Below are 144,179 nucleotides of genomic sequence, written 5' to 3' on the forward strand. Positions count from 1 at the left end.
CCGTTGACCTGGTTGACCACAAGTTGGGAGTCTCCTCGCATCTTCAACCGCTTTATGCCCATAGCTTTGCTGACTCGAAGTCCAGCTAGAAGGGCTTCATAATCAGCCTCGTTGTTCAAGGCGGGAAACTTGAACCTTAGGGCATATTGTATCAGAAACCCTTCGGGGCTTACAAGTATTAGGCCGGCCCCGCTTCCTCCGGAGTTGCTTGATCCATCGACATTCATGGTCCAAATCGGGTCGGCCGTAACCCCGACCTCTTCGACTGTCTTTTCTTCTCCGACCTCATGTTCAGGCCCCGTGCATTCGACGATGAAGTCGGCAAGGGCTTGTCCTTTTATCTCCGTCCTTGGTCAATAGCTTATGTCGTATTCACTTAGCTCAATCGCCTAGGTAATCAGCTGTCCCGAAACATCGGGTTTGTGCAATATCTTCTTGAGTGGCTGGTCGGTCAGTACCGCGATCGGATGAGCTTGGAAGTACGGCCTTAGTTTCCTTGCAGCCGTGACCAGAGCGAATGCTACTTTCTCGAACCCGGAGTACCTTGTCTCGGCATCGACAAGAACGTGGCTGATATAGTATATCGGCCTTTGAGTTCGACTCTCTTCCTTGATCAACACCACACTGACCGCTACGGGAGTAGCGGCTAATTAGACTTGAAGCTCCTCTTTTGGTTCGGGTCGGCTGAGAAGAGGCGGGTTCTCCAAATATTTCTTCAGCTCTTCAAAAGCTTCCTGGCATTTGTCCGACCAGATAAAGTCTTTTGGGTTCCGGATATTCTTTAGGGCCTTAAAGAACGGTAGGCACTTGTCGCCCGATCTCGACATGAATCGTGCCAACGCCACCACAAGTCTGTTTAGCCTCTGTACTTCTCGGATCGTCCTTGGAGGACTCATCTCTTGCATGGCTCTGATTTTTTTCGGATTGGCTTCGATGCCTCTGACAGAGACCATGAAGCCGAGGAACTTTCCCGAGGTCACGCCGAATGCACACTTGGCGGGATTCAGCTTCATCTGGTTCTTCCTCAATACGCCAAAGGCTTCTTCCAGGTCGGCCAAGTGGTGTTCGGCCTTCAAACTTTTCACCAACATGTCGTCCACATAGACTTCCATGTTCCTTCCGATCTACCCATGGAATATATAGTTCACGAGGCGCTGGTATGTCGCTCCGGAGTTCCTCAATCCGAATGGCATGACCTTGTAGCAGAAATTTTCTTGGTCAGTTCAGAATGCCGTGTACGACTCGTCCTCCTCATGCATCCTGATTTGGTTGTAGCCGGAGTACGCGTCCATGAAACTCAGCATCTCGTGACCTGCCGTGGCGTTGATCAAGAGGTCGATCCGAGGCAGTGGGTACTCATCTTTTGGGCAAGCCTTGTTGAGATCGGTGTAGTCGACACACATTCTCCACTTTCCGTTCGGTTTAGGGACCATGACGACGTTAGCCAACCAGGTCGGGAATTTTTCTTCTCGGATGAATCCTGATCGGCGAAGCTTCTCCACCTCTTCTTTGATTGCAGTTTGTCGATCAAGTGCGTAGTTCCTTCTCTTCTGCCGGATTGGTTTTCGACCCGGATCTACATGGAGTCGGTGCTCAGCTATATGCCTGGGTATGCCCGACATGTCAGCGGCCGACCAGGCGAAGACATCGGCGTTCGCTTTTAAGAAAACTCCAAGCCGATTCCTTTGATCTTCATTTAGTAGTGATCCGAGCTGGACCACCTTGGCCGGGTCATCTTCGCTGAGATGAAGTGGGGTCAGGTCTTCTACGGATCGTCCTCTTCTCTCGATAAGATCATCCCGCTGATCCTCGGGGAGATGCTCGACGCACATGGCCATTCCTCGAACATTACCCTTGTTTTACTTGACGAAAGTAGCGTAGCACTCCCACGCCTTCTTCTGGTCACCTCGGACCTCACCGACACCGTTCTCGGTGGGGAACTTCATCTTCAAGTGTGTCGGGGAGATGATGGCTTGGAGGGCGGTCAATGAAGGACGGCCGAGTATGGCATTGAAAGCCACTACCGACCGTACCACCATGAATTTGACTTGGATCGTCACCTGGCATGGAGCTTGCCCAATTGTGACCAGTAGGTCGATCGAGCCTTTGATGGTCGCGGCCGCTCCCGAGAACCCGTGAAGCGAGGTGCCTTCTGGCTTGAGCGCTTCGTCGCCGAAGCCAAATTATCGGTACGCTTCTAGTGACATAAGGTCCACGGATGCGCCGGTATCGACCAATACACGGTGGACGGGTCTGTTCGCAATTTCTACCTGCACCACTAAAGCATCATCATGAGGTAAACTTATACCTTCGAGGTCGGCTTCGGTGAAAAAGATCGTCACCGCCGACTTGAGTTTCTTGGCGGGCATCTCGGCCACTCCGACGAAGCGCGCGTTTGCCTTAGCCTTTTGAGTAGTCTCTTACCCGGGCCCTCAGAGGATAGTGTATATGGGGGCTCCCTTGTCATTGCTCGGCCCAGATCCGTCCTCCTTCTTCTCGGTTCGGACCTTGTCATCATTTCGTTCAACTCGCCTATTTTCGGCCCTAGGCTAGGCTCTTCTTTGATCTCGGTCATCAGGCCGCCGACCTCCACGATCTTCTCGGCCTCCTTTGACATATCGCTTCAAGTGGCCCGCTTTTATCAGCTCTTCGATTTCTCTTTTCAGTTGATAACAATCTTCGGTGTCGTGACCGGTGTCCTTGTGGAACTGGCAATATTTGTTGGGATTCCAAGATGACCCCGCTTGCATCGGTCGGGGTCGGCGGATGTACCCCCCATCTTGTATTTGCATCAAGATCTCCTTGCTAGAGGCATTCAATGGCGTGTAGTCGGGGCTCCGAGCTCGATCCGACCTGTCAGCTCGACGATCCGTCCTTGGCCTTTTGTCTTCCCTTCGGTCGTCTGTTGTCAGCCTTTTCTTGTCGGTACGGCCTTCGTTGCCCTTCCGGGCTTGGAGGACCTCGGCCATATTTGCAAACTCGTTGCACCTCTCCAAGAGCTCGGCCAAGTTTCTTGTCGGCTTCTGGGCCAAGTCCTTGATAAGGTCCATGTCGGCCAATCCGTTGCTCATAGCCGTATGGGCCGTGGCCTCATCCAAATCCTTGATGTCTAAGGATTCCTTGTTGAAGCGGGAGACGAATGCTCGGATCAACTCGTCGGGCCTTTGCTTTACGCTGAGGAGGTTGACCGTTGTCTTCTTATGTTTCATACTACTCTGGAAGCGCGTGACAAAGGCTCGGCAGAGTTTAGCGAAGCTTTTTATGAAGTTCGGCGGCAACCAGGAGAACCATGAGGTCGCCGCGCCCTTGAGGGATGCAGGGAAGGCTCGGCAAGAAACGATATCGGTTCCCCCGTACATGGTCATCATCGCATTAAAGTAGTTGATGTGATCTGTCGGGTCGGTCGTCCCGTCATATCGGTCGAACGGGGGAGGTTTGAACCCGTTCGGTAGCGGTGCGGTCATGATCTCGGGAGGATAAGGGTGACGCCCGACCAAAGAGTAGGCGTCCGGGGTCGCTTGTTTCTTCAACCCCTCCACTTGCTCCGCCAAGTCTGGTAGCCGCTTTTCCAGCTCGATTTCGGGTGCTCAGCCAACCGGCTCCTCGGCCCGGGGTCGATAGGGTCGATCGTCCCGTTGTAGTCGGCCATTCTGGTTAGATCGATCCTCACCATCCTTCCTTGTTCTTCTTTCTTCCTGGAAGTTGGACCCTCGGGGACTCCCCTGTTGTTCTTCTCGGGGAGGTGAGCTCTGACGCCGGGGAGTATGACGAGATCCTTCTCCTTGTCTCGGCGCGCGCCTTTCCACCGGGTCTTTCCTTTGTTCTCGGACTCTTCTCGGCTGTTCGTCCTCTCCGATCCGTCCAGAAAATACCGACCTCCTCGCTACCGAGCCGGCTAGTTCGATTTCCTGCCCTGTTCGCGGGCTTTAGCGATGCTCTTGTTCATCCCGCCGAGCGCCTTTGCTAGGGCGCGGAGGTGGAGTCTTCTGACGAGACGGGTGCGAGGACGCGGCCCGACTCGGTTCGGCTCTACGCCGGCCACCATTTTGCTGCAAGTTTCTCTCTGCGCGCACCGGAGCTGGCGGGGGCATGGCCAGCGGCTGGCCTATTAGCCCCCCTCGGGCCATCTGATTCATGAAGGTGCGCAGCATCTCATTGGTGTGGAGCATCTGCAGCTGCAAATCCATGACCTGTCGATTATTTGCCGGGGCTTCGGGGTCCAAACTCTCCGGCAAGGGTGGCGGTGCTGGTAGGCCAATCCCGTCCAAGCTTGGCTTGGCCTGTACCCGGCTAGCCGCGGCCGTGGTTAGCGCACCTCCCCCATTTCCACTCTCTGGTGGGGGAATGGTGCCTGTGATGGGCTGCGCACCCCCTGCTCTAGGGGGTCTTCTATTTATCCCCTGCCGAGAGGCTTCGGGGGGCGGTGATCTCCTCGTCTGCACAACGGGTTGCTGCTCTTCTGTGCGGGAAGTCGAGCCATGCTGCCCTGACCTCGTGTGCACCATTGTTATTGCACTTGGAATTGGTAGAAACGACGATGCTTGCTGATGTCGTTCCCACGACGGCGCCAAATGCATTGCGTGTGAAAACCTCCCGGTGCTTGGTTCTGTGGATGAACTCTGCAAAAACCAAGCAATGAGCGCAAGAGGGCCGGTGTGGCTCCGGCCTAGGACTCTCCGATGCTCAAGTCGGGTCTCCAACGCGACAACAGAATCGCGTAGTAAAAAGCAAGATGATGAATGGTGCTCCATACCTGGGTATTTATAGAGTGAGGAGGAGACGAGACGGTTGGCAGAGTCCTAGTATGGTAGGAGTCCTTCTTTCGGAAGGTTCTCTCGCGTAGAGCGGAGTGGAGAGTTATTTTTGGGGTCGGGCTCTTATTAAGGTAAGAGTCCATGTAGAGTGCGATTCCGTGATGCGCGGGGATCGTGGCTCGATCCCTATCCCATGATTCTCGGGATGTGTTGACGTGGCCCAGAGATCCCTGGTGGAGTGCTATGGGAGCTTCAGTGGAGGAGGACTCGGCCTCGGAGGTCGGCAGAGGAGGTCGGCAAGGGAGGTCGGCCAGGGAGGTCGGCCCGAGAGGTTAATCTCGGCCGCAAGCTCGGCCAGGAGTCTATGGTTGACCTGTATGAGCTCGGCCTCGGCCACCGGCTAGCTCGTTCGAGTCTGGTTCTGTCAGGTGACTTATCGGAGACGAGGTCGGCCCGGTCTCCTGCTCGGCCCAACTCGGTTCTCGGACTGAGGTCGGGTCGGCCATGTGGCAGCCTCTGATAGGAGGGGTGTTTTATGCCTCATCAAATCTAAATGTATATATATAAGAAAAAGAAAAAATCTCTCTAAATATGAGGTTTTTCCTATGCCTAACACCCAATAGAATTTCTTATTATTTTTCTCTCTTCAAAAAATAAATAAAAATACAATGTTCCGACTTTGGAGAACCCTTTTCCCATGAAAATCTCTCTTTTTCTTTTTTTTTTTGTTTTGATAACTTATCAGGTTATTACTGCTCCGATCTCAGTGTTTTATTGGGTTGGTCTAATTTTTGTTTTGATTGATGTATTCGATTGATCCAATTTGGTTTTGATATCTACTGGGTTCATAAAACTCCATCCATAATTTCGCCATGAACACTTTTGGCGGCATGGCCAGCTTGCGGTAAATCCGACCCCATGTCAAGCGATCTAGACCATTTTGTAAATGCCCGGTTGGGTTTCGCCTTGCAACAAGGTTTGGCAGCTGCGTTTGTTGGCCAAATGTCCAGTAATGCCTTCATGTAAACAAGGAGAGCTACCCTGTTTGTTTTGAATTTTCACTATTAGATAGTTGTTTAGAAGAAGAAAAAAAAAAAAAAAAAAAACCGAAAATAGTTCAAGTCGGGCTGAACCAGTCCATCCGTTGGTCCAACTAATTTCGGTTGAACTTTAACACCCTAAATTGTACGGATCAAGGGCTTTTTTGACTCCCTAAGTTCGATTGAGAGGAAGCTTCTATAATAAACTTGTTAAACAATTAAACCAAAATATTAATATTCAAACACTTTGATACTTCCCTTCCAAGGATCAAATGCACACCAATCAAAATCCAATCCACTTCCTTCCACAATTTGGGTCCTCTATGGCACGCTGCGGTGCAGACACAAGACTGCATGCAATGACTACCTTACCCTTCCCTGAGTGCCTTGCCCAAGTGGAAGTAAGGCGGTCATTGCACCTTGTGTCAGCGCAGCACGACGTAGGACGGGCAGCGCGGTAGAGGATTCCATTTCCATCTGCCCTTTTTCAAAGATTTCTTATAAATTCACTATCAAACGCCAGAAGAAAACACCGCCAAGACATCAAACCATCCATAAATCCATCATGTTACAGCTTGAGCTTCTACCTTACCTTCTTCTTTTCATTCTTCCATTCTTCTTCTTAGTCAAAACTTGTTTCACTTATGCAACCAATTACAAGAACTCATCTTCATCTCCTGCAATTAAGCCACCCAGATCCTATCCTTTACTAGGTTCAACTCTCACCATATCTGCCAACAGAGATCGATTCCATCAATGGGTCAAAGAGCTTCTTCAAAACAGTGAGAATGGAACCATCACCCTTCAACTTTCTCTCGGCCATCGTCAACTCATAACTACCAATCCCCTCAATGTCCAACACATCCTTAAGACCCAATTCTACATCTACCCTAAAGGCAGTTTCTCTCTAGTTTTCTTGGTTCTGGCATCTTCAACATCGATGGTGAAAGCTGGAAATTTCAGAGACAAATCTCCAGCCATGCATTCAATACCAAATCCCTTCGGAAATTCGTCGAGACAGTGGTCAAAGACGAGCTCTCTGACCGTCTTCTTCCTCTCCTCTTGATCACCACCTCTCAAAAATCCGTTCTGGATCTGCAAGACATCCTTCAAAGATTTGCATTTGATAGTATCTGCAAGATTGCTTTTGGGTTCGACCCTAAGTATCTTTCCCCTTCATTCCCACAACCAGAAACAGAATTTGCAGTCGCATTTGAAGAAGCTACACTATTAAGCAGCAAACGATTTGGTTCAATTTTCTGAGGGATATGGAAGGTGAAAAAGGCATTTGATATTGGGTCTGAGAAGCAATTGCGAATAGCAATTTCAAAAGTTCGTGAATTTGCAACGAGTATTGTAAGAGAAAAGAAACGAGAACTAGAAGAGAAATCTTCAATTGAAACGGAGGATCTTTTCTCAAGAATCTTGAATTCCGGCCATTTAGATGAGAATTTCGTTACAGACATGGTGATCAGCTTTATCTTAGCTGGTCGTGATACTACATCGGCAGCATTGACATGGTTCTTCGGGTTAATTTCGAGGAATCCTCGTATAGAAAATGAGATTTTGAAGGAGATAATAAAGGAGAAACCTGAAGGGGTTGATCATTTTGATGAGGTGAAGGACATGGTATACACCCACGCTGCTCTCTGCGAGAGGATGAGGCTCTACCCCCCAGCCCCTTCCGATGGTAAGCAAGCAGCAAGCGATGATGTGTTGCCAGATGGGTCTGTAGTGAAGAAAGGAATGCAAGTCTCATATCATCCCTATGCGATGGGAAGGATGGAGTCATTGTGGGGCAAAGATTGGGCGGAGTTCCGCCCAGAGCGGTGGTTGGAGAAAGAGGAAATTATCGGAAAATGGAGGTTTGTGGGAAGGGATTCATACACATATGCAGTCTTTCAAGCAGGTCTAAGGATTTGTTTAGGGAAGGAAATGGCATTCTTGCAGATGAAGAGGGTGGTGGCCGGAGTTCTGAGACAGTATCGGGTGGTGCCGGCGGAGAATGGTTTTGAACCGGTTTTTATCTCTTATTTAACTGCCAAAATGAAAGGAGGTTTCCCTTTGAAGATTGAGGTGAGGGGTAGAGAGTAGAGATTTGTGAGTCATGTCTAATACTTATATTAATTACTTTTCTTGTTTCAACCCAATAGTAAGTAGGACTAGATGGGATTGTCTGGGTTTTTTTAGTGAAGAATTTGAACAAGTGTTAGTCCAGTTAACCTTTTTGGGATTGGTGTCTGGTTTTTGTGATTACACTTTCATTAAGAAAAAAAAAAGATCATGATGTAACATTGGAAGTTTGTAACTATTATATGATAATGGTCCATATTTTTATGTTCGATTAATGGGGGAAAAAAAAATTTTGGGTGAAAAGAGGAGAAAATATATGTCATATCTATGGTTTTAGTGCACAGTATCGAAATGGATATCGGCAACACGCAAAATCAATACAATTCTGATACGATAGCGGCCTTGATTAGTTGTATCGGACAAAATTACCCTTGGATTTCTTTAAAAAATGAGTTTTTTGATCATTTTACCCCTTGTACGTATCATGCTATCGATACGGTATCGGTATCAATGACTAACAGAACCGGTTTGTATCACCTGATACGATATTGATACTTAGAACCATGGTCATATCAACTTGTAAAAACTGCTTTATAATATTCAGAATGTCCACCAGAAAAGAGGACTCCCAAAACCCATGCCGAGTAATAGAAAGGGTCCACCTAGAAATAGTGTGGGCCAATACGTATAAGACTACAAAAAACAAAGGTAGCCTTTACAGGTAAGATATCAAGGACACAAGAGTGGAGATAATATAGGAAGGGTAAGAAGTAAAGATAGCCTTATACATATACTTGAGTACATCAAATTTCTCCCAATCTAGTAACACATAAACAAAAGGGCCAATTTTCATACATGGTTGTGTAAGTCTAGTCGTGTCGTTAAGAGATTGAAAATAAATCATAAATTACTGCTAGGACAGTGGTAAGAAGAGATCGAATCCACGAGGAACTGGAAGGCTAAATCCATTAGGATGATGTGAAAGTGATTTCAAAAAGCAATTTACAAAATTTAAAACTAAATTAACGACTAATTAGCAAAAGTGAGAATTGATGAGAAAAACAGTCTTTAGGTTTCAAATCCCCATTGACATAATTATTTAACTCTGGCACATACTTCGTTCATTAGAACTCATGCCTAATCCAACCATACAATGATAATTTTAGTTCATCCTAGTTATAACATATCTTGTCGATCACTATCGTCTTTCGTATACACTTAGCACCTTTAGTTCGTTCAGTTATAAGTTATCATCAGTGCAATCAAAGTTTTGATAAAAGTTATTGTTTGAATAGAAAATATGAATCACAGAAGTACATTCTCTAAACTAAATAATTCAATTAAAATTTTTTACGAAAGAATGGAGTCTCAACATCAAACAATCGAGTATGATTAAACTAGAAATTAAATAACAATTGTCCAAGGTTCATCTATGCCTAAAAGCAAAGGAAACTTAGTCACTTATGGTGTTAATTGACAAAGGACAGCAACGATGATCTTTCATGAAGCACGACGATTGCAAAGAGATCGATGAAGCATGTGATGCATCCTTGTCTCTTTAGATTCAAAGATCTCAAAGACAAAAAAAATTAAAAAACTAAAAAGAAAGAACGAAGAGAAAAAGAGAGACCAAAGAGAGAGCGTGTGAGAGATTTTAGAATTAAGGGCGAAAGTCCGTGACGGAGTGAGAGAGAGGGAAAATGGAAAGAGAATCGGGAGAGAGTCCGATTGGAATTGGGAATACAAAAGAAGGAGAGGCCGAGGAGGGATGAGATTTTACGAGACGTTGTAGGAAAGAGAGAGATAAGAGAGGGCGTTAGCGTAGCGTTACGAGAGAGAGAATCGTGGGATTTTGGGAGAGAGAAAAACGTGGGAAACACATGCTCCCCCACTTTTTCTGTTTTTGGTAAACTATGCTCGCCCTCTTAATCCTCTTTAAAACCCTAATACGATTTTAAAACTCCTCTTGAAGTTCCCTTTTTGCTCTCCAACTTAATAATAGAAAGGTTTCGTACACGGTAGTGTACACCGTGTACGAAACTTTTTCTCTCTTTATTTTTTTATTTTTTATGAAAACCCCATCTTTTACTTTTTGTTTTTCATTCACAATTTTCTCTCTCCTCTGTTCATCTCTCTGGTCTCTATTCCCTTCACTTCAGGTTCTTTCTACAAAAATCAGATTTTCGATATGGACTTTGTTGATAACGAAATTTATGCCTGTAAATTTTGATCTTTATCTTCAAATTAGGTTAATTAAAGGTCTAAATTTCAGATCCATGACTATTTCTGCATGGGTTGATTAAGAATCAAAGAGAAATTTGCAAGTTAAGAAAAAGAATTACAAAAAAGATATCAAATGGATCCAAACAAAGATAATCGGTCAACTCCGATCAAAATTGAAGGCGTTCAGGAGACACTGACATTAACAATAGATTTTTTTCCCGCTAAATCAGGGATCGAGGGAGAAGAATCGATTGAAAGATAATGAAAACGAATCCAAATCGGACAACAGAGAGCGGGATCTCCCCCGAAATAATTAGAATCCGGGGAGAGATATATCCGATTCTCCAACCAAAGCTAGCCAGAAAACAATAATACAAATTGAGAGAAAGACGAACTAAAGCAGAGAAATCAAGAACTGGAATCCAAACAAGAAAAAAACAAAAGTGTATGGAATAATTAGAATTAGATAAAAAAAAATACCGAACGAAGGTGCCGTCAACTGCAAATCAGACACCTCGATCAGAGTGCAAACCGGAGAAAAGAAGAAGACTTCTCACCAGGAAAATAATTACCGGATTCCGGCGGCTTATGGAGTTGGGAAGGGCATATAGGGTGGTTTAGGAAAGAGAATTGTTAGGAAGAAACAGAAAGAAAGAAATGCCAAAATAAATTCTCTCTTTTTACATAGTAATTTCTTTGAAATTTCTCTCTTAACCCCAAACCCCATTGATTCTCCATGGCTTAAGATGTCGAAAATGATGCACCATTTCGAGATTGTGAACATGGAGGTGATCAAGCGGAGTTTCAGGGAGAGGAGTTCCATGGCTGGAAGCACTTCTTTGTCAACTGCTGAAAGGGAAGTCAACAGCTTGATGCAGTAGGTCGTTGATGATTAGAATTTGGAGGTCTCTGTTGGGCTTCCTCAGGCGGAGGAGAAGGTCGATGAGAGAGGGAGGAGGGCTGTTGCTGGTGACGGTGGAGTCACGGGTTGGAGCAAGGGGATGGTGCATCCTCCTATAGAGGAAGGATGAGGAAAAGTAATTTTAGGGAAAAGTAATTTTGGGGAAAAGCACAAAGTAAAAGTGGGGTTTTTCATAAAAAAATAAAAAAGTAAAAAGGGGAAAAAGTTTTGTACACGGTGTATACGACCGTGTACGAAACCTTTCCCCTTATTTTTTTTTACATTTTTCTTCTCTAAAGCTTCTAAACTAAATCCGGCTAACCAAATCAGACTGGACTTCCCATGCTTGCATCATACGCGTAAACATGCGAATATGCTTCAAATCTTCGGACTGCCATCATTTGCTTATAATCATAAAAAATATGTGATATCAATTTAATCATAAATAATAAATTAAAAACATAAATTAAGTATCACTTTTCATGAATATTTACTACCCGATCAAAACCGTGCATGTGAGAGGGTGGGATTTTCAAGGCTTTAAATAGGGTGGAGGGTTTATAACTTTTCCAACTCCACGTGAAACACGGGACATGACCATGCATACTTGCACGTGTATGAAATCTTTGGCCTAAATAAAACACAAAATATCATCACGACCATGTATAAAATCTTTGGCCTAAACAAAAAGCACAAATATTACCTAGGAAAAACAGCCATGATATCCTTACTTCTCGCTCTCACCTTTTTGCCCTTGGATTTATCTCCTCTCACCATCCTCCAACCCACCACCTGCATCGTTGTTCATGTCCTAGACTAGAATCTTTGTGAATCCAAACCAGACCAAGTAGAGTGAGGATAAGACCATGGTATTAGTGCATGGTATCAGATCGGGTGTTAGTCACTTTGAAAACTGATATGATCCTGATATGGTATCAGTACAGATCGGCCATATTGGACTAGTTTACGCTTGTTTTTCTTTTAAAAACAGGTGTTTTGACTATTTTATCCCAAGTTTGTATCGTATTACAGATATGGTATCGGTCACATTCAAAACCGTGCAGTGTCAATCGTATCAGGTAATCTGATACTTATAACTCAACCATGGATAAGATCCCAGGATTAGGACAGGGTCATTTTGTTGGCTCTTCCCACATCATTGAGGAGCCCACATGGAAAGTAAGGCGTCAAAGAGTGAGGCAGTGAGGAGTTTGAGACTCATTCTCTCCCATGTCTAAAGCTGACTTTAAATCTCTTCATTGCTTTCTTTACAAAAAGGGATAAGTCATGCATTGAAAGAAAAAGATTGACATCTCAATGCTCTCAAATCTCAATAGGTACAAGTCATGCTTTAATAACCAATCACTATTATACATCTTGGAAGTTGGAACTACAAATTAATGCAGTGTTGACCCACTGGACATTGAAGTTACTCATAGTTTGAACTATAAATTCAAATTGATTATCAAATTTCCCTCATGATGAGGGTTTCAAAATTTTGAGTTAACTCGGCTAATTTTATTTACATATAAACATAGAGAAATTTCTAACTTGGATCTAGTCTAATTATTTTAACCAACCGATTTGGCATGACTCTTGATCAGGTTTTGTTTTTTTTTTTTTTTATATATATATTTTAAGTCTGAAAAGTTCTTGGTTGGAAGAATCTTAACAAAGAAAAACTTGCATCAATCATTCCAATTGACCAATGTTGTGATCTATGCCGTGTGACAGATGAATCAAATTGGCACATTTTTCCTTTTCATATAAGTTCTCTAAATATATGTGATTTGTAAGGCCCTTAGGTTTGAAGACAGAAGCTCTCCAAACTACCTCCTTGTAAGGGTGTCAATTTAGAATCAAAACCGACTGTTTAAAATCGAACCGTATCAAATCAAAGTAAATCGTTTTGATTTTGGTTTCCAAATCTGTTATTCTGGTTTGGTTCGATTTCGATTTCATGCCTAAAACCATTAAACTGACCAAATTACTTATTTTCAAACCGAATAAAGAATCGTATAAAATTATATATTTTTTAAAACTTTTAATCAAATGTGGATGATAAATTCTTTTCTATTTTAGTGTGTGAGAAAAGTTTGATACACTATGATCTTAACAAATAAGAATCTTTTTTATTGGTAAAGATGTGAAAATGTTTGCCCAAACATTTAAAATAAGACCTAAACCGAATATGAAACAAAATTAAAACCTAGTAAGAAGATGAATACAAGACTAAATAAAAACTGAAATCAAACCGAGTCGATTTGATTTTGGTTTTGAAAATGATTTTCTATTCTCGGTTCGGTTCGATTTCTACATTTTGTTTCATAAATCTAACCGAATAATCGAAATCGAACCAATTGACACTGTTACCTCATTGCTTCATCTTTTTTATGCAGACTCAAACGTACATCCTAAACCGACCCAAGATTTACATTATTAATAACTCAAGTTCAAGGCCATCCAATCCAATCCAAGGAGCAATCCGTTCAACATGGGTAGCAAATTCGGTTCAAGCATGTCCAACAACTTCCCCATGCACCAACGAGTCAATCATCATTTTAGGGCATGTCATATCATCAATACTATGTTGGGAAACTTCCCCCACTTCAATTATAAGCAAGTCTGGAGGAGCAAGATGACGATTGAAAAAGTTTGCAAGGGTGCTTTTTTTTATTTTTTTATTTATTTATTTTTTTGGTTTAATGCAAGGGTGACTAACGACTGTGATGATGTTTGAAGGAAGTTTTTTGAAATGATAAATAACACTTACCCTTTATTAGAGATCCCTTCGTTGGAAATGTTGGACCCTAAGTTCGACTCCGCCTCGTTTCTTGGGGTCATTCGTCTGAGAGAAAACTCCCTGGTGAACATGGGACCCAGTATCTCCCAGTTTGTGTGTGTTATGGGATCGTGTACGTGTCCTAAGGGAATTAGTTGGCCAAAGGCCAGACACTTCCAGTTCCCCAAAAAAAAAGAAAATTCTGAATATAGATCCTCAGCAGTTCAAGATTGAAGAGCCTACGTATTACGCTCAACTCACAGACTACCATGTGAATTTCATATCAATCCAATCGTACTGCACTCAACACCAGGAGGCAAAGGGATCCAAATCCTAAAAGTCCAATGTCGGCTCCTTGACTCATTCTTGGTGTTCATTTCAACGTGTTAATTTCTTACCTTTTCTTTACGTGTTCGCAACTCTTCTAGACTTTTCCTTCTCTTTCTTAGTATCCTTATTTCATTGCTCACGTCACTGATAACCAAAGTATTATCCATTTACTCATCAGGGATATGGTTCTACAGATGGGTGTTTTATTGGTCGGTTCGGTCCGGGTTTAATCGGATTAAGTTCATTCTAATCTATTATTAAGTCAACACAAAACTAAATCATTAAAAAAAATTTCGATTTCAGTTAGTTTCAGTTCTGGTCTGATTTAACCTGGTTTCATATAATTTGTTTATAGGTTTGTAATAGAGTTACTACCGGTTCAGTCCGCATGTATATGAGGTGTTTCCTACACCCACGGCCCAGCCAAATTTCTTATTATTTTTCTCATAAAAAAATAAATAAAAAATAATCATGTGTGTAGGTGTAGGCAATGCCTCATGTTTAGAGAACCTTTTCTCATGAGAAAATCTCTCCTCTTTTTTTTTAGTTTTTTGAGTTTTTTTATTTCAAATACTATCGCTCCAATCTCAATGTTTTATCGGGTTTGGTCCAATTTTAGTTTTGATTGATGTATTCGATTGATCCAATTTGGTTTTGATATCTACTAGTTTCATAAAACCCCATCCCAAAACCAAACCAATTAGAATTCGATTCAGGTTGAACCGATCGATTGGTTGGTCCGACCAATTCAAATTGAACTTTGACACCATTAGTTGTACGGGTCAAGGGCTTTTTTGAGATGCCGCAAGTTGGATTGAAAGGAAGCTACTTAAGTACTATTCGAAGACTTTGATACTTCCCTTTGAATGGTCAAATCCGAACCTTCACATTTTGAAAGATTTCTTTCTTATAAATGGGTTATTTCCAAATGCCCTCCAAAAATGGCCAAACTTCTAATTGCCCCTTTAAATTTTCATTAATTTAACGTGCACCCTTGCTTTCCAAACTAAGTACCAATATAGTCCCTCCCATTAGTAGAGAAGTTAAGTTATAATGGATCCTAGTTTTTGAAAATTTATGGACCATTCTACCCCTTGATAGGGTAGAGTGACAAAAATACCCTTATTTGAAAAAAAAAAAAAAACAGAAAAAAAAAAAACCCTGCAACTCATCTTCCCCAAATTGTCTTATACCTATCTTATTCGGTAATTTGGATTTGCCAAAATCCAAACTTCATGTCGAATTTTGAGAAAATAGTGGACTTATAAATCTTCTGGAGGAGATCTTTTTTGTTTGGAATGAGGTATCTAATCCATTGTAGAACTTCATTCAAGGATTTATAATTGATAATAAGGCGAGGGGTGCCTCGTTCAATTTCAACATTCTTGTTTACATAGAATGCAGCACAATTCCAAGGAGATTTACTGTGTCTGATCAAGTTCTTTTTTAAAAGGTCTGTTATTTCTTGTTTGCAAGTTTCAACTAATGCAGCATTCATTTGAATGGGTCTGACTTTGGTTGGAATATTTTTTTCAGAAAAATCCCGTTCATAAGGGAACATGACAGAATGCTTATGACAATGCCAAAATGCATTAGGGAATTCAGAACAAAGGTGTTGTTCGAATTGTTTGCGAAGTTGGTTAATTTGATGTTGTATGTGATTGTCTTTTAACATTTCAACAGTTCTTGTATGAGAAACTTCATTTTTTAAGAATTCTATTTGTTGCTCTTTGCATGCAATCTTATTAACCTTTTTGTCTTAAAAAATTGCTGAGGATTTGAGTTTATTGATTTGCTTGGTATGGGCAGGTTCAATAAAGTCAAAGATGATCTTTTTTCCCAGGGCTTTTGTGGAGATTCCTTGGTCTGAGGTTTTGAAAGGTTTTATTAATTCTAGGAATGGTTGTCCTAGGATAACATTTTGATCTAAGTCTTGTACAAGTATGAAGGCTTGTTTAAGGCAGATTCCTTGTTTGCAGATGTGGGCATCTAAAAGCTTGTAATTGATTTTGAGGGTCAGTTTAGGGTTTGAGGAAGATGAGTTTTTGAATCTGAAATGAAACAATTTCCTACACACCCTAAAGAAAGAAGTGATTTTTTTTTCACCAGTACATCAAATGCTTAGCAAATAATGGAAAGAGTCATACGATTGGAGCCTGAAAAAATAAATTGAAATTTCTCTAAAGAATAAGAATTACAATCAAATCGCAACAGAATGGAATTTTGAGCATCAATTGCAATGCAAATGCATAAACGATGGCAACTCGAGATTCGAGCTGGAGAACGAGTACATGGAATGGGAAAAAATTGCATTCCAGAATGGACTGCATTCATGAGCATGATCCAAGGATTTGAGAATGGAATGTTTCTCAAACAACGTTTTTTTCAATCCGATGCTTGTAAGGAAGAGGGAAAAACGATAACCCATCTCCACTATCTTGCTTTCAACCTGCAACTGCAAGGAAGAGGGGAAAACGATAACTCATCACCACTATCGTGCTTGCTACCTGCTCGTGTCCTGTCTGCTATATCCTGTGAATTTCATCTCTATTATTGGTTCGGTGATTTGGTGAGCCCATCAACATCAACAATAGGGAGGATCGCCATCACAGGACGACCTCGATGCTTTGTTTATGCCCATCTCTTGGTTATGGTATCCTTGCTTGTCACATTGACCATCGTTTTGAGACCTGGAAAAAAAAAAATCACAGAGGAAGAGAAGAAGAAAACAATAAGAGAAAATTAGAAAAAAAAAGGCTGAGATGATATCTGAGTGAGTTACAGCTAATTCTTTGTGAAGGATGTAATTGAAGAGCATGGAACCCCTTTGGGCCTGTACGATCTGGAGACCGTTAAGCATTAGGTACAAGATATCTTGACTTGAGCATGTCCGCCCATGCTCTTCTATCCATTTCTTTGCTTCTTCCAAGTAGATCGCTTCGTTTCTTTTTGTTGGGGAAGATGAGTGTGCAGGAAATTGTTCCATTTCAGATTCAAAAATTCATCTTCCCCAAACCTTAAACAATTTGGGGAAGATGAATTGCAGGGATTTTTTTTTTTTTTGTATTTTTTTCAAATAAGGGTATTTTTGTCATTCTACCCTATCAAGGGGCAGAATGGTCCATAAATTTTCAAAAACTAGGATCCGTTATAGCATAACGTCTCTGACTAACGGGAGGGACTATATTGGTACTTAGTTTGGAAAATAGGGGTGCACGTGGAGTTAATGAAATTTCAGATGGGCAACTATAAGTTTGACCATTTTCAGGAGGGCATTTGGAAATAACCCCTTATAAATTCACTACCACACACAGAAGAAAATATTAAGAATTTACAGCCAACACATTGTTCTCATATCAAACCCACCATTAATCCGTCATGTTACAGCTTGAGCTTTTTCCTTACCTGCTCCTCTTCATTCTTCCGTTCTTCTTCTTTGTCAAAACTTGCTTCACTTATGCAACCAATTACAAGAATTCATCCTTATCTCCTGCAATTAAGCTACCCAGATCCTATCCTTTACTAGGTTCCACTCTCACCATATCTGCCAACAGAGATCGATTCAATCAATGGGTCACAGAGCTTCTTCAAAACAGTGAGAATGGAACCATCATCCTTCAACGTTCTCTCGGCCATCGCCATCTCATAACTACCAATCCCCTCAACGTCCAATACATCCTTAAGACCCAATTCTCCTTCTACCCAAAAGGCAGTTTCTCTCAAGAGGGCCTCTCTGATTTTCTTGGTTCTGGCATCTTCAACATCGATGGTGAAAGCTGGAAGTTTCAGAGACAAATCTCCAGTCATGCATTCAATACCAAATCCCTCCGGAAATTCGTCGAGACAGTGGTCGAAGACGAGCTCTCTGACCGCCTTCTTCCTCTACTCTTGACCACCACCACTCAAAAATCCGTTCTTGATTTGCAAGACATCCTTCAAAGATTTGCATTTGATAACATCTGCAAGATTGCTTTTGGGTTCGACCCTAAGTATCTTTCCCCTTCATTCCCACAACCAGAAACTGAATTTGCAGTCGCATTTGAAGCAGCTACACTATTAAGCAGTAAGCGATTTGGTTCAATTTTCCGAGGGATATGGAAAGTGAAAAGGGCATTTGATATTGGGTCAGAGAAGCAATTGCGAATAGCAGCTACAAAAGTTCGTGAATTCGCAACTAGTATTGTAAGAGAAAAGAAACGAGAACTAGAAGAGAAATCTTCAATTGAAACAGAGGATCTTCTCTCAAGAATCTTGAATTCCGGCCATTTAGATGAGAATTTCGTTACAGACATGGTGATCAGCTTTATATTAGCTGGTCGTGATACTACATCGGCAGCATTGACATGGTTCTTCTGGTTAATTTCCAGGAATCCTCGTATAGAAAATGAGATTTTGAAGGAGATAATAAAGGAGAAACCAGAAGGGGTTGATCATTTCGATGAGGTGAAGGACATGGTATACACCCACGCTGCTCTCTGCGAGAGCATGAGGCTCTACCCACCAGTCCCTTCTGATGGTAAGCAAGCAGCAAGCGATGATGTGTTGCCAGATGGGTCTGTAGTGAAGAAAGGCATGCTAGTGTCATATCATCCCTATGCGATGGGAAGGATGGAGTCACTGTGGGGCAAAGATTGGGCGGAGTTCCGCCCAGAGCGGTGGTTGGAGAAAGAGGAGATTACCGGAAAATTGAGGTTTGTGGGAAGGGATTCATATACATATGCAGTCTTCCAAGCAGGGCCAAGGATTTGCTTAGGGAAGGAAATGGCATTCTTGCAGATGAAGAGGGTGGTAGCCGGAGTTCTGAAACAGTATCGGTTGTTGCCGGCGGAGAATGGTTTTGAGCCGGTTTTTATCTCTCATTTAACTGCCAAAATGAAAGGAGGTTTCCCAGTGAAGATTGAGAAGAGGGGTGGATAGTAGAGATTTGTGGGTTATATATAATATTTCGTTAATGACTTTTCTTGTTTCAACCTAAGTAGTAAGTGGGACTAGATGGAATTGTTTGGCTTTTCTTAATCAAGATTTTAAAATAGCTAGTGCATAAGAATTTTTTTTTTTTTTTTTTGGTCAGAATCTGCAATTTTATTAGGGATCATAATGTAACGTTGTAACTATTTATACGATAATATTTTTATGTTTGATTAATGGGATTTTTTTGTTTCTATACAAAATCCCCTCAAGAGGGGAAAATATATATACCATATCAACAGGTAAAAACTGCTTTACAATATTCAAAAGGTCCTCCGGAAAAGAGAACTCCAAAACCCAAAATGGAGGAAGAAAAAGCCCACTTAGAAATATCGATATTGCATCAGCATAGATCAGACGTATTGGACAAGTTTACCCTTGTTTTTCTTTTCAAAACGGATTTTTTGACTATCTTACACCTTGTTCGTAGTATCGATCACCTCCAAAACCGTGCAATATCAACCATATCGAGCAATCCGATACTTATAACTCAAACCATGGATAAGAATCATAAGATCCTAGCATTACGACCTGGTTGTTCTCTTCCAAGTGGTTTGATGGTCAACCCTACCTTTGTTCTTGGTGAACATGCCTTTTTGCCTCTTATCAATGTCAATACTGTTCAGCCCCCCTCCCACCCCCCCCCAACCGAATCGTTATCCACTACTGTCCGCTGCCCGGACAGCAGAGTGCTGTCCCCTCACATGAACGCGAAATGATGATTTAACCACTTTGCCCGAACACACTGCCCGAGGGGTGGGGTTAAATCGTCATTTCACGCCCATGTGAGGGGACAGCACTCTGCTGTCCGGGCAGCGGACAACAGAGGATAAAAATCACCCCCCCCACCCACACACACACACACACACACACACAGGTTTTGTGAAAATTTACCTACATCACAACTATAACTCTAGCATTGACTGCTGACAATGATGATGTAGAGTTAATCCTTACTACCAGTGTATTGTTGGAAAGGTAAACTCAGTTATAACTTATAACCCAATCGATCTTATTTACTCAAATGGACATCAGGATTTCCATGTTAAAGAGGTAAGAAAAACAGAAAGGGCTATTGAGGGGACAAGACTTAAATTTCTTCACCTCATGTATTAATAATGTAAATGGTTCAAGAATTGATAGGTTGATAGCCCCACCAAGTGAAACAGAAACATGAAAACTAGGGTTTCAAAATTGTTTTGCAAATTATGCATTGCATGATTGCACCAATCAAATTATTGACAATACAAGATAATATTGAACTCCCCTGCTTGGAAGGAAGAAAATCATATAAAAAAGGAATGCATTAGCCACAAAAATCAAGCTCCACTATTTGTTAGCCCCAATGAATTCTTTGTACTCTTTCTTCATTTTTACCCCTGGTACAGTCCTGCATATGCAGTGGAGATAAAGTTAATGATCACAAAAGAGTATGAATATAAGAACACTGCTAGGGAGACCGCCCGACATTCCTGGAACATCTATTGATTGCCCTTATTTCGGGGTCAAGGCAGTACTTTAAAACCCAACAGTTGTCCCTAGGACTGCACCCATTCTATATAAAGGTAGGAAGAAGGGGTTCCCTTAATGTTTTCTCTACATATAAATATGCATAGAAACCTTTATAGATTCATATATCTACATATACAGTAAATTTGGTAACCGCAATTTTGAAGCCCATGGTACACACTGGTTTCAAACTGCAACATAGTTGTCACGGCGGTTAGGCGACCCAAGGCGGTGGAGAGGGTCAAAGTTCAAGGCGACACCAACTAGGCGAACAAGGCGTCCAAGGCGCCCAAGTCGACCAAGGCGCCGCCTTGACAACTATGAACTGCAAACCTTCATACTTAAAACCCACCAACACCCGGACCATCAGATTCCAGTATATCAATTGGCAATTTAATAGAGCACGAATTATCATCCAAGCTGAATCAGGTCTTTCATGAAGAAAAGATAATGAGAAAAACATTAATTTCCAGTTGATTTTAGAGCCTCACAGGGGGTCCCTTTCATAGAATTCCCACAACCTTAGAAAAACAAACTTTCTAGTATGCTTCTATAATTGCTGAAGCAAAATTTAAGATGTCATGCTAAGCCTTTGAATACTACCAAAATCTAGCAATTAGGTAAGTTATAAAATGGCTCTCCAAGGAGAGACGGTGCAACAATCACGCAATTCAAAGCAATTGAATGAACTGCAACTAATGAGAACCAGCCAAGATAGCATGCAACATCCAAACAGACATGATAACCATGGAAATGGATTCCGCTAGCCAAGAGTAAGCAAACCAACCTGAGCATTTCTTTGTTTTTGAAAAACTGCACACATGGAGTACCCATAATCCCGGCTGCCTCTGCAACCTCTTGATCTTCCTCAATGTCAATTTCAACAAAGTGCACATTTTGATCAAATTCGTCTATCACCTGCAATAAATAAAGTGATATATCAATAACTGTAAGCCATACAATATAACTATGGAGCAATGTCCATACTGCAGTACATCAGCAACCATGACAGAAAGAACATTTAGATATTCCATAACTCATCAGCCACTGGACCCAATCAATAAGTTGCAAAAGCTGAGTTCTCCAAGAGCTTCTCTTAATTCCCAGATAAAAATCGGATGCTCAGGCCCTAAATGAAATGGCATATATACTCAGTTATCAGCTTGTGCTAACCTAGACAGATAGGCAACTTCACCAGTTGTACGGTGAAGCACTTTACAGAGGTTTAGAAGGATATCAAGTGGTTACAAGGGTGCAAAGCTTCTTACTCATTTGCTTTAAAAGAAAAGGGTGTATCCAGTGCATGAGGCTTCCGCCACTGTGGGGTCTGGGGAGGGTCATAATGTACGCAGCCTTACCCCTGCTTTTGCAGAGAGGCTGTTTCCAGACTTGAACCCGTGACCACTTGGTTAAAATGGAGCCACCTTACCATTGATTTTAAAAAACAGAAGAAGAATTTTATTTTTTGTCTGTGTGGGTTGTGGGGAGGGGGGGGGGGGGCCTATGATACCTTGCTTAAAATGGGCTTCAAGGTCCTACATGGACCACATGTTGGTGCTGTGTATAGCACACATATAAGTCTTGGACTTTCATGATACAACTTCCTCAGAGCGTACTGCCAAAACCAGCTCAAGTCAGCAAAAGATAAAAAAAACATTAAAGAAATGACTAAATGTATGGAGACGGTAAACAATTTACCTGACCCTTGTGCTTTGTAAGCGATATATCAAAACCCTCATGTATATCTCTATCTGTGAGTTTCTTCTCAGCCTCTTCAGTTATGGTCTGTTAAAAGGACAATCGCTTAGCAATGATGGAATATTCTACCAACAATGAGATCCCATCCCCTATTGTGAATATAGAGACACAAATAACTACATCCTTTCATGCAAGTTTGCTATACTTTTCCTTCAGAAACACATAGGGGTTGAGAACAACATGCCACTGAAAAGGCATCCTGAAACCTTGGCCATAATTTAGTTCCCAGGCATTGGTTCAGAACAAAAACAGAGAAAATTCAAACCTACTCAATTGGTTTGGTGTGTTACAACTTAAAAAGACTAGCAAAAATATCATTCCTTTGGAAGCTAATGAGGAGCAATGAATTACCAGATGACCCAGCTAAGCAAGCCACTGTCCGTCGTAAACTTTGTTTTGGGGATAGCATACAGTGGATAGTGTCATTCACTCCTTGTTATCCTCTCTCCTTATTAGGAAGCCTTTTGGGTGTTTCTTTTTGCTTGTTCAAGATTCATTTTCCAGCATAATTTTTGTTATTTAGGAGAAATAATCCCAAAGCCAAAGAAAGAAAGAAATGAAATGGCCCGAGACAGAGAAAGCTCATAATGGAAAGAGATAGGATACTGGGGAGGGACACAAACGAACAAGGAAGAAAACCATGAATCAGAGACGTGGAGAGGGAGAGACTTTAGGGACGGAAAGCCAGAAATCCCCCCCCTCCCCGCACACACATATATATCCTCTTGGAAGATGTTGATGAGCTCGATTGGGTCCTTGTCCTTGTAATTGTCCATCCCCATGCGTATGTGTTGCATCTTGAGTCTCATGTTGCAGTGCACATAAACCATTGTCTCAAGCCAATTGTGACCCAATAAGTTCCGCCTCTTGGAATGGTTAAGGGAAAAGGTGCTTCAATTATGCTCACATCCGGATGCGGAACATGTCCAGGAGAGCACCTTCAGTGCTATCTTCCTCAAGTTAGGTGCATCTTTCTGGATCATTATCCCCTCCGGTTCCCTGCCCGGTACAGTTGTCCGGTTCCTCTCACAGGGGGCCAGAAATGACGACATTACCCCCTGCCCGAACACACTGCCCGAGTGAGGTTAAGTCGTCATTTCCACCTCCTTGTGAGAGGAACTGGACAACCGTACCAGGCAGGGAACCGGACAGGAAAAAATCCCATCTTTCTCATATAGGTTCCATAGTTATCAAGGTGTCGCCTAGGCGTGACAACTATTATAGGTTCCACCATTCAGCTGCATTAGAGCATTAACATTATTCTTGTTAAGTGATGATACTTGGTACATATTTATATTGAAGTAAGAAACTAAGGTGATGGACCGACCAGGAGGAGTGTCTCCCGACCAAAACTTGCAGCTGCGGGGCCGGAAGTCTCTAGAAATTTCAGAACCCTTGGTCAAAATGTGCGAAAGGTGTCAAATTTCGATGAAGTGGTTCAGAATGTTGTATTTAAGTTAAGAGGAATGTAATGTGGTTCAGAATGTTGTAAGTTAAGAGGAGTGTAATGTTTCGAAAAATACCGAAAATTTTGTCAATTCGCTGAAATGTTTCGGCAAAACATTGTTGTGACAATATGAAAGCAATAATCACAGAAACAATGGAGACAGGAAGAGAGAAGAAGAAGAGAAGTCAAGAGAGGATAGAGAACAGCCCACAGTTGTGTGTGAAATGGATACACAAACCGTGGGGCCTTAATTACTTATTTATAATCATAATCAAGCAAGTCTAAACCAACTTAAGAACAAAACAAGCAATACCACAAAATAACAAGAAATATAAATCAGAACAACAACAACTCAGCCTTATCCCAACTAAATGGAGTCGGCTACATGGATCCTTTCAAAACAAAGTAGAGAAACTGTAAAAATGAGAGTAAAAATGAAGAAATGGGATAAGAAAAGTGAGTAATGGAAAACGAAAAAATGAAAGTAAGAGGAAAGAGGATAGCCCAGAGGATAGCCCAGGAAATCAGGAAAGTCTTAGCTACATGGTATCGATAACGTGGATCCTTGTCCTCCAATAGACTCTATCCGAGGTCATACTTGGCACAAGACCCAGACTATGCATGTCATTCTTCACAACCTCACCTATGGTCATTTTAGGCCTGCCCCTAGCTCTTTTAGCTCCTTCCATCGGCATCAGATCACTCCTCCTTATTAGGGTGTCCCCAGACCTCCGTTGCACATGGCCAAACCACCTCAGACGACATTCTCGGAGCTTGTCGCTGATCGAGGCAACTCCCACATCAGCTCCAATACGTCCGTTCCTCACTTTATGCTTCCTAGTTTTTTCGCACATCCATCTTAACACCCTCATCTCTACAACATCTAGCTTCACTATAAATCAGAAATACAATAGAAACCGAGACACTTAACATTCCCCCTCAAGCCGGAGCATAGACATCAGTCATCATCACCCAAGCCTAGCTTGGAACACCCTTGAAGAAAAAGATTCCGGAACAAAGCTTTGGTAAGCAAATCCCAAAGTTGATTGAGGGAACCAACGAACGGAATAGAAATCAATTTCTTCATCATTGCATCTCAAACAAAATGATAGTCTGATTCGTCCTCTCATGAAAAATAGAATTGTTAGCAATGTAAATAGTAGCTTGGTTGTCACAAAACATTTCCAATTTTCCATTGGTTTGTTGATAGAGAAACCAAGCCCCTGAACAAAGGAATGAAACCACATTAGCTTAGCAGCAGTGCGAGTCATAGCTCTATACTCTATTTCAGCACTAGAAAATCTTGTTACGTGCCATCAGTTCCAGCCCTGTCAGCATTAAAATAACCAATAATATCAGTATAACTGTGACGAAAATAAATAAGTCCCTTTTCGGGAGCACCTTTGAGACACCTCAATATACGGCAAGTTGCCTCCCAGTGAACCTGCTCAGGTATTTGCATGAACTGACTAATCACACCAACTGCAAACGAAATATTAGGTCGGGTAATAGCAAGACATATAAACTTGCCAACAAGTCTACAATACTGATGTGTATCTTCAAAATCTTTGTCATCAGACGCCCCAAGTTTGACATGAGGGTCCATTGGAGTATCAATAGGCTTACAACTTAGCATCCCTGTCTCATTCAGAAGATCAACGACATATTTCCATTGAGACAAACAGACCTTTTTTTACTGCAAATGACCTCAATACCAAAAAAGTAGCGAAGAGCACCCAAGTCTTTCATCTAAAAACGCTATTGTAAATATGTCTTAACATGTGCAATCCCAGACATATCATTACCAAAAACAATTATATCATCAACATAGACAACCACATATGCATGTTCACGGTCCGGTGATCTATATTTTAGGTTGGGTTACCTTGAGTATGTTGACAATGCCATGCCACCTATAGGGCTGTTGTGGTGGCCTTCGAGCATTTCTTCAGGCCTAGTATAATGTGATCATCCTACAATCGGAGGATTGGTATTGACATAGGCCTAGGGTTGTAACTTGTGAATGACAAATAGTTGCCAAGTTGTAAAATGTACTTATTGTCTATGATGGCATTTTTAGACATTGGTGTAATGTTAAATGGGTTCCCACTTTGTTAAATGTGGAATGCTTTCCAATTTTATGGTTTTCCGTTCCTAATGCATATTTCTATTGTTGTCATCAAATGTTATGTGTTCTAGGGATAAATTCTGTGTAAAATAGGTGATATAAGGGAAAGGATACAGTAAGCTACATCATACACTAGCAACCTAGGGTCTGAAGCCATACTACCACTTGGGATTTTTCTTATCCAATGATTCAAACATATGTACATAGTTGTCATGGCATCTAGACGATCCAAGGCGTTTGAGGGGGCTTAGACTCAAGGCAACACCAACACGGTGCCTGCCTTGGAGACCAAGGTGCTTGGACACACATTGACAACTACGCATGTGTAAACATGCTTAAATAGGCAATCCTTGAAGTTGAAGAACAAATTCCAGGTTTTGGCCACCGAAATGGACCAAATTTTGTGGCTTTTCGACCACTTAACCAAAACATTACAATTTTGGTGGGATTTAATTTTGGTGGGGGTCAAAATCCCACCAAAATTCGAAATTTATAAGTTTCTCCCTGACTTTAGGCACCATCGAAAAATTCCAATTCCCTACAGACTTCCTCCAAACAAACTCACCACTATAGACTGATTCCATTATCAACCGAGAGATCCTCTCTCTCCCTATTTTCTCTCCACCTACCATGCAGTTACCATTCTCTCCATTATCACATGTGCAATTCCTTGGATAAGAAGACTTACCATTCTCAGCATTATCACATGTGGCAATATCTTATGTAATCCCTAGTTTCCTATTGCATATCAATCTCTAGGATCTCATAAGATCAAGTGTAATCTCTTGTATATCTTGTATATAATCTCTACTACTATTGTGTAGAGAATTAAGGTTAATGAAATATTCACAAGTTCTATCATCCATAAACTACATGATGCTCAGAAACAACCCTCCATCTACAATCTCAAGTCATGTTTCATAAGGAGTATTCCTGCCTTCCCTTCCTGCCTTTCCTCACTAAATTGTACACATGGACTTGGCATAAGGAAGTACCCAGGCGCAAATGCTCCAACAAGAATACAGCATTAGACAGCATGAGAAATATCCTCACCACCCCTTCCCCACAAAAAAAAAAAAAGAAAGATTCAGATTTCTTAAGCAGTTCAAATTTACCAATGGATTTTCTAACAGAACTGAAAAATAAATACTAAACTGCCCTCTTCATGAGCTTCATACTACAAACTCTCTCCAAACACATTCAATGTTTCTTTCCTCTTCATTGACTGTTTTACCATCCATCTCATTTCTACTCCGCCACATATTTAGGAAAACTCAAATAGCTAAGGTGATTAAGAATCAATTCAACCCATAATCGGTTTTTTGAAAAAAGCCATGAGCTTTCCAGAAACAGAAATTGATAAGAAAAAACAGTGATTCCTCCTGACAAAATGAGTTCCTTTGAGAAAGCAAGACTATAGAAGCATTGAAATAAGTTATACAATGAATGAAATAACAATAGAAGTAAAATACCTGGTGAAACTCAACAAGCATATTATTGCTCACAAGATATCGCTCAACTGATAAAGCAGCTACACAACCTGATCCAGCTGCAGTTATGGCTTGCCTCCATTCATGATCCTGTTGACAGAACACAATAAGAAAATCTAACATTGATTCCTAGTACGCCAAATAACTGAAAGTAAGTCAAAATTAGAGGACCAGTTGGACCTATTAGGAAAATATCAAATATCAACGTGCTTACTGGAAACACAAACCCTCTGTAATAGCATTACTGAATAGTGAAATAAATGTGCATTTAGTAGTAACATAAAGCCTTATGGGCACCTCCCCTGCATACTATACACGTAAACCAAAGCATCAATTTGAACCATCAAATACGTGATCCACCTTATGGAAGAGCAGATGGAGAATTTAGAATAACATGATAATTATCAGAGATTCTAGTTCCAGAGTTTGGACAGGTGGGAGAAAAGGATAGGTTTATTGCTTGACGAGATTTAGAAAAGCAGGTCAATAAGATCATCTAGTTGGTAAGGTATTTGGACTATGCCTCCTCCAAAACCCACAAACTGAACAAATGGACAGATGGAATGAAAGGACTTGAGTAAGGTGAAGGTGACATAGCAGCAGTAACACAACAAATGAATAAAACTGAAGTCAGAAGGAAAACTCGTTATGGGATAGCATTACCTGTACATCTCCAGCTGCAAAGACACCTTCAACAGAAGTTTTTGCAGTACCTTCCTTCACTAACACATAACCTGCCCTATCAAGTTCAATTTGCCCTTCCAACAACTGACTGTTCGGAGTGTGACCTATGCCATAGAATAAACCTTTAGCTTCAATGACTGATTCCTCTCCTGTCTCAACCTTCTTAACTAAAATCCCAGACATCTGGCCTTTGGTATTCCCAACGACATCCACGGGCTCTGTATTGAAGTGCAAGGTAACATTTGGATTGTTGAAAACTCTGAAACATTCGCCATAATCAACCTGTTAAACAAACATTCAGGGAGTTGAAAATTTACTATACAGATCTTAATTAACAATCAATTAACTCACAAGAGTCATTTCCCCTATAAAAACATTCTAAACAATCAAGACTAACACATCAGTATCAAAAAAAAAAACATTATACATTACCTATCAAGCAATTCTTGACCAGAGAAAATGTTGGATAAGGGGTATATAGATCTATAGTTATGGCCATGGAACAAGTTCTCGGTCGAAACCGACCGAGATTTCCGAGATATCTCGGTTTCATGGAAAACCGAGACGAAACCTGCTTGTAATTTAAAAGGTTTGAAGTTTCGACCAGTTTCAATCGAGATAATGGTAATTTCGCAAGTTTCAACACTTATGCCAATTAAAACATGGGGAAACCTGGCTTGAAACTAGTACAAACACTTATTTATGCCAGAAACTAGGACAAACACTTATTTATGCCTAATATCATTTAAGTAAATAAGCAAATATTCATTGCTAAAAACCAAAAGTGCGGTAAAATATTCATTAGTTTTGGTGTCCAAAAAGTTATTTTCATTCAGAGCCATAGCATTCACGCACACCAAATTAACTTTGACTAGAACATAACTCCTTCAAAATAACTTTTTAGACATCAAAACAAATGAATATTTTACCGCACTTTTGGTTTTTAGCAATGTTTTACCATATTAAGATTTATAGAATTTATAGATTTGAGAAAAACCCCAACATTAGAAAGTTGAAAAATGCACCTACCATCGAAAATCTAGTTTTTGTTCTTGAACTGGGAGGTTGACTTTTTATCCTTTAGGAATTTTATTTTTTAATTATTTTTATTGGATATTTGCTTATTTATGAATAATATCTTAAGTAAATGAAATACCAAATATAAAACCATTTACTTAACTGATATTAGGCATAAATAAGTGTTTGTCCTAGTTTCCAGTCAATGTCCAAGAACAATATACACTATCAAACTTGGGTAAAAAACCATAAGTACCATTTTGAGTGTTTTTTGTGTGAAAATAGTTCATGCATTGTGTTTAGAATGTAAAAAATAGGCTGTATACAAAAAATTAGATCAAAAAAACGCATTTCTGGGCCTCGAAACCACCAACTCGAGTTGGATGGGAAAAAATCACTGGTTTCGACCAAGTTTTGACCAGTTTCAACCATATCTCGGTTTCTAGCTGGTCGAAACCCGAGATCTTGAACCTTGGTTATGGCCTACATATTTGTTGAAGCAAACAAGAATACTTGGAGTATGTTATCAAGAATACTTGGAGTATGTTATCATAGTGTATAGGAGCATTTGATAACATGTTCCACAATAGAATGGTTTATGCAAGGCACGAGGAAAATGAAAGCAATAATAACTCCACAACTTTTATCCACAACAAAAATAATATATTAACAGGGGAGAATGGAGATAAGAGTACAAAAAATAGGGGAGATCTCTTCAACATCCCCAACAAACCAGACATATAACTTTAGCAATGACGAAAAAAGATGAGAACAAAAGGTAGGATTTATTTTCATCATTTGTTAACTGTTTGAGAATCACCGGCGGAGGAGGAAGGAGGGAGAGAAAAGAGAGGGATATGTGATCACTGGTGATTGATTATCTATTACCAACACCACCACTGTCTACCTTCATGGGAGGGATATCTTTTAGTAATCACTAAGGCTCTGGTTGATTCAATAGAAACTATTTTTCTAAGAATTGGCATAAAAACAATTCTTGGCACAGGGGACAAATCAATCTCTGGAAACACCATTCCTACCATATGGCTGGATTTTAGTGGGTGTGCTAAGAAATTATTTTAGTAAAATTCAATACAAAAATTTGGAAACCAACTTCAAATTTAGTTTACTGTATGTTGTTTCTGTAAGAAGTAGAGGCATCCTTGTCCATGATACAGTTACCACCCAACAAAGACACCATTCCTATCATATGGCTGGATTTTTATGGCACCCAGCCATGCCCAAATATGGCCGAATCTAAGAGTACTTACTATTACACTAAAAGAACCTTTTAACATAGTTGAAGAGTGTTAGGACTTAAGAGTCATCAAGTATGGGAATCGTTTAAGAAGTATTACCCAAATCTAGGTTAGTAAGCTTTTCCAAAAAAAAAAGCATCCTGAAAAGTACTCCAAACACCGCTCTCAATGAAAACGAAAAATAATAATAATAAGAACAAGAATATCCATAAACTGACCCCAATGCAAACAAGCAGCAAAAAGGCTCAGCCAGTCCTCATTTGTGATGGGTTTATAGAAGCGTAAGGGATTAGGTTCAGAAACTCGGCTTAAACTAGAATTGCAGTGAATAAATAAGGGCCAGAATTCAAGAATTAGTGATAAACAGTAATCTAGACCTCAGATTTGAATCAAATTTCAGTGGGTTACACTCTCCAGGTATAGAAACAGAATATCAAATGTTGAACTCGATCCAATGGTCTGATCTCAAGTTTCAGAGGAATCTTACTTGAGATAGGACTTCTAAAACCAAAATCGATATCAGTAATTGGATGATTTCAGATCAGCATATAAACTCACTCAGATTAAGTAATAGAAGCTAACAAAATTCAGAACAGAAACTGAACAATAATCTGAGATATAATGTAAAACAGAATCTACTAATGAAATTGTAAATCAGGAAATAAACCTAAGAAAACCAGCAATCCTTGTAACACTAGGAATCCGATGAAGTGAGATAAGATTAAAAAATTGAAACCATAAATAGATTCAGGGTAGAATCCAAATGAACAATATGAAAACTGAATTGAATTATCAATAGCAACAAGAAACTGAAGGTTTTCAGATTTATAGCATAACATGAACTTAAGAACTGACCTGTTGCAGGAATTAAACAGTGAAGAAGAAGATTAGAATAAGAACATATAAGAAGGATATGACTTGAGATTCATGTCGAAGCCACTGACCCACCTAGCATCGCACCAGGCAGCAGCTGCATGACTGCATCCCACAGCATTAATCGAAGTCTCAGAGTATTGAGCAGCAAAACCACATTTTTAATAAAATCTATATGCCTTAATGGCTGGTCACAAAAGTTTATATAGACCCTCCAAATATAACTCATAACATGACTAGAAATAGCCTAAACCTACCGGTAATCAAATTGGCTACTTAATTGACCAATAAAAGTCTTAAAACAACTCCTAAACTGACTAAAAAACCTCCAGCTGTGTTAGGAGTCCTAAACCAACTAGGACTTGACATAATAAAAGAAAATCAACTCTCACTAACACTACCTGCTGATACACAATTTGTAATCCCAGTAGGTACAGGTTTGGGACCATTGGATCATCCTTCTTTTATGGAACCAAGGGCATTCCAGCACCAGCTTGTTCCTTGTCCTGTCAACCACCTGAACTAATTGATTGTAAAATCCTTACCAACCAAGAAGATTAGACTCAATTCCTTATGAACTTCAGACACGTGATTTGAAACATCTTTCATGTCCCTACTTTGACCTCCACATTCTTGTTAGCATCTAATTCCACTCCTACCTTATCTAAGATTTCCCCTCTTCTTTATCAAATCCTTGGAACCATTCAGGCTCAATTGTGACTCAGGCTAAGGTGAAGTCATTTACTAAGATCAGATGAAGCATAAGAATGTAATAAAACCCAAACATCTGACTAGCTTCCATGTTCCACTGCATTTTTCTTGTACTTCAAATTAATCAGGAGTTGAGCAGTTAAGTGCTACCTGTAAACTGGACTAAATCTTGTGGCATGAGGCAATAGTAAAGTGATTTTACCCCCTCCCCCCCCCCCCCCAAAAAGCTGAGCTTCCATTTAACTGCCATTAGTAAAGATATCTGGGCCATGTTAGATCTAGAACCCATCAAGCCACTAAAACCACTTTCTTATCAGGTTTTAGGTTGGGGCCCACATAACTAACACAATCAATAAATTGACACAAATCGACCTCACCCCAACAAAGAATCAACCAACCAAAACCTGCATGGTATTTTCAAGGTTCAGATTGTGTTTTTTAACCTACTTAATAGTTATGTTGGGTTCAAAATGAGCATTTCAAATGCAATGGAAGACTTACTCTAACCTGATCAACTTCCATCCTACGTAAATCATCAAATTAATCCCCAATATATAGATAGGTAGTAAAGTATTTTACAACTTGGTTTATCTTTCATTCCAACTATTTTACAACTTGGTCTACCTACAAATGGCATGAAGGAATAATTAAAACTCATTTTTTTTTTTTCCAGCACTGCCACCAAAAAGCAAAAAATCATAATAAAATAAGCAAATATTTTGCTCAGAGAAATACGCCACATAATTTTTTCAGTGATCCAAGCACTGAAAGATCACAGAGGACTTAAGACTAGATTAGAGATCGAAAAATTGCAGAATCCCAGAAGACTTGAGACTGTGTATGAAGAAGGTTTGTTTGGTAGAAAGAGAACTAGTAATGGAAACTGCCTAAAAGTTACGGTAAAGAACAAAACTGCAACACAAGGCAAAATAAAATTATAGCACTAAGGAATAATTAAAATGTACATATAAGAACAAGAGGACAAAACAACATTTTATCTCTTGTTTAATTTAAACACCAACACAAAAAAAAATGAACAATAAATAAAAGCAATAAAATAGAACTTAAATCTTACTCACCTATCTTGCATTGCTTTAGATGCCCTTAGTTGGTCTCTTCGAACAAGTAAATGTACATGACGGGCATATTTAGTAAGATACAATGCTTCCTCAGTGGCTGTATCACCTCCTCCAACTACAGCAAGAACTTGCCCCTTGAACAGTGGTGATGCCCCATCGCAAATTGCACAAGCACTAATTCCTCTACTCCAAAATTCGTCCTCATGAGGTAACCTGAGCCTTTTTGCAGTAGCTCCTGTGGCTACAATAACACTGTAGCACTTTACCTGAAACAGAAACCAAGTAGACCCTAAGCAACTAATAGTAATCAAAAAAGAGAACTTAACAACAATTACAAATGATACAAGACAAGTTTACAAATAGAAATCATAGTGATATTGAGGTGCTCAAGGTCAAGCATGTGATGCCATTAGAAATAAAGTGATTCATCGGTCGGCCTTCTACTCACTTCAGCATCAAAGGCCATTGTTTCTTTTGTGTGGCTATTGTAGTTTGGCGGCTTTGTAAAATAAGATGCCTCACTTCTCCCAAAGATCATAGTGACATTATGGGGGAATTCTTCTTCTTCCCCCCCCCCCCCCTTTAAAAAAAATGAGTAGCAGGATTAATAGGGAAGGAGGTGGAAAGTAATATATGAGCCTAGGGCATTAGTAAGGAGACTCAAGAGAGAATCTAGAAAAAGACAACTAAGGCTATGTTTGTTTAGCAAGAGAAGTAAAGAACACAAAAAAAAAAATGGAATATTATATTCAATGTGTTTGTTTGGCAAGAGAAGAAAAGAAACTTCTAGTTTTGAATTTTGAAATTGTCTTGACATTCTCAATTTTCTATTTTCTCACCACTTTACATTTTCTCTCTACTTTCTAGAGCCATAAGATTTCTGCACTTCTCTTGCAAGAAAAGTTTCCTTTCAAGATATTTTCTTCTCAATGCCAACCAAACGCTCAAGAGAAAATTTCAAGTTGCTCTTTCTTTTCTGTCCTTTTCCTTTTTTCTTTTTCTTTTCTTTCTTGTCTTTCCATTTCTTGTCAAACAAAAAATGACAATAAAAGTTTAACCAGAGTAAAACCCTCCCAAAGTATATGATATCCCTGTATGCTCATTGTCCAGCAAGTTTATCCACCATTGACTTGAGCATGGCGTTCATTGATGTAACCAGGAAGCTCAACTCTCTAACAAGATGAACATGCTTCCAAGTTTAATTGGCTGCTCCTAAAAGCACCCAATCACTACACCGGAATCACCTCCAAACAATAGAATATGAAAACCATGGGACTTATTGTCAAGTTAACTCTCTTACTTTTAACAGACTCCCTCATTCCCTCCCATAAAAATCTTCCTCAATAAATTTTCCTTCGTGTTGCATATGCAAAGGGGAAAATGCTATGGGAAACATGAGCCTTTTATACAGAAGTGGATGAGATGGACAATGACATGAATTTCTATGGGTACTTTCTTGATCATCATAAACAGGTTTTCAAACAGGCTACTTTTCTAGCACTAGGAATACCATCAAGGAGACGCTATCTCATCAGGTTGGTGATGGGAGTTTAAGCAAGCTAACTAAGGGTTTATGGTTAATGGTCACCTAACCATTTACAATTTGCAAATGATACTCCATCCTCTAATAGGTCATGTATAGAACAAATATACAACTTGAGTGCAATGTTAAGAACATGGCTCGAAAAGTCAGCGAATTGATTTGGTTTCGAGCTGGCTCAAAACAAAACACAGTGCGCATCAAATGAGTTAGAGTTTCGACCGATATTTTGGTCAAAATGACATATTTCTGTCATTTCGGCGAAACATTACAATGCCATTATATACTATGTTACTTTGATCGAAATTTTGTTTAAAATTTTGACCATTCCTGCGTTTCGACGAAAACCATTGGGAAGCCCTGGAAATCTGATTTTTTTGGGCCAAAAAGCTCCAAGCATTGACTGTATCAACGCATTGTGGAGCAGTACAATGCATCTACATCCATCAATTGCTGGATTTGAGTGAAGAATTGTGCAAGATTCAAATTTGTAGGTAAACCCTTTTCCCCAAAATTAATTTTTACAAAAAATAGGTTAAATATGTATTAGTTAGCCTTCAATTTTTTATATATTAGGTACTGTTGGCCAATCTACAACTTCAACAGGTCAAAATTTATTTTGTAGAGATAGTGATTATTATTATGTTGTTCCTTAATTAATTAGGTAATCATTTTTCTTGAAAAATAATACAAAATAGTTTTTATTAAGAAAATAAATAAGACGAAGGAAAAAATTAAGAATTTTTTTTATGTCTTAATTGACATAGGAAAGTTAATAATAGGTGCATTCTTCTTGCAACAATGTAAGAAGGCTGTACAATGGTTGATTAGAGAGGAGATATTGCATGGGGCTGTACCCCACCGATTGTATTTATAATGTAATCAAGTTTACAAAAGTAGAGGACCACTAGGAATCCTAGAAACAAAACAATACTAAAAGCCTATCTAAATAAACAAAAATAATTAGAAAGAAAACCTAATCTAACTAGGCAACCCTAGGCAACCTACTAACAAGAAGAACTAAGCCACGATAGGGACATTCCCCCTGTCATGGTACACTCTAACTTTCTAACATATTGCAAGGAAAGCCCAAGATAAGAAGAACAGGCAAGCTCATCTGTGTCCCTGGCCATGCCCCAATGAATAAAAGATGATTAAGTGATAGCATTTCTTCTTTCTAGGCATGAACCATGTCTTCACCAATAATGAAGTCGTTTGCACACTTTGAGTGCACATCAAGAACAAAGAGGGGGAAAGTCTGGAACAAGCCAGAAAGAAGGATGACCATCTCAGTTTTGATAACCACACCTTGGGAAATCCAGCCTCCCCAATACCCACTTATTATTAAGAAGAGAAGATATATGATGCTGGAAAAATCTTCTCTTGCCTAATATGAATTAATGATTCAAATAAGGCAGATCTGTGGCTTCTTTAAACTTTAAAAAAAAATCTGACTTTTCCATGACTCCATCATTTGCGGAGGGAGATTCAAGAAATGCCATTTTTTGTGTCTGGTATGATGAAACTGTCATGGAAGACCATAATTTTACCAAAATTTCAGGGACTTACATGCAGATTCAAGGTTTTGTTGAATAACATCCTAAATACTTCCAATATTGACCCTTTCTTATTGGCTAAAGAGAATGCATGGAAATGATTCTTCTACATCCAAAGCACATTTATAGTATCAGCTTCATTCTTGGCCTAAATCATGAGTCTCTGACAAAATTCAAAATTTGTTGAAACACAATAAATTCGTGCATTTGCATAGGCAATCAAAATGAAATTCACCAGAATTTTAAACATTTATTAGAAGCAATTGCTATCTCCCTCCTTAATTTCATAAGCCAATATACAATCAAACAAAAAAAATAAGTACATGAAAGCTACATAGTTGAATATCATCTCACCTCACGTTCACTACTTCTTATGGTAAAGGGGTTGCTTTTCACATCAATATATTCCACATCTTCTTGGTAGAGCTCTGCTCCCCAACGCTCAGCTTGCTTCCGCATCCTAGTGAACGAAATGGACAAGCATACGTCATTATAATCTGACCACTTCAATACTCAATTGAAGTATAGAAGGTACCCACAGCATAGAAGGAACTGCAAAGGATTAATTCATTTACCGATCCATCAAATCCGGCCCAGTTATCCCCTCAGGAAATCCAGGGAAATTCTCCACTTCTGTGGTAGTCATCAACTGACCTCCAGGAGAACCACCTACTTGATAACCTTCAAATACAACAGGTTTCAAATTCGCCCGGGCCGAATATATTGCCGCTGTATATCCAGCAGGACCTGAACCTATAATTACCAGATTTTCGACGCCCTTATACGTAGCTGCAAGAAGCCCAACTATTAATTAAAAAAAAACAGAGACACATTCAAACAATGCAAAACATTCCATTCAATAAGTAAACAAAGTAGTACAGAGTGATCATGGCCGCACACAAGGGGGAATCAACAGGGAGAGCTAATGAAGAATCTCATTTTAATAGAAACAATGACAAAGCTATAAGCAAAAATAAGCACGGAAATTTTTAAGAACAAAGCCGTATAAAGTGATTCAATGTCAATCTTTCAGTTGTGCAAAGTTAAAGGAGGCGGAGTTTCGAATGCAAACTGTTCAAGAGAGAGAAGGGAAGGGGGTGGCAAGGGAAGACCGAAGAAAGGGTATGCCGTACCTGAGGAGGTTGGGAGTTCCTCTGTGGATACAGAAGCTCTGACTGGAAGAGAGGAAGCTATGGATAGGCGAGTTCTAAACGAGTCAACTCCATAGATGCGTTTCCGAGTCACGAAGGTGAGGCTGTTGAAGGTAGGAAGAGCTTTAGAGAAGGTTGAAGGAGAAGGAGAAGCCATGGCCACTCTGTGAGTTAAGGTTCCGACTCCTATCCTCTCACCCATTTGTTTGAGACCATACACTAACTCTACGCTAAAAGGTCTATTTCAAGAAACAGGATTACATATACTCTCTCTCTCTCTCTCTCTCTCTCTAGTCAACCAACTAGTACATGAGAATAACCAAGCTGTTTTTCCTTACCGGTATGGCTGAGCCGTTGTGGGGTAGGATGGAAGGGGTTAGACCTAACCGTTAGACCTATCCGCTGCTGCAAACTGCAGCGCTGCTTTACTCATCCTGCGGCGCTACAGGTACCATGTGTGCCATGTGGGGTCTGCTGTGCACATATGGCACCTACAGTGCCGCACGATGAGTATAGCAGCGCTATAGTTAGAGCAATGGATAATGATCCAGACTTTAGAACATACAATAGGGATTAAAAATATGGGAGATGGTTTCCACGGCACTAGTGTATGAAGGAATCTACATGCCATACCAATGAGAGTTTGGAGAATGGTATCATCTACATGGATCTACATGGTCAAAATAGGATTGAAAAAGTTTGTGTGACACCAAGGCTCATTATGTGAGAGATTGTATATTAGAAGGATTTGGATCCTCTAGAGCCTGGGGTTGAGTGGCCATCATTTTGCACTCAACTCATAGGCCACCATGTGGATTTCATGTTGATCAAATGGTTGATAGACGAGCTCAATTCAAAATTGCCGTTCAAAATTCAAAAACCAAGGAACTTGTCTACGAACTATAGGTTTGGCATGAAATTCATTGTGGTGCCTGTGAGTTGAGCGCAACACGATGGCCGGTCCACCCCAGGCCACAAAGGATCCAAATCCATATTCGATACACTCTGAAAACTCATGATTCTTGTTCCTTCTCATGCAGTTTTTTCATGTTGGAGTCTTATTCCGCCAACACATGATGGGTTATCCCTACCTAACACTATAACAGTTTAGGCTTGCGGGTAAACGTAAAGGCTTTTGGGTTGGAATAGAGAAAAAAAAAACGCTTCCAGACTGCATTGTGTATGCTTTATTGCAATCTAGTGGTCGTGGGTTCGGGTACGAAAGGAGGCTCTACCTAAAGTCGGGGTAAGGTTGCGGTTGGGCTCAAACTAAGGTCTCAACCTAGGTGCAGCCAGACCCTGGGGCAAGAGTCTCAACGATTGAGATTTGTTAAAGATTAATTAATATTTTTTTTTTAGATAGAAAGAAAGATTACTAATTTTTAATTCATGTTGCCCTATACTTTTTGTGATTAGTAAACTCTTGCAATTTTTTATAGATCTTTCCTTTCCTTTTTAATTTTCTATTCCACGCTTTTTCTTCTTTGAAACCATGCTTCTTCATCCCTTGCTTTGTTTATTTTTTCTACCCACATTTGTTCCATTTCTTTTCTTGTGATGAAAATTGTATAAAATGATGACTAGTCTTAATGTGGTGTTAATTGAGAGGAGAGAGGGTTCCTTACGACACCAAAATTAAGGAATCTCTCACACCACGCCAATGGTGAAGAGCAGAATAGTATACTATTCGTATGAACCCAAATGGTCAAAATAGAAGACAGGAAACAATGCAAGTGGACAATTGTACATTAATGTCATTGTGAATTTTTTCCATTAACGCTATGTTTGGATGCCAAGAAAAGAAAAATATAATGAGAGAAAAGTCATGATGATGCAATGATTGTTTTACGTGTCTATTCCTCTCTTCAAATTCAATTTTTTTGAATTTTTTTCTTTTCTTTTTTTTGGCATTCAAACATAACCTAAAGAATGAAGTGTTTTTAAAAATTTTATTATTTTCCTTATTTTAAATAATACATAGGGGAATGTTCTCTGCACTTGCGCCCAAACACATGGGGGGTGGGCGAAATGACCGCCCCGTCCCACCTCATGTGTTTGGGCACAGCCTGCACCCCAAGCACTCCCGGGCGAAGAACATCGCTACATATTAGGCATTGTATTTAAAAAATATTAAAGAAACCAAAAAAGGGTTAATAATAACTTTGATTTAGAAACCCCCTGAAAAAATGAAAAATGACCTCAATACTTGCTATGATAGTTTCAATTATCTGCATGACACCATCAACAACTTAAACCTAAGTAGCAATCAATGGGAAAATATGGACCACACAATTCACTAAAAGTACTTTTTTTCCCAATGAAAATGTGATTCCATAGGGCACACTTCCATCCATATCTTTCCATGGTGCATACTTCTATCTATATGTTGTGATTGTGCACATTTTGGTCATTGAAACTACAATATTGAACATTAAGATTATTTAGTCAACCTCCCCCCTCCTCCCCCCCCCCCCCCCAAAAAAAAGAAGCAACCATTGTTGTAGAACACATTTTAATTCACCTCATAGACCCCATGCCTTTCTTCTTTCTCATTCAAAAAATGGATTAAATCATGTCCGGTTCAACTGCATTATCATGTTAATTTAGGTCGAATAAGATTGAAATTTGAAAAAGTTACCAAATTACCCACCCAATCTATATTTTATCAATTTATTCAAGACAATCATGAGTATTACAAAAGCGATTTTCTTATTGACCTATCTTAAGATGTCAATTAACTTGTAACCTTACTTTTTTTATCCTTGTAGTATAACACATTTCTTCTTTTAGTGAAGGTAACATATGTCATTTCATATGTATACATGAAACACAAGTAAGATAATGACACCGGTTGAAAATGACATAACATTAAGTACATTTACAAATAAGGGAATAATGTTCTCTGTTCGAGAGTGTGGTCTACACTAGCGCCACCCTGTGCCTATCTCTCTCCTCAAAGAAATGACATATTTGCACCTATTGGGGAGGGGGATTACCTCCTACTTGGTACAAAATTGTTTAGGATTTTAAGTCTACCCTCCTTCCATTCATGAATAAAAAAGTTGTAGAAAATAGAAATAATGTCCATTTATTTAGGGCAATGATGACAAATTACTAAATGGTTAAAAGGAATGAAGACAAAAACCAAGAAAAGGAGATATTGAAATGTTAAGACAACTTCTTTTGAGATGATCTATTGTACTCTTTTTTTGGGTAAATTACATGTCTCCTCTTGGTTTTGAAACTAAATTCAAATCACCTCCTGATTTTTTTAAATACTCAAATCATCCCTTGTATTAGACCCCAATGTGACAAATCAATCCCTATCGTTAGTTTTATACTATTAAGCGATGATGTTAGCCTGTTAAATAAATTTAAATTCCTAAACTACCCTTGACCAGTGTTGATTTAGGATTGTATCTTTGTAACTAAAAACCCTAAAATCAGTCATCTTCCTCATATGACCTGCAACCCACCGGCACTGGTCCTTGCATCTCTTACCCCTCTTCTTGCATCAACCATGGATCCAATCTGCAAAAAGCATCCTAAACCCACCGTTAAGTTTCTTTTAAGTTCCTTTTAATGGTGGGTTCATTCCTCGTTACTTAAATTGATCTCTGGGTTTTCTAGGGTTTCGTTGCTAAGCCGGAGATGTTGCCAGATGGGTCTCGTGAAGTCGTTGCATCGAGTGAGTCAAACAAAGCACCGTAGTAGGCGTTGGCCTCGCCCACCTGAGCTCTGGACGACGCTGTATTGGTATTCATCTCCTGCCTACCAGCTTCACCACCAGAGGGGATAACCCTTTCACCAGTCTCAGCAATTGGTCTTGGGGGTTCTCCGTTGATATACTCTCGTTTGCCATTCTGTACAGCTTGAATGCGAAATTCATCGCCAGTGCCTCGTCGGCATTGTACCCCAGTGCTTCCCTGTCCAGATCAGTGATTCTACGACTCACGGCATTGAATTTAAGGTTGACATCCACTCAATCGGCTAGCTTTTTCAGCCGATCACCGACGGCTCATAACTCCTTTTCGTTTGGGTTGCTACAAGGTTCATTGACGGTGGTGGGCTTGCCCGATTGTCTCTCTGCAAGAGCATGGATGAGGGTCATGTACTGGCCGCCCTGTCCGATATCAAAGTCCACGACATGGACATTATTGGGTTGTTCTCTTGTGGCTTCTAGGATTGCTAGATTGGCCGCCATGAACCCGAGTTTGAAACAGGGGGAGGCTTCATACCACATTTGTGTTGCAAACATGTGCTCGGTGCTGCCGAGCTCCACCACCTGTGGAGGATTCTCAGCTGGGTTGACTCTGGATTGGAGGGCCGACCCCATGTAAGCCGTCAATCTTTGCTTCGGATCGTCTCTAGCGTTTGAGACCTGTTTTACTACTTTTACCTCCCCTAATTCTCCCCTTCCCTAAGGCTATCGATGCTCATATTGCGATTTCTTCAGTAGGATCAATCCAGGCGATGAACTTGAAAAACCTAATTTCCACGAAAAAACAGGTCAGGAACCAAATCAACAATAAAAATCTTGTCGTTCCAAGATTTAAACCCAAGACTTCTTCTTTGATGTTTGGCTTGGACATCTCCATCTCTGGCGGCTTCTCTGGTTTCTCCTCGCGCTCACAGCACAGCGACAACATCTCCATCTCCGATGGCTTCTTTGAGAGTGGGAGAGAGAGACAGAAGAGATCGTGAAAGAGAAGAGAGATGATAAGTGAAAATGAAAATGAAAAGTCAAATTTGAAAAGTTAAAATTTGAGGTTAAATTTGTCATTTCACTTTTTTTTATTTATTTAAGTTAACACCGTTAGGTAGAGGGGGGCGGATGAATATTTTAAAAAATTAGGGAGTGATGTGTAATTTACCCTCTCTTTTTTTAATCTCAGCTCCATTAATGGCCGACTCTCTTATGTGAATTCCATTTGAGCTAATCCCTTCGACGCCTTCTCCTCCTTGTTCTTTTGGGTGATTAGGGGATGCCACCATGGCCAACCAAGGTCAAGACTGAAGACTGAACCAGTGAGAGAATGCCCTTAAATTGTTCGATGAAATATGAGAACCGTATTTCAACTCTATAAAAAGAATCTGATTAAGAGATAAAGCAATTTGAAATTAAGAATGCACTTAAGCTGAATATGTATCCAAAATACATTTTGAAAATGAAACTGTATAATCTCAAAATGGGAATGCATACCAAACATAACCTAAGTGCGCAAAAACAAGTGAAAAGAAAATGTAACCTGCTCAATATCTGGAGTAGATGATAAGATTTACGGTAGACTGTTGAATAGTTAGTGTTTTGCGCTGAATCTTTCAAGGGTAATTTACACACACCACCCCTGAGGTTTTGTAGGTGGAGACATAGAGGCGACAAGAAGGGTTGCAACGATTAGTGCGAGGAAGAAGATGGTGGTTGTGGGCTGTGCAGGTGTGAAGAAGGTAGAGGAGGAGAACCAATCGAGCAAAGAGAAGGGAGGCTCTTGAGATTGCAGCAATAGCAGCACACTAGCGGGGACTTTTCGAGTCGCAGCGGTGACGAGGTTGGACGAATGATTCGGTGGCAGCCGAAGAAGACAATGCCTGAATTTCAATTTCACGAATCGCAATGGTGCCCCAAATCATTTAGTTTGAAAGCAGATAACCTCACCAAACCCATTTTTGACCAGGTTCAAAGAACATCAAAGAAGCATTGAAGACTTAACTTTCCCTGTTTCCTTGTGCTTCAGAAGCTTCACGGTTCCAACACCTCTCTCTTTCCACTGATTCCCTTCCTTGTCAAATCGATAAAGTTTTGCTTTTCTGCATACGAATAGGACCGATCGAAATCGAAAAATCAAACAATCAGATAAATTCACCAACAATATAAATAAAAGGGAAATTTACACATGCCACCCCTGAGGTTTGACGAAAGGATATTTTCACCCCCCAGTTTTGGAAAATTTTGCGTACCCCCCTGAGGTTTGCAAACGGTAACAAATAAGTCCATTCCGTCAGTTCATGACTAACACTGTTAAAAATTAGACTTGAATTGACAGAATTGCCCTTCTACGAAGAAACCCAAAAAAAAAAAAAAAAAAAAAAAACCAAAACCTACAACTCATCTTCCCCAATCGATTAGGGAAGATGAGTTGCAGGCCTCAAACCTCTTTTAGCTCGTGCCTTTTAATTTGACCACTCGGGGAAATTTTACTTAAATATCTATGGTGCCTAGATATGGCATACCTGTAAATCTTAATAGAGAAGTATTACAATAGACATGAGAAGGGATGTAGATATGAGGTTTGAGTTGGGTGGCGGTGGGCATGTTCTAGATCTGGAAATCGGAGTCAAAGATGGGGTTTTGGGTGGTGGAGGTGCGATTTGTGGATGTGGTGGTGGTGAGAAATTGGATTTGAAGAAGATGATTCAAGAGCTGGATTTGCCCGATGTCCCTCGGGTCTTCATCTGCCCCATTCTCTTGAACCCAAAGTTGAAACCCATTTTCTGATAACACCCTACAACAGAGGCATTTGAAGAAACGAAGAAGATCAGGGTTCCTCTCCATCTCCCATTTCTCTTATTTTTTTAATTGTACACCTCCGCCCTGTCTCTCTTTCTCTAATTTTTTAAGATATGGATGTGGGCGGCTTGTGGCGATGCTTGGTATGCTAGTGCATGGATGGTGGCATGATTGCGTATGCGATTGCAACAACGGTGGCCATTGTTGGTCAAACAACGGTCCAGGGATCAAACCATGGTTCCCTAGGGAAACCAATATACAGAAAAATTAGGGTTTTGCATGCCCTGGGTTATCCCATGGTGTCCCATGGGTGCCCCATTAAATTTTAGGGTTTCCCATGGTCACCCATGGGAGCCCTGGTGCATCCCTATTAGGGTTTCTCCTTCCTTATTGCGTTCCATAAAATTAATTATCACAATAGGGACGGAGAAATTCATCTCTAGTCCATCACATGGCAAGAGGGATCCATCCCATACTCGAATGCGCAGCGGAATTAAATCGATTCAAGTTTCTTTCGCATCCCAAAAATATTAATAATCAATAAACTGAAGGAATTAATAAAGAACTGCTAACCTGGTGAGTCTCAAGTGTTGCTCCTCCAATAGACAGTGGTTCTTCCTCCAGTGAGCGCTCCAAGCAAACAGATCTGAACCTCCAATGGTGCTACCAAAGTTCTACACGCCAATCCCAGATGCCCTCAAACTCCTCAGTACAGATCTAGGGTTTCACAAACCCTAACTCTCAAACACAGGGGAGAGAAGCCAGAAGAAGAAGAGAGATCACAAGAGGGAGAGAGAGAAATCAAAAACGTAGGAGAGAGAGTGTCTGCTCAAAAACGCGGAGAGCTTCTCTCTTCTGCATTTTGGTCCCCTATATATATTATTAGGATTTAATAGAACCCGTGTGAGAGTCTAACTCTCTCTCTCTTTGTTTGGCAGTTCTGTTTAAACTCAAAGTGCTACACAGGTGAAGAAACAGAATCTAATAGGAAAAGTATTATTTAGATTCTTTATTTAATTATTAATGAATAATTACAATTAGCACCTAATCCATTATTTAAATAAAGAATCAATTAAATTAGAAAATTCCAAATAACTCCCTATATGATAACAATTTATCATATACAACCCCCCACTAATCAACACCATCATTATGGAATCTAGGGCATGTACGCATGTACTGCCAAACCCAAATCTATAGTACATGTCCATATACGAGCGTCTATGCATCTGATCGGGTCCCGCAAAACTCGATAAAACACTTTATTTAAAATAATTATAAATAATCTATCATTTTATGTAAAATAGATTTTTGCAAAACCATTTCCAAAATGGCACTGGATCCAGATTCCGATCCGACCATGCACAGACAGCCTCTATCTTGGTGTTCTCCAATCGGGCAGTGGTGACCATGTTGGATAACTCCTTCACTCACAAAGTGATCACGCATTTCCAGAACACCGGCTTTGACTCGCTTGAGTCTCAGTCATTGATGAACCAAAGAATGCGATCACATTTAGCAGTGACAGGGTTCTCTCAGGCACAGGGTGTCGGTGACACATGTCTATCCCTTCCTACATTTGGCAGTAATACATGAGGGAATCGACAAAGTAGATTCTTCGCCAATGCACACATCAAACATGTGAGCACTCGCATTTGTATCCTGACATCACATGTCTGGGCATACCCAATGCGACGACCATATAATAAGGGTGCCCAGCCCAAACCCTAGTTGTGACTAGGGGTGTCAATGGGTCGGGTTGGGCCGGGCCTGCCTAAACCCTGACCCTGACCTTAGAGGTCTTAACCTAAACCCTGACCCTGACCCAACCCTGGCAGGGCCAAGAAACCCTCAACCCTGACCCGACCCTGCCAGAGTTTTCCCTAACCCGGCTCGGCCCGACCCGACCCTGATAGGGTCGGGCAGGGTCGGGTTGGCACTGATTGACCCTGACCCTGACCCTAATTTTTGTTTTCAATCCCATCAAATTAATACATGTCTATATGAAAAAAAAAAATCATCAAGGAAAATTCATTTAACAATATGAGATGCATCAAGTAAAACAGAGGAATTCTCCTATCACAGGCACATTGAGGAAAACAATCAAATGAGACAAAACACTAATGAAATCTAAATAAATAATTTCATTTGTAGAAAAGAGGAAGAAGACAATAAACATAGGGTTAAAAGTTGTGGGAGAAAGTACTAACCAAGTGGTGAAGAGCTTGAGAAATTGAGCAAGAGAAGAACGTGAGGAACGCAGAGAGGAGAGGGAGGTTACTGGGGAGAAAATTAGGCGAAGATGTCGATCGGGAGTTGGAGGATGCATCGGTGGCATCGGACTTCGTGATCAATCCCACAACTTTTGTCTTCCAAAGAAAAGTCAATATAAGAAGTATCCTAGCAAGCTCGGGAGAGGAGAGGTGTTTGGTCTCTGTCTCTCTTTCTCTTGCTCGCTGCCCGCTACTTCCTCCGTTCGCTGCTGTCGTCTCCTCCCTCGATTTTACGCAACTTTGACTTCCTTCGAGGGCTTTGAGTGGGAAGAAACGGAAACCCCAATGTCGGACCTCCACTCCTCCGATCTCAACCGGAGTTTTAGTACCTGGACTCCTGGAGGGATTGATCGTCAAGGGAATCGAAGGTTTGAAGCAGGAAGGAGAAAGGGCAAGGCAATGAGCAGCGTCAATCGAATAAAAACTTGAAAAGTGAAAACCGAACATTGAAAACAGATTTAGGGTTTAGTTATCTTTAGGGCTTTTTTGTCTTTTCCTTTTTAATTTTTCTCAGTTATACTGATATCTATAATTACATATATACATATACACAGTATTATATATTTATAACTAATAAAGGGTCGGGCCGGGCCAAGCCCGAGGTGTTATCCTGAACCCGACCCGACCCTGCCAGGGTTAGACTAAAACTCAGCCCTGACCCGCCCTTCGGGCTGAAAAATCAGGGTCGGGTCTGGGTCCGGGTCGGGCTCAGGGCGGGTTCGGGCCAGCCGGGCTTTATTGACACCCCTAGTTGTGACTACCATTTTAAGTAAAACTTAGGGACACATAATGCTAAAAAAGTTTATATCGCATGTGACAATATCAAACTAATTTTGTATAAATGTTCAATATAAAGGTGAACTGGGTTGAACCAGACCGAACCGGGTTTGATGGACACACACTTGTCCAACAGCCATCTGTTGGGTGCGAGATGTGGCGAAGAAGACTGGAGAGGATGGTGGCGGGGCTACAGGGGACTGAGAGAAGGAGGATTTGAGGTGGTGGTGGCGTGGCAGCGGCGGCGAGGGAAAAATAGCAGAAGGAGAAGAAAAAGTAGGAGGAAAGAAAAAGGAATGGGTTGCTCTACATTTGGTGCTTCAATCTTGAAATTTTGTAAAACCACTTGGTGCTTCATTTGGGGAAGATGAGGGGAAATCGAATTGCAGCCTCTGGAACCGTCTCAAACAGCTTGAAATCTACAGATTTGGTGTCGCCTAGGTCTGTTGGAACGATCCAAAACACCACAGCTCTAGAAATCAAGTGGTCTTTGGACTACAGATTTCTCAAATTGAAATCAGCGGTAATCACTTTAGGTCTGCCCCACGTGCAAATGGGTTCAATCGAAGGGGTTTGTCCTTATGGTTTTGAAACCCTTATGGTTTTGAAACCTGCAACTCATCTTCCCCAATTCGATTGGGGAAGATGAGTTGCAGGTTTTTTTTTCTTTTTTTCCTTTGTAAGGGTAATTTTGTCCATTCACCTCTTTTTTTTTGGGGTTCTTCTTAGACAAGGGCAATTCCATCAATTCAAGTCTAATTTTTAATAGTGTTAGTCATGAACTGATGGAATGGGCTTATTTGTTACCGTTTGCAAACCTCAGGGGGATATGCAGAATTTTCCAAAACTGGGGGGTGAAAATATCCTTACGTCAAACCTCAGGGGTGGTATGTGTAAATTTCCCTAAATAAAAACTCCATCAAAAAAGGAGAAGCTCGTAAATAAATCAAAATGACGCTATAATACTAATTGATGAACGGAAGGGTATTGGAAGAGAAGTGATTACAAGTCGAGAAGGACATCTTCTTCTTCCTCTCCAGTGGTAACAACAACTCCTTCAAGCCTAACGATTGGAGCAACCTGAGCTCCTGTATCTTCGTCTTCACCGGCTGCAACTTTTGTTACCTGTTCCTCTCCCTCCTCTTTGCTCTCTGCCTCGTTACTCGCCATGATCATTGCAAACAACAACACAGTGGAACTCGGGAAGAGAGATTCTGACTTTTGAGAGAATGAGAGATTGGGAGAGAGAATTGAATGCAAAAGATGGGTTTTAAACCATACAAACCCTATTCTTCCTAATAGCTATAGTTCCTCCGTTCCTCAAAAATCCGCTAACAGTTTCAATCCTACTTCCACCAATCCCTCTGTAACCTATTAAATTGGTATAAATTGAAGACAGAAGTTATAAAACTTGCAGCGTTTTCTATATGAGACAGGTTCAGAAATGGGAAAAAGATGGTACCTCAAAAAAAAAAATTATCATAAAAAAGAGAAAGATGATACCTAGTGATGAGCAATCGATGAACATTGAATGAATTGATGGGCAACGAGGTTTGCTTCGTGATGCGGTTACTTATACAAAGCACTCTCGCAGGAAGACCGTGACCGCCATGGATGTGGTTTATGCTCTTAAGAGGCAAGGCAGGATCCTTTATGGGTTTGGAGGTTAGGGTTTTCAATATCTGTGCTCGGAAGCAGAGGCTCGGAATCTGAATCTCTGTTAAGTATATCTAGTAGTAGCTTCAGTTCTAAAGGAAGGAAGATTTGTATGAGGATACCTACAACTCATCTTCCCCAATCGATTTGGGAAGATGAGTTGCAGGGTTTTTTTTTTTTTTGTTTTTTTGGAGGGGTATTTTTGTAACTTTATCTTTTATTTTTAACACTGTTAGTCATGAACTGACGGAATGGGCTTATATGTAACCGTTTGCAAACCTTAGGGGGGTACGCAGCATTTTTCAAAACTGGGGGGTAAAATTATCCTTTCGTCAAACCTCAGGGGTGGTCTGTGTAAATTACCCATCTTTTAATTTCTTTTAATTGAAACACATTTTCTAGAAAAAGAACCGCGAATTTCACGAGGAATAAGCTGAAAAGCATTTTACTCAAGGCAAGTGTTCGTTTTTCCGTCCTCCCCACTCCTCCCGGGCTGGAGTCGTAGTCTAGAGTCTAGACCTTCGTGTCCGTTTTGCAGTTTGGAGGCCAATCTTTGAAATTTGGTTCTGAACTACTCGGGATCGCGAAGCGGTGATTAAGATGCAGGTCAGTGTCTTTGATTTATATTACGATTCATTTGTTCATGTCTCGTTCCTTTAGATTCGATACAGCTCCTTTTGTAAATTAAAATTTTCAATTCTTACTCGCAAAGAAGATCAAAATCTGTTTTTATTGTTTGGAATAAAGAAAAACCTAATTTTGGTCCTGCAATTAACAGTTCTATAATTGTGGTCACTAATTGAGGAAGAGTTTGGAAACCTTTTTTTCAGAGTTATCAATATTTTTGATGTATGTGTTAAGTAAGCTTTATAAGGTGATGCTGGAATCTTTGTAGCTTATGAGGTTGATGTTGTTCAGAAATGGGTAGTGAAGGAAAATTGGCAAATGGCAGGAAAATTCATTTTCCTTTGAAGGTGTGTACCTGGAGTCCCGTTTCTCTCTTATTGATTATGGTTCAAGACAAAATGAGTTTTAAGTAAAAAAATTAATTCAGATATGAGGCAAGGATGATGAAGGATCAGACTAGACGGGTAAACTCAATCAGAACAATATGGAACAAGGATAGTACCATATTAGAAGTCACTCCCAAAATGATAATGTTGAGGGGGTGCTGGAAATTCCCCTGAGCTGTATTTTCATTTAGGGAGAGGGATGGGTATGCTAGCGGTATACTGTAAGATAGCACTCTATGTGTCTATCTTTCTCATCCTCCCTTTGAAATGACTCCCATAGGTGCTAGCTTACGGTATACCACTAGCATACCCAGCCTTTTCCCTTTCATTTATTTTCATTCATTGGCATTTCTTTCAAGAAGTTGTTATGTTGGGATCTGGCAGTTTGATTTTCCACTAGCTGAGAGTTTCACTTTCATTAGAACCGTTTTAGGTTTTGTCAGAATACCTTTCATGTATGTGGAATAGCTGGATGGTTGCTCCCAAGATGTTATGATTATTGCAAGAAACTTGTGTTTGTTTCATCATAAGGTTGAAGCATATAGCTCTTTTCTTCGTGTTCAGGAGTGGAAGAGGATTGGGAACGTATGGTTAGTGATTGCTACTGATGATCAAGGGAGGGTGAAAGAGGTTTATTATTGTTCCAAAAGCTAGAAAAAACTTTTGCTTTGATGAATATGCTGCTAATGCATAGAATCCATATTTTGTCATTGCCACAACTTTGGGTTTTCTTCTTCTAGCCTGAACCACATGTTATTAGTTCATAGAATCACATTCTATCGGAACAAGTTGGGTGTGAGTTATCTAAATTGAAGGAGATAATCCATCAAACTGATCTACATGGAAGTTTTTGGATGCTTTAGTCAATGGAGAGCTATTGGTTGTGATCCTTTGGTGTTTCTCTATCATCACAATTCTATCATGCAATAACTGTGCTTGATGTTGTGGAACAAATTCTCGTTAGACTCCAAAACTATCTAGTTTATGTCCAGGTGTCCAGAAGGATAATATCTTGTTTGGGGTGGGGGTGTAATAGCTAGAGCTTCAAATTATTAAGGAGGGGGAACTCTCAGGGAAATTAGGCATTGATTTTGATTGAGCCAAAGAATAGCCAAGATTCTCTGCCAGATCCAGTGGCAGTTATTATATTTCATTCAGTACCTTGTAGTCTTTGATTCATGTGAACTTCATCTTAGTGTCAGAAATACAAGGAGGTTTTACTAGAACCTTCTCGGTTTGGTTGATCATCAGTTATTTTTCACATACAGGCATCAAGGGCAAGGCTTTTTAAAGAATACAAGGAGGTGCAGCGAGAAAAAACAGTTGATTCTGATATTCAGCTAGTATGTGATGATTCCAACATATTCAAGTGGACAGCTCTTATCAAGGTATACTCTGTTGTTATAAAGTGAAAATATATGTATTGTATTTTGATGTAGTTAACTTTTGTCTCCTTATTTAGGGACCACCAGAAACTCCTTATGAGGGTGGTGTCTTTCAGCTTGTGTTTGCTGTTCCTGAGCAATACCCTTTGCAACCCCCTCAAGTGCGTTTTTTGACAAAAATATTTCATCCAAATGTTCATTTTAAGGTACATCCTTTCTTTTCTCTTGTTTTTTATAAGGCACATGTATGTTAGATAGATCTTAGGCATTGAAAAGGAAGGACACTTTGATAGGTGAAAGGACATGAAGAGTACAATGTTTCAAAAGCTAGAAAAAACTTTAGATACCATTTTACAAAATTAAACCAATAGTTCTCTGAATCCCTAATAAAGGGACCTTGAAAGCATGGCATTTTTGTTCAATTTGGTTTGAGAATGAAACTGATTAATCTCGTCCAGTTTCTCAAGTATTTCCTATCTGTGATATAGGATCATAAACTATATCTGTTATCTGATGGATATGCCTGTTCCTTTGGCTCTTTCTCTTTTGGATTTACAGCATAATGTCCTTGAAGAGTAGAAGACCAATCAAAGTATTGTAAAGTTAGAATCGGTATATATCTGAAAGTACATTTTCTGTAAAACACCGACATTTCTCAATATTTATATATGTTCTGTTTCCCTCCCTTTATTTCCCTTCCCTTTATCATCAGTAGAGAGGGGTGGGGGGACGGGGGGAGATTTGCACTTGAGTTGAATAATTTGGTTGGTGAATGGAGCTATCTAGTGGAACTGTGGAAATTATCCCTGTTAAGTAAAATTTGCTGTTTTGGTTTAAAATTCTTTCTCTTTTTTTATCTGCAGACTGGAGAGATTTGCCTTGATATCTTAAAGAATGCATGGAGCCCTGCTTGGACACTCCAATCTGTTTGTCGGGCTATAATTGCTTTGATGGCCCATCCAGAACCTGATAGTCCACTCAATTGTGATTCAGGTAACATTTATCTATAACACTTGAATGTTATAGTTGACTGGGAAGAGCCCTTGGCATCAATTTATGCAACTGTACTTGCTTCTAGGCTATAATTTGATGCTGTTGGATCTTCCACTGGCCATTACTAATTATAGCTTGTTGATTTGTTGTCACCTCCCCACCCTTCCTCCCACATTTCCTTTTGGATAGGTAGGCCCCAAGGAGAGTTGAATTCATGACCTCTTAATCGTGAGGTGTTGATCTTTGCCAACTGAGCTACCTCCCACCCTTTTAATCTATTTTAATGTTATGAAAGATAGGTCTGAAACAGTTTATCTTGGTAGAAAAAGAAAAAAGATATTTTCTCCTAGGGAAATTGGTTATTTTGCTGATCATTTCCCGCTTTTCAGAGAAAGAACCAATAATAAATAAATATTTAAGCAAGTTCATTCAACTGCTCAGTCTCCTTTTGGGCTGTCATATTTGTGCCAGAAAATAGAGATCTTGTATCTTCCTTAATCCCATTGACATAAATCACATAATAGATTGATGTAGGAAGACAGCATTCAGAGAGAACATTGACTGGCACAGTCCAACTTTTTGTGCTGGCACTGACTAATAGTTTCCACTCATTGAGGAAAATCTCTATAACCTTGCTGATTCCCTAATGACAGAGAGTAGTCATGGTTGAATGAACAGAGCTTATGCCTTGTTTGCTTAAAGAAATCCTCCTTGCCACAGTACGGGGGCAAAAAAATGGTGCATGCCTCAGTGAGGTAGTGCTATGCACAGGATAACGAGGCAACAAGACTGTGCCTTATGTGCTTTGCTCCTCTGGCGCACATCTCTCTATGGATCTTGGATGTGATGCCGATTCATCACCAAAATAGGCTTGTTTGAGTAGGAATAAGTCTAGTTGGGTTCTATACATGTTGGGCCTTTGGTCCCATGGGTTTTCAATGTAGCAGGTCGCTTTTATAGACCTAAGTAGGGGTACATAGGTTGCATATGGGATTAGCTCTATACTTAGTCTATTTTCATGTTTTAGCATTTTAAATTGAACCGGTCCAAAGCTAGTTTGAATCAAGGTACTAAAACTCGGGTCTCGGTACCAACTCGGCTCTTGGAAAAATCGAAATGAGTCGAGATCTCGCCGAGTTGGTGCATTTTTTTTTTCCAACTCGAAGCCTCAACTTTGGGTCAACCCGAGATCCGAGATCTTGCCGAGATATGTCGAGTTTTGTCGAGTTAGGTAAGGTATTTAAGCGGTAGGTGGGTTAAAAAAATGGGTCGAAACCGAGATCTGAGATCTCGCCGAGATATTGCACTTTTGAGACTCGCAGGTAGTCTCGTCTCGGCTTTTCCAAAAACCGAGAAACTCGGCGAGATCTCGCGAGTTCTTGAACTATGGTTTGAATTGGTTCAATTTAAGTGACTTGAGTCACCTTTTTTTATTTAATGTAAATTTCCATTTTTTCTTTTGGATCCACACTCCCATGATTTAGAAAGGGAAGTGGAGTAGAGCTAGCTGGCTAGGAATTTTCATACTCCTAGGCTGAATAGGAAAAAGGTCCTTTAGGCCCTATATATGCAATAAAATTCGTGGAGGCTCTAGATCTCACACTTTGATAAAACTTTTGCTCTTGCAAGCTGCTGCAATTTCTCTTCTCCTTGAAGATTTGCTTTGTGTTTGATCAAAGCTAGGATTGATGTTTGATCCAATCGACACCTTGCGGTGTGAAGCCCGGGTGGATCATTTGAAGGAATCGGTGTTTGATCCGATTGACACCTTGCGGTGAGAAGCCCGGGTGGTTCTTTGTAGCTTTCTTTCAATTCTTTGAGGATCTGCTTCGAGTTCTTTGAAGATCTCCTTCAAGTTAAAGATTAAGATTCAATCTTTGTTCAAGAACATCAACTAAACAAGCTGTTGCCAAGATTTCTTTGCAACGACAGTAAGTTTGATCCATCCCATCAATACCCATTCTTCTCCTAATCCTCAAACCACCCCAAAACCCTAATTTTCACACCCATCTCCCAAAATTTTTAACAAACTATTCAGCTAACAACAACTTCCCACAATAGGATTTGATATTCTCCTGCCCAATTGGAATACTCGACCAAGCTGTTTTCCCATTACCCCATTCAAACCACAACATCCCACCTATTTCTGGAGACCATCCCATTACCCAAATTCTTCACAAACTAATCTGACCATCAGAACCATACCAAACTAGAATCGAATTACCATCAGAGCCCTATTAGCACTCGATCCACAGCTTGGCCCCATTGTCCCACTAAACCCTAACAAACCCTATTTCCATTATTACCCCAAGAAACCCAACATTCTGTCCAGACCATTCGAACCACCAGAAATTCCCCCAAGGCTGATCGAATACTCCATTCCCCCTTAGGAGCACTCGATCCAAACCCTAGCACCATCCACCCATCCTAAACCCTAAAACTCCATTGATTCCTTTTCAAGAAACCCAAAACCTTAATCCTAAAACTTGCTGCCCATTCAATTTACAGTCCTAACTCCATCAAAACATCTCAGAACCTTCACTGATAGACTCCCCTACATCAACTTGACATAACCCACACATCAAACTCTAACCCTAATCAAACCATTAAACACCTATTTTGACCTAGCCGATTCATCTGTTCATAACAGATCCTGGTTTATTGGCTCCTAGTTGGTCTCCTACCAATCTAGGACTACATTAGGATGACTCAGACATCTGCCAAGCATTTTTACATTTCCTGACAAGTAAAGCATTTGTGACATTTGGAGGTGCCAGATGTTGATGTTCAACTCTTAGTATGCTAATGGGATTGATGTAGTTACAGAGGAATGGCTGGATAAGCACCATCCATTTTGGAAACCCAGGCTAAGGAGAACCAGGTCTAAATTGTGAAATCGGTAGTTAGGGTATTAAATACATTATTATATTTTTTTTTATGAACAAAATAGATTGGTGATCATAGATTTTTTCTCATTACGCAGAATCGTAAGATAAGGGAGCCTACTTGCTCTAATATAAGGTGGTGAAACTTAAAGGAGATTCCCTGAATTTATTTACTGATAAAGTGGTTAAACAAGGAAAGTGGGACTTTGAGGGAGACACTAATACGATGTGGAATGAGATGACAACTTGTATTAAGAAGGTTGCTAAAGAGGTCTTAGAGGAAACAAAACGAAACCGTCATGCCCTTAGAGAGACTTGTTGGTGGGATGATGTGGTTCAAGCAGCCTGTTAGAGTGTAGTCTCGGTTGGAGGTCCATGGATGTCCATGGAACTCAGCACCACGGGGTTATGTTTCTAGTTAAGTGCGCCGGTGTTCCTGTTGTGGCAAGTTGAATCATACTACTGATACCTATTGGGCAAAACATGGCAAACCTGACTAGGCTCCCCAATCCGCCAACCGAGACTACACTCCAACATGTGATGTTATCTGAAACTTAGAAAACCAGTAGAGGAGGAGAAAGAGATAGAGAAGAGGGGAAGTAGAAAGTAGTCAAAGGAGACGAGAGAAAGTTGGACGATAGATAACCGAACTATCGTACCAAAACGATTCTTACAATAGGAAACTGAAACCTAAATCTAATTACAATAAGGAAAGGAAACAACTCACACACTTAACTAGAAATGTATCCCCATGGGTGTTGAGGTCCATGGACACCCATGGACCGTCAACCGAGACTACACTCTAACACTCCCCCTCAAGCTGGAGTGTATATATCTCCCATACCTAGCTTGGAACTAACCTCAAGACTAACCGAGACTACACTCTAAAACAGCCATTAAGGCTAAAAAAGCTAGTTTTAAGTCATGGCAAAGGACTAAGGAGGGAGAGGATCTAAAAAGGTATAAATCTGCCAGAAATGAAGCTTAGAAGATTGTGGGGGAAAAAGCAAGGGCGAAGAAATATGAAGATCTGTATAACAATCCAAACACAATGAAAGGTGAAAAGAGTATCTATAAGATAGCTAGAATGAGAGAAAGGAAGAGTAGAGATTTCGACCATGTTAGATGTATTAAAGTGAAGATGGTAGAGTACTAATAAGAGATGAAGACATTACAAAGAGATGGAAAGAGTATTTCCACAGTCTACTAAATAAAGACATTTTGAGTAATAGTGCCCCCGAAGATTGCATTACTCATTCAGACACCCCATGTCGTAGATATACGCAAAATTAGGGTGTCTAAAGTAAAAGAATCTTTAAGAAAGATGAAAGTACTCAAGGCATTAGGCCCAAATGAGGTTCCAATAGAAGGGTGGAAGAGCTTAGGAATCAGTGGTTTATCTTTGCTAAACAAGTTGTTTAATAAGTGAACCCAAGGAAAATGCTAGATGAATGGAGGAGAAGCATTGTGGTCCCGATTTACAAAAATAAAGGTGATATTCAGAGCTGCTATAACTATACAGGCATAAAACTAATGACTCATACTATGAAGTTATGAGAGAGGGTTATTGAAACCCACCTGAGAAGGCTCGTGGGAAGATTTAGAGAGGGCAAGAAGGATCTCCATATGGTTTTTATTGCCTAGAAAAAGTATACGACAGAGTCCTTAAAGAGTTAATCTGTCATATACTATAGAAGAGAAGGGCTTCAAGGAAATACATGGACATAATTTTTTTTGGGTGAATAAATATTCATTACCAAAGAGAGAAAAACAAGGAAACCCCCAAAATTAGAGGGAAGAAAGAAAGACATCCTACAATACATAGGGCTAACACACCCTCCTAGGGGTGGGGGAGCAAAAAAGAGGGGAGACCCCAGGATACAACAAGCAGCCTATTCCTTGGGGAATATACACAAGAAGAGGATAGGGTAGAAATTTTGGAACAAACTTCAAAATAGATGGAATCCCAAATCTGAAGAAAGGATCTTGAGTTGGTAGTCCATCTCCTAAGATTGCGCTCCATCTGAATAGTAGCTCCGAAAGCCAGCTTGCCAATTCTATCACAAAGAGATTTTCCCCCATAAGTCATGTCAACCCAAATCCACTCTCTCTGGAAAGTCAGGATTCTTCTTCTTCTAGCCCAACATTTACTCAAAGCCCCAAACCAAATAGAGGAGGAGAAGCAGCATTCAAAAAATAAATGATCAACACTTTGGTGCCATTCCAGCAAAGACAACAAGCTGGGGAGACATGGATCTGATGATGGATGAGGAAAACTGCGTTGGAAGGCAGTTTATAAGATAACGCCAAACACAGAAGCTATTGGAAGGCAGTTTATAAGAGCATGCCAAACACAGAAGCTATGGCGAGGGATGTGCCCCTTGAACCAAACAATCTTGTTCCAGGGAGAGATAGCCCCCCTATATCTGATGAGGTTCCAAGCAAAATTGGAGCTGAAAATACCTGAGGAAGAGGGCGTCCAAGTAACAAAATCTCCGAACCACAGGTCTTCTAACAATAGAAGAGAGGGCATTCCGGATGAATGCATCGAGAGATGGAGGGGAGCCCAACCATTAGGGAGGATGATATGTGCAATGAAGAGGGCGTCCAAGGAACAAAATCTCCCGAACAACAGGTCTTCTAACAATAGAAGAGAGGGCATTCTAGATGAATGCATGCTGAGAGGATGGAGGGGGGAGCCCAACCATCAGGGAGGATGATATCTGCAACTGAGGAAAATCTATGAAGGCCTACACTGTAGATAGCTTTGGAATTCACTAGAGGAAGAAGAATGCCCAAAGGGTACCAGTGGTTGAGCCAAAGTCTGGTGGAGGCGCCATCATCAATCTTGGTAGTAGCAGCCCCAAGAGCTAAATGCTTGAGCTTGAGAATAATTTTCCACACCCAAGAAGCATCTAGGGAGGTAGAGATAGTCCCTTTGGAGAAGCCCATAATAGATCTAGTCTACCCAAATACTCTTCTGTTTAGAGACTAGCTTCCAAATAAGTTTAAGGATGCCTGCCTTGTTAACTTCTTTGATTCTTCTCAACCCAAGGCCCCCTTTCTCTCTAGAGAGACACACTGAAGCCCAACTGACAGGGCTAAGAAATCTTGCAGTCTCATCACCTTTCCATAGGAAGCAACACATTAAGGATTCAAGATCCTTGATAATAGACTGAGGGAGGGCAAAGATAACTGACCAATAAATGTAGGATGCCTGCAGGACCGACCATTCAATTCCAAGCACCCGACATAAGAGAGGACCTTTCCCTTCTAGAGCAGGAGCTTCTTGTGAACGCAGTCGAGAATAGGAGTGCAATGGTGAGCAGAGAGCCTGGCAGGGATAAGAGGCAGCCCTGAGTATGTCACTGGAAACCGACTGAGAGGGAATCCTGTTTTCTCTTGCAAGATCTCTTTGGTAGACTTTGAATGACCGACCACAAACAAGAGGAACTTGTGATGATTTATCCTGAGACTTAAAACTCTTTCAAAGAGAGATAAGCACTCCATATGAGAGATCTTGGTGTGCTTGCATTTGGACATGGGGGAAATGAGAACCTGGTCTGTCTTGCTTTGAATTTCCCTAGAAAGTACTTCCAAGGCAAGGGTAAAGATGAGAGGAGACTAGGGGCAGCCTTGCCTAATGCCAACCGTGGAGGAGAACAAGCTAGCCAGACTAGCATTGACTAGCACCGAGAACTGAGGGGTGAAGATGCAATGATAGACCTAGTTTACAAACATTGGAGGGAATCTTATCTTATTCATGACACTGACAATATAATCCCATCTCAATGAGTCAAAGGCTTTGTGCAAGTCAATCTTCATAAGAGCAGTAGGGGGATGACCTTTCCTCTCAAACCCATGGACCAACTCGTTACACAAGAGGATATAGTCAGATATGCTTCTACCGGCGATCAAAGGTATTAACCAGACCATCCTTTTTCTCATTCCCAAGAAAGAAGGTGCCTCTGTCATGTCTGATTTTAAGTCAATGGCCTTATGGAACATGCTATACAAGTTTATTGCTAAGGTGCTTGCTAATTGAGTCAAGTCAGTTATAGCTGACAAGAGAATCTATAACTGACTTGACTCAATTAGCAAGCACCTTAGCAATAAACTTGTATAGCATGTTCCATAAGGCAATTGGCCTAAAATCAGATATGACAGAGGCACCTTCTTTCTTGGGAATGAGACAAAGGAAGGTCTAGTTGATACCTTTGATCGGAGAGGGGTTGTAGAAGCTGCTCTGGATGGCTTTGATGAGATCCTCTTTGATGATATTCCAACAGGAGGAGAAGAACTGAAGAAGCCTATGCTGAATCCATCAGGACCCGGGGCTTTGTTGGCTTTATGAGATAGGACAACAGCCAAGATCTCTTCTTCTAATGGGATCCTTTGAAGAGAATCTTAAGAAGAATTGAGGATGAACTTATTGAGGAGGCCATCAAGGATGGGAGCCGAAGGAGGCATTGGATGGAGGGCGAAACAACTGCTTGAAGAAACAAACTGCCTTGGCCTAAATACCTTCAACAGAAGTAATGATGGAGCCGTCCGGGGAGCGGAGGAGCAGGATAAAGATATGTATGATGGTGTGGTGACTAGCGTAAGGACTGTGGGCGGCCAAGGTATTGAATTCCCAATTACAATTGGATTACATCAAGGATTAGCCTTAAGCTCTTCTTTGTTTGCGCTTATCATGGATGATTTAACTAGAGATATTGAAGATGAGGTTCCTTGGTGTATGCTTTTTGCTGATGATATTGTTTTGGTGGATGAAACGAAGGGAGGGATTAACGCTAAGCTGGAGTTATTGAGATCAACCTTGGAATCAAAAGGTTGGAAGACAAGTAGAACAAAGACGGAGTATTTGGTGTGTAACTTTAGTAACACTAGGACGGTTAATGAGGTATTGAATATTTTTATTAGAGGGAGATTCCACAAAGTGATTATTTTAGGTATCTAGGTTCAATCATAAATAAAAAATGTGATATCGAGGATGTTGTTGCTCATAGAATTAAAATATGATGTATGAAGTGGAGGCTTAAAGGAAAATTTAATAGGACTGTCGTACGACTGGCTATAATTTATAGTGCAGAATGCTGGGCAGATAAAAAGCGTCAAATAGATAAATCTAAGTGTAATGGAGATGAGGATGTTGAGATGGATATGTGGCAAAACTAGGAAGGATGAGGTAAGGAATTGCCATATTGGAGCTGATTTGGGAGTAGTTCCGATACTAGATAAGCTACGAGAAAGTTGTTTGAGGTGGCATAACCATGTGCAACGGAGGCCTTGGGACGCTCTAGTACGGAGGAGTGATTTGATTCAAATTGAAGGAACTAAAAGAGCCAGGAGCAGGCCTAAATTACCCCTAGGAGAAGCGGTGAGAGAAAGACATGCTTAACTTAGGTCTTGTATCATATAGGACTTCGAATAGAGCTGATTGGAGAGCAAGGATCCATGTAGTAACCCCATTTAGTTGGTGTAAGGCTATGTTGTTGTTGTACTTTTTTGTGTACAACAACTAATTAAATTGGGATGTTTAGTGGCTGTTGATTGGTATTGGAGTATGGTCTTAGTGTTGGAAGAATAGGTGACTACATAGAACTAGCAGCAGAGTGACTTGAGTCCAAATTGAGTTTGAGTATTTGTTTTTAGTTTCAGGTTTTGATAGGGAGTCCATGAGAGAGTTGGATTTGGTTTGTTAAAAGCTTCATATATGTAAGCACCTCTGCCATCGACTGCACATTTGATATAATGAAATAATTTTGAGTTTCATATGCTTCTGAGCTGCTGGTCGTGTAAACTGGCTCTCTCTCTTTCCTCTTGGCTAATCTGAGTTCAGGTGTGCTCTCTCCAAACTCCTCCTTTGATAATATGTCTCTCAGTTCTTTTATATTTTTCCCTATTTCAACTCTATTTTTCTTCTTTATCACCTGGCAGATACACTGTTTTCTGGCCACTTTTCACCAATCTTCCTTATATCCTCTCTCTCAATACTGCTTAATTTACTTTCTGACTTGGTAGTTAGGTTCTGTAGTTCTTCTTTCAGACCTGAGGTTGATCTTCAACAGATTGCAAGGTCAAAACTCTGCTCTGTTTCTGGGAGTTCTCTGCAACAGAACTATAGCACATTCAAAGTTCCATTAGAATATTATTTTCCTGGTTTAGACTATTCTACAGTCCTGGGCAAGGGCAAGTCCATTGACCAAGTTACAGCTTGGTTTATTTGGGTTCTAAAGAGTTACAGTTCAAATTATTAAGTCCCTGTTTTATCATGCACTTCTCTTCTTTAACGTCTGAAACCTCAAATTTCTCTCTTCATTAAGTAGTAAGTACAGCGCTTAGGGACTGTTTGATAATACCAGAAAAAGCTGTATTTTTTTTTGAAGAAGGCATTGACAATCCAGTCTTCTATTAAATTCTGAGATTTCCTTCATTCTGTTAAGTCTCATCCTGGTCTAAGTGTGGTTGTGAGCTTATAGATTCCATTATAGAATCTGAATCACACCAGGGATACATTATTTCTTGGCAGATAATATACTTAAAAACATTTTTTTTTGCAGGGAATCTTTTACGTTCTGGTGATCTCAGGGGATATGAGTCTATGGCAAGGATGTATACTAGGCTTGCAGCCATGCCAAAAAAAGGGTAATAAGTGACATGTAATATTCTCATGCCATGAGTTCTGTCAGTATGAGTCCAGGTGAATATTTCTTATGTATCCTTAATGGATTTGGATATTTTCTGTTCTTTAAAATGTAAAAAAGTACTGTTCTATGATGCTTGATTGGGGAGAAGAGAAACTGTTAGATGGACAATTATAACTACAGTATTGGGAATCAAATACAAGGTTTCATCCAATGATGCTCAAGTTCTTGAAGCAACTTAGAAGCAAAACTGTCTTAATTTTCATGCTAAAATAGCCAAAACTTGGTAGAAATAAACAAGTTAGCTGAAATAATTGGTCATTTTAAATTGTATTCATCACCTTCATACTATTTGTACTTATCCAAATCATTGCCATCACGGGTATCCTTTTTTAATTAATGATTTTCTTATTATGAGAGTAAACCTTGTTATTTCATGTGTACTTGAAAAATGTGCAAGATAATGACAACTTTTTGATAATGACATAACGAAAAGTCAATTTCAAATTATTTTGAAAATCCTTTTTTATCCGATTGCAAGAACTTTTGAGAATAAGATAAGAAGGCAATCAAAAGTTGTCTAGTTCTAAATACACCTATAGATGTGTCATTTAGATAGTCCCAATAAGTAATGTTAGTAGTGATTTTTTGAGAATATTATTGGGTTTGTATGTCATATATTATTGGGTTTGCATTATTATTGGGTTTGTAAATAATCGAATTTTGCATCATAAGTTGAAACTAATGCATCAGAAATAAAAACTATCCCCACAGGGAAATAGCTATTTTATTATATAAAAGTTGGAGTGAGATTAAGTTTTAAACACCCATGCGAGGGAATTTCTATGGTCCACAAGCATGAAATTCTTTTGTCTTGATGCGATGCATTTTAGTCTTATTAATAAAGTCACAAACCATTGAAAGTTGCAATTTTAGCCCACGACAAGTTGTAAGAAGCTTTAGTTTGACATTATTAATTAGTGTGGGTTAAGTTTAATAGTTAGCTTCTAGGAAATCATAATTTTAAAAAAAAAACTTTGTACAATTATGTTAGAATCAATTTCTTCTCCCAATGTTGAATGGAGAAAATTATTCTGACTAGAAGAAGAAAGCTCTCCTAACCTTAGGGTGTATTGTTCATTATTAAAATTGGGAATAGTTTAAGTGCTTGAGTCCAATGCTCATCAAGGCCAACGTTAGCAAGAGCATTAGGGGATCAATACCTGAATGTATTAAAGTGAATGATTACATGAAAGTTATTGATGACCAATTGTTAGATTTGAGAAGGCCTTAGCCAACACTCTTATGGGAAAATTTTGCTCCACGAAGTACAATGGTAGCAAAGGAGTGCGTGAGCACATAATGGAGATGGAGGATATTATGGCTTAGTGGAAGGCCTAGGACATAGTCACGTAGACATATTGAAGTCCTTCCAGGTGTACTTCTTTCTCAACTCTCTTCCACATGATTATGGGGATTTTTATCTGCTGCTGTACTCATCGTGCGGCGTTGTAGGTGCCATGTGGGGCCCGTTGTGCATACATGGCACCTGCAGCACCGCACGATGAGTACAGCAACGTTGCAGTTACAGCACCGGATAATGATCCCGATTATGGTCCTTTTAAGATATCCTACAACATACAATAGAATGGCCATTCAATGAACTCTGACCATGTGTGTTCAAGAGGAAGAGAGATTAAGGCAGAAGACAATTGAAAGTGCACATTTGACCACGTGTGATAAATGAAAACCCAACAAGTCCTTGCAAAAGAAGAAAGAAAAATTGCTGATGAAGAAAGAAGGCATAAAGATACTCCCAAATGGTTTTTCTGCAATATAAAAAAAAAAGAAAAAAAGAGGACACATCAAAGTACAAAAAATGGTTGAGAGTGAAAAAGTTCATTTCAGTCTTTTGTCAATTTTGAGTCCAACTTGATTAATATTTATCACAATAATTGGTGGATTGATTTTGGTTCAACAATTTACATTTTTAATACCATTATAGATTTCCACAAACAAGACTTTCGATGTAAAATGAGAGGAACATCTATTTTGGAAGTCGGGTGCAGTTTCAAGTGAAAATTGTTGGTGTCTACAAACTTGTACTGCAATCCAGATTTATTCTAAATCTAGAAAAGGATTACACAAGAACTAATGTCACATCTAGATTGATAGGATTCAAGGTTAGTAAGTGACAAAAGTAATTGAGAATCTGGATGTCATGACGTTAGTAATTCACTTTGACCTTGAGCTGCATCAAATATATGCCAAAAAAACATTTTTAAAAAGTGACATTATGGAGGAAGTGTAAATGGAGATACATGATGGTTTCTCATCGGATATTGATCATTTGTTGTACAAGCTTAAGAGATCCATGTATGGTTTGAAACAAGCTTCTCGACAGAGTACATGAAATTTGTACAATTATTTCTTTTGGATTTGTGGAGAATTGTGTTAATCAATGCATCTTTATCAAGATGAAGGGAAGTGATTTCATTATTTTTATTTTATATATGGATGATATTCTCTTAACGAGCAATGATCTGTGGTTGTCGTATGGGACAAAACAATTTCTGAAATGTAAATTTGATAAAAAGATATGGATGAAGTCTTCTATGTTTTGGGCATAGCGATTAACCGAATTATGTGAAACAAGAACTTAGGGTTGTTCCAAAGAGGATATGTTGACAAAAATGCAGAACATTTCAAGATGAAACACTATTCATCAAGTGTAGCACCACTAGTTAAAGGCCGACAGACTTAGTTTGAAACAATGTCTAATGAATGCCTTGAGAAGAAGCAAAAAATGAAAAATATCTCATATGCATCCGTTGTTGGCAATTTTATATATGTTTAGGTTTGCACACGACTTGATAGTGCCTTCACAATGGGAGTATTGAGAAGTTTCAGAAAGACAAAAAAACCACCTACCATGTCACGCACATTAGACAACAAAAAAAGAAGTATTGAGATGTTGTAAAGGCACTAAAAATCACATCCTCACCTACAGGCGTTTTGATAATCTGGAGGGGCTGATTAAATATTCAGTCAAATTATATTGGATGTGGAGATATGAGGAAGTCTACCTAAAATTATATTATTTTAATTGTTGAACGCGCAATATCTTGGAGGAATGTAAAGCTACTGAAAACTAATTCTTCCATTAAATTATTTTATCACAGTTCTCAAAAGTTGTTTTTTTCTATTGAGCCGCTGATACGGATCTACTATGACAATACTACGACACAGTTAACTTCTCTACCAACAATTTATCTTTGAGACATTGAGATAATATTTTGTTGTTAAAGAACTGATGAAATGATTGTTGATCCTTTCACAAAAGAGTTTCCGCTTAAGGTATTTTTAGATCATGCGGGTTGTATCGGATTATGTAAATCATAATTATGTGCCTAATATTTTATAAAAGACATTGAAATGTGCAGTTATGATTCTGAATATAAGTATTTTGTCATTTTTTTTTTTGCACGTATTGCTTGAAATGTCAAACGTCTTTAAAGTACATAAGACAATAAAATTTGGATTCAGAATTGACTATGGGGTTGATTCTATAAAGTTAAAACATGCCACTTAAAAGTTCGTTTTCGTAATACATGGAAGAGAGTGTTTTAGATATTGAACATGTACCACCACGATTAAAACCACCTCCACTTCCTTGATGGTAGGAAGAGGGGTTAATGGTGGTTATCATAAACTGATAATAGGGTTTTGGCTTTGCATAATATAGCAGCAAATCTCCATCCGGTGTTGCATCTTAAAGAAGCTGCAAAAGCCAGAATCTCTTCTTAGAAATAAACAACAGTGAGGTTAAGAGTTAAAAGTGTAAATAAACTGCCTAAGAAAGCAGCCAAACACTGTGTGGAAAGGAGAAATCTTGTTGGACAGCATGGCACAGATGTTAGGTCCCAATGGAGGTAAGTGTTTATTTATTAATTTTCTTTTGGATTATCTTCATTTATGGCTAAGAATCACAATAAGATAAGAAGGAGCAAAAAATGAAAAATATCTCATAAGCATCCGTTGATGGCAATTTTATGTATGTTTAGGTTTGCACACGACCTGATATTGCCTTCACAATAGGAGTATTGGGAAGTTTCAGAAAGAAAAAAAAAACACCTACTATGTCACGCACATTAGACAACAAAAAAAGAAGTATTGAGATGTTGTAAAGGCACTAAAAATCACATCCTCACCTACAAGCGTTATGATAATCTAGAGGAGCTGATTAAATATTCAGAGTCAAATTATATTGGATGTGGAGATACGAGGAAGTCTACCTAAAATTATATTATTTTAATTGTTGAACGTGCAATATCTTGGAGGAGTGTAAAGCTACTGAAAACTAACTCTTCCACTAAATTATTTTATCACAGTTCTCAAGAGTTGTTTTTTTCTATTGAGAAGCTAATACGGATCTACTATGACAATACTACGACACAGTTCACTTCTCTACCAACAATTTATCTTTGAGACATTGAGATAATATTTTGTTGTTAAAGAACTGATGAAATGATTGTTGATCCTTTCACGAAAGAGTTTCCGCTTAAGGTATTTTTAGATCATGTGGATCGTATGAGATTTGTAAATCATTGTGCCTAATGTTTTATAAAATACATTGAAATGTGCAATTATGATTCTGAATATAAGTATTTTGTCATTTTTTTTAGCACGTATTACTTGAAATGTCAGACGTCTATAAAGTACATAAGACAAGAAAATTTGGATTGAGAATTGACTATGGGGTTGATTCTATAAAGTTAAAACATGCCACTTAAAAGTTCGTTTTCGTAATACATTGAAGGGAGTGTTTTAGATATTGAACATGTACCACCACGATTAAAACCACCTCCACTTCCTTGATGGTAGGAAGAGGGGTTAATGGTGGTTATCATAAACTGATAATAGGGTTTTGGCTTTGCATAATATAGCAGCAAATCTCCATCCGGTGTTGCATCTTAGAGAAGCTGCAAAAGCCAGAATCTCTTCTTAGAAATAAACAACAGTTTAGTTAAGAGTTAAGAGTATAAATAAACTACATAAGAAAGCAGCCAAACACTGAGTGGAAAGGAGAAAGCTTGTTGGACAGCATGGCACAGATGTTAGGTCCCAATGGAGGTAAGTGTTTATTTATTATTTTTCTTTTGGATTATCTTCATTTATGGCTAAGATTCACAACGAGATATTTGAGAGAGAGAGAGAGAGATGCAAGAAAAATGTCCTTTTAAGGAATTAAAAGTCATCTGTGAGTATAAAAATAAAAATAGTTTAACATTAATTGGACCAAGATTTCATCACATGTTCAAATATGTTTGCAATAAAAAGGGAAGTAAGTGAAGAAATTGATTATAACCTAAAGTTTACCAGTGTTTATTGAAATAGAAATGTCAACATTCTAGAGAGTCATTGTTAGATAAGAAGATACAACCATGAATCATGATGCTTATATGAGTTGAGAGAAACAAAACAAAAACAGTAACTAAGAGTATTAAGCTTAAATGATTTTGAGTAGACATGATGAAATATTTTTAGCCTTTAGCATGACATTTGAATATCCTAACTGTAACTTGCTTCCACTATCCTTTATTTTTATGTTCATATATTTATTATTATTATTATTAGAGCAAGAGATCTCTACTTGGTCGCATGGTCTCTACACAAGCGTCTGGGCCAATGGGCGAGCCCACCTAGGTATTCATCCAGGGGCAAAGGTGTCATTTCATGGTGTTCTGTGAAAGGACGTAGGAAACACCACCAAGTAGAGATTTTTTTTCCCCTTATTATTATTATTATTATTATTATTATTATTATTATTATCACAAAACAGTTACTAAAAATATCAAGCTTAAATGGTTTTGCGTAGACATGATGAAATCTTTTTAGCCTTTAGCATGACATCTAAGTGTTTAATATATCCTAACTTTAACTTTCTCTCCCTTTGTATTTATATTAATATATTTATTATTATTGTAATCATCATTATCATTGTTATTATTATAATTATTATTTAGTTATCGCATTGAATTGATATGTACTTGTTCATTTCAATATGTCGTGACAAATGAAACGTGTAAATGAAATAGTATTAACTACACATGAAGAGTTATAAAGAGTAAAATATGTTACAATATTTTTAAAAAGATTTTATTATTAACATCACATTAGGTCTCAAATAATTTGTAATTTTACTTTTTTTTCTTCTTTTTAAGTATAATACATTTTTTTTTTCCAATGAAGATAAATCAAGTTATTTCACATGTATACTCGAAAAATTTACAAGACAACGACAATTTTTGATAATGACATAATGGTTAGTCACTTTCAAATTATTTTTAAAAACTATTTTTTAACCCGTACTTAGGAATAAGACAAGGGGCAATTAAAAAAAGAGTGTCTAGTTCTTAACATATCTATAGAGGTGTCATTTAGAAAGTTCCCATTTTAAAACCAATAAACTTGAATAGTTAATAGAATCTTTCTTTCCACCATGATTATAAGTTAAAGGAAAGAGATATCTGTCTGGGACTGTAGCCTATGCTAGCGCTCTTATGTGTCTTTCTAGTCCCTTCTCTTGAAATGACCTCTCTATTTCTTGAACGGCCCTGTTTATTTGACGGGGACTTAGGTGGGGTGAGAAAATTGGGCTAAAAAGAGCTGATGTGGCACTTCAAAATCCCACCTCAACCTTTTTTGTTTAATCTGGGATGGTACAAAGGCTTAAGGAACAACATTAAATGTTTTATTAGCTGATGTGGCACTTGAAAATCCTACCCGTATGCTATCAAAAGTCTTACAAAAAACAAAGTATTTTGATTACTGTTCGTGAGAAAAGTAAAAACCACCATTGTTCCCCAACCCACTATACTGTGAGACCCAATCCCACAACATTCCCACCTAATCTTTCCCGCCAAACAAGCAAGTCAAAAAATGATTCCTTTCATAAAGCAATCATTGGATATTTCCTGCCGGCATAGGCTACGCTCCCAAACAAGAAACACTCTCCCATAAATTAATAAAGGAGAGTTCAAAGAGTATATGTACACTTTAGAGAAAGAAAATTAAAAGGAAAAAAATATTTGACCTATGTTACATCATTCTCCAATTGACTTCTATTGATATATATCTTAACTAGTTCTTATTTAAGGGTCAACATCAGAGAAGATGTAATAGTAGTAGTAGTAGATGGTAGATGCCTTGTTGGCAAGGCAAGTGTCATGCAACCACATTTAGCCATTCAATAATCTCACCACCTGAAATCCCGGCCATTATCAGAACTCTTCCTTTCAAATGTGAAACCAAATGGTTGGTGAAGACGTATTTGCCACATACCCACAAAGAAACAATTCTCCGTAGTCAATACTCAAGAAACTTCCCCTTTAAAAAAAAAATCAGAAACTTCTTAAAATGTCTTTTGCTTCCATGACTTTGTCACTCAATCTTAAGACACCACTAACGCTCTTCCATGATTTTATCCACAAACTTGAGAGGAAACCCACACGTACTCATGCTCATAAGCCCACAAAGTCTAAACTCTGAAGTCCTCTCCCCTCTTGTGAAAGAGAGGGAGAGGGAGAGAGAGAGAGAGAATTGGATCCTTCAAGAAGAAATCAAAACTTGCAGACAGAGGCAAGAGCACGTTAGATATAAAAAATAAAGAATAGAGGAAAGTAAAATCACATTCACACCTACGGACCCCTTATAATTTTTGGATTCATATAATAATAATAAAAAAAGGGATGTATCCAGTGCATGAGGCTCCCGGCTCTCATTTTCAGAAATTGAGGAAGATCGTAATGTAGACAGTTTTAACCCTCCACTTCACAGAGAGGCTGTTTCCCGACCCCACAATTACTAAATTGTAATAGAGCAACATTACTTTTGGATATTCATTTAATCAATAACAAAAAATTTAAGCTGTGTTTGGTTGGACTTGGAATAGAATGATATCAAAGCAGTTATTTACAAACATATGTTGTTTAGAAGGGATCAATAACAGTTCGAGGTGTCAATTGGTTCGATCTGGTTTCGGTGTAAGAATGGACAAATGTGAAACCAAACCAATAAGGAAAAGTTCGGACTCAGTTTATATTTGGTTTCCTCTTATCGGTTTGATAGCGGGTTCAATCTGATTTGGGTTTGGTTTACCAAGTATATATACATATACATAATTATAGGAAAAACATGTTTTTTAATGGTTTCAGGTTGGTTTCGGTTTCTTATCGGTTTTCTAACGATTGGATGATCCAATTTTATTTATATTGGTCAGTTTTGATGCGGCGGTTTTCAGCCAATTCCACAAGATTTCGGTTTGGTTTGTCCTTTTTTCGGTCGGTTTGAGCTAGGGTTTGACACTCCTACTTCTAACAATCCAAGGTGGGTTAAGTTCCCCCAAACACTCTATTAGTAGATGATTTGCTAAATATCTTTTGAACTATAAGTTAGGAGATGGAATAGTTTCATTCCAAGCGGCATCCAAACGCCGCCTTAAGAGAATGACATAATCAATTTGAGTGCACGAATCTAGTTTTATATTGCACAGTTAGCTCCATGAGGAGCTATATATAAGAAGAGGGTGGACTTAGTTCATACGTTTCAACCAATTCTTCATTCCTCTTCTTCTTTTGAAACATTTGAGAGAAAATAAGATCCCCCACATCTCTCATGAACTGTGGAATCGTTAAGGGTTTCTATTGTTGGGGTTGGGAGTTCTTAATTTCCAATCTTCTCTTCTCCCACTAGTAAGATCACCTTCTTCCTTCTCCTAATTAATCACTTTTTAAGAATAAAGAGAATTAGGACAAGCCAACATGGTTCAGGCAATCTCTGAGGAAGAAGAACATGAGTTGGGTTTGTTAGAATATGTTAGAAGATCTTCTCCTCCACCATTCTTGTCCAAGACTTACATGCTTATCGAAGATCCGAGCACCGACGACGTAATCTCATGGAATTCTGATGGATCTTCTTTCATAGTATGGAAACCTGCTGAGTTCTCAAGTGATCTCCTTCCTACCCTCTTCAAGCACTCTAATTTCGCGAGCTTCGTTCGACAACTCAATACTTATGTATGTGTTCTTCAACCTTAACAAATTTTCCTCTTTTTGTTTTCTTTTTGAAGAAAGAAGAAGAAACAACACAAAAACACAATCTTGAGCTATGAAACCCCCCAAGACTGAACAATATAAGTCTTGTTCTTAAGGGTATTTGATCCTAACTTCAATTAGGGCATTTAGTCCATCTTTTAAGATTTCTTTTTTTTCACACATGATAGATAGTAGCACAAAAAGCCAATTTACCAATTATATCGCACCCCGAATTTCCTTTGAAGTTTTTCTTTACCCAAATTGCATTAATTCACTTTGAATTTGATCTCGACTTGTTAGTCTATCTTTTAAGATTTCTTTCTTTCCACACATAATAGAGAGTAGCACAGAAAGCCAATTTACCAACTATATCGCACCCCGAATTTCTTTTGAAGTTTTTCTTTACCCAATTGGGTTAATTCCCTCACAAGAGGGAGGGGAGATCTAGTGAATAGCCAGCACTTGCGAAGCACCCCTTTATTAAATGAATTGAGAGAAGGGACGCTCAAAAAACAGATGCTCTACAACCTAATTAGGTTTCTCTATTCTCATGGCTTAAGAAACTGTTATTATTGTATGTAGGGATTCCGAAAAGTCACGACGAACCGGTGGGAATTTTGTAATGACAAGTTCCGCAGGGGTGCGAAGGAATTACTAAGCGAAATAAGGAGAAGAAAGGCATGGACAAGTAAGGGTAGTACTAATGCAACTACACAAGCCCAAACTGCACCACAAGAGTCTGATGAAGAGCAAGGATCGACATCGTCGATGTCGTCCGGTTACAACAGCCTCTGCAATGAAAACAAGAGGTTGAAGAGGGAGAATGGAGCCTTGAGCTCAGAGTTGGTGAATATGAAGAAGAAATGCCAAGAACTTCTTGATTTGGTGGCTGTTTTCACTACTAGTTCAAAGAATGATATAGAAGAAGATAAAAGGCCTAAATTGTTTGGAGTAAGGTTGGGGGTTCCAATAGTGGAAGGGAAGAGAAAGAGGGTAGAAATTACTGAGGGTCTTCAGATTTTATTATCTCAATCATGCAAATAGTAACATGTATTAATAAAAATTAAAGTAGTAAACCACTTACAAGCAAGTGGATTAATTATGATCTAATACCATTTTCTAATTGGGTTTTGACAATTAGATATAATGGTAAATTAAAATGTCAGCTTAAGCATGTCTGTAAGTATATGCTAAAAGCATTTCAATATCAAAAAACTTATTTACTGTATATCTGTGGTACTCATTCTAAGGCTCTGTTTGGTTACAACAACATTGGGGTTTTTGGTAGCTGCAAAACTCCTATTTCTTTGAAATTTTTTTCTTTGCCTTGGCTTTTGATGCTTCTTTCTAAATATTCTATAAAAAAACAAAATCTTTCTGAATAGGGAGGTTTCTCAATTCTAGGTAGTGTTAGTTGGATCTTTTGTTCTTTAAAGTTGATTTGGGTACTAGTTGAATCTCTTAAGTGGGACCCATCTAAGGGTGGGGATTGAATCAGCTGGAATTCAGATTGAAATTGATCTGGAATAGGGCGGCTGGGCACCGCCCACTGTGCACACATGGGCGGTGCCCCAGCCGCATGATGAGAACTTGACCACCCCCAGTACTGGGGGCGATAATTTTCCTCTGGAATAGGTCTTTATCACCTCAAATAAGTTAGAAGGAGAAAAAAAAAAAAAGATTTTTTCAAAATTTGTGATTTTATGGTTTTCTTATTTAATAAATTTGGGATATTTTTGGAAGAGGTAAGTTTCATTATCTTTCTCTTATTTATTGACTTGTTATGTCCAAAAAAATTAAAAACAAAAAAACATAAATAGTGGGCAATCAAAAAGAAAGTAATTGAAATCGGGATCAGGCTCAGCGGATTCCAATTTGTGGGGTGAGTCACCCAACGCGACCATTTCTCAAACTGTAAATGTCTAGAGGTCATATAATGTGCGTAGCTTTACTCTTGCTTTGCGGAGAGAATATTTTCTGACTCGAACCCGTGACACTAGATCACAATGGAGCAACCATACCATTGCACTAAGGTCCACCTTTTCACTCATGACTCCATGGTCATCATTATTTTTCCTTATTCGTTGCAGGTCCGAAATGCTCTTTATTGTCCTCTTACACCCATTCAACCAATAATAACCATCGATAAAGGAATTTGTCATTCACTATGGTTCAAAGAAACCTTGGTCCAAGCTTTTAAGAGTTTTTTTTTTCCCCTATAGAAAATAATGCATCATTCATAGGGGAGTCAAAACCTGGCTTGAACCGGTGAAATCGAACTGAAATAACCCAAATCAAGTCGAACCAATCCTTATTGAATCGGGTTAAGCTCTCACCCGAAACCAAATTGAAACCAACTTAACCTGAACATGAAAACGAAACCTAACCAATATAACCTGATACCAACGTGAAACTCAATAAAAAATCATATTTTCCCCATAATTTTGCATACATAATATGTCAAAACGAAGACCACAACCGAGACCATTCTGATAACAATCCAATTAGAGAAATCGATAAAAAAAAAAAAAACCCGAAACAAAACCAAACTAAAACCGAAACCGACCCTACTAAAAAGAAATCTAAGAATTGGGAGAGATCCAACCCGGTTCAAACCAGTAACCCCTATGATCTACGGTCAAATGTTGCTCTACCATCTCACTGAAAATTTGAATTCTAATTATTTGAACATCACCTCCTATATCTTCCCCTCTAATGTTGAATTAATTGTAAGTGGGACCTCACAAGACCTAAGCCTATAAATTTAACAAATTTTTTTTGTTTTTCTCTTGAAATCATATGGATTTAACATTTGATTAAGATACATTGCATGCGTAAGCATGAAGTATATGATGACGTTTTCTAATGTCAAAAAAACAAAAAAAATATCAATTTAAAGAAAGAACATTCTAATTTTAAAAAATTAGATCCTAAGCAAGAATGATTTGTAGCAAAAGTTCATAATATGAAAACGGATATTCTAACAATTCAAAAATATACTAATTGGGTTGAATAGAAAAGAAGTCATTAGTTGAAGTGGTTATATTGTTTTGGTCATTAGCCATGACTTGACATTTTCAAGATTGACTTTTGTTGCTTAAGTTACCCTTATCAACTAAGCTTTTTACTGTGCACTTTGTGTTGGTCTTTTTTGTTTTTTGTTTTTTTGTTTTTGGATAGAAACACTTGTTTTGGTCTCCTCTAAACATTTATAAAGAGTTGATAATAACTTAAGTGATTTTGATAGTTGTTGTTCCTTTCTTGTCAATGTAGTGGGCAATGGCAAACAATTGAAGTGTCAAGGGTTTGTTTGATGGTTGGAATAGCAGTTACTTGCAAATATAAAAATGTCAAAGGTTTGTTTTATGGTTGAATAGTGGTTACTGGTTTTTTTTTTTTTTTTCGTTTTTTAAATCTAATCAGTTGTTTCTTTTTTACATTGTTTGAAAATAAAGGCAATATGACCTAATCCTGAGGTCTTTGGAAATCAATATTTGAAAATGAAAATAAAAGGGAAAGGCTTTTGGGACTATTACACATCTACACCATCCCTTTCCTCCCCGCGTTGGGCTCCTCTGTAGTCTGATACAGAGTGTAGCGTACATCCCACAGCCCGCAATGTTTGGGCACACAGCTCACCACCCCACCTGTGTGTTGGGCTACGTGCCCTGCCCAAGCATTGTGGGCTGTCCGATGGTGCGCTGCACATTGGGTCGTGCTACAAAGGACCCAAATCCCTCCTCCCCATTCCCAAATTTTAAAAAAAAAAAATTTGGTGGACAATGACTTTGCACCTCTTTCTTAGGACTTGATCTCCTACATTTAAAAAAAAAAAAAACACATCTCCTTAACAGGCACCTAGATCTTCGAATGGGGCTAAATATAATGGACAGATAAATCCGAAGTCTTCTGCTCTTATTTAGAAAAATCCAAGTTTGCTATAAGATTTGATGAAACCTAATACAAAATTATATTAATAGAATTACAAAGGGGGGAAATTCTTGAAATGCAATACAAAAAATTCGAAACAACATCCATTTAAAATTCAGAATATTGTTTTCTCAAAAATAATGATGGTGTGTATTTCAATGTGTATGGAATTTATATATATCCTACTGAACTCAATTACCATTATATCCCTAAGGTCACTTTCAATCATATAGAATCATACCTCTAAGATTACTCTCAATTAAAGGTGTCAAAATGGAACTGAACCGATCGTTTATAATTGAACCAGACTGAATCTAATAGAAAATGCTTGATTTTGATTTCATAGGTTCTCTTCTTAGTTCGGTTTAGATTTGCACTAGAAAAATCGACGGTTCTAAGCCAAATAAGAACCAATAAATCTGGACCGAATAGAGACCTGATCGAATAAACTCAAAATTTTTTTTTGGTCCTACCTAATATTCAAGCAAAGGTTGATTCTATGTTTCTAAGGGATTGTATTTCTGAGGTGGCTTTTTATGATGTTAGAATGTAAAGTAAGAGAATCCACAATATCTATTGAGATGATAAGCTTTGGTTATTCTAAATTTATATGTTCATGCTCTCAAATTAGATGTAGAAGGAATCAAATTAAAGGGTACAAGGTGAAACTAAATGTGAACCAACACTACAAACTGCATACAAACCTAATGTGAACCGAAATTAAATAAATTATAAATTAAAATTGCAAATCGTTTTTCAAAATCGGCACTACCAACCGCATGTAAACTGGATGTGAACCGGATAATGAAAACCCAATAAAACCAAGTTGAGTTTGGATTCCAATCAATAATAGTTTCAAGAAAGATGCATTTTGGTAAAATAGATTGACATACTGATGCACGAATGAAACGGAAGCAAGAGTGAGGCTGCCACACAACAAATGATGTCGTACAAAATGACAATCAATCTCAATGTGCTTGGTAAATTCATGAAATACATCATTGTTGATTTGAGCAACACTCTTGTTGTCACAATATAGAGGTGTCGGAGATGAGAAAGAGACACTCATATCTTGAAGAAACCAACGAAGTCAAGTAAGTTCAGGAATTGCATCAACAAGAGCATGACACTCGGCTTTGGTGAGCTAGAACGAGCAAGAACACTTTCTCACTACGGCAAGAGACAGTAGAGTTTCCAAAGGAGAAACAATAGCCCATTGTAGAATGTCAATTAATAGCATCACCTGCCCAATCAACATCAAAATAGACCGTCAACTCAAGAATGGAGCAAGAGGAGTATAGTAAGCCATAGAGGAGAGTGCCCTTGATGTAGTGAATAATCCGAAGAACTGAGCAAAATGCATGGATCATGGGGCAGTCATGAATTTACTAATAAGATGAACAACATAGGCGATGTCAAGACGAGTGAATGTCAAATACACAAGGCTACCGACAAGCTGACGGCAGAGAATAGCATCGGCGAGAGGTTCTCCATTAGTTGCTCATCTATTGGTGTTGATATTAAGAGGATGTTATCTGTTTTGTTATCGATCCCTGCACCGGACAATAAATCAAAGACATATTTGGCCTGAGACAAGAAATATCCATCAATGGTAGAAGAAATTTCAAGACAAAAAGACAATATTATTGTAGAGGATCAAAATCTTTCATCTCAAAGAGTTTTAAGTACTAGATCCCTGCAATATCTACCCCCTATAATGAGCATATTATCCATATAAATAAAAGTATAGCCCTAGAAGCAGTACGACAAATAAAAAGTGCATTGTCATGAGGTCTCAATGAAAAACCGATATCAAAGATTGTGGAATTGCAATTGGCAAACCAGGCATGAAGAGTTTGTCTAAATTCGTATAAATCATGTCTTAAACAACACACTTGATGAGGGATATAAAGATATACTAGAGTAGGGATCATGTACACATCTTTCTGGAAATCATTTAGGAAGGCATTGTTCACATCCATCTGAAAAAGGACCATTGATAGACAACTACTACAACAATGAAGGTTCGAACAAAGGTCAACTGGGCAACAAGAGAAAAAGTCTCTTTATAGTCAATACCATATTCCAGATTATGTCCTTTTATAACTAGTCGAGCCTTGTATTGTTCAATTGATCCATCAGACTGAGCCTTGATCCTATACACCCGCTTACATTCAACTGCATTTTTATCAACGAGTAGATCCCCCCAAATCCAGGTATTAGTCTTATGGAGGGCATCAAGCTCATCTGTTGTTGCTTTCTACCATTGAGGATTAATTGACGCCTCAAGGAAGGAAGTAGATTCATGTAAAGAAAATAGGGAAAAAAATAACAATGAAAATCACGAAGACGGATAGGATGTTGTCTTACCCGATTGGGATAGCAATGAGAAGATTTGGTAGAGGAATCCATAGATGGGTCAATACAATTGGATCGGAGACAAGTAGACGACAAGTTTGTAGCTATTGAGTCTTAGGCGAAGCAATAACAAGAGAATCAAGAGCAGTTGGAGTGATGATAGGAATGTCAGGGTCATGAATTAGTGGAGGAGAGATATCAAGTGAATCGGAAGGAGGAAAAATAAGTCAATATCATCAACACAAAAAAAAACTAACTTGTCACTAGATGCCAAAAACCGAAGGCGAGAATATAAAGACATCGGATTTTATCTTCCTTTTAGGAGGAGAGAGAGAGAGAGAGAATATAAAGCTTGAGTCGTCACCTAAATTAAGGTCTATGACTCATAATCTTAATTGTAAGTATGACTTTCAATGGAGACATAGGTCAAATCAAACAATGGGAATTTTTTCATGTCGCCAAAACAAATGGAACCTTCAAAAACAAAATTCCTTGGTTTTGCTTGACAATGAATGGCCCTCCAAGCAAAAACTTATGAAACAAAGAAAGGATAGCACAATGGTGTAGCTGTCTTAAAATTTAAGGACCGAAAAAGCTGCCATTTAACGTGAAATGAATTCATGAATCTGAAGACCATACTAGAACCCAGCCAAACTTTTAAACACATGATTACACCCTTGAAATGCAAAAACACACACATACAAGCACAAGAAAAGAGAGAATACAAAAGGGCAAAAATAAAACAATTGAAAGGAAAGAAACCATCTTGTAGAGAAAGCCTACACATGTTTCTCCCCATTTTTTCTTTCTCTTAAGATGATGAGGAGCATTCTTTTAGTTTTTTGTTCCGTGTGTGGATCTTGTTGGAGAGAAAATAAAAAACAAATAGAAAAATAAGAGAAAAGTTAGGAGAGAGTAGAGATTTGGCTTTACGGATGAAGTCGGACGTTCTTGCGCAATTGAGAGGCCACAAATTAAATTAATAATTTTTTTGTTCTCTTTCTACCTCTTCATTCATCAATAAATACAGGGATAATCCTCACTACCCACTTCCCCACTCCTACAATTTCTCCCTACAACTCATCCCACTTTTAATAACTACATATAATAACTAACCACAATCTCATACATACATTTCATTAATAATAACTAACCATAATCACAAGTAACCAAACCTAAGCAAAATCCGTCACATAATATTTTTCATCGTGACCTTTACTGAAAAAGATGTCTACAACAAAACTAATAGAAGTTACGCATAATATCATAGACTAGTGCCTGAAATTCCTTAAATTTGGTTTTCAACAAAATGTGCAGTCTCTCCTAACACTTACATCAACCTAATTTTTAACCTAAACACCATTGGAAATTTAATTTCACTTCACTTCTACTAATAGAAAAATTCTCATTGGGTGATATCTTAATTAATAAAATCAACTCCTGATTTCTCTATGTTGTCATATTTTTTTTCTCTCCTACTTACACTTTACATCAACATTTTTTTGGGGGAGGGGGGTTGGCAAATCATTTCACATCAACCTTATTTTTAACCTAAACACCAATGAAAATTTTATTTCACTTCTACACAGCATAAACAAACAATAGAACAATCAAAAAAAAAAAAAAAAAAAAAAAACATTCACAACCATTTTGAGTAACGTTACTTGATAGTAACTACCCGAAGGATGTCCTCATTCTTTTGCAATTTTGTCCTCTGTGAATAGAAAATTAGTATCAGAGCTTTCTCAAAGCCATAGTAAAATCAGGTCATTCTTTCTTCCGAAGAAAATTTCATCATTTTACAGTGCTCCTGTCCGTTCTCAGTCATAAAGAAACAACAATTAGAACCATGTGGCTATACAATAATTACATAGCCATTACCAGCCAAGTCCGACGTTTTCTTGTGAAAACCAAAATATAATAACTTACTCGGCTAACTTTTCTTCTCCTCGGAAGCACCATTCTCAACAGTGCTGTCAAACCCATGATATAGAACTTCAATCATGGGTCGGGGTAGTGGACGGTCTTTGAAGTCCTCGGGGAAGCATTCAAATTCAGGGCCAAAATTGAACCTGACCATACAGTTGGGCTGGTTGGGGAGTGTGTACATGGAAGCAGCAGGGTAGTAGCGTCCCCCACACAGATCCTTGAAAGCAGCACCTTGGCATACTCCATTCTTGAAAAAAGATATCTCACTTCCTGCAGAGCAACACCAGCATTTGTTAAGAACCCACCAAAAGGTTGATTGAAAAGATGATCATCCTTCACTTTAAAGCTGACAAGATGTAACAAATTCTCATCAAACACTAGGAGACAAAAATATCCCTGAGAAAGATGGTGCTCCAAATTTTCCTCTATGGGCAAATAGTGACTATAATATAGCTAGTAGCAGTTTTACATCATCATTAATTTTGGGTTTGGTAAACTAATTTGCTCACAGAAAAAAATGGAAGACCATGAACTATTGTTGGTGTTGCTAAAATATTTTTTGCCCGATATTCTTACATTCATAACTAGAGATGAACAAAGTACAATTAATATGCTTAATAAAATGGGAAGTCACATTGAAAGTCAAAAGCCTTAGAAAAGATTACCTAGTTACCTACTCCAGATGTGCTAGACACAGCTGGTGAATTGGAAAGAGATGTGGCTGATAGTGACCCTTGAAATAAGATGTCCAACTTTGTAGCCATTCTCCAGAAGTGGGAAGATCTTCAAAAACTCCCAACCATATCCAACAATAGTTGATGAAGAACTCCCTCTACCAATATTTATTAAACCCAAGTTCAATAGAATAGTTCAAGTACTGGTGTAGAGACATGATGTCTATCCAGGACACATCCCCAATTTAGTTGGGTTTGATATATGTTAATAATCCCATGCCTAAGCTTTATCAGGAGGCCCAAGTAGTGTCTCACTAAGCAGCAGCTCACACCACCCAGACAGCGGATGAATTCTATTGTTCTTTTAAGGAGAAAAGAAGCCTAGAAAGGAAAGACTCAACTGACCGACTACGACAGCCTAAATTACCAGAATATAGCCCAAACAGGCCAACTCTCAGTAACACATGAATATCCCAATTAAAGAAGAATTTAATGCAGTGAAAGCTGAGTATACTAAATATAGAAGGGAATGTACATCCTCAATAATTCAATCAGTAGTCAGACTTCATTTCTGCGAACATTGAATTTATTCTGTTCCAAAGATACTGACAAATAGGAAAAAGAAGCAACCTCCAACTTTCAATCAATGGATCAGTTAGGACTGACTATATGTTTGTGTAACCTCTGTCTTTAATTAGATTTGTTAAATAAAAATAAATAAATAAACCTAAATTGTTCACGTGTTCTACTTTTACATTTGGAGAAAAGATCAAGAATCTAGCAAGAGATAGAGACAACACTTCACAAACCTTAAATAAAGATCTTCACTTCAGGAAATGATACTTCCATTTTAAAAGAGCGTACAAGGTTAAACCTCATCAGCTATGTTAGGAGGGTGCCTCTTAATTCAGAGTTTTGCAGTGCTGGACAGAAACCAAAACTTCTTTCTTGTATATAAGCCAATATGATTTTTTTTAATAGGTCAATATGTTTTCAAAGTATGCACTGCATAAAGCACCACTTTCCACCTCCTTGTTGATTGTTACCTTGGTCATCCTAATGAATCACTGTTAATTTCCAATTAGCCAATCCCAGACTGATGCCTAAAGGAACCAAATACAAAAGCACAGACAACACCAACCTCATAAGAAACAGAAATGCTCTAAACAAATCACATCATTCAAGATTCAAGACTTTATACTGCAAAATAAAATTGTAAGATAAGATGGTAAATACAGCAACTTTGATTACTGTGAAACACAAGAAAGAGGAAAAATCTACCACTCCAAGCAACCAACCAAGCATTCAAATTGGCACCTAGAAAACCCTCAAATTCACTCTCCCTGGTGCTTCATGAATGTCAAGATATTTCCAAGGCGGCACCCAAATGGCACACTGGAAACTAGAACAGATTGTCAAGTAATATTAATCCATCAGTAACTGATCTTGGAATGTCAATACGGTTGAGTGGTTACCCTCCGTTAGAAATGAAAACCTATAAATCTCATCCAAACATATGAGACCTTATGGGAGGTGCAATATAAGCAGCTTCAACGCACTTCAAACTCTGCCATACACCACAGATAATAGATCACCTTAAAGCAAGCTAATTAAACCAGGCCTGAAATAAAACAAGTACAAAAAAGCTATATCAACTAAAAACTAGTCAGAAGAGTTGTGAAGCAATAGTTACTTCATTTTATGTTGTCTACTACCAATGCTACTACAAGTATATGCCAAATTCATCCATTTCTAATTAAAGCCAGCATAATTCTTATCAACTAGCAGGCCTTCCCCCCAGTGTAAACTATATATCTATGACCTTTTGGGATCCAAAGACTAGAAGGTTTGGGAAGGGGGAAAAAAATAGCAGGGTTCAGGAGCTTAAAAGGAGCTAAGGTCAAATACACATAGTACTTACAAAACCATTTTTCTATTATTCGTCATTGATTTAGTACTAACTATTAGGACATTCCCCTACAGTGAATGACAGTCCAGTGATTGAATGCGAAGAAGTAAGCAAGGTCAAAAAGAAATTGGAGAGGAAGTAAGGTCACTCTAATAGCATGTTTGACACCTTTTCTCTACAACATAATATTATTCTTTCTATTCTGGCTATGGAAAAAAAATTGGGATTCTAGGAAATGTATTCTCAAGAAACGACCTTGGTGAAAAGAAGTATGCCTTCTCTGTAGACCAGGTGGACAGATTTACGACCAGTGAGAGTGATGAACTGAGTTCTTCTAACGAGGAACGGATAGGGACAAAGTAGCTTTTGGTTGCTTACAATTGAAAGTTAATATGATGGTGGATCACATAAGAGGGAGAGTTAAAATGGACTACCAAAAAAAAATCTAAAACTAGAAAAGAAAAATTCAGGGCGGTCATTTCGCCCACCCCCATGTGTCTGAGCACATCCTGCGCCCCCAGTGCAGAGAACATTTTCCCATATATATAGTATCAAACTGACTCATTTTGATTTTTTTTTGGCGGGTGGTGTTGCCATGTCAATTCTTAACTTGAGACTATCCTCATATCTCATGTTAGAATTTTAAGGTTATAAACCCTCAAGTGAACAAAAGAAAAAGACAACGGATCAGGGTGAACAAAAGAAAAATACGACAGATCAGGGTCACTGAACAAACATAAATAAGAGAAAGAAGGGAAGGAAAGGGAGGAAAGGAAACTCTTTAACAGTTTAGTCACCATTATACATAAAGTGAATACACAAGCAAATGAAAAGCTCCATTTCATTTTGAACCACATATATGATGCATAACCATCCCAATCATAAGTGATGCATAAGCCTCTTTATAATGCACCAAGGATACTGATCCTTGGCATGAGACCTCTTATTACCAGATCTTGACAAACCCAAGACTTAACCACTTGCCAATGACATAAAAAAGTTAAATGATGTATATCAAAGGTTCCAACAGCATTACACTCATAAGAAGAAGAGACAGCCAACAGCAGCAGCCTTTAAGCCCCATACGGCCAGCATTATAGCTCCATCAAGCCCAGCACTTCTAAGCCACTTGTGGCTTAAGTTTTAGGCCCAATTAATGGGCCAGGTCAGGGCCCATTAAGGCCGCTTTATCATGTCTTGCGTAGGAAGTTTAGTAGAATCTTTTACATATTTGTTTCTACTTTAGTTGTTGTTGTTAAGAATACCACATATTAGTTACTATTTTGTAAGTTCTGGACTACTTTTATTTTTGTAACAGTGACTAGTACAATTAATAAGAAAAGAGGGCAGAATAAACCCATGACTTTGATAATCAAAACTATGTTGCTCGCTACAATTTTCTATGTGATACAGGTACTGTGAGAAGCAGATGTTGATTTTGGTGTGATGCTAGACAGCTAGAGGGAAACTGGTTGAAGGTAGGTTGGGACATCCAAGCTATATTCCTTCTTCTTCTCTTACTCTCCATCTTGGCTGCGATTCCAGTAAGATCTTCCAAGTTTTATTTCAATTTTTTTGCTGTTACTACTTTTCTGTTCTGTTGGATTTCATCACCACTCCATTTTTTATGATGAGGTTGAAGTTGAACAGTTGTTGAATAATCTCAGATTTCCAGCAGTAAACCAGACCTGAAGCTCCTTTGTTTCTGGTTTTTCCTGTTCTGATTTGGGTTATCATTATTATACCATCTGACTTTCAGATCTGGATAGTAGTTTGGAAGATTGATCACTGCTCCCAGGGGTGTACTCGACTGGAGTTTTGAGACTTTTTGGCCTGTGGATTGATGAATAACAGCTGCTAATATTGTGAACTGCTGATCTGGGGTACTTAGCCACTGGATTGGTTTGCTTTTTATATATGATGAACTACTCATGGAGTACTGGTTACATTCATGTTTCCATGTTGTTTTGCAACATGGATTATGAGATAAAGTACTGTTTCTAAATCTGAACACTATTTCTATTCCAATTACTTGTTAAAACTTGAAATCCATCCACCCCATCAAAAAAAAAATATAACTTGAGATCTGACCATTGGATCTTCAACTTGTTTTGAGGGTTTGAAGTACTGCTGGTTTCCATCAATTGGACTGAATTTGGGGGTATTCTAAACGTAGATTGGGGTAACTGTGGTGATAATTTGCTGCTCATGAATCACAAGTTCCTGTTGTGGATGGGATAGTAACCTAGTTGTTGCTGGGTAGTTATACCAGAAGTTATGGTTCCTCCAGACAGCAAGAAAGACACGCTGTTTCTATGATATGAAGGCATTCACCATCCAGATTAAAGGGGGGGGGGGGGGGGGGGGAGGAAAGAAACGTAAACACAACCATATCTACTTTTGGAGAATATTCTGAACAAAATAAGATCTTTATTTGATGAATGACAACCTTATTCATAAGAACAGAATATATTATAACAACAATAGATGACAGCTCCCGACCACCTAGACTAATAAGAAAAACAGTAAAGAAAACAAACAGGCGAGCAAACATAAGCCATCCCACATTAAAACACCATAGAGAATAGTCTTCCCAAACCACAATACTAGGCCTCACAACTCATTGTGTAGCCAGCTCATTTGCCAAAGAATTAACCTATGGTCTCCAGTGAAACAAAACAATAGCTGACAAAATCATACAGTGAATGTGTCTGACAAGATGAGAAAATCTCCAATATTCGTAAACTATCCTATCAGAATTGTTGAGTTGCCTTCAACCATGATATTGCATAAGGCTCAACTGATGGAGATATCCAACCAATTTCAGAAGGAGAGGGGCTCAGCCTTCACTGAGTCGCCCTCCCCAATTGGACCAGAGTAGAGCAGAGAATGTTCCCTGCATTATCAAGAGCTTAATAACTCTCTCCACAAATAAAGAGATCACTTATTGATCTTCAGCCTCAGAGTAAAGGTGGTTTGGAGTTTCTCACTCACAGAGTTATAGTTCACTCTGTTTACCTTAATATTTCTTCACCATCTTAACCCCTCTCAAATTCATTTGGAGACAGTCTATAAACTTGTGCATCTTTGATGGGGATATTGATATCTCCACATCAAAGACTGCAAGGTTTTAGAAATGAACAAACTCAAAGACAGCATGAACAGTTAAAAAGTGGTCCTAAATTTCCTCAATGAAGTAACTTCAAGGGCAGTCAAAAGCCTTCTACAATCTATGAACTATGGAGATGAAGATCTTAATAACTATAGAGTCTGCATGTTAAAGACTTAGGCTACACCATCAATTAAGCTTTAGGATAATTGCAAATCTAGATCCATCCAATTTCACAGCTTCAATAAATACATGCATGCCGCATGTATATGTCTAGGGGAGAGTAGATATAGGTATAGGTAAATTGATTGACTGATTAATTGATGGAGAAACACACACAGAGGAAGCAGTATAGACACACAAGTGTCGTTAAGCAAGGATATCAAGTAGGCCCTTTTACCCCCTCCTAGATCACATGCTCTATTTTGTTCCTTCTATTTCCTGAAGTTTTGAGGTGCCCAAGTCACCAGGCAACACTGCCAAGGCATTCTGATAACACTGTCTGAAAGAGAATTTTCATTTAATCATTTTACACATTGTTGGACTTAAGTCACCAAATTACATTCTTGGAACTCTTCCCAGGAACAAAACAACAAATAAATAGAAAAAAGTGCAAAACCACCAAATTAAGTCCATAACATGAGCCCTCTTAAACCATATCACGCGGTAAGTTGGAAGATAAAGCTTCTATAAATATTGGTGACAATTTTAGAATATTGTTAGTACTTGTATAACTTATTATTTTCTTTTTGTTTCCTCTCTATTAAAAGTAAACATGGAAAATCAATGGATAGTGGATGGGATCCAGTTAACCATTAGGAGTGAGGTGAGATAACTACTTGAGATTAGGATAGTGGGATTAGGATAACTACTGTTGTAAGTGCTATGCAACATCTCCAGCAGCAGGTACTTGTGGTTTGGCACTCCTAATCAGCCTATCTCTTATTCATCTCTTATTATCTATTTCTTCTCACCTTCTTCTCATCTTAAGATAGCGAAGCGAGGGAAAACTCTGCACATACCAGCCTTAAATTGAATTTGTCAACAGGCAACAGACTCCAGTATCAATGGATATCAAACTCCACAACTTTACATGGACTTGAGGGAGTTGAAGCATGGAAACAAGGATCCAGCCCTGAGTTGCCCAAGCATCTCCACCTGATATAGTGCAAATCACGGCAAAAAAAGGCATTATATGGCAAAAAAACTGAAATAGATTAATTTAGGTATCAAATGTTTACATTTCAAAATTTTCAGAATAAGAAATTGACCCACTTTTTAAATTATTCTTATCAAAGTTCTGCAAACGATTCCGACATTCCGTATTTTTTGGCCCAAATAATTCACAGGGGCCATTTTTTGGAGTTCAGAATTTTCAGACTAAATTGTTTGTGGAGTCTCTGGAAAAAAAAACCCACAACTTTTTCAAGCAGGGGTATTCTGACTTGAAGTCACTTGCTAGTTGAAAATTAAATTCCACTCCTCATGAGAATAAAAAAATAGAATATGTAAGACCAGTAACGTGTAGAAGCATCAATATAAGCCCCACGATACCAAACTAGTATAGCATTCACCATAGAAGAAAGAGGGGCAGGGTGAAAAAAAAACAGAATAAAAGAAGAATCAGCATAAGTTTCTTCAATTCTCATAGAAATAAACCAAGCACAGTGAGCAAAAAATACAAGCATAGACTAGGTAAGCATTACTCAGCAAAAAACAACACAATACAATTAACAAAATACACCAGCAATGAACTAATATTCACATGAATGCTACAAAGAATTCTAACCAAGAAAAGGGTTCAAAAATGAAGAACTACTACAATCTCCATTTCAACAACCAAATAGTTGAAAGAGATGTCATTCTGCAAGTAAAGCAATAGTTTCCTACGTTGCATAGAACAGCAAAAAGAGGCCAAATATCAGAGAACAGCAAAATGCACAAAAAAAAAAGGGCCAATATACTACTCAGTTGCAAACAACATTATCACTTCTGCCCACATTCGGTAATAGGTTGATCCCCAACTTACCCGGTACTACTTTGGGTGGATCTTCCTTCCCATCAGGGGCGCACGCATACTTCTGCCCCTTGTAAAAAACAAAATGCGGTGGTTTTGGGGCATATAAAGCTCCCTCAGGCAAATTAATGTAGCAACCAATAACATCCCCTTCCACATAGCCTTCTTCACCATACTTCTCTCTCAGAGCCTTATGAATCTTACTCCCATCTATATCTCTATACCCAAAACTATTCCCATCGTACCCAACCGGCGCCTGCAAATCCCCCTTCTCCGTCGTCCACCCAAGCCTCGTATGACCAGTTTCCCCAAGCTTCGATACCTTAATTTCAAAATACCAAGCACCCTCAACAACCCCTCTCGTTGCCCTAACCATTCGGTATCCTTTCGAACTCCCCGCAGACAAACGGTCGTCGCTGAGCTCAACTTTCTCAGCCTTGTAGACCTTGGAGAGGCAAATTTTGATGTCGGGTGTATCGTCGGTCTTGTCAGGGAACCGAGCCAATGGAGCTATAAAGACATTGTTTTCTGCAGTGACAGGGTTGGCATTGGATTTGCTCTTCTTCTTGTACTTCCGTGATGATGTGCTCCAAACATTGTTGTTTTTCTTCTTGGCCTTCTTTATAGTCGTTGGCAACGCAGGTGCTGTTGGTGGGGTTAGCGTGATTATTTCCGGTGCCGCTTGCTCAGGTGGCATTGCTTCGGGGGCTTGGGAAATAAATGAAGAGAGGGGCTTTTGCTTCTTCTGCGGTGGATTTTCATTATCGTCGGATATTGAGGTGGGTTTCGGTGATTGTTGGTCTTGTTCTTGGTGTAGGGTTTTCGAGGGTTCTTCGTCATTGTCGCCATCGGAGAGCTCCTCGGAGGCTTCTTGTTCCTGCTTTATATGGGTTTCTAAGTTATTTCCAGAAGGTTCAATGGTGACGGGTTGTGCTTCATTGACGAGTTCATTGTTGCTCCAATCTTCTTCATCGTCATCGTCGTCCCTGTAAGCAGCTCTCAAGGTTTCCATGACGGGGTTTGAAGGTGGAACCGTAAAGGTTTTTCTCAGTTTCTAATCCAGCAATGCTATGAAAGATTGCTCTTTTATCTGCTGAGTTGTTCTTCCGAGTTACAAACTGTTTGAGCTTAGAGCGAAATGGAGAACAAACATGAAGCTTGCAGGAGACCAGACACAACTAGGCCTTGCGCGGGAGAAGATCTGAATCCTTCAAAGGGGCTCGGCTCCCCTGTTTGGTAGTAGGGCTCATGGAGTCATGGTTCGTAATCCAGGGATCGGTCAAGACTGATACCGATTCGGATCGATCAAAAATATTAAAAAATTAATAAAAGCAGGAAATTTTTTCAAATAATCGATAAAATAAAGTCATACGTATCGGATCGGAACAGGCGATCCAACCAAGTAGACCGATCCAAGGAATGATCCACTAATCGGGATCGGTTGGGACCAATACTGATCCGATCTGATGATATTTTTACCGATCTAATCTGATACCTCAAACCATGGTAGGGTTACAATCTTTTTGCCTTTATTGTTCATAAAGTTTAGAATAGGGGTGTAAGTTTGGCCCTGTCGGTCCAAACCCGCTCTGGCCTGCCCTGAGCCCAAACAGAGCCTGGGCTGAAATATCTTGGCCCCGAGGGCGGGTCAGGTCTGAAAATTTTTAACCCTGAGTCAAGATCGGGTTGGGTTAGGCTGAGCTTGGCCCGGTCCGGCCCGGCCCGGCCCGACCCGACCCAACCCTATTTTAAGTTATACTACAAAATATATACCTAAACTGACCCGACCCGACCCTATGTTAAGTTATACTACAAAATATATACCTAGAAGGTAATTCTTTGGTTTCTTTTTCTAGCTTTGCATATAACTATCTTTACAGTTTATGATATATTTCTATCTCTTCATTGTTGTGTTTGTAGCTATGATAATCCTTTCCTGGAATGTCAGAGGCTTACAAAGCTGTTTCACAAAGAAGTGCCTCACCCCTCATGTTAAAAAAAATAAATCCGATTTTATCTTTCTTTGTGAGACTAAATGTACCGATCACTCAAACATGGAATTCCTAGCACTTACAAGCGGATGTCTCTCATGGACATATCAATAGCAAAGGTGCTAAAGGATTGAGTGGTGGACTTTGGGTTCTTGCCAACCCCATCATAAATCCATCGGTCACAACTCTTGGCTCTCACTATATTGCCATCCTTGTACTGGACTTATCTGGTCAACCTTGGTTTTTAATTTTCCTCTATTCCCCCCCAACTCTTCCTTTTTCAAAACTTCCCACCCTCTAGGTCCAGACTTCATCAAATGTTTGTTCCCAAATTGCCTTCAGACCAATGTCTCAAACCTCCTATCCTCAGTCCCGAATTTGGATGAAATCAGATTAGCAATTTTTTCTATTGGTGCCTTTAAAGCACTTGGGGCTGATGGTTTTTAAGCCTGCTTCTACCACCAATTTTGAGACTTAATCTCCGGAGATGGATTGGCTATGGTTCATCAATTCTTTACTACTTTTGGTTTACCTAGGGGTTGTAATCATACCTTCCTTTGCATGATCCCCAAAAAAGAGAATGCAACAAAAGTTTTTGAATTCAGACCGATCAACCTATGCGATGTATCTTACAAAATTCTTGCCAAAATCTTGACAAATAGGCTGAAGGGAGTTCTTCCTTCCATGATATCACCTTTTCAGACAACTTTTTTATCTGACCGGAAGACAAATTTCTGATAATATTATAGTGGCTTAGGAGATTTTCCATTATCTTTCTCACAGGAAGAGGAAAAAAGGGTTTTGTGGTTATTAAAATTGATATGGCCAAAGCATATGACCGGGTGGAATGGAACCTACTCACTAAGATTTTCTCTTTCTTGAGCTTTAATTCATCTTGTATCTCGTTAATAAATACCCTTATTATCACTACTTCTTTTTCTTTTATAATTGGTGGAAGCCCATATGGATTTTTGAAAACCTGAAAGAGGCCTTCGGCAAGGATGCCCATTAAGTCCATATGTGTTCCTTCTTGCCATGGCGGTGTCCCGTCTTTTAGCCACCTACAGAGACCTTAACTCTTTCAAAGGCATCAGAGTGGCGAGGAATGCACCTGAGGTAACTCACCTCCTTTTTGTAGATGACACTTTTATTTTCTGTCGTACCTTTGAGGAGGATTTCCTTACTATAAAGTCCATTTTGGATCTATTCTCTGACATTACTGGACAGGAAATTAGTTTTGCTAAAAGTGAAATTTTCTTTAGTAAAAATGTCCCTACCACTCAGAGGAAAAAACTTTGCTCAGTCCTAAGTATATGTGAAATGTCCTCAAAATCCTCATACCTGGGTATCAGACTTTGCCACTCAAGATCTAAAGTTAAAGATCTGGATTTCATTGTGAAAAAGGTACAATCTAAACTTGCAACTTGGAAATCTGGTTTTTTATCTTATGTTGGTAGAAGGATAATGATTCAATCTCTTATCAAGAAAATTTGTAGATCTCTTGATTCAATTTGTATCAAATTTTGGAATGGTAATATGGGATCAAAAAAAAAAAAAAAAAAAGGCTGAATCAGCTGGGAAAAAAATATCTGTTCCCCTACCAGTAACAGTGGTCTAGGCCTTAGGAATGCTTTGATTCATAACCAGGCTCTTATCCTAAAATTAGGATGGAGACTTCTAACTCATGAAGACTCGACATGGGCCAAAATACTCAAAGCCAAGTATTTTCCTAAAACCTCAGCCTTTGACCCAAAAACCCTGAAAAGAAGGGGTTCTTGGACCTGGAACAGTATTTGTTCTTTACTCCCAACTCTGAAAACTTTCATTAGGAGGAAAGTGGGATCAGGTTTTAACACTAGTTGTTGGTTTGATCCTTGGATCCCCTCGATCCCAGGAAGATCCCTACCTCAGTCATTACAACCTTCTTTGACCAATCTCATCTCAATCTATAATTGGAACATGGATTTAATTTATGATCTTTTGCTTCGTAATTTTGGTACTGAAATTTTAAAAATTCCAATTTCAGACATTAAGGATCAATGGAGATGTACTCTTTCAAATTTTGGGCGGTTTTCCGCCCAACTAGTTGCAAAATTCATTTTCAAATCTCACCATAGCCCCATCAGTACAAGATGGTGGCGATTTTTCTGCAAAATTAAGATACATCCGAAATTTAAAATATTTTTTTGGCGTGTGTTAAATACAGGACTTCCTATCAAAGACGAGCTTAGGAAATGGGCGACGATCGATCCTACATGTTTATTATGTGGGGGTGTTGTGATGAGTCCATGTGGCATCTATTCCTTTCTTCTGATTGGACTAAGCATATTTGGGCATCTGACCTTCTTGGATTGAGAACAAAGCTTCTCTCTAGTCCGTCACTATCTCTTCTGTGTGATTCTCTATTAAGAAACAATGTGCTCCATAGACCGCCTAAGACTGATCCAAACTTTGATATTCGATATGTATCTAAATGGCTGGGTGATCTCACTATCACTCCACCATCTTTGTTTCCCTACCCCATAACTTCAATACAGCTTATGTCTTATTATAATCTTCCTGATAATAATATTGCTAACCTTGATGTTCAATGGCCTATCTTAATCTGCGCAGGCCTTTATGAACCGCACTTAAGAATAACAAGTTGGGCATTTTGCATTTTGCTAGATAGAAAGGTCATTCTAACATCTACAGGTACTTCACCGTCTATGACCAAAGAAGAAGTTGAACTATATGGATTCCTGGAAGAATGGAAAGCAGAAATAAGAAAACATATCAATCCCAATGAAGTCTGGTGTAGCAACATCTCCTTGAACAACTACCTCCATCCTTCTGACAACACCAGAATTCCTTGGAATATGATATCAAGTTTTTTAGAACTAGCAGACTTAAAAGTTCTCTACTGTCCATTTTGCTTTATGTATTGAACCATCCATATGTAATTATGTCGGCAAAATAGCTCTAGAAGCAATAGAAGGGATAATACCCAGTGCCCTTCAAAGTCTGCACATGCACTTACCGTCTTAACTTTAATATGTTTACTTTTTCTATAAAAAAAAAAAGGGTAAATTATACGTCACCTTTTGGTTTTCAAACGAAATTTAGCTTGGTTTTTGAAAAAACTCAAATCACCCCCTCTACAGTAACGGTGTTAGTCTGCTATTAGGTATTGGTGTGAAAGGACTATTTTACCCTTATATTAAAACATTAAAATTAAATTTACAATACTACCCTTCCTTTATCTTCAACATTGGTCAAGGATAGTTTAGGGATTTAAATTTATTTAACTGGCTGACATCATCACTTGACAACATAAAACTAACGGTAGGGACTAATTTATCATATTGCGGTCTATAAACAGGATCAGAGTCCAACTCTAATCCTACATGTGATACCGGCTCAACCAACACCTGTGCATCTACAACTCTTTTCTCCACCTCACCAAATCAGTCTAGATTCATTGATGAGTCAGCATCCATATCTCCAAAGCTCAACGATAGTGCACAGCAGTGTTTTAGATTAACTAAATCACCATGTACTCAGCCTCATGTATATCAATATACTAATCCTCCTCTACATCTATATAATCTATATAAAGGGAGGATTAGCAAGAATTAAATAAGTGAGAAAGTAAAATTACAGTGGAAGTTGGTTACAAATAACCGAACCACTTAACACCCTGTGTCGTTTCTCTTCTTCTTCCTCTCCTCATCTCTAACCTTCCTTCACTTTTAACATGGTATCATCCGACCAGGGCTCCTTGGGATCTTCGAGAGCCCTTCCTGCGGGTACGATATCTATGGCATGGTTACCGACGACTCACGATGTCCACCGGAATTTATTTCTTCAGCAACTGAAGGCACAACTGATGCCACTCCCACACCTAACCCTGCATATCAGACATGGCAGCGACAAGATCAACTGCTCATGAGCTGGCTCATCTCCTCTTTAATTAACAGAACCAGTTCATGCTCACATAGTCGGCTGCACTACTTCTCATGAAGTTTGGACCACCTTGGAGCAATCATACAATAACATATCTGCTGCCCGTGTGTTACAACTGAGATTTCAGCTTCAAAATACCAAACGGGGCTCCTCCACCATTCAAGAATATCTCTTGCGCATAAAATGAATAACTGATTTACTTGCTGCCGCTGGGAAACCAGTATCCAATGAAGATCTCAGTCTATACACACTTATTGGCTTGGGTCCAGAATACTCCGCCTTTGTGACGTCAATGACCACGCATCGAGAGGCTGTTTCATATACTGATATGCGAACCATGCTCCTTACCCAAGAGATCCGGCTGCAAGATGAACACTCTCTGCCTGAGGTAGCTATTCCAGCAAACACTGCTAGCACCAATACTGAAAATCGTGGGGGACGTCCCAATCGTGGCTATGGAGGATCACATGGTGGACGTGGTTTTTATCGTGGTGGCCGTAATGACCGCACTGGGTACCAGCGTACTCCAAATCAAGGTGCGCAACAGCCCACCACCCAAACTCTTGCTCCTAATACAAATATATGCCAGATCTGTAACAGGGTCAGTCATAAAGCTTTGGATTGTCGCAATCGGTTCAATCATGCATTCCAACCAGCTACCGACACCACGGCACCAGCTGCCAATTTGGTTGATTATTCTCGAACAGCACCACATAACAATAATGTTTGGTTCCCTGACTCTGGCGCAACGAACCACATCACTGCCGACCTCGATAATCTGACCATATCTACTGAGTACAATGGGCAAGATCAGGTTCAAGTGGGCAATGGTTCAGGTTTGAAAATTTTGCACACTGGCACATCTCATATTTGTTCTTCTTCTAAGTCGTTGGCTCTCCCTAATATTTTGCATGTGCCTATCATTACTCGAACTTTATTATCTATTTCTCAATTCACAAGGGATAATAACGTAATGTTTGAATTTCATCCTGATAGTTTTTATGTTAAGGATCGCTGCATGGGGAGGTGCCTTCTCCAGGGAATCAGTAAGGGTGGACTTTACCAGCTGGCTATGAATACAGGTGGATCATCAAAAGCTGGCTCTACTCCACGTGCTCTAGTTGGTGAACGCACGTCTTTACATCAGTGGCACAACAGGCTAGGGCACCCAGCCCTTCGCATTGTTTGGCAACTAATTAGTGGATTTTGTTGGTCAACTGGGTCAACTGAGGTTTGCTGGAGTGGTGTTGTCATTGTTGGCAACCTTATTATTCGTATTGGTGATGCGGTAGTGGTATTTGATGAGCTGCAAGAGCTGAAACGGTCAAACAGTCACCTACGCATCTATAAGGGTATTTTGATCATTTGGCAAGGTTACAGGGGTACCTGCACTTGAAGAACACCATTTAACAGTATATTAAGTCTTTATATAGTGTTTGGCAAAGGGCCGAAGCAGTAGGTGAAGGTTTCATACTGTTAAAGTTGTGATTTCACAGGTTCATGTTCATAGGTTCATGCAATAGTAGTAACTTTAAGGTCATTTTTGGAAGGTTTAATTGCATTTCTGGGTGAAGTAGTCTCCATGAGAAATGAAGTTCGTCGAGTCACGGTTCCAATGCAACTGGTATCACATCATTTCAGTGTCGGACGAGAAAGTCACAGTTGTTTCCATGTTGACGCGCGAAAACAATACAAATCTGGAATAGGCAAAAGTTTTATACTTAGCCAATTTTTTGGTCGTTTTTTTTTTGAAGTGCTACTCTCAACAGAGGTGTCCCATTGTTTTATAAAATTATGGAATCTTGGTGGCCGTTGGATTTTTCTCATCACGTCGCTCTCTGATTGGCTTGCCCTTGATGGTGCACGGTGCTATGCGATACACCATAACATTGTTCCTTAAGAGAGTAGTACGGTTGTTGAAATTTGAATTCTGATTTGAGTAAGTGCTGTACAACTGTCACCTCTTTTGGAATGTGATCTCTTGGCAAATCTTATCGTGCCTTGCCAATCGTCACCAATATCTTTGAATATCATAAATTCGTCCTCCACTTGCCATTTTTGTATCTTTCAACTTTGAAATGCAATATCTCTCTCATTCGGAGTCCAAATTAGTCGCCATTATTTTTGAAGGTGCATATTTTTTTCAAGGAGAACACAATGGAAATGTGAGAAAGAGCAGAAAAATTACAGAAACGTCAAAAAAAAAAAGAAAAACCTTACTTGAACAATTGAAGATGCTGCTTTGAACATTGGAGATCGTGCATGACATCAGGCAGGCTTCGAGCAGTGGGTTAGTCACGGGATTACTCAGGGAGAGGTAATCTTTTGTTTCACAAGTCCTAGTTGATATTTAGGGTTTGATTCATGTTGAAAGAATCCTAATTTTTGTTCATGTGGGACTTGTAATTGAATTTTTATATTCATATTGTAATTCCATTCAAGTTGGGGCTTGATTGGATTGGGGTTGTAGCCCTAGATTTTGTTGTTGAGGAGTCAGAAGCAGGTGTTGTAGCACCTGGGCTATTGTAGTAGTCAAACTCGAGTTGAGTATTTGAGGAAATACGAAACCCTTACGGGTATTCTTCCGTGGATGTAGGCAGCTTGGCCGAACCACGTATATTTGGTATACTGTGTACTTGTTATTTTGTTTTCGTATTCTTGGACTGTGTTTGCTGCAGAGTGGTGGTGCATTGTCTGGTAGACCTGGCCACACAGTGGTTACGAGGTGGACGTGCATGTGTGATTGGTAATTACGGGACTGCCCTGGCCAATCTTTGTGTGTGATTGTTATTGCTATGGGATTGAGTTTGGAAGAATTTTTTAAGGCACTGATTCACCCCCCCTTCTCAGTGCACATGGGATTATCAGATTTAATTTACCTTTGAGTTCTCAATCAGATTTTAGTATTTGTAATGCCTGTCAGCAAGGCAAGAGTCATAAGTTACCATTTTATTCATCATCTAATCGTTCTAGTCGGCCATTGGACCTCTTATATTCTGATGTTTGGGGTCCCTCTCCCATTCCTTCTTCGGCAGGACACCGTTATTATGTTCATTTTGTTGATGATTACAGCAAATTTATCTGGTTATTTCCACTTACAAATAAGTCCGATGTATTGCCTGTATTTATCAAATTCATGAATCTTGTTGAGAATTTGTTTGACAGGAAAATCAAAAGGTTACATAGTGATTGGGGTGGAGAATACAGGTCTGTCTCCAAGTACTTGGCCAACAATGGCATTGAACATCGACTCTCTTGCCCACATACTCATGAGCAGAACGGTTCTGCTGAAAGAAGACACTGCCACATAGTTGAAATGGGTTTAGCCCTGATGTCTCATGCTGGTGTTCCTAAGTCCCATTGGAACCACGCGTTTGCAACGGTAGTGTTCTTGATTAATCGGCTTCCCACTTCAGTAATTGGAAATGTCTGCCCTATTTACAAGTTGTTTGGCACCAAACCCGACTATAAGACCTTGCGGGTGTTTAGGTCGGCCTGCTATCTGCTATTGCGACCATTCAATAAGCATAAGCTTGATTACAGATCTGAACTACATGTGTTTCTCTGGTACAGTTCCCAACATAGAGGGTACACCTGTCTCAACATGCGCACACATAAAATACTTGTTTCCAGGCATGTCATTTTTTATGAAGACCGGTTCCCATTTAAAGAGGTTGTAGTACCATCACCATTGGCCCACTCATATTTGCCATCATCCATTCTCGATCCACCTCCAATGCTACCCACCATCTCACCTCCCATTACAGCCACCTCCCCTCCATTATTATCTCCCCCCCACCACTACCCCACCTCCCACCATCTCCTCTCAACCACCAATCTCCACAACCATGGTCTTACCTCCACCAAATTCTTCATCATCTCCATTATCATCACACCTCCCCCACCACTAACCCATCTCCCCTCCGCCACCGAACCCCACATCCACGGTTTCATCTCCACCGAACTCATTACTACCTCCCCCTCCACCACTACTACCATCCATCTCCCACCATCACATGATAACCCGGACCCTTGATGGCACACGCAAGCCAAAAACATTCCTTAGTACCAAGTACCCTATACCGGTATGTATGCTCACTGAAGCAGCATCTCAAGCATTGGAACCCACGTGTTACCAAGGATTTAAGTCTCAGACAGTATCGTATCGTCTCGGCCGATACGTCTCGGTATCGATCGTGGTCGATACGATACAGGTCGAGACGTATCTTTTTTTTTTTAAAAATGCAAATGTCTCGACTATATCGAGACTTATCGACCGAGATGTACTGATACGATACGATACGATCGATACATATCGATACAGCCGAGAGTTTTTTAAAATATTATTTTATTATATTTAAAAAATGATACGTATCTAGACGTATCGAGTCATCTCGATATGTATCGATATGTATCGACCGATACATACCGATACATATCGAGACGACTTGATACGTCTCAGTACGCGTCGTTAACTTAAAAAACACATGGCCATTTTATTCTTGTCACCTGTTGGCCTTAGTAGAGCAACCAGTATGAAGGGGATGTTTGACCGGTTTACAAAGAGTGGTAAGGGTAAGAGAAAGAAGAGCCCAGATATCAGAGACATGGATCCTAATGTCTATAGACCAAGGGATGCTAGCCAACAGAGGATTGAAGAAAGCTTTCAACCCAAAACACTTAGTAAAAGGATAGGTAGAGCAATCTCCAGATGGTTCCACAGTTCTATGATTCCACCACATAAGGCCAAAGATCCCCACTTCAAGGCCATGGTAAAGGAGATTCAGCGGTGTGGGAAAAATATTAAGCCACCCACACCTCATGAGATTGCTGGGCCTTACTTGGATGATATTGTCCAAGAGGTGCATGAGTATGTGGAGAGGTTCAAGGAGAAGTGGCCACTATATGGAGTGACCATCATGTGTGATAGATGGAGTGGACCAACAAGATTATCCATCATCAATTTTCTTATCTACTGTGATGGAAGGGCGATCTTCCACAAGTCGGTCAATGCATCTAGTGAAATCAAAGATGCCAATTACTTATACAAGTTAATGGATGAAGTTGTGGAGGACATAGGAGAAGAAAATGTTGTCCAAGTAGTAACTAACAATGCAGTAAATTTCAAGAAGGCTGGTCAGTTGCTTATGTTAAAGAGGCAACATCTATTTTGGACACCATGTGCAGCTTATTGCATAGATTTGATGTTCAACGACATAGGAGAATTGCCCAAGGTCCAAAAGTTGGTTGGTAATGCAAGAAAAATCACCAACTTTATTACAACCATAGTTGGGTTTTGGCATTGATGAGGAGTTACACACAAGGGGATTTAGTGAGGCCTACAACAATAAGATTTGTAACAAATTACATTGCAATTGATAGCCTCATTTCCCGAAAGCATGGACTGCTACAGATGTTCACCTCTACTGAGTGGTTGACTAGCAATTATGCAAGGTCTGAAATTGGGAGATTTGTTCAAGATCTTGTCACCTCCTCAAAGTTTTGGGCTGCGATGGGCCGACTTTATAATGTTATGATGCCACTCTTTTGTCTGCTTCGAGAGGTTGATGGGGATAAAGAGCAGACCATGGGTAAGATGGTAGAAGCCATAGGATGTGTGAAGAGAAAAATACATGAGAATAACTCAACATCAAACAAGAAGTATTTGAAGATTATATCCGATCGATGGGAAAATATGTTGGTTCAAGATGTTCATTGGGCAAGTAATCTTATAAATATATGACTTTGGTTTCATTTTAAACACTTAGTAGTTAGTAAGTTACTATTTATTTATTTATTATTAGAATTTCTAGGTTTCTAACCATCCATTACAAACCATGTGCAACATATTATTTGAATCCGGATATCCAATACTCCAATGATATAGGGTGTAGACCGGATCTATTGCATGCCCTAAGGAATGCTGTGAACAAAATGGAGCCAGATGTAGAGAAGGCCACACTTGCCATGGATGAGGTTAGAGCTAAAGTAGTTGTATAAATGATTGAAACCAAGAATAGAGTGATTGGTGGAAGTGGAACTAATATTTTAATTTTTTTAATACCTCTCTAGGCTAAGTATTTTCGGGAGGCCACTCGTGGTTTTGCTAATAGAATGGCTATCCATGCTAGGAGCACACAACGCCCAGGTAAGTTAGGTTTACCTAATTTATTATATCATTTAAAATTTATTTTAAGGTTTTGTCTTTTAATATTTCATTTATTATTGTGTAGCTGATTGGTGGCTCAATTATGGGGGTACTAGTGCTCCACACTTAACCCGAATTACAATTCAAGTGTTATCCCTAACGGCATCCTCTAGTGGCTGCGAACGTAACTGGAGTACATTCGGGTTGATACACACCAAACCCCGGAATCGTCTCAGTTATTCAAAGTTGGAGAAGCTAGTGTATGTCCATTACAACATGAAGCTGAAGCTTAAATATTTAAAGCTGGAAAGAGAAGGAGATGATGTAGATGTCAACCCAATCGACATCAACCACCTACTTGACGATGAAGATCCAGTTAGAGTATGGATAAAGGATACTGATAAGGTATTGGTGATGGATCAATTAAGTGAGGATCGCCAGACAACCAAACTTGATCCAGTGATAGAGAGCATCATTCAACAGATGGATGAGGATGCAACACAGCCACCATCATAAGATCCTTGTCCTAATGTTGAAGAAAATGAAAGTAGCTTTAAAGAAGGTTTAGTCAGGAGGACGAGGTCATACATTGTGCTGGGGTTCAGTTCACATGTGAGGTAGGATACACACATACTACCCAAGATATGGATCATGGTCCTGAGCTTGCTGGCCATAAGACTTACTCGCGGAAGCCGCATAAGGGCAAGTTTGCCAAGTGCTCCCACAATCCACATGATAGTGATGTGCTTATGAGTGGCATGGAGTCACTTAGCATTAGTTCTGATTATGTTGGTGCTTCATCAGGCCATGGGCATTATGCATCCGGTTCTTCTTCAGGCTATGGACATGGGGCTTCTGTAGGGTATGAAAGTTATGGATACGGAGAGAATCAAGCACAAGCACGACCTAGTGCTTTCGTGACATTAGCCACTCTAGAGCAGTACACACGATTCTACTATGAGTGGGAGAGTCACTACCATCAGTATTTTGGCTAGGCTCAATATTGTGCTTATGTTCGGACAGTACACAACATCATCCTAGTCGCTCCTATTGTTGAAGACCCTTACAGACATGACTTTGACCCACCCCAACATTTTTCATGGCAATAGAGTGACTCTATATGTAAGCAATTTCATCTTTTAATCTTTTATAACAATTTCAAAGTGTCGCACTTGTCTAGTTATTGATTATTCACAATTCTTAGTATATATGCATGATAAATGACACAAATTGCTTGTTTATATTATTTTTTGTGTCCAAAAGTGTATTTTCATGTGTATTTTGATCATTTTTATGTGCTTCTGCACCAATCGATATGTATCTCTGGTACGATACGATACGATAAGATACTTGATACCGATACTTAAATCCTTGCCTGTTACACATCTGCCTCTAAACATCCTCAATGGCGCACTGCCATGGATGCCGAGTTCAATGCCCTAGTTCAGAACGACACCTGGACATTAGTTCCACCACCTCTACAAAAGAATATTGTCGGGTGTAAATGGGTTTACCGTATCAAGCGCCATGCCGATGGGTCAGTTGAGCGCTATAAAGCCCGTTTAGTGGCGAAAGAGTTTCACCAGCAAGAAGGCCTGGACTACACAGAAACTTTCAGTTCAATAGTCAAGCCCACAACAATACGTCTTGTGCTCTCTTTGGCTGTATCCAAGGGATGGGCTATTCGTCAACTTGATGTGCAGAATGCGTTTCTACATGGCATCCTAAAGGAAGAAGTCTATATGACTCAGCCACCCGGCTATATGGATTTGAAGTTTCCAAATCATGAGTGTCGCCTACATAAGTCTCTGTATGGACTTAAACAAGCTCCCTGAGCATGGTTTGATCGCTTGAGTGAGTTCCTCACAAATTTTGGGTTTATTGGCTCCAAAACTGACACATCGTTGTTTATTTACGGCACTGTTGCGACAACTATGTACCTCTTGGTCTACGTTGATGACATCATTCTTACAGACAACAATGACAATTTTATGACTGGGTTTCTCGACTGCCTTGCCAAGACCTTCGCAATCAAAGACCTTGGCAATCTCCATTATTTTTTGGGAATTAGTGTGCACAAACGACCCCATGGACTTCTACTCTCTCAGCGGTAGTATATTTTAGACCTGCTTGATCGGACTCAAATGACTGGTTGCAAACCCATCTCAACTCCTGTATTGCCATCCCAATCATTGTCACGCATCGGAGGCACACCAATGGATGATCCTACATTATATCGGAGCGTGGTTGGGGGTCTTCAATATGCCACTCTAACACGCCCTGATATTGCATTTGCAGTCAACAAGGTATGCTAGTTCATGCACAGTCCTAGCACCGATCACTGGTCTGGTGTGAAGCGTATATTGCGGTACCTAAAGTCCACCATTGATCATGGTCTTTATCTCCACAAGCAGCCCCACTTATAGCTCTCTGCCTATTCTGACGCTGACCGGGCTGGTTGCCTAGATGACAGGAAATCAACGGGTGGTTTTGCCATGTATCATGGCGATAATCTCATTTCATGGAGCTCTCGTAAACAGGCAACTGTGGCATGGTCAAGTACAGAATTTGAGTACCGAGCCATCGCAAATGCAGCAACTGAACTCACCTGGCTACAATCTCTGTTAAAGGAACTTGGTATCTACATGGCACATGCACCAGTACTCTGGTGCGACAATGTTGGTGTCACATACTTAACTGCAAACCGATTTTTCATGCCCGCACGAAGCATGTGGAAATTGATTTCCATTTCGTCCGAGATAAAGTTGCAAAGGACGATCTCACTGTTCGATTCATCTCCACCAAGGACCAAATTGCGGATATTTTTACAAAGGCATTACCCACTAGGTGATACACCTATCTACTATCCAAGCTCAAGGTTCAGCCCACCTTGCCCTTGAGGGGGCATGTAAACGATAAGGATACAGGACCAGAGTCCAACTCTAATCCTACATGTGATAACGGCTCAACCAACACCTGTGCATCTACAACTCTTCTCTCCACCTCACCAAATCAGTCTAGATTCATTGATGAGTTAGCATCCATATCTCCAAAGCTCAACGATAGTGCACATCAGTGTTTTAGATAAACTAAATCACCATGTACTCAGCCTCATGTATATCAATATACTAATCCTTCTCTACATCTATATAAAGGGAGGATTAGCAAGAATTAAATAAGTGAGAAAGTAAAATTACAGTGGACGTAGGTTACAAATAGCCGAACCACTTAAAACCCTGTGTCGTTTCTCTTCTTCTTCCTCTCCTCATCTCTAACCTTCCTTCACTCTTAACATGGGAACCAGGGATTGATTTGAGTTGTTTCAAAAATCAGGGGGTGATCTGAGTTTCGTTTGAAAATCAGGGGGTGATATGTAATTTACCCAAAAAAAAAACCGAGAAAGAGAAAAAAAGGAAAAAGAAGAGGCTAGATGGTCATTTGAAGTTTTAACTTTTGAGCCACTCAGGATTCAGGAGTCAGGAGTCAGGATCGGTTGAGGGAATCGGCCGCTATATATAGATTTGGTCATTTTTTGAATAAATTTCTGGAGAAGTCACACAGAAATACAGTGTCCACTGTGCATCAGCCTCTGATTTTGAAACGCTACGCCCGCCGGCCAATATGTCGATGGGGAACGATACGACTTGGGTTGGAAAGAAGCCTCTGAGACGGCTTGGAGGAATGTCCGATGCGTTATCTATCGCAGCTGATCTCGGTTTCTCCGTTCCTCCTCCTCCTTCTCAGGTAATTTGTTTCTTAACCTTTAGTCCGAAATTCATTTATTCTTGTACATTTGTAGATCGGCGTATTTGAGTTCCTCCTCCCTTACGTTGATTTGGGTTCTTTTTCAGTCATCCGTCACCCGCATTGTAGAGTTCCATTGTCGATGCTTAATTAGTTCTCTCTCTTCAAATTGGCTGTTTTTATTGTATTTTTCTCACAATTAAGTTCGGCAGCTGGTGCTTTAATCGATTTCATTTTTGTGTGATGCGTTTGATGTAGACTTTTGATCTTGAAGTTCATTTCGTTATTTTTTACTTCAACATAATTCTGGAGTGTAAGATCAGACTCTGGTCTGATCTCTGGTTGCAAAGTTTCAGACCTGGCAAGAGAAGAGTTGGTTGTTGCTTGCTAGATAGAAGATAGTTGCAACACCTACTTCTATGATGCCTTGATACTCTTCCTATTTACTTTTTAACGAAGCCTTATAGTGAAGACTAACTATTTGAAGGAGAAGATCAGGATCTTATCTTAAGAAATTTATAAATGGATTCTCTCATTCCTTATGTGCCTTAAGCAAAGGAGTCCCCCTTAAAGAATGGGTTGGACAAGTTACAGTATGGATTTACCCCTCATATTAAAAGGATGCAATCAAATGGACGAATTAGATACAATTTGGTAATATTTTCTCATTCTGGAAACCTCCTAGTTTGTTTGCTTTCGTCCTTTTTTTTTGTTTCCTTCTTCTTCTTCTTATTATTATTATGGATATCTATTTGTATCTCGTAAATTTTGTTGGTGCATCACCTCAATGTAGATCTGTTCTAATTTGGGTTGGACAAATTAGTTCCTTTACGGCTTTACTGTCCCTGAACTTTTTTATACAATTACTTCTTGCCATTATCTATCAAGTATTTGATTTCTTGTTAACCTTAGCTTAGTTTGATGTTTTTCACCTTGCAATGGATTTTCCCTGCTAATGGCATTTCTACTTTTTGTTCCATATTTGATACTAACAACTAATCCTGGTCCTTTCCTTTTTCTGTTTATTTTCTTGTAGGAAGACATACAAAATTTGTCCATTACCAATGGTGACAAGAGTGATGAGTTGATAAGAGCCTTAAGAGAGCTTAGCACGGTGCAGAGAAAAATAGCAGATTTGCAAGTAGAACTTCAAGGTCGGAAGGTGAGTTATATAAGTAGGAATTCTTGCAATTTGTAGTTCTGTCCCCCCCCCCCCCCTCCCCCCTTCTCTCTCTGCAGTTCTGTCAGTATCTGATATGCCCACTGCAGAAATCATTAGACTACTCTAATTACCCATAAAGCCTGGCTGAATCAGATGATTTTAACAATACATCCATTGTTTACTCTAGCAGTCAGGGAAGAATAAAAAGAATAGTTAAATGGTCATAGGTAAGATAATCCTTAAAGCAGATATCTTTATCAACTTCCATGTCAAAGATCAATTAGATGGAATGTGTCTAAGGGTGGGAAACCATACCTGAGTATATGCCCCACATACTTGCATCACATTGTATTCCGATGGTCTACCTAGTGTGTGCCTTTCAAATCTCCTATTTTTCTTTGTATAGTGTAAAAACATGTTTTGCACTTTTGATTAGCATTTGCTGTTTCAGTTTGCTTCAAGATTACATCAATGGTAATGCATTTATGTCATGGTTTTCTGGCTTTATTGTTGTTTTCCATCGGTTTCATGTGTAACTTCTGTAGCTTTCCTGTAGGTAAAGGAAAAAGGATACTGTGCTAATAGATTAGTGAAACATGATTTTGATGAACTCATTTGACTATTCCATCTACCTTAAATTGAGTTTTTAACCTTATTTGTTGATTTAATCCCCTCCCCCCCTCCCCAAAAGGAAGGAAAAAAATTCGCTAAATATATTTATTACTAACATCTCAATTGATTTGCATGTTTCTGAACGTTTAGGATGATAAGAATGTGGCACATCTAACACATGTACATGAAATGGAGAAGAAGATTGAATCTTTGGCAAGGATTACTACTATCCTTAAGGATGTTATTCAGAATAAGGTACTATGTGGAAATTAGTTTTTCCATCTCTGCATTTTGGATGGGTAAAAAATCAATTTGCTTTTGTTGGGCTGTCATAAAGACTTCAAATGCAATAGCTTTCTGTTCTCCCCCCCCCCCCCTATATACTCCCTTTCAAATAGATATAGATGCTCAAAGGGAGTATTATGAACTCTTCTTATGGATGAAGCATCCATGTTGGAATTTGGAAATACTTGGTTTCTGATATCCTGCAGTTTTTTTTTTTTTTTGGGGGGGTGGGTTGTTTAAGCGAGAATAGATGACACCCTGCAGATTGACACTCTACTTCTCCTTCCCTCCCCTTTTGTTGGTATGTAATGCATCCTGATTTGTCATAAGGGAACATCTAACTTGCATTATAGATTCCGTTTTTTCCTACAGGGAGTTTCTATATGGCGAAGATGATATAATTATGGTTAGTGTTGTACAAGATCTTCCATTATTCTGCAGTAGATAATTTTCCTGCAGAAACTCCAGAACCAGAGTAATTTTACCTTGTAGATTATAACTCCTTGACATGTGTCCAATTCCAAGCAAAGCATTAGCACCAATCAATCCTGTTTGGATGCATATGCTGACTCTTTTTTTTTTCCATTGGACCTTGAACTGTTTAATGTCAATAGATCTGCTAAATGTTTCCTGGACCATCACAAATATTTAATTCTTGAAAACTTAAAAAATGGGCCACTTGAGAGGGGTCCATGCATGATTCAAACAATTGCTTGGTAGGGTTATGGTCTGGGTTTGTGGGTTTGGGATAGTATTGATTTTCTCAAGTTTTTAAGTATTCTATCAGGTTGTGGAAGTTCTTAGTTGTCCTAATTCAGAGAAATGTTCGAATTATTTGATGGGTGAAAGGTAGCAGGATGGATGTGTAGCCAGGCTTGGCAGCATGGCCCACTTATATCTGCCTGGTGGCAGCTCATTTAAAGCTCAAATTTGGTAGAAAGGTTGGTCCCATTTTTCTCCTTTTTCCTATAAAATTTCAGCCCAATCTGAATTTTACACAGAAAAAGAGGGTCAAAATTTAGCTAAAAGGTCAAAGATAATGAACAAAATAGGTTGGCCACTGGAAATACCCAAGGAACAATCCGATACAATTGCGCCATATGATGGAGTAGACCACCAAACTTGACACTTGGCTAATCCAAAGTGGACCCTACCTATCCATATGGTTGGGACTTTCTAAATCATGTTCCACATGGCACAAAGCAGGTGGGCCGTTTTACCAAGCCTAGCAAGCTAGCACACATCTGTTGTGCTACATTTTTCACTTTCAGGTTTCAAGCTGTCAAGTTATTTCTGGAAATCCATTACAGTTAGTGTTTGGATGGGTTGTGATTTTTACAGCTAAGGCTTGCCTTATTTCAAAGGTGTGAGCCTCATACAATAGTTGAAAAATATGCCTTTTCTGATCAAAATGTTCTCAATTTCTTTAGTATTGTTCAAACTGACACTCCATTAATTATATTTAACATATTTTGCACTTTTAAAACCCTATGGAGGCTCCATTTCTCATTAAAGCTTTCTAGTGGTGAACTAGTGATATAGGACAGCATTAGATTTTGTCTTGTTAAGATGAGTGAATTATTTAGGCAAAACCTTCTAAAATAGGGTAAGCAGAGAGAGGTTCTGCTTTTGATAGTATAAGGGGTCAGCAAAGAAGAGAAGAGTAGTAGAATCAGCATAGAAGGGAAGGTAACAAAAGATAAACTAGGGTTTTATTGAAGATCTACGTTTTAGAGAGAAATAGTGCATGTTTTAAGAAAAAATGAAAGAAGAGAAATTGGATACTGTTATAGGACTCTGAACTGAAACTATAGAGGAAGGGGCTGGAGAAGAAACTACTAAGAGAAGAAGAGAATGATTGTTGTTCTACCTCTTCTCTATCAATCACTATGCGGGTCCACGGCTGATTGGTAAAAATCATAAGCCCCTGATCACAGCTTGAATTTCTGTTGTTGGAATTTGCTATCCTAATGTGTTGGAATATGTAATCCAGAATACCGTGGGGGTATTCTGCTCCTTTTGGGGTTAGTTTATTTATTATGTTATTAGGTACAGTCAGCTATGTGGGTTTTAGTCCCACATCGCCTATCAGTCCCTTTGCAACTTTCCCCTCTATTATAAATAGAGGGGCTTACCTATCAATGAATCTAAGTCATTCCGTTCTCTCAATAGTCTTCTTCCATCTTCTCTTCTCTCTTTTCTCCTCTCTGAAGTTACTGTTTAGGGTTTTCTACATAATGGGACCTGAGAACAACAATAAATGTTACCAATATGATCCTTCAATGCTCTATGAATTCCTGTTGGGCCTGGATCTCCAGAGCTACCCCATCAAAATTTAACTTAACCAGAGAGGTAGACGGAGCTTTATTTCATGTGATATCCTCTCTTTAGACAGTCTAGATCTGACCACATTTCTCCACTCAAATGGAATCAGAACCTTTCTTGGTTGGTTTCCAATGAGCTGCCCAAATCATGATGGTGTTCAAATGAATTACTTGCCAATCTGCTTTCCTCCCTAAAGATCCAATTGCTCCTTTCCTTCGAAGGGCGCCATAAAAGCTCCATAAAACATAAAATCTTCCTCCTTTTTCCAGGTGGGATGGATTTTTGGAACCAAGCTAAGTCAAGGAAGTCTAGAGGTGAAGTCCAGCATACTGTGACAAGAACGAGGAAGTAATACCATACTTCCTTTGCAGAATAGGAATTAGTAAACAAGTGCCTTACAGGTTCCACATACTTGCAAAATTGACACATCTGAATTTTTATCCTACGACTTCCCGAAATGAATGTTGCCATTTTTATTGGTTGTTTAGACAAATTGAGGGACTATGAAAGAACAGAACTAATCATTCCATGAAATGATTGCCTTAAGTTTCAGTGTTCTGATGCCTTGCCTCATACTTTTACCTTTAGGAGACTGATCAAGGCAATCTCTACCTGAACATGTATCTTCATCTAACTTAAACGGGCTTTGTCGAGTCTCGAAACCTATATCTTTCGTTTGTAGTTTATTCGACTCTTGAATGTTATTAAACAAAGAAACTGCTAGTTATCCGCTGTATTATTCATGTGATTTTGTTTTGGCCCTTATCTTATCCTTCATCCCTTCCTCAAAATTTAATTTTTGTCCTTTCACTCTCACATTCTCTTTTTCTGCTTGTATCATGATTTCTTAACGTAGTCTTTTCTATGAATGATGCTTTTGTTGGCCAGGATCGCATCATAGCTCGACTTCAACAACCATATTCACTAGACTGCATCCCAGTGGAAGCAGAATATCAGGTATGTTAAAACCTCAAAATTAACACGTCTTATTCTATATCATGGTTTCACTTTTGATCTCCAAATGTATTATTGGTATTTTTTAAAATTTTCCATTAAATCTCTTAGATTGGTTAAGTAAGCCACTAAAGTTGGTGTAACTCCTAGATATGCACTGCTTATACCTCTATATTGATTACCTTATTGTAGCTTTGCTTATGATCTACCTAAAAGATACCTTAAAGTTTCATCTTCTGAAGGATGCTAAACCGGGCAGTGCTTATTTGGGTTTAATTCACATGTACTGACAAATTATGGTTCTATTCTTGCAGAAGGAATTCTCAGAATTATTGCTCATGGCTGCTAGTGATTATGGGGCCCTTACGGCATCTGTTGCAGATTTTCAGTGGAGCCAGAATTTCAAGGAGCCACCATCTGTATGGGGGGTATGTTTATGCAAACATTTCAGAATCTTATCTTACTATAATGAGTTGATAGACAGTCATAGCCTGAAGCAATGCGTTAGAAATACCAATCTCACTCTCTCTCTTTTTAAGCTGAGGTACATCATTTATTTTCCATTCTTGGTATAAGTTTGAGAGTAAAACTGATAATCAGAAAAAACCTAAAATGGATATTGTACTGTTGCATCTCACTATACTTGAATAGGAACATCTTAATAAAATAAAAAAAAGTTCAAGAGAGGGGGGCACAAACCTTTCCTGCATCAAAGTCTGGAACAGCCAATTAACCCCATAAAGCCCAATCTCTTGGGCAGATTAAAGCTAATCACCTTTATTTATATGGTAGTCTTATTTTTGTCTGAAGCCTCCCCCCCAGTTGGATTTTAGGTTAAGAATGTAGGTAAGAGAAGAGGAAGAAGATGGAGGAGAGGAAGAGAAGAAGAAGAGAGCAAGAGAATGAAGGAACAATATTTCGGTTGTAATGTTAGGTTATGTGAGAAAGATCTCTCCACACCTATATTGATTCATTAGTAGAAGTAGAATTACATACACCTCCCTAAGGAGGTAAACAGTAAAAAAGGTAAAAAGATAGAAATTACATATTAAGGCAACTAGTCAACAGGCTAGTCCCCAAACTACCCTTAGAACATAACTACTAGTAACTCTAACACTCCCCCTCAAGATGGAGAATATATATCATGCATTCCCAGCTTGCTTAAGAGAGTACTAAACTGAGGAAAAGCAAGAGCCTTGGTGAAGATGTCTGCCAGCTGATCACCAGTCTGCACAAAAGGAGTACAAATGCAACCAGAGTCTATCTTCTCCTTGATGAAGTGCCTATCAACCTCAATGTGCTTAGTTCGGTCATGTTGGACTGGATTGTGGGCAATACTGATGGCAGCCTTGTTGTCACAGTAGAGTCTCATAGGGCCTTCAGTATCAAAACCCAGTTCCTGAACAAGCCTTCTCAACCATATGAGTTCACAAACACCATGAGCTATAGCTCGAAATTCTGCCTCTGCACTGGATCTGGCAACAACATGTTGTTTTTTGCTTCTCCAAGTAACCAAATTACCTCCCATAAAGGTACAATAGCCGGAAGTAGATCTCCTGTCTGTAATGGAGCCTGCCCAATCAGCATCAGTGAAGCCTTCCACTCTTAAGTGATTGTGTCTGGCATACAACAGTCCTTTCCCTGAAGAAGACTTCAAATATCTAAGAATGCGATACACATCATCTAAGTAGCCACTCTTGGGAGCATGCATGAATTGGCTCATCACCCCCACTGCATAGGAGATATCTGGACGAGTCATAGCAAGATATATAAGCTTCCCCACTAGCCTTTGGTACTTTCCCGCATTAACCAAAGGAGAACCACAATCTTCTCCCAGTTTATGATTCTGCTCAATGGGAGAATTTGCTGGTTTGCAGCCTAACATCCCTGTCTCTGTCAACAAATCAAGAACAAACTTCCGTTGACATATGTTGATTCCTTTCTTGGTTCTTGATACTTCAATTCCTAAGAAGTACCTCAAGGGGCCCAGATCTTTGATCTCAAACTGCTGTGCTAGGTAGTTTTTCAGTTTCCTATCTCAGTTATATCATCCCCTGTGACCACAATATCGCCAACATATACAATGAGGGCTGTAATAGTACCATTGCTTCGCTTGGTAAAGAGGGTATGATCAGCTTGACTTTGGGAGTATCCATTCTTCAGAATAGCCTGTCGGAAGCGCTCAAACCATGCCTTGGGTGATTGTTTGAGACCATATAGTGCCTTCTTGAGAAGGCATACTTTCCCTATAGCTGAAGGCATTTTGAAGCCTGGAGGGGTTTGCATGTACACTTATTCTTCCAAATCACCATGAAGAAAGGCATTCTTCACATCTAACTGGTATAATGGCCAATCATTATTGGCAGCCATAGATAAGAGGACTCTTATAGAATTGTGCTTGGCCACAGAATTGTACTTGGCCACAGGAGCAAATGTCTCCTGATAGTCAATCCCATAAACTTGACTGTACCCCTTGGCAACCAACCTTGCTTTGTATCTTTCAACACTGCCATCAGATTTATACTTGATGGTATAGACCCATCTGCATCCAACTGGGACACGTCCCTTGGGAAGGTCCACCAATTGCCAAGTACCATTCTTCTCAAGGACCATCATCTCCCCAGACATAGCTTGTCTCCACTTTGGGTCAAACATAGCATCAGTGACATTCCTGGGAATAGAGGCTGTAGAAAGAGTAGTAATAAAGGCCATACTTGTAGGAGAAAGAGCATCATAAGAAATAAACTGGGCTATAGGATTAGTGCAAGCTATTTTCCCTTTTCTAAGAGCAATAGGAAGGTCTAAATCACATGGAGGAGAAGGGATGTCACCTGACTGAGAGTGATGAATCTCAAGATGTGGATCTGGATCCAAAGAGGACTCTTGGTAAGTCTGCTTTCGTTGATTATGTATGCCTTCACCTTTTTTGTATGTAATGTGGTAATCCTTCTCCTTACTAGGACCACTTTCAACCACCAATTCTGTATTAACCACATCCACAGTCTTGTATGTACCAATGTCAAACATAAAAGGAGAGATAGGGAGAGGAGAATGAAAGAAATCAGCAGCCTGTTCACTTCCACACTTCTCCCCCTGAAGAGGATGCTGAGAAGGGACGAAGAAAGGAATAGATTCAAGGAAGGTGACATCCTTGGAGATAAGACACCGGCGAAAAGAAGGATGGTAGCACTTGTAACCCTTGGTAGTAGAAGAGTACCCAAGAAAGAGACACTTGAGAGCCTTGGGATCAAGTTTAGTGCTGGCAGATTTGTTAACATGCACATAACAAACGCAACCAAAGACCTTAGGGGGAAGAGAGAAAGCAGAAACCTTGGGAGATAAGATATCCAAGGGAGATTTGTAGTCAAGAAGTCTGGTAGGTATGCGATTGATGAGAAAAGAGGCAGTGAGAAGAGCAACAGACCAAAAAGTCTTGGGGACATGCATACCAAACAAGAGACTACGGGTGACCTCCAATAAATGGCGATTCTTCCTCTCAGCAACCCCATTTTGTTGGGGGTTGTCAACACATGCTAGCTGATGGACAATGCCATTATCAGCAAAGAATGTTTGGAGGCCACCAAACATGTATTCCCCCCCCTTATCAGATCGAACAACTTTGATTCGAGTATCAAACTGAGTAAGAATCATCTAATAGAAGGTTTTAAAAGCATCACACACATCACTTTTATGTTTCATAAGAACAGTCCAAGTAGCACGAGAGAAATCATCAACAAAGGACACAAAATAACGATAACCAAATAAAGAAGTAGTAGGAGAAGTTTCCCAAACATCAGTGAGCACAAGATGAAAAGGAGTAGCAGTTCTATTACCATGATATGGATAAGAGGAACGACAATGTTTGGCAAACATACATGGTTCACATTGAAAAACATGAGAAGAAGCAACAGAGGAAAATAAGTGAGGCAACTGTTTCCTCATTACAACAAAAGATGGATGGCCAAGACGCCGATGCCATAACATAACAGACTCCACAGAACTACTCTCAGTATGACCACACACATAAGACTGAGCTATGGGCAAAAAAGGGTCAAAAAGGTAAAGGCCTTGCTCTTCACGTCCACTACCAATAATCCTCTTCGTCACCAAATCCTGAAAAAGACAGTGAGAAGGGAAAAATGTGACGCAACAATTCAAAGATTTTGTCAAGTGACTCACAGATAAAAGATTAACTATAAGGTTAGGAACATGAAGAACAGAAGTAAGAGAAATGGAGGAGGTGACAGGGATACTACCCTTACCAGATATGGAGGATAGGGAGTCATCAACTATTCTAACCTTATCCCTATCAGAGCAAATGGTATAGGAATCATAATTATGGGACGTACCAGTTATATGGTCAGTAGCACTAGAGTCAATGACCCAAGACTGGGCTGCAGTAGAGGTTGAAGTAGAGACCTGTAAGGCTGAGGATGATGAGGAGTTGGCTACAGAAGGTGTAGAAGATGTGCTAAGCTGTGACATGACCCGTCGAACAACTGTCTCCATAAAGGTGGGGTCATCCGGTATAACATCGGCCTCAGTCATCACAGAGTGAGCTCGAGCTCCCCCTCTACGGCCACCACGACCACGTGTGCCAGGACAGCCATGAAGAGATCAACACCTATCCTTGGTGTGTCCAGTTCTCCCACAATGATCACATTTAAACCGGTCCCGACCGACTGCATTGGCACCTACTGTCTCCACTGTATTGGCTACCTCTCGGTTAGGCCCCGGGCCTCGACCACCTCCACGGGTGTCCCGGGAAGAACTAGAGTTGAGGGCTGACCTCTCAAGAGAAGATACAGGAGCTGGCTCCATAGCAACATGCCGAGTCTCCTCACTCTGTAAGTAACTACAGACCTCACTAAGAGATGGGAAGGGAGACCGGCCTAAAATCTGAAGCCTGATGGGCTCATAGTCAGGGTTCAGGCCACCAAGTAAGGTAAAGACACGCTCTTTTTCAAGAGTCCTATATACCTTAGCCTCATCCTCTGGGTCCTTCAAGTGGAGATCCCTGTAGTGGTCATATTCTTCCAAGAGACCAAGGAAGGCATTGTAGTACTCAGAAATGGTCCTATCACCCTGCCTCATGGAGTTGATCTTTTGGTGAAGCTGGTAGACCTTGGCAGAGTCACCCACTCGATCAAACGTTTGTGAAACACAGTCCCAGATGGCCTTGGCAGTCTCCTTTCTTATAAACCTTCGTCCAATCTCAGGAGTCATAGAGAAGATTAGCCATGTCATGACTGTAGAATTGTTGGCCTCCCATTGGTCATAAGCTGGTGAACTAGGCTCAGGAGCCGTGATGGTACCTGTAATGTACCCTAGTTTCCATTTGCTTCTTAGTGAAAGCTTAACGGAGTGTGACCAATCCAAATAGTTAGTGCCATCAAGTTTCACAAAGGAAATCTGTGTAGGTACACTCTCATAAACAACTGGAGATGCTGTGGGGAGAGGCTGTGAGGTAGCCGAACCAAGTTCAGAAGCAGATGTATCACCCATAGTGTATGGGAAAGAGCACTTGACCATAAACAGACAACAACCAGCAAAGGGGAGTGCACACTCAACCCAAAGAAATTATCTCAACACACTCTTCAAGAAGTAAAACAGCTTAAACAAGCTCCAATATTCAAATACAGATGTTCATAATCACTTCTCAACCAAACAAGAAGACCAATATACCCTAAATGCAAGCACAAGAAAAATACAGCACCATCGGGTGGGCAGAAAAACTGTCACCACGAAACTGAGTAAGGCTCAAAGAATGGTCTCATCCATCAAAGGAGAACACAAGGACAATAAATAGGACCCTTATACGATCCTAGTGGGCTGGTCCAACAGCCAAACCCAAGCTGAAATGTAACTGGGCCATGGATTCAACCTGCAACTGGCAGAAATCTGGGCAGAAAACAGACCCAACGAAACTGAGCTATGCTTAGACAGTTCCTTCAATCATCAAGGAGACACATGGGAAGCATGGAAAGGATCTCTGTACGGTTCTATTGAGCTATTCCAAGCTCCAAAGACATGCCGAGAAAGGAACTGACCTGGCCTGCAATCTTGAGCTGGCGGAAACCTAGGTTGCTGCTTGATTCACTTCAAAATAACTTCAATAGAGCTCCACAGTAGCTCAAGGACCATCTTCAATCACCTAAATAGGTTGTAGAGAACCTATTGCATATTACTTTAGCAAAGGATTTACATAGGAACCTCTTCTTTGAAATCCTTTGAGTTCTAGGATCTCAAAGAGAGGAAAAAAATTGTGAAAAGAGTGGTGATACGACTCTCAAACCTAAAGCTCTGATACCAAGTTGGATTTTAGGTTAAGAATGTAGGTAAGAGAAGAGGAAGAAGATGGAGGAGAGGAAGAGAAGAAGAAGAGAGCAAGAGAATGAAGGAACAATATTTCGGTTGTAATGTTAGGTTATGTGAGAAAGATCTCTCCACACCTATATTGATTCATTAGTAGAAGAAGTAGAATTACATACACCTCCCTAAGGAGGTAAACAGTAAAAAAGGTAAAAAGATAGAAATTACATATTAAGGCAACTAGTCAACAGGCTAGTCCCCAAACTACCCTTAGAACATAACTACTAGTAACTCTAACACCCCCCCCCCCTTATAATTTATTAGAAAGCACCATTCTGGCCGCACAGCTATGATTAACTAAAACATCCACAGCTTGATTATTTACCATTTATGTATGTATTCAGAAAGATCACTGATGTCTACCGAAAAAAAAAAAGAAGAGAAAGATCACTGATGTGTGGTAGGTAGGATGATCTCATGATCCCTAGGTTCAAATTACACATCCCTTTTTACAGAATCTCAAGGAAAACATTGAATATTGATGGAGAAGAAGAAGATATGACTAAGCAGCCCACCTAGGCTCGACTGGAGTCCCAATAGCCATTAAAGGTATCTGACCATATAAGTAATATAACACTGCATCTCACAACAAATCTGAATTTTGCAGAATACAGAAAAGCTCAATCCAAAATCTCATTACTCAAATTCGTGTACAAGGTTGGACCCCCTTACAAACTTATATATGAGACTCAAAAACAGACTCAAACAATCAAAAGGAAAGGCCTAATCCAATCTTTAACTAATAAGGTAACATAAACTGACTAGGAAACTAAAATAATGAAGAGAACTAACTCAAAACAGAACTGGACTTCTGGAATCCTAATTCATCCTAACTAAAACACTTAATAATAGTTAAAATAAAGACAAAAACTTAACTAATCCTGTATGCCTAGCCTCTACCTATATTATAGGCCCATTAAAGTGGTCCATTACAAAGAAAACCCATTGGATTAAAGGCCCAACACATAAATAATCATGCCAAGGCTTATTTATAATAAAATAAGCCGATTTAGGTGATTTATTTGCATCAATTCTCCCCGGCTTGAAGAAGCTTGACCTCGACTTTTGCAAAGTCGAGGAATCAACTTTAGGTGGTGAACATCAAGCTATAACAGAACTCTGGGAGCTTTGGATGTTAGGAGTAAACTCTTCAACCCTGGGAGCTTTCGTGTCAAAAAAAACAAGGTGGTAACACAAATTCTCTCTCTTCAAGAACAGTTTATTGGATCTTGACGGTTCTTGTGCTCTTGGCCTCATCTTCCACAGTTCCACCACTACTTCAACCTCATCCTCTTTGACCTCTTCTACAGTCTTCCACGGTAGGGTCTAGGGAAGAAAAGTCTTCCACCTTCTGTGAGTCATCAAATCACCTAGGAGGGAAACTATTATTGCTGTTGAAGTATGTTCTCATGTAATTCTCAAAAGTAACCGGTAGTGTCTGTGGTGTAGGACAGGTTTCGGAAACCTAGAAACTTATCCTAACTGAAAGGTAGGAAGGCTAGGAAGGGTATTCAACTCATATATTTCAGCATACATGCAGAAATTCTTAACAAGTACAGCCATAAAGAAAGAAACAACAAATCATATGTACAGAATTTCATGCTAAGTATGTAAAGGAAAATTTAATAAAAGAAACATGATAGATCAGTACCTTCCTTTGCTGATCCACGGGTTAGAATGCTGTGAATAAGTGCTAAATCACTACCTAGCTCCACAGAATGTGTCCTCAAAGCCTCCTTGTTACTGGTAGAAGAATATCCAAGGTATTTGGGGGCTGAAGTTGAGACAAAAATTGGAAAGCTTGGGACTGATACAACAACTAGAAAGAAATTTAGCTATAATCAAGTCTAGGCAAGAAGAAGATTGGGTTTCTTGGAGATTTGGCTAAGGAGGGTCAAGGAAATTTGGGATACCATATCTTTCATCACAATCAGTCCTATTTCAGCCAAACAGGTATGATTTATTGGGGTTTTTGGGCGGCTGTAGTTGAAAGAACAAATGGAAGGCTCTTAAAAAATGAAAATGGAGGTTGGGAGAAATATGATGAAACAGGGCCGTGGATTGGCTGGCGAACTATGCATGCGAATCAGCTACCAACACTTTGTTTAGATCTGATTGTCGGCTGCCTATTGAGCTAAAGAGGATTACCTGCGAGGATGCTGCAGGTCTTCCTGTTTTGAGGCATTAGGTTTTGTTTTTTGTTTGGGGTTTCCTTGTATGGTGGTGAGTTTCTTTGGAGGGTTTTGAGAGCGTTGTGTCCCCTTGGATTGGGGTAAGGCGGGAATGTCCCCCCCCCCCCCCCCTGTATTTTTTCCTATGATTTTGATTATTAATAAAATTCTAGGGGCTAGCCCGGGTCCTAGAGAATATTCCGGTTACAAAAAAAAAAAAAAAAAGAAGATAAACAAGCAACAATGGAATTGGAGGATCGAACAGGGGTGGTTTGCTGTAGATATAGAGTTTGAAAAAGAGGAGTGGATAGAAGAAGATAGAGAAGAAAGAAGAAAGTAGATATGCATCTTGGGTTCACACCATCTTGGATTCATTCCAGGAATTGCATAGTCACTTGCGCTGCAGAAAAGAGAGTAATCTCACAAATTCCAAATACTTTCATTCATTCATTGTGTTTCCATAATGAGTACAAAGAGCCTCATAACATTACCCCCCCCCCCCCAAAAAAAAAAAAAAAAAAAAAAAAGGAAAAAAAAGGAAGTTATTTCCTAATATAATTACCCATAGAACTATATATTAAACCTCTAAACAATTATTTTATAAATTGCTACCCATATAACTGCAACGAAATAACAACACAACAACAAAATAAGATAATAGTCGGGCCCCGAATAAAAGTACAACAACTACAACAACAACAACTTAGTTTTATCCCAACTAAATGGGGTCTGCTACATGGATCCTTGCCCTCCAATCAGCTCTATTCAAGGTCATACTTAATACAAGGCCTAAGCTATGCATGTCTTTCCTCACCACTTCTCCTAAGGTCATTTTAGGTCTGCCCCTAACTCTTTTAGTTCATTCAATCTGAATCAAATCACTCCTCCCAGTGGAGCATCCAAAAGCCACTGTTGAACATGGCCATGCCACTTCAAACGACTTTCTCGTAGCTTATCATGTTTCGTAGCTACTCCCAAATCAGCTCTAATATGATCATTTCTTACTTTATCCTTCATTGTTTTGCCACTTCTCCATCTCAACATGCTCATATCTGTTACACTGAGTTATCTATATGATGTTTCTTAACTGCCCAACATTCTGCACCATACATCATAGACGGTCGTATGACTGTCCTATAATTTTCCTTTAAGTTTTAAAGGGATTTGCCAATCACACAACACTTTGGATGCACCTCTCCACTTTATCCATCCTATTTTTATTCTCTATGAAACATTATCCTTTATATCACCTTCTTTATTTATGATTGAGCCCAGATACTTAATATAATCACTTTGTGGAATCTCTCCCTCATCAATTTTCACCACCTCATTATCCGTCCTAGTGTAACCAAAGTTACACACCATATGCTTCGTCTTCGTTGGACTTATCTTAAAACCTTTTAGTCCCAAGGTTGATTGCCATAACTCCAACTTGGCATTATTCCCTACTTTTGTCTCATACACCAAAACAATATCATTGGCAAAAATAATACATCAAGGAACCAGTTGAAATATCAGAGAATCACTTGGCTTGTCACTAATGACAGAGTCCACCACTTTATTTATAGATGGAGAAGGGATTACAAATATAGAATGTTAGCTAAGAATGACTCACAATCCTAGCATAACATATGGAACATGTGCACAATGTACCTAGACACATACGATGAACCTAGACACTTTAACACTCCCCTTCAATAATGCAATCCTAGATTTGATTTGCTCAAACTAGGAACCAAAAGAGGATCTTTACCAAAGGATAGGTTCAGTTTAGGGTTTAAAACCATGAAAAAAATATTAGGTCAGGGAAAACACCCCAATAAACAAGAAATCATATGAGGGAACCAAGAGAACAATGGGAACTAAATCATATGAGGAAACCAAGAGAACAATGGGAACTAAATCATATGAGGAAACCAAGAGAACAATAAGAACCCAAATATATTAGGTTAGGGATGGGGGTAATAAATCATAAGTACTCCTCAAGTTTCTCATCTTTGAAAAGAGCATTCCCTTCCATCTTTCTGCAGTTACAAGGGTTTGGGGATTTGAACTTACTTGTTGATGATGACTAAACCTTGAGATTAGATAGCTTGAATGTAGAACAGTAATGGAGAAAACAAAGTAACCAAAACGAACCACCCGGGCTTCCTACTACAAAGTGTCAATTGGATCAAACATCGATCCCACCAGCCTTGATCAAACACAAGACAAATCTTTAAAGGAGAAGAGCAGCAAAAAGCTTTTCATTAATATCAAAATTCGTGTCCAATACTTGCCCCTTTTACAACCTTATATAAAAGACTCAAAAATAGACTCCTACACTAAAAAGAAAGGCCTAACCCAATCCTTAACCTATTAGGTAACCTAACTGATTAGGAAACTGAAATAGACTCAAAACAGATGGAACTAAAACAACTAATCCCGTATCCAACCTAATTACCCATATTTTAGGCATATAAAAGTGGCCTATTACATAGAAAACCCATGGGACCAAAGGCCCAACATATATATAACCCAACCCTAAACTTATTCCTAAGCAAAGAAGCCCAGTTTGGTGATAAATATGCATCAGTTAGAACCTGATGTAGCCATAGCTCTGGTACCAATTGATGGGTGTTAGGTTGGATGAACCCTAGGTTCAGATTGCACATCCCTTTTTATAGGATCTCAAGGAAAACATTGAATATTGATGGAGAAGAAGAATGAAGAAGAAGAAGATATGACTAGCATCCCAACTAGCCTCGACTGGAGTCCCATCAGCTATTAAAGGTATCCCATCACATAATACTGCGTCTCACAAATCTGAATCTCACAGAATAAAGAAAAGGCTCGAGCCAAAATCTCATTAATCAAATTCGTGTACAAGGCTGGACCTTCTTATAAACTTATGTAGGAGACTCAAAAAGAAACTTAAACACTCAACAAAAAGGAAAGGCCTAACCCAATCTTTAACTAATAAGGTAACAATTGACTAAGAAATTAAAATAATGAAGGGATATTACCCAAAACAGGACTGGACTTATAAAATCCTAATCCAGCCTAACTGAAACACTTAATAACAATTAAAATAAAGAAATAATGACACTAACTTCATTAATCTCGTGTGCCTAGCCTCTACCCATATTATAGGCCCATTACAAAGAAAACCCATTGGATCAAAGGCCCAACACATACATAACCTAACCCAAAGCTTATTTCTAATAAAATAAGTCCATTTAGGTAATTTTTTTTGGGAGAATTGCCTAGATCTACTATATAGAAAAAAGATTTACAGAACTAGCAAGTATAAATTATATTTTACAATCACAAGTTATGTTGTTCAAAAGATTTACCAAATTCCCAACATCATTTACTCTGTTTTTCTTCTTTCTTCTTTCTTCTTCTCCTCCTTCCATGGACGATGCCTCGGCAACCACTCCCTCCTCCCTCCTCCCTCCCATTCAACCCCGCCCCACCCTCCTCACTGCAAACCTGCCTCGACACTACCACCTCCAGCACTACCACAACCCACCCCCTCTCCCTCCCTTTCCTGCTCTCTCCCCCCTACCCCTCCCTTCCTTGCAAACCCACTCCACCATGCTCCCCTGCCCCTACCCCCTCCCTCCCCTGCAAACCCACCATAATATTTATTACCGCGATCTGGACTGAAACCTTCTACTTTTGTTACAGCAAAAGACAAAATTGATTGAGTTGGTTGTTTAACATGGAATTCTGTTGGGGTCTTGTCACTACTCTTCTCCCTTCTCCCAGTGTTAAAAATGCTAGCTGATACTATTGAAAAACTTAGGAGCTCACAGTAATTCCTCAGGCATAAGTAATTTTATTAAGAAGGGGCCTTCGCCTGTTTAAGAGTGGGGCAATCACTACTAAAAGTTACACTACTTTTTGCTTCGAGAAATTCAGGTTAGTGTAAACTAGCGAGGAGAGCAACTCCGGATTCAAGAGTGTAGAAGGGGAAGGAGCAATGGACAATGGCTCTCTGCAATATTATATTAACATGGATTGACAGAGAAAGTTTATCTGCACAAATAAGAAGTGAAACGAGTAAAATAAAATTTTTTTGGGGGTAAAAAACGAGTGAAATAATTCATGAAATATATTTTCTTTCTTTTCCTTTGTTTTTTTTTTTCTTACATTAATAAATCATCCACAAAAGAAGATGCGAATGAAAAATGGCTTATAACAATGGTAAATGGGAGTTTTTTATAAGACGGGAGAAACATCAATTAACTCCTCGAGTCTTCTCCTGGGACTTGAACGGGAATTAGAGGGTGGGAAGGGGAGAATTCAAAAGGCGAATGGAAAGGCTCAGACTCACCGGAAAGCATCACCCCTATGGATCAGCTAGATAACAATCAAACCTCAAATCTGGGAAAGGTAACGCAAACGTAGACAATGAGATCTGGGAGAGGGTGGTGCGGGTTTGCAGGGGTGGGGGGGGGTAGGGAGGAGGGAGTGGGAGAAGAGGGTGGGGTGGGTGGCAGTGGCGGTGCGGGGTTGCTGGGGAGGGAGGAGGGAGTGGTTGTGGCTGTGTCGTTCGTGGAAGAAGAAGAGAAAGAACAATGTTTTGGGTATTTTAGGTTCTTTTTTAACTTTTTTACTCATGGGAATTGGGTAAATCTTTTGAAGATTATAGCATGTGATTGTAAAATAGAATTCTCCCTTTTTGTTTTTTTTGCATCAATCACATAATACCGACGGGATCAGATATTTCCTTACGCATAAAATGCTGTCCTAAAGGGTAATATAACATTAAGATCAACAAGCACTTTGGAGTCGTTTACCCCCTACAAAATAAAAAGCACTTTGGGATCACTTTATTCCTTAGTGCTGCAGAGCTAAACTATTGTGGTCTCGGTCCCTCAAGCAGCTTTCTGGGTTGAAAGTTGAAACTTTTTGAACACAAGAACATTGATAAGGATCTAAATAAACCGAACAGAGCCTAAATCTTAAATGCTCCACCTCTACACCAGGATACCAACAAATACCTTCACCAGTACTTAACCGTTGTGAACACACTTTTGTTGGGTTAAATTCTTGTTAGTATAATATAGTTTGACGTTATCAAAAGTGTGTTCAAACTCATGATTGGATCGGCCAATCCGTCTTGGGATTGGTATTTGGCGATACGAGAAAAAAAGGGGTGATACAGGAATGTAAAACTTGGATCAATTGGATCGCCATGGATCGGTTGGATTGGGAGGGCGATCCATGATGGCCTGTATTGGCCTACAACTAAAAACACAGAAAACACAACCAGGGCTCACGGTTTTTGACTTTTCTCCCTCATTTTCGCTGCATATCCTCTCAAACTCCACTATTGAAGTCGTCCTGAGCTTGTCTACAAGGATATTGAGTTCAAAATCTGAAAAGGTTCAAGATTTAGGAGATCTAAGCAAGAAGCAATAAGAATTTTGGAGAAGCCTACAGATTAGGGTTTCAAGGGGAGAAAATACCCTATCTCCATTTTCTTTTGCATCATTCTTGCATCAAATGAGTAGGATCTTACTTCCGTGAAGCAAATCCTATAGCAGATTTTCTAGCTAAGTTAGCGGCGAACAGTGGTGTGTCTTCACCGTGGGTCTCTGAATTCCCTTCCTCGGCCTGGAGCCTTTTATTTGATGATGCTAAGGATAGGCCTCGATTTAGATTCGGCTAGTGGGTTTTTTTTGGTTTCTCTTTTGGCTATCGGCTGCTTGGCCTTAGTTTGTTTGGGTTTCTTTTGGCTGTAGGCTTTTGGCCTTAGCGTGGTGTTTCTGTATCTATCTGGGTATGCCTGGACATTAATTTCTTGTATTCTTTTTTTCTCTTTAATATATTCTTGTGATCCTTAGCAAAAAAAAAAGAGATGGATCTATGTTCGGTGAAAATTTAGAGTTTGTTCTATATTTATATTAGAAATGAGTATATCGAAATTGGAAAATTTGGGGGAAAAATGCGTATATATGCAAAATTCCAATTATTCTTTTTTTTTTTTTTCCTTCACCAAACCCTTTTCCCCATTTTCTTTTTCAGATTTTTTGTATTTTTGGGATTTTTAAGCCTTTTCTTTTGTTGGGCAATCCAGAGTAGGCTTGGATCATTCCTGGGAACAATCCAATCCCCAATCTCAAATTCTAAATCCATAGTTTCAATTGTTATTTCTGTTTGAAAATTTTGGGTTTCTGTGTTGATTTGTTCATTTCTTATTCTTGTTGTACCTGTAGAAAGTCTACACAGGTATATACGATTCCTTTCCTAAAGCAGTTGACACACTTGATACTAAGCTTTTGTGACAAACTGGCCTCACATTTTCACTCTTTATGTATTGGTTTGGTTGATGTAGGAAATGCTCCGACCAATTCCAGTTGCGCTGGCATCATGCACCCGGTTCTTTGAAGCTATGTCTGCAATGAGAGAAACGTTTGCCACACTTAAACAATTGCGTGTTGGTTCTTCATTGCCCACCACACCTCCCAGGCGTTCTTCTCAAGGGGTGGTAGGAGACTCTGATTGTGTCACTCCACCTCCTTGGAGAGAGGAACCAAGCTTGGATGGCATGGTTATCAGAAACCACATGAGGCAAGAGGAAGAAGATGAGACTAGTGAGGGAGGTGACCCTCATCAGATTGATAGCATGAGCCAGAGGAGGTTATCTTGGCCTCCCTCAGTCAAGAAGACTTCTGTAATCAATTAGAAAAAAAACCAGATTCTGTCATCCATACTTATACTCTTTTGTTAATATATGTACATTTTATAGATGGTATTTATATGCTTTCAGTCGTTAGTTACAGTCTTCTCCGTGTCTGCAACCTTCCTCCTGGCAGTAAATTGTATTGCTAACCTGCATCTCTAGTCATTTCTCCATGGGGAAGTTGCATGGAAGCTTTGCTTGGGTTCCAGAATTGAGTGATGATGGACATTCTCGCATCTACACTGCACCTTTAGAACACCCCATTCGCATGCATACAAATTCAGGTTTCCGTTTATACGTCGACCTAAAACAGGGTGGAAGCTAAAAAAAAAAGTATGTACAATCCATAATTGCCAAACCTTGGTTATTGATGAAGGAAGTATATGACTCAGCGCCTGTAGGGGTGTCAATTTCCAACTTAAATTGCCAAACTAACATGAACAAGATAGTAAGATACTAAATTACAGGATTAGGGTTAAGGTTATGTGGTTTTGTACCTTTAGTCTAATTATGACAATGCCCCAAGTTGCTAATGGCAAGAGAGCTTTTTTCTGTTTTTATTTTCTAAAAAAAGAAAATTTCTTCTAAGGGTCAGATAAAATTGAATTGAAATGAAAAAAAATGATTACACAAAGAACCTTGGCATACCTTGGAAGATATAAAAAACACAATAGGGAAGAGCACGCCCCACCTTTGGCATTGTCATCATCAAGGCCGATCGACTCCAAAGCATAAAATGAATTCCAAAATTAAGGGCAGCGATATCTAGGCAACTTCAGAATATCCCTCTTGATCCACTGACCAAGCCTCGGGAGTCTAGGTCTGCAGGGATAACAAGAAATTACAAGCTGGGTGCTGTTTGGAGCGTGTTTGTTCTTCTTAGTTGTGGAACTGCCCATCTTCTCTCAGGAATGCCTTTGAGATGATGCTCTAGGGCTGCTGTCCTTTGGTTGTAATTATTTTTTTTCATTCTCAGTAAATTTGATTTACGGATAGATTAAAAAAAAGGAACATTACCAAGTGTGAACTTCATACTCAGACAGCTAGCAAACCTGTTCATAATTATTTATTATGTGCTACACACTGGTCTTACAGTCCTGGTGCCTAACCCCATTATTTTTATTTTTGCAAACTTATTTGCTAAACACACATAGAACAGGTGCAAACATTGATACCGGATTAAGCCATCATCTGCTGGAACTCAGGGAAATCAATCACTCCATCGCCGTTGAGGTCGAATGCCTTTATGATGCTCTTGCACTCTTCATTTGACATTTTGAATATCCTCTGCAAATCCTCTGATGTAATGGACCCAGACCTCTTCCCAGCGAACATCTGAAACCCTCTTTTCAGATCATCATCCCCACCTTGACGCTCCATCAACATTGCAAAATCATCAAAGCTGAGCGTCAAACTGTCGCCACCTGCTGCAACGAGTTCATTGGTCACAGCTTGAGCCTCCTCAGGTGACATGAACTCCTTTTTGGAGGCAAGGTAGGATCTGAGTTCAGATCCTTCGATTTTCCCATTACCATTAGTATCCAAGTGACGAAATATTTGTTGGAGTTCATCATTTCTTGATTGTTTTTTGGAATGCTGAAGGCGCTGGACACTTAGCACGAAGCTCTTGTTGGAGAAGCATTTGGATAATGTTGCCTTGGAAACAACAGCAGTTGCCATTAGAGTAGCTAGTTAGGAACGTCGAGAGTAGTGTTTGTTGCTTCTTGTTGCCTGTTGTTGCTCTTTGCTATGATGGAAACATGCAAAGAAACTTATATAGAGACTTTGATAGGATGGAGGCTTCATAAGTAAAAAAGAAAGAATCAGATTCTAGAGCTTAAAAAGGAGTGGTCTAGGTTAAAAGTTCCTAAATATTTAATTGTTGGAATATTTGCCTAGATAGATATACATTCATCGGAGTGTTGCTTAAAGACAAATCATTTTCAGTGTGAGAAAGAATAAGTATCCAGAGCTTTAAAAAGGAGTGGTTGTTGTAAAAAGTTTCCAAAGGTAAATGCATGGGTTGGGTCCCAGATTTTAATGATGATGAACATTCTTGCATCCATATTCAAAAGTCATACAAATACAAGGTTTAGTTTATACATCGACTTACAATGGGGTGGAACCTAAAAATACAAGTATTTAAAATCTGTAATTTACAAATAAACAAGCTTTGGGAGGAAATTAACAAAAATAATAACTAATCTAATCTTCTTCTCTACCAAACAAAATTGGACAAAGGAAGTATATGATTCGGTGCCTCTTGGGCGTCAATTTCAAATATGAATAGCCAAACTACATACATGACACAACACGGTTAAGGATATGTGGCGTTGTACTTGTTGGGCATTATAACTTCGGAATATAAAAGAACTAGAAAATTAAATATTAGTTATGTGTATATGTTATATAATACCTAAACACGGATGAAGTTATAACTTGGTGTTTCAATTTATTTATTTTTGTGCATTGGGCTTGAAAGAGACTATTTTTGTCATTTTGTAAGGATATTTTAATTCAATTTTACCCAAAACGGCTTGTATGAGATGAATTTAATGTGATCTAAGACAAACTATTTACCCAAAATTAAGATCATATGATTATAGTATATTGTTGTTTGTTGACACAAACATGACTCGTTTATCATATCATATTCATTAGGGATGAAGGGATTCCAACACAAAACGAAGATGTCCTGACATCACCCATTGCCACATCTAGTTGCCCCGGTACCTGAGAGATTCTTAATATACCAATATCTTTTTCATGTGAATGCATATGTGAGTGGATATGGATAGTGATTGGGCCACCCTAGGAGGGTATTTATGAACCTAAAGGGGAAGTGAATTATTCCATTTCCTTGACTGCTAGCCTTATAGCAGGAGCATTCCTGCTCCAACTGTAGCAGCAAAGTTTTTAACCGCTCCTAGATGTTTTGTTCTCATACATATTATAATTTTGATCATAAAACTCTTTAAATCTTTGTTTTTTTTTGGTAATAACATAAAATTCTTTAAATCACAACGTTAGAATATTACTGCAGTTTAATAGAGGTCTTTCTATACCACCTCTAATAAATGTTGGGGTCTTTACTCGTTATTTATTTATTTATTTTTTAATCCGAATATTATCTGGGACTTGGGGAAGCCCTTAAAATTTTATTAGAAAATCTCATTAAAAACAAGTTACAAGGGGGGGCATGACCCGCCTTACCACAACCCAAAGATACAAAATAAATGCTCTCGCAACTCCACAACAACCTAATCCAAAAGCCCAAAAGGATAAAACCAAACCATCAACTAGAAACGGAAGACCGGTAAACCAGCCTTATCTTCTCTAATAATGTGGGAGAGGTTAGAAGGAAGCTTCCATGCGCCTGGAATAAAATACTAAGTTATAATTCACAGGCCCAATTAGCCTGAAAATCAGCCGTGCGATTGCTCTCTCTATAGGAAAAATACACGTGCGCTTCCAGGCTATCGATCAATTGAATGACTTCATGGTACCAATACCAGTATTTCCATAACAGGCAGGATCTCGTAGAGATAAACCGAACAATAGTTTTCGAGTCCGAATTAACATGGCAATTAGTGTGGCCCATGTTAGCACACATGCTCGTTACTCGTTATTGTAATTTTCTAATTTTTGTTATAAAAATCTTTAAATAGTAGCATTAAAATAGTTTCAGCTTTTATATACCGCTGCTCAATATCCACCATTATTATTTATTCTTATTAAACTTAATTTTATATTTTAATTTTATTAAAGATTTCATACATCATCATGTATGAATATGATGAACATTTTACCTTTAGAGTTTTAATATTATTAGATACGGATCGGGTATATCAGCCTGATACACTGAGTCACACCTTTGTGGTATCAGCTCAGATATCCCAGTATAAATCGGAAAAAACAAAAAAAAAAAATCTCTACACTAGACCAACCATAGATCATGCATTGGAATCATTTAATTTGAAACTCCATAGGAATGTACCAAGTCTTGGGATGGCGTCCAACTAATCGACAAACCCTACTTAGGCCACGGGCCAAGGGCCATGGGGGGGATGCACTGTGCGTGAGCGGGGGTCTGGGTCTTGTTTCTGGCATGCCCACAAGGCCTACAGCCATGGCCGCAACAACCTGCCACCCAGCCCGATGCTAGCCGCATCAGTGCAGCCCCTGGACACTTGGATGTCACATCAGCCATCCTCTTGCACGAAGGCCATGTCAACCTCACGAAACATCTCTATTATCACACACCAAATTTCTCTATCCTAATTCTCTCTCCTAGGAGCGGCTTCTAAATTGTGCGACTGCATGGAAACAATTATATTTCCATTATCCGACATCGTAATTACGTAATTCTAGTTGCATTGGAAAGGCGAATATATACTTTACATTTCTCATTTAGAAAGTTCTGCCCAGTTCTTCTATTTGACCCTCTGAACATGCCGATGAACTTGCAACCAATGCACCATCCTATGAAACTGGCATTTCCAAAACACTAGGCCTTCACCCAAGGCATCCGAAGGGTGTCAAACACTCCAAAACAATGAGGTAAAGTGTCCCATGCTGCCACATAAGCCCGGATGTTCCAGCATCATTGCCAAATGTCCAAAATACCCATGTGAGCTATATCAATACTCCACTGATTTTTGTGACTGACATAATCACCAAAATACCCCTAGATGCTGACTATCACCTATTTAGGCCATTTGTACTCTATAAAATTTTAGAAATGCCCCTGCAATACTCTCTATGCCTGTAAATGATAGAATTGCACCTAGATGACTACCAATCACTGTGGGACCTTTGTGTACACTGCCAAACCTGTGTAATGATGTTACTGCCATTGTAAACACATTAATAATTACTAGGGATGCTAGGAAGACTGTCTAGTCACTGCCTACACTGCCAAAAGTCTGACAATCATCTAGAGTGTTGCTTTTACTATATTGACCTTTGTAACTGCCATGGATTGTCATTATCACTGTACTGAAACAAGATGCACTGTGTTGACAAAAACAACACCCATGCACTGTGTTGACAATAATGACAACCAAGACAGAGACACTGTCATCTACACTGTGTGTTCAACATGAACAGTTAAGAGGAAAAAAAGGAAAGACACGGAGATAGTCAAAATCACTATTTCTCTTTGGTCTTGCTATCAACAGTGTAGTTATTGTAGCCGTTGTTGGAAAAATCTTTCATCGATCCCTTATATTATATAGGGATTTTTTTTAATCAATCAATCAAATTTATACACATTAAAAAGAAGCATTAGATACAAATGTGTGGTTAGTTGGGGCCTGCATGATAAAACTTTTGTTTCTGGGCTATGTTTCTATTCCAGAATTGACTTTTCGTATTTCTGTTACTGGGTTAAATTTTTAGACAAAAAAAAGCCTTTGATAATGCAAAATAATTTCTATTTTTGGTCAGAAAAGAAACAAAAACACGTTTATTATGCACAATCATTTCTGTTTCTAGAACTTCATAAAATTTCAAAAAAACCATTGAATACCCAAAAAATTGGTGGAGGAGAGGTGGTGGTTGTGGTGGTGGTGGCAGTATTGGTGGTGGTGGTGTCATGGCGACAACAGTGGAGGTGAAGGTGGCGGTGACAGTGGGGGTGGAGGTGGTAATGGAGGTGGCGATGGAGGTGGAGGTGGCGGTAGTGGTGGAGGAGGTGGAGGTGATGGCGGTGGGGTGCTAGTGGCAATGGTAGTGGTGGAGGTAGAAGTGGTGGTTGAAGTTGAATTGGAGGTGGTGTTTTATTTTAAACATGAAAAGCTTTGCCCATCAAATTAACCATGTGCTCATTAAAGAGAAACTCTCCGCCCTTATTTCTTCCTTTTATTTTTGTGACAGAGAAGCTACAAATTGGAGTTTCATTTTTTTTTTTTTTTCTATTTCTTATCAACTTTTTTGTTCTGGTTCATTTTCGGGAACCAAAAAAATGAACCGGTCTTAAGAAATAGATTTCTCTTTTTTTTTTTGTTCCCAAGAACCAAAAAAAAAGAAGAGAGAAATAGAAAAACAAAAGTGTTATCATGCAGGCCCTTGATCATTCTCTATATATTGCAAAACCAAATAGTGACCTTTAAATATAAGAAGATTTTTTTCGTTTTTTAGTTCAGGTGGGACCTGCTACTAGGCAGCCATGGGGTGGGCGCCAAGGGGGTCAGCCTTTGATGTGGAGGAGAGTACATGGGTTGGGGATGGAAAGGGTGGAAGGTGCATATCAAGTACCAGTGCAATGAGGAGTACTTGATCAACTGGCCAAGCATCAGGCATGCTTTCAAGCGAGCAATGCCAAACCACCAGAGGGAGTCTAGGTCTGTAGGGATAACAAGAAATTACAAGCTGGGTGCTGTTAGAAACGTGCTTGTTCTTCTCTCAGGAATACCCTTGAGAAGGGGTGCCCACTCATCCGGGCATGTGTAATCTTGTTCAGTGATTTTGGATTACACTTTTTCTTTCAAAAAAATTTATGGAAGGAACAATGAGTTGGATAAAGATGGAGAAGCAAATTTGAGTGTGGATTGGAAAAATAAAAAACAAAGGGAACTCGAAATACAAAATTATATCTTGTAGTTTTCTTTTTCCTTCTTGGAATCTTATTTTTCAAGAAGGCAAAGAAAAAAAGAAAGATTTTCTTATTGACATCTCTGTCAAATAATTTTATTATTTTACTTTTTTTTGGCATTTTTCGTATAACAAGCCTTTTTTTTTTTTTCTTTCATTAATGGAGGTAAATTTTGTGATTTAATGTTGATATACCTAACTATAACCACCCAATGATGTCACACCACGTCACTATTGTCAGGGATGGTCCGATGGATAAAAGCCAACCGGGCCACACTCACGTCTGCCCCAATCGACCCGGAATCAAGGATTCAGTTACATAAGGGGATTATCCATCATATGGGGATTGACTAATCCCATTCCTAATATGCCGCTATCAGTTAGCGCCACAATCCTATTCTTGGTTGCACTGGATGTTCCAAATTCCAACAACCATTTGTGACTACGGTAGGGGTGCCCTTCTTCTCTTAAGAATACCCTTGAGATGCTCTAGGCTGCTGTCCTTTGGTTGTAATTATTCATTTTCTTTCTCAGTAAATACGATATATCGATAAATTAAAACCAAAAAAAAAAAAAAAAAATAACATAACCAAGCTTGAACTTCATACTCAGTACATAGCAAACCTGTTCATAATTATTAATTATGTGGTCCACACTGGTCTTACAGTCCTAGTGCCTAACCCCCACTTGCATTGCATCTTTCAAAACAACTAAACAGGGGAAAGGCCATTATTTTTGTTTAAGTAAACTGCTTATTTGCCACACACACTACACGCACATAGAACAGGTCCAAACACTGATACCGGATTAAGCCATCATCTGCTGGAACTCAGGGAAATCAATCACACCATCGCCATTGAGGTCGAATGCCTTTATGATGCTCTTGCACTCTTCATTTGACATTTTGAATATCCTCTGCAAATCCTCTGATGTAATGGACCCAGACCTCTTCCCAGCGAACATCTGAAAGCCTCTGTTCAGATCATCATCCCCACCTTGACGCTCCATCAACATTGCAAAATCATCAAAGCTGAGCGTCAAACTGTCGCCGCCTGCTGCAACGAGTTCATTGGTCACAGCTTGAGCCTCCTTAGGTGACATGAACTCCTTTTTGGAGGCAAGGTAGGATCTGAGTTCAGATCCTTCGATTTTCCCATTACCATTAGTATCCAAGTGACGAAATATTTGTTGGAGCTCATCATTTCTTGATTGTTTTTTGGAATGCTGAAGGCGATGGACACTTAGCACGAAGCTCTTGTTGGAGAAGCATTTGGATAATGTTGCCTTGGAAACAACAGCAGTTGCCATTAGAGTAGCTAGCTAGGAACGTCGAGAGTAGGGTTTGTTGCTTCTTGTTGCCTGTTGTTGCTCTTTGCTGTGATGGAAATGAAAGAACATGCAAAGAGCCTTATATAGAGACTTCATGGTAAGTAAAAAGGAAAGAATCAGATTCTAGAGCTTAGAAGGGACTGGTTGTTGTTAAAAGTTGCTAAATTATTGAATTGTTGGAATATTTGCCTAGATAGATAAACATTCATTGGAGTGTTGCATAAAGACAAATCATTTTCAGTGTGAGAAAGATTAAGTATCCAGAGCTTAAAAAAGGACTGGTTGTTGTAAAAAGTTCCCAAATTATTGTCATGTTCGCCCAACAATCCCAAAGGTGTATGCATGGGTTGGGTCCCAGATTTGAGTGATGATGAACATTCTTGAATCCACATTCCTAAAATTTTGATTATAGGTAACACTGTAACGTAAACTAATTAATAAACAACATTATACGCCTAATTTGCTCACTAAACATGGACGAATTAACTGCATACATGCTTAGGAGAGAAGCATAAACCACTGTTTCGGCTGAGATAGTGGCAGTATACCTATGAGTCTATGTTCATATAATGATAACAATAAGTGTGCCTAGTGAGATCTAAGGAAATTTAAAGGAATTTGTGAATAGAGATACTTGAGCTAGCTTAGTCTACGACGATGATACTTTATTTTGAAATTGTGTGTGGTGGTGTATGTGAGGCCTGATTTTGATTGGAGAGCCTCTCCTAACCTTGAACCTAACAAAGTGGAACCTCTACCCGGAGAGATTTGGAAAAACTACCCTAAAATGACAAAATTTCCCATAATATATATAAGGGAGAGAGAACGGTACTTGTTCGTGTGACCCCTGTGCCAACACGGGGATCAATGGGAACACACACCCAATCATCCAATATGGGGGGTAGGGTGGTCATTTCGCCATCCATGTGTCTAGACATAAGGGGCGTGACTAAGCAGCCTTCCTTTTTCCTAATATATAATTATAGAAACTAATATCATACATTCGGTCAAAAAACAAGGTTAAGTCGACCTAGCCTAGCCCTAAGATGACCAAAATAGGGGGGCTATCGGGGTCAATCAGGGCCGGGCTGGGTTGGTTTGAGCCCGGTAGGGCATAACGTCGGCTGCAATATCCTAGTCTGATATAGAGTTGGGCTGGGCTTGGGTTGAGCTAAGGGGATCTAGGGTTGTGTTGGGGTTTTAAAAAATCTGGCCAATCCAGCTCAATTGCGCCCCCTAGTTTTGACCTTTCAATTATATCCACAAGGAAGGTGATGGAAATAACCCATTAACACTTGGCCTGTGGAACAAAACAAACCACACAATGAGACTCTTGTATATTCCAGCTCCAGCATCAAGTTGTTTCCTAACTCAAATTAAGACTTTAATCCATTAGTAGCTCATAGTGAATTGACAAAGGGTACGTAAGGGTGTGAATTGCAAATTGAAACACTAATGAAGTTGAACTGAACCGTTTGAATTGGAATCAATACACCGTTTACTAATCGGTTCGGTTTGAGTTTTGAAAAGTAATATCGTTTATTAAACAATTTGGTTTGATTTTGGCCCGATAAATATTGTTTTTGAAACCAATTTAGACCGATTAGAACTTGTATGCTATCGAACCAATTATACATATTAAACAGATTAAAAACTGGTTAGTCCTAGTATTCTATATGCACTTTCTAGTGTTTTCTACATAAGGATATTTTAATTCAATTTTACCCAAAACGGCTTGTATAAGATGAATTTAATGTGATCTATTTACCAAAAAGTAAGATCATACGAATATAGTATTTAGTCGTTCATTTGGGATGAAGAGATTCCTACACAACACGAAGATGTCCTAACATGACCTGTCACCACATCTAGTTGCCCTTCAGGTACCTAAGAGATACTCTTAATATACAATATCATGGTCGTGTAAAAGCATATGTGAGTGGATAGTGATTGGGTCACCATAATCATATCAAATGGCACTACAAATACAATGCTACACAGGTGGCAGCCGTTGAGGAAATAATAGAAGTCTACCATTTGGGTAGCCCTATCAATCCCAGCTATTGAATATGTATAAACATTTGTCTTCTTCTTCTCTTAAACAGATTGAGTTATGCTTGTACTAGCAGTTTCTGAGTTCTTGTATTAACTTGCACAGAAATTTTATTTAAACATATAAAGTAGTTATAAATTCCATACTCAAAAATTAAGTAACATGGGTGTATTTAAAGAATGATCTGATTTGTCTATCTTCAACAAGATAAATAGCCTTTCACTGGTTCTTATTTTCTTGATCTGAACATGGTAATGATAAATTTGTTTTAATTGAAGTTTGAAAAGAAATATGCACAAAAACAAGTTTATGTGTTAGATATACTTAGTTAGGCTGAATCTTGATTCTATATTTTAGTAGGCCTTGTTGAATAAATTGTCAAGATGCATAAATATTTATCAGTTGCTATTTTCCTTCCCCATGACTCCCACTTACATCGCTTCTACTCTCTCTCTCTCTTCTCTTCTCTCTCTCTCTCTCTCTCTCGCACACACACACACACGCACACACGCACACACGCACACATGCACGCACGCATGCACGCACACACACACACATGCACACACAAACACACCGATGCATGTAGACACGCACACACGCACCCACGCACGCATGCTCCCACACACGCACGCACGTACCCACACACACGCGACGCACCCGCACACACACTTAAGCCTTGTGCTAGTTTGTTGTTTTTTGTTTGAGGCTTGGCCTCTTGTTCCCATCTATTGAAAATGTATAAACATTTGTCGTCTTCTTCTCTTAAATAGATTGAGTTATGCTTGTACTAGCAGCTTCTGAGTTCTTGTATTAACTTGCACAGAAATTTTATTTAAACATATAAAGTAGTTATAAATTCCATACTCAAAAAGTAATATGGGTGTATTTAAAGAATGATCTAATTTGTTTATCGTCAACAAGATAAATAGCCTTTCAATGGTTCTTATTTTCTTAATCTGAACATGGTAATGATAAATATGTTTTAATTGAAGTTTACAAAAAAATATGCACAAAAACATGTTTATCTGTTAGATATACTTAGTTAGGCTGAATCTTGATTCTATATTTTAGTAGGCCTTGTTGAATAAATTGTCAGGATGCACAAATATTTATCAGTTGCTATTTTCCTTCCCCATGACTCCCTCTTACGTCCCTTCTACTCTCTCTCTCTCTCTCTCTCTCTCACTCACACACACACACACACACACACACACGCACGCACGCACACAGGCACGCACGCACGCACGCACGCACGCACGCACGCACACACGTAGGGCTGCAACAAGGTCGGGCTGGGCCGGGCTTTATAGAACCCTAGCCCAATCCTAAGTCCCCTTACCTGGGCCCAGGCCCGACCTGATCTTGACTCAGGGCCAGAAAAATCCAACCCTAACCCGACCTCAGGGTTGGGCCGGACTGACCCTGATTGGCCCTAATTATGAGGAGGGGGAAAGAAATGCATGGGCTGAAATGGACCGGGAAGAACATTATCAATTTTACATAAAATAACAATATAATAAAATGTATTATAACACTTATTGTCTTCATATATAATATATTATATAAAAAAATGTGGGTGACATTTTAAGTTTATAATGTATATACTATATCAATATATATTTTATAGTATAACTCAAATCAGGGTCGGGCCGGGCCAAGCTTAGCCTGAGGCCTCAACCCTAACCCGACCCTACCCTGACTCAGGGCCAGAAATTTCCAGCCCTGACCCGCCCTTAGGGCCAAATATCTCAGCCCAGGCCCTGTTCGGGCTCAGGGCGGGCCAAGGCGGGTTCGGGCCGACAGGGCCAAACTTGCACCCCTACACACACGCACACACACACCCACGCACGCACACACGCACGCACGTACGCAAACACGCATGCACACACCCACACCCACACACGCGCACGCACCTACACACCCACACATCCACCCACCCACACACACACACACACACACACACACACACACACACACCCACACACACACACACGGGCACACACACACACACACACACACACACACACACACACACACACACACACACACACACACACATATATATATATATATATATATATATATATATATAAATTCTCTGCCCTGGGGACGCAAGATGTGCCCAGGCACATGGGGGCGAAATGACTGCCCCCGCCCCCTGAATGATTGAAATGGCTGCTGTGTCCCACCCCATGTGTATAGGCGCAACCTGTTCCCCCAAACACTCCCAGGCAGAGAACATCACCACATATATATATATGTATAAAGGAACCAATGTTATCCTCTCAAGTGCATTGCACTGCCCAATGCACAGATAAAGTGCATTGGACAGTGCACCTCACCTTTGCATTTGAAATGTGTTGTGGTTGTTTAATCTATAGTTGATGAAAACCAGATTTTCTGACTCAACTTGCCTTTCAAAAAAACCTGGTGACTTGTCCTTGTCAAACCCAGTCATGGTGAGTCACGTTTTTTTTCTTCTTATTTTTTATGCAATAAATATGAATAAATTAAAAAAAATTACAAAAATATAGAAAAATTATGGAAAAAAAAAAAAATCACATATCAATGCATTTTGAGTTTATACCATTGAACAAGAGAAGGGAGATGAGGAGTTAAGGGTTTTTTATTGTTTTAGAACACAAATTTACTATTTTACTGAACTCAATTTCTAAGTGAATTTGCTTTATGGCTTTTTTTTAAATGACTTAAATCGCAAAGTCTATCATGACTTGGGTAAAATGCTAAGTCGGATAATTTATGACCGAGTCTCATCATTTTTTACCCTAACATAGTTTACTCGACTCTTGACCATGTTTTCCAAAATTTTGACTCGACTCAGGAAACTCGACCAAATCAAAACCCAGTTTTCCAACTATGACTTTGATCCCGACAGTTTCCGAATCTGACTGTCATAGTTGCATTTAGCAATGGTAAAGTTTAACCATTTCTATTTACAAACTATTTGCAACATTATCTTGAACTCTCTTTGATTTATTCCAGGCTTTCTCTCCATCATTGTTCTCCTATTTTGGATAGGCTCAAGAAAAGGCTTCAGTTGTGGAAGAGCAAAGTCCTTTCATTCGCAGGCCGGTTGGAGCTTGTTCGAGCTGTGATGCAGGCTTCATATCTTTATTGGACTAGAATATATGGCCTTCCCAGCTATGTGATTCGGATGATTGAGTCCATCATGTGTGCCTTCTTGTGGAACGGAAGTGACAATAATAAATTCCTTCACGCCATCAGCTGGACCTCAGTTTTCCTTCCAAAGAAGGAGGGAAGACTAGGTCTAAAGAGAGTAAAAGATGTAAATAAGCCGGGTCTTCTTAAGCTTCTTTGGAAAATTGTAAAAAAGAGAGAAGGTTTATGAACTCAATGGATTTATTTTAAATACTTCAAGAAAGACTCTATTTGGACAATCAAATGCGGTTCTGATGCTTTATGGGTTTGGAAAAAGATTCTAAAGTTGAGACATTTGGTTCAAGATCACATAGTTAATTTCCAAGATTGATGATGGAATGTCCACAAGACTTTGGTTAGACAATTGGCACCCATGTGGAGTCCTTCTCTCGGTGTTTGGAGATAGAATTAGGTATGACCGGCTCTGATAGGATGGCACTTGTCTCTTCGATCATCTATAATGGGTCTTGGAGACCCAGTCCTTTAATTTCTTCAGATCTTTAATTTGTCTAGGAGCAACTTCAGCATATTGGTAGAAGGCCTCCGGCAACGGTGATATTGTTGAACGGAACCCCTCTACCAATAACATGTTCTCTTCGGCGTCGGCTTGGGAGCTTATTAGATCTAAAGTAACCATTGTTCCTTGGTGGGACTTGATTTGGTTTACTCACCATATCCCCAGACATAGCTTCATTACATGGTGTGCCCTCACTAGTTCCCTCCCCACTCAGGAGTTCCTTTCTCACAGGAACATCTCTATCCCCAATTGTTGTCTCTTTTGGAATGATATGGAGAAAATTGATCTTTTGTTCTTTAATTGCCCTTATTCCAAGGCTATTTGGGCTGGAGTTATTCGCAAGTGTTGCCCTTCTCATGTGCCCGTCTGTTCCTTTGCCAAAGAGTGGAATTGGATTAGACAAGAGTTTAAAGGAAAGTCGATATGTAAGAGTGCTGTAAAGACGATTTTTTGTGCTACTATTTATCATCTTTGGTGAGAGAGAAACAAACGTAGATGGACTTCCTTTTCTCGGTCTCATATGTAGATTCGGAGTGCCATCGAGTTTGATGTCAGAACTAAGATCAACCATCTTCATGCTTCGGACTTAGATTGATTCAAGAATCATCATATTGCTACTTCTTGGGGTCTTCAGATCAGGCTCTATTAAGCCTTTTGCTGCTTTGTTGTTTTTTGTTTGAGGCTTGGCCTCTTGTTCCATTTGAGTTGTTATCATCTTTGCTTTCTTTATTAACAGTTTGTATTCACCCAAAAAAACTATTAGCAGCAATAATTACAACTGTTATTCCTTTTATGTTTGGGACAGAGAAGTTACAAATTGGAGTTTTTTTTTTTGTATTTCTTAGCAACTTTTTTGTTCCGGTTCATTTCCGGGAACAAAAAAATGAACCGGTCTTAAGAAATAGATTTCTCTTATTTTTTTGTTCCCAAGAAAAAAAAATAAAGAGAAATAGAGAAACAAAAGTGTTATCATGCAGGCCCTTGATCATTCTCTATATATTGCAAAACCAAATAGCGACCTTTAAGTATAAGAAGATTTTTTTTTTTTTTTTGGTTCAGGTGGGACCCACTAATAGGCAGCCAAGGGGTGGGTGCCAAGGGGGTCAGCGTTTGATGTGGGGGAAAGTACATGGGCTGGGGATGGAAAGGGTGGAAGGTGCATATCAAGCACCAATGCAATGGGGAGTACTTGATCTACGTACTGACCAAGCATCGGGCATGCTTTCAAGCGAGCAGTGCCAAATTACCAAGAGGGAGTCTAGGTCTGTAGGGATAACAAGAAATTACAAGCTGGGTGCTGTTAGAAATGTGTTCGTTCTTCTTTCACGAATACCCTTGAGAAGGGGTGCCCACTAGTCCGGGCATGTGTAATCTTGTTCATTAATGATTTTGGATTGCACTTTTTTTAAAAAAAATTTATGGGAGGATCAATGAGTTGGATAAAGATGGAGAAGCAAATTTGAGTGTGGATTGGAAAAATAAAAAACAAAGGGAACTCGAAATACAAAATTATATCTTCTTTTCAAGTTGACTAGTCCCATTCCTAATATGCCGCTATCAGTTAGCGCCACACTCCTATTCTTGGTTGGATTGGATGTTCCAAATTCCAACAACCGTTTTTGACTTCGGTAGGGGTGCCCTTGTTCTCTCAGGAATACCCTTGAGATGCTCTAGGGCTGCTGTCCTTTGGTTGTAATTATTCTTTTTCATTCTCGGTAAATTTGATTTATCGATATAGATTAAAAAAAAGGAACATTACCAAGCGTGAACTTCATACTCAGTACATAGCAAACCTGTTCATAATTATTTATTATGTGGTACACACTGGTCTTACAGTCCTGGTGCCTAACCCCATCATTTTTATTTTTGCAAACTTATTTGCCACACACACATAGAACAGGTGCAAACATTGATACCGGATTAAGCCATCATCTGCTGGAACTCAGGGAAATCAATCACACCATCGCCATTGAGGTCGAATGCCTTTATGATGCTCTTGCACTCTTCATTTGACATTTTGAATATCCTCTGCAAATCCTCTGATGTAATGGACCCAGACCTCTTCCCAGCGAACATCTGAAAGCCTCTTTTCAAATCATCATCCCCACCTTGACGCTCCATCAACATTGCAAAATCATCAAAGCTGAGCGTCAAACTGTCGCCGCCTGCTGCAACGAGTGAGTGGATAGGGATAGTGATTGGGCCACCCTAATTATATCAAATGGTACTACAAAAACAATGCTACACAGAGGCGGTAATTATCACCGTTGAATAGCCAAAAAAATCTTTGCCATTTAGTCGACGATTGTTTTTTTCACCGTCGGAAATCCATCACAAAATGTGTTGCATCTCTCTCTCTCTCTCTCTCTCTCTCTCTCTCTCTCTGTCTCTGGAATTTAAGGTACAGTTTTGCTTGTTTTGATGCATTTGCTTTGAGTTTGTGAGTGGAACAACTATTTATTGTATTTAAAAAAAAAAAAAAAAAAAACATGATGTAGTCTTACCAGGTTTGACCAGGCCGAGTCACCAGATTTTCTAAAAATTGAGTCGTTTAAAAAAAGTTGGTTTTCCAATCATTCCGCTGCTAAATGAAAGTGATTTTATTATTTAAGTAATTATATTTTTATTAATAAATGCCTCATTTAGTGGAATTTTAGATATACCGCTGCTCAATAGCATTTTTATAAAAATATTTTTTATTAAAGAAATAAAAAAAAAACCATCCTTCCCGCTCCAATACCACCCGCCCCTCTCCCACCCTGCCACCACATTGTGCCCCCCGCCACTTGAAGCTTTGACACTGCAATACCCTGCCTTCCGATTTTGGAATTAGGCCGTTAATGGTTCAAGGATCGACGCGTTTAAGGATAATGAACCGGATTTAATCAAAAGTAAGGTAAAAATGGTTTCTCATAAAATCATCACTAGTGACCATTTTCCAGAGATAATCAGCGGAAGTCTTATTTAAACCATCAAACTAACTTATTATAGTCATCTCCAAAACTTGAAATAAAACTTTAATAAAATCCTACCATAAAGTCTCAAAATAACATTAATTCCAAAAGGTTCTAAACTGATAACAGTCCCTAATATTCTCTAATAGCAAATATAAAAGGGCCCAATGATGTCTACATGAGGCTCCTCTTCTCCACTCGCCCATCCACCAAGTAGGGCTTCAGGTTCAATTTCGAAAGGCACACCATCTGAAATGATATAAAGGGGTAAGCTTTCGGGAAAAAGCTTAGCAAGTACACATCATACAACCCTTCAAGTAATAAATCGAGGGTCTTGAATTAAAAGTCAATAGTCAAGAATAAATCAGAATTTAAGACAACAAATCGAATAGAGGTAAGGAATAATTTCATGCCATGCCATGCCATGCATATGTTAGATAAAAGAAAATATCTCATTTCAATTTCAACCTTCAACAATATTAATTCAACACAAAGAAAATAAAAATCAATAGAGCAATATGAATTATGGCCCCGTAACGTGATACGGCTTGTAACATAATACAACTCCTAACCATATTCAGATTCCATTCTAAACCTTTCATTTAAAATATTTTTGGTATAACCTACGAGAGTGTGACATATTGCCCCGTAACGTAATACGGCCTGTAACGTGATACAACCTTAAACAATATGACATTACTCATTCCGATAGATACCACATAATTCTTTAAAATCTCATATTCATAAGAAGACTTGTATAACTATAAGAATGCATGTGAAAACCTTATTTTCATCTCTTAAAATATCATACATATTGTCAAACTTCAATTGAATTTCATGCTAGGACAATTATGGTATTAAAATAACCTTCATGCTTTGATTTAAAGGATCTTGATAAATCAACATATAACAAGGACCAATAAGAGAGTAGGATCATAGATCAAATCAATTCAGCATTGATAGGATTAAAAATTTGATCATAGATTAAACAAAAACCAGCATTGATGGATTAAGGAATTAGATCATAGATTAATAATAAAAAGATCAACATTGATGGATTAAGGAATTAGAACATAGATTAATATACGATCAACATTGTTAGATTAAGGAATTAGATCATGAGATAGATACAAAGAAAGAGAAATTAAGGTCAAATAGGAAAGAGTAGATACAAAGAAAGAGAAATTGAGTTCAAATAGAAACGAGTAGGAGAAAGTCTGATTTAGTTGAAAGAGGGAGAGAGAGGCATTAAACGTGAAAGGGGGAGAGAGAGATAAAATAAAGAAACAAAAAAAAAGGGGAAGAGAAAGAAATCGTGGAAGGAGAAAAGAAAGAAGAAAAAAAGGAGAAAGGAAGGGGGAACTTCATACCCTTCTCCATTGCTCTCTTTTGCTCAAGCTTGGGAAGACAAGGCCTTGTATCTAAAGGTTCGATTGTTAATTTTGGTTCAAGAGCGGTGTAACGCCCTGCCTTCCGGTTTTGGAGTTGTCCTGAGCTTGTCTACGAGAATATTGAGTTCAAAATCTGAAAAGGTTCAAGATTTAGGAGATCTAAGCAAGAAGCAATATGAATTTTGGAGAAGCCTACAGATTAGGGTTTCAAGGGGAGAAAATCCCCTTTCTCCATTTTCTTTTGCATCATTCTTGCATCAAATGAGTAGGTTAAGCTAGCGGCAAACAGTTGTGTGTCTTCTCCGTGGGTCTCAGAATTCCCTTCCTCGGCCTGGAGCCTTTTATCTGATGATGCTAAGGGTAGGCCTTGATTCAGATTTGACTAGTGGGTTTTTTTTTGTTTCTCTCGGCTGCTTGGCCTTAGTTTGCTTGGGTTTCTTTTGGCTGTAGGCTTTTGGCCTTAGCGTGGTGTTTCTGTATCTGTCTGGGTATGCTTGGAAATTAATTTCTTGTATTATTTTTTTCTCTTTAATATATTCTTGTGATCCTTAGCCAAAAAAAGAAGAGATGGATCTATGTTTGGTGAAAATTTTGAGTTTGTTCGGTATTTATATTAGAAATGAGTATATCGAAATTGGAAAATTTGGGCAAAAATGCGTACATATGCAAAATTCCAATTTTTTTTTTCTCCTTCATCAAACCCTTTTCCCCATTTTCTTTTGCAGATTTTTTGTATTTTTGGGATTTTTAAGCTTTTTCATTTGTTGGGCAATCCAGAGTAGGCTTGGATCGTTCCTGGGAACAATCCAATCCCCAATCTCAAATTCTAAATCCATAGTTTCAATTGTTATTTCTGTGTGAAAATTTTGGGTTTCTGTGTTGATTTGTTCATTTCTTATTCTTGTTGTACCTGTAGAAAGTCTACACAGGAATATGAGATTCCTTTCCTAAAGCAGTTGACACACTTGAAACTAAGCTTTTGTGACAAACTGGCCTCACATTTTCACTCTTTATGTATTGGTTTGGTTGATGTAGGAAATGCTCCGACCAATTCCAGTTGCGCTGGCATCATGCACCCGGTTCTTTGAAACTATGTCTGCAATGAGAGAAACGTTTGCCACAGTTAAACAATTGCATGTTGGTTCTTCATTGCCCACCACACCTCCCAGGCGTTCTTCTCAAGGGGTGGTAGGAGACTCTGATTGTGTCACTCCACCTCCTTGGAGAGAGGAACCAAGCTGGGATGGCATGGTTATCAGAAACCACATGAGGCAAGAGGAAGAAGATGAGACTAGTGCGGGAGGTGACCCTCATCAGATTGATAGCACGAGCCAAAGGAGGTTATCTTGGCCTCCTTCAGTCAAGAAGACTTCTGTAATCAATTAGAAACAAAAAAACGAGATTCTGTCATCCATACTTATACTCTTTTGTTAATATATGTACATTTTATAGATGGTATTTACATGCTTTAAGTCGTCAGTTACAGTCTGTTGCGTCAAGAAATCGTCGAGCGGTCCTGCGAGTGCCGTCACCTGCAAGTGGACCAAAGGGGTCAATCAGAGAGAACCGGTGTGGTCCCGGCCTAGGGCTCTCCGATGCCAAAGTTAGATCTCCTGGCGCAAACAGATGAATAGTGATTATTCAGTATGAGTTTAGCTATCCTTTATGGGGTTGTGTACCTTTGTCTTTTATAGTAGCATATGGCGGTGTGGAGAGTCCCCGTTTGATTGACGATTGTGCCATTGAGTGGATAGAGGCCCCGGGGTAACGGGGCTCTATCCTGATTGGTCATCTCCCCGTGGGAGGGAGTGTCCTGGTGGCATCAGGATCCTTGGTGGATAGATACCTGCGTGTGGTGATAACGTCCTTGGTGCTTGAATCCGTCTGGATGACGTGAACTCTAAGCGGCGGCCTAAAGTCCTGGTAGTGACATGAGTCTTAGCGATACAAAGGGTCGTAGATGGGTGGCCCCCACCTCACGTGCCCACGATGCTGTGTCTGGGTGCAGGCCCCGCCTGGGTGAGGCCGCGCCTGGGTGAGGAGGCCGCGCCCTGGTGAGGAGGCCGCGCCTGGGTGAGGCCGCGCCTAGGTGAGGCCGCGCCTGGTGAGGAGGCCGCGCCTGGGTGAGGCCGCGCCTAGGTGAGGCCGCGCCTGGGTGAGGAGGCCGCGCCCTGAGGAGGCCGCGCCTGGGTGAGGCCGCGCCCCGGATGTGTGGCCGCGCCCGAGTAGTGGCCGCCCCCGAGTGGGGCTGGGACTCCGGTTCGTTCCCCTTGGCTATGGGGCGGGTCGTCTGTGACACGTGGCGGTCGTTGGTTGGCCCGATGAATATTGGATGTATCATTTGCCCCCCACTCTCTTGGGATAGGATGTCCAAGAGAGTAGGTGTCTTTGCATAGTGAGGGGTCCGCTGCGAATAGACTTTCCTGTGGGGCTTGCCCGTAAATCCACTAAGGAGGTAGGAGAGGTTGGGGGTTCAAACCTTACCTCCTACACTTTTTCTTTTTGTTTTTTGTGGGTATATGTTCCTTCCTCTCCTTTCTTCTTTCACTTCTCATTTCTCTTTCTTACTTTTTGTCTTCCCTTTTGCTCTCCTTTAATTCTCCCTTTTTGTCTTTTGTCCTCTTTTTGGTGCCCACCATGTGTTTGTTTTTGGGTCACCTCCACTAGTATCCACTTTGCTTGATTTTGGGGTCCTTGTGCTTGGGTGTGTTCTCTTGGTGCCTTGGTTTGCTTGGAAAGCTTGAGTGGTGCTTGGCTTGAGTGCCTTGCCTCTTGTGACCTCTATTCCTTGGTTGTGCCTCGTGGTGTGGCTACGTCATCGCCGTGTGCTTGTCCTTCCGGCGCGATCACCTTTTTTCTGAGGTACATCGATTCCAGCCCCCCCCCCCTTTTTTTTTTTTTTTTTGTGTAGGGTGTCTCCTCGAGGCCGCGCTTGCGGGGTGTGGCCGCGGTGAGGCCGCGCCTGCTGGTGCGGCCGCGGTGAGGCCTCGCTTGCGGGGTGCGGCCGCGGTGAGGCCGCGCCTGCTGGTGCGGCCGCGGTGAGGCCGCGCTTGCGGGGTGTGGCCGCGGTGAGGCCGCGCCTGCTGGTGAGGCGGCGCCCCGCGGGTGTGGCCGGCGGTGAGGCGGCGCCCCGCGGGTGTGGCCGCGGTGAGGCCGCGCCCGGCGGGAGTGGCCGCGGTGAGGCCGCGCCTGCGGGTGTGGCCGCGGTGAGGCCGCGCCCGCTGGTGTGGCAACGGTGAGGCCGCGCCTGCTGGTGTGGCCGAGGTGAGACCGCGTCCTGCGGGTGTGGCGGCGGTGAGGTCACGCCTGCGGGTGTGGCCGCGGTGAGGCCGCGCCTGCTGG

General features: G+C 39.6%; 9 protein-coding genes and 1 pseudogene across 12 annotated transcripts; 5 read left to right on the forward strand and 5 right to left on the reverse strand.

Annotated features, from left to right (window-relative positions):
• Positions 1–6,342: 6,342 nt before the first annotated feature.
• Positions 6,343–7,888, forward strand: LOC122641412 (annotated as a pseudogene).
• Positions 7,889–17,444: 9,556 nt separating this feature from the next.
• LOC122641410 (cytochrome P450 94A1-like) lies at positions 17,445–19,037 on the forward strand. The gene has a single exon (XM_043834637.1). It carries the CDS (start codon positions 17,482–17,484, stop codon positions 19,018–19,020), a length of 1,539 nt encoding a protein of 512 aa, XP_043690572.1. The 5' UTR covers positions 17,445–17,481; the 3' UTR covers positions 19,021–19,037.
• Positions 19,038–20,257: 1,220 nt separating this feature from the next.
• On the reverse strand, positions 20,258–44,438 carry LOC122642747 (thioredoxin reductase NTRC-like). Of its 3 annotated transcripts, XM_043836326.1 has the most exons (11): positions 44,434–44,438; positions 37,256–37,503; positions 36,698–36,911; positions 36,477–36,582; positions 33,027–33,292; positions 28,067–28,346; positions 27,386–27,493; positions 22,279–22,368; positions 22,091–22,195; positions 21,368–21,498; positions 20,258–20,461 (listed from the first exon to the last, which is right to left on the reverse strand). In XM_043836326.1, exons 2-11 carry the CDS (start codon positions 37,473–37,475, stop codon positions 20,401–20,403), a joined length of 1,581 nt encoding a protein of 526 aa, XP_043692261.1. In that variant the 5' UTR covers positions 37,476–37,503; positions 44,434–44,438; the 3' UTR covers positions 20,258–20,400. The 3 variants fall into 3 exon arrangements, with proteins under 3 accessions (XP_043692261.1, XP_043692262.1, XP_043692260.1); XM_043836327.1 differs by lacking the exon at positions 44,434–44,438 and having other exon boundaries at positions 22,279–22,365; positions 37,256–37,531; XM_043836325.1 differs by lacking the exon at positions 44,434–44,438 and having other exon boundaries at positions 37,256–37,531.
• LOC122643196 (ran-binding protein 1 homolog c-like) lies at positions 42,961–48,028 on the reverse strand. The gene is made up of 2 exons (XM_043836844.1): positions 47,838–48,028; positions 42,961–43,081 (listed from the first exon to the last, which is right to left on the reverse strand). The coding sequence occupies exons 1-2, from the start codon at positions 48,005–48,007 to the stop codon at positions 42,961–42,963; spliced, it is 291 nt and encodes a 96-aa protein (XP_043692779.1). The 5' UTR covers positions 48,008–48,028.
• Positions 48,029–48,986: 958 nt separating this feature from the next.
• On the forward strand, positions 48,987–61,512 carry LOC122641356 (protein PEROXIN-4-like). Of its 2 annotated transcripts, none has more exons than XM_043834565.1 (5): positions 48,987–49,093; positions 50,769–50,888; positions 50,963–51,091; positions 51,749–51,878; positions 61,330–61,512. In XM_043834565.1, exons 1-5 carry the CDS (start codon positions 49,088–49,090, stop codon positions 61,416–61,418), a joined length of 474 nt encoding a protein of 157 aa, XP_043690500.1. In that variant the 5' UTR covers positions 48,987–49,087; the 3' UTR covers positions 61,419–61,512. The 2 variants fall into 2 exon arrangements, with proteins under 2 accessions (XP_043690500.1, XP_043690501.1); XM_043834566.1 differs by lacking the exon at positions 48,987–49,093 and adding an exon at positions 49,407–49,435.
• Positions 61,513–70,021: 8,509 nt separating this feature from the next.
• On the forward strand, positions 70,022–71,709 carry LOC122641355 (heat stress transcription factor B-3-like). Its single transcript, XM_043834564.1, has 2 exons — positions 70,022–70,490; positions 71,091–71,709. The coding sequence occupies exons 1-2, from the start codon at positions 70,236–70,238 to the stop codon at positions 71,550–71,552; spliced, it is 717 nt and encodes a 238-aa protein (XP_043690499.1). The 5' UTR covers positions 70,022–70,235; the 3' UTR covers positions 71,553–71,709.
• A 6,841-nt stretch (positions 71,710–78,550) lies between these two features.
• Positions 78,551–87,580, reverse strand: LOC122641354 (protein TRAUCO-like). Its single transcript, XM_043834562.1, has 2 exons — positions 86,447–87,580; positions 78,551–78,995 (listed from the first exon to the last, which is right to left on the reverse strand). Exons 1-2 carry the CDS (start codon positions 87,444–87,446, stop codon positions 78,730–78,732), a joined length of 1,266 nt encoding a protein of 421 aa, XP_043690497.1. The 5' UTR covers positions 87,447–87,580; the 3' UTR covers positions 78,551–78,729.
• Positions 87,581–102,015: 14,435 nt separating this feature from the next.
• On the forward strand, positions 102,016–122,905 carry LOC122643979 (AUGMIN subunit 2-like). Its single transcript, XM_043837567.1, has 6 exons — positions 102,016–102,262; positions 103,299–103,424; positions 104,187–104,291; positions 107,535–107,603; positions 107,915–108,028; positions 122,472–122,905. Exons 1-6 carry the CDS (start codon positions 102,140–102,142, stop codon positions 122,820–122,822), a joined length of 888 nt encoding a protein of 295 aa, XP_043693502.1. The 5' UTR covers positions 102,016–102,139; the 3' UTR covers positions 122,823–122,905.
• A 1,093-nt stretch (positions 122,906–123,998) lies between these two features.
• On the reverse strand, positions 123,999–124,499 carry LOC122643197 (probable calcium-binding protein CML41). The gene has a single exon (XM_043836845.1). It carries the CDS (start codon positions 124,497–124,499, stop codon positions 123,999–124,001), a length of 501 nt encoding a protein of 166 aa, XP_043692780.1.
• Positions 124,500–130,220: 5,721 nt separating this feature from the next.
• Positions 130,221–130,721, reverse strand: LOC122643198 (probable calcium-binding protein CML41). Its single transcript, XM_043836846.1, has one exon. The coding sequence runs from the start codon at positions 130,719–130,721 to the stop codon at positions 130,221–130,223; it is 501 nt and encodes a 166-aa protein (XP_043692781.1).
• Positions 130,722–144,179: the final 13,458 nt, after the last annotated feature.

Source organism: Telopea speciosissima, chromosome 10 (genome assembly GCF_018873765.1).
Source record: "Telopea speciosissima isolate NSW1024214 ecotype Mountain lineage chromosome 10, Tspe_v1, whole genome shotgun sequence".
NCBI lineage: Eukaryota > Viridiplantae > Streptophyta > Magnoliopsida > Proteales > Proteaceae > Telopea > Telopea speciosissima.

Bases quoted from the DNA above. Each gene is read 5' to 3' on its own strand.
- LOC122641356 (XM_043834565.1), top strand. The intron at 51,092-51,748 runs GTACATCCTTTC...TTTTATCTGCAG, and splicing joins ATCCAAATGTTCATTTTAAG to ACTGGAGAGATTTGCCTTGA. The intron at 51,879-61,329 runs GTAACATTTATC...TTTTTTTTGCAG, and splicing joins TCCACTCAATTGTGATTCAG to GGAATCTTTTACGTTCTGGT.
- LOC122641354 (XM_043834562.1), bottom strand. From the start codon at position 87,446: ATGGAAACCTTGAGAGCTGCTTACAGGGACGACGATGACGATGAAGAA. The intron at 78,996-86,446 runs GTAAGTTGGGGA...GTTGCTCTGCAG, and splicing joins TCCACCCAAAGTAGTACCGG to GAAGTGAGATATCTTTTTTC.
- LOC122641355 (XM_043834564.1), top strand. From the start codon at position 70,236: ATGGTTCAGGCAATCTCTGAGGAAGAAGAACATGAGTTGGGTTTGTTA. The intron at 70,491-71,090 runs GTATGTGTTCTT...TATTGTATGTAG, and splicing joins TTCGACAACTCAATACTTAT to GGATTCCGAAAAGTCACGAC.
- LOC122643198 (XM_043836846.1), bottom strand. From the start codon at position 130,721: ATGGCAACTGCTGTTGTTTCCAAGGCAACATTATCCAAATGCTTCTCC.
- LOC122643197 (XM_043836845.1), bottom strand. From the start codon at position 124,499: ATGGCAACTGCTGTTGTTTCCAAGGCAACATTATCCAAATGCTTCTCC.
- LOC122641410 (XM_043834637.1), top strand. From the start codon at position 17,482: ATGTTACAGCTTGAGCTTTTTCCTTACCTGCTCCTCTTCATTCTTCCG.
- LOC122642747 (XM_043836326.1), bottom strand. From the start codon at position 37,475: ATGGGTGAGAGGATAGGAGTCGGAACCTTAACTCACAGAGTGGCCATG. The intron at 21,499-22,090 runs GTATCATAGGCC...TATTTATTGCAG, and splicing joins TGAAGCCCATTTTAAGCAAG to GTGATAGACGAATTTGATCA. The intron at 20,462-21,367 runs GTTGGTTTGCTT...CTGCATATGCAG, and splicing joins AAAAACAAAGAAATGCTCAG to GACTGTACCAGGGGTAAAAA.
- LOC122643196 (XM_043836844.1), bottom strand. From the start codon at position 48,007: ATGATCATGGCGAGTAACGAGGCAGAGAGCAAAGAGGAGGGAGAGGAA. The intron at 43,082-47,837 runs GTAATCACTTCT...ATTCGTATGCAG, and splicing joins GAAGATGTCCTTCTCGACTT to AAAAGCAAAACTTTATCGAT.
- LOC122643979 (XM_043837567.1), top strand. From the start codon at position 102,140: ATGTCGATGGGGAACGATACGACTTGGGTTGGAAAGAAGCCTCTGAGA. The intron at 102,263-103,298 runs GTAATTTGTTTC...ATTTTCTTGTAG, and splicing joins TTCCTCCTCCTCCTTCTCAG to GAAGACATACAAAATTTGTC. The intron at 107,604-107,914 runs GTATGTTAAAAC...CTATTCTTGCAG, and splicing joins CAGTGGAAGCAGAATATCAG to AAGGAATTCTCAGAATTATT.